The sequence below is a fragment of the Rutidosis leptorrhynchoides genome, chromosome 9 (assembly GCF_046630445.1).
Source record: "Rutidosis leptorrhynchoides isolate AG116_Rl617_1_P2 chromosome 9, CSIRO_AGI_Rlap_v1, whole genome shotgun sequence".
In the NCBI taxonomy this organism is placed as follows: Eukaryota; Viridiplantae; Streptophyta; class Magnoliopsida; order Asterales; family Asteraceae; genus Rutidosis; species Rutidosis leptorrhynchoides.
In genome coordinates this window covers 361394478-361538656 of record NC_092341.1, presented here as the reverse complement: position 1 = coordinate 361538656, position 144179 = coordinate 361394478, and the positions used below count along the sequence as shown (strand labels likewise).

At 33.4% G+C, this 144179-nt stretch overlaps 1 protein-coding gene and 1 pseudogene across 1 annotated transcript; one reads left to right on the top strand and one right to left on the bottom strand.

Annotated features, from left to right (window-relative positions):
* The first annotated feature begins 62025 nt into the window (after positions 1–62025).
* On the top strand, positions 62026–62700 carry LOC139867660 (uncharacterized). Its single transcript, XM_071856024.1, has one exon. It carries the CDS (start codon positions 62113–62115, stop codon positions 62608–62610), a length of 498 nt encoding a protein of 165 aa, XP_071712125.1. The 5' UTR covers positions 62026–62112; the 3' UTR covers positions 62611–62700.
* Positions 62701–67664: 4964 nt separating this feature from the next.
* Positions 67665–142971, bottom strand: LOC139869256 (pentatricopeptide repeat-containing protein At5g67570, chloroplastic-like; annotated as a pseudogene).
* Between the last annotated feature and the right edge of the window lie 1208 nt (positions 142972–144179).

The window sequence follows — 144179 nt, the reverse complement described above, 5'->3', positions numbered from 1 at the left end:
TATTATTATAAGACTTATAATAAAGATTAATTAATTATTTAATTATTATAAGGCTTAGTTATTATTTAATTATAATTTAATTATAAAATACTTATGATTTAATAATTATAATTAGAAACTTATGATATGATTAATAATCCATTATTAATTAATAATACTTATGATATGATTTAAAATTTATTATTAATTAATAATACTTATATTATGACTAATATTTAATTAATTAATTAAATACTTATGTTATATTAATTATATCATTTAAACTTATATTAACTTTAATAATTCATTTTAATTTAATTAAACTTATGTTATGACATAATTAGACATATTTAACTTTAATAAACATTATAACTTACATTATTATTACAACTTACACTTTTAAAATTAACGTTGACTATGTTTGACCAAGGTTGACTTTTGAGTTGACTTTCGGTTGACTTTGACTTTCAGTTGACTTTTGTTGACTTTCTAAATAAGGAAACTTTCCTAACTTAAACTTTCTAAAAATAGAAACTTTCTAAATTTGAAAACTTTCCAAAAATAGAAACTTTCCAAAAATAGAAACTTTCCAAAAATAGAAACTTTCCAAAAATAGAAACTTTCCAAAAATGGAAACCTGCTAAAAATAGAAACTTTCTAAAAATAGAAAGTGTGTCCGTACGCTGTTCTGATCAAACCGATGCATGTTGATTATTGTTCTATGACTACTTGCAACATGTACAATAGCTATCATACTAAGACTTGACCTAAGTTAGTTATTTATATCGACCTGCTTTATTTATAGGTCGGCGTTGTGATCATTCCTGATCACTTTACTTCGATTGCTGTTTGCTTATATGTGTGGTTACTTCGTTTGCTATTAAGGTGAGTTATAGTCCCATTTTCTATTTTAAATCTTTTGGGATGAGAATACATGCAATTTATTTTATATTTTGGACACAAGTGGAAGTTGGTTTAAATTATTCATTGTGAGTTGAACAAAAATATTCCCTAGTCTGGTAACAGTAATCATTGGTTTCTACTAGTGAACGCGAATCCTACGGATAGATCTATCGGGTTTGACAACCCCATTTCGAGCTAGTCGCGCTAGCAATTTATAATCGGAATGTTTAGTACTTCGTAATTTGTTGTAGATACACTTGTTCGGTGTATATTATTTATTGTGTTTGGCAAGGGTAAATAAATGGTTAAGTGGTTACCAGGTGGCTCACGGTAAATGGAATAATGTTTTTATATATTTTCTAGCATATAATTTTGTGGTCCAAAAAGGAGTTTTTATGTTTTCAAACATAAATTTTTACGGTTTAAATTAAATATTATTTGCAATATTAAACCTATAATTCACTCAACATTTTTGTTGACAGTTACTCTCATGTTTTATTCTCAGGTTCATGATTGATTGCTTCCGCTGTGCTTAGAGAGTCTGCATATTTATGATGGCAGCTTTTGTTAAACAATAACTTGCATTCTGTTTTGATACATTTAATAGTGGATGCTGTTGACTTTGTTTTGGTCAACTTTTAGTTAAGTAATAATGTATGATTTTTCTAAACTTACATATTTTGATAGGTTTCCTTTATAGGAAATAATTTTTAAATAAAGAATGCAAGGTTATTTATTAAATTCATATAGAGTTATGATCAAGCTGTGTGACCAAGATAACGATGGTCGTCAAGTGTACTTTGACGGGTCGTTAAAAACTGTGCTGCATGCTTTGATTCATGCTAAATCCCTGCCATGATATCGTTAATTGCTACGTATAAATGCAAACTTAGTTATTGTGAGTAGGCCTATTGAGAGCGACGTCTCTAACCATTTGACCACTGCTCTTTGGTTACATAATAATGATTTAACGACACGAACGAATAAAAGTGATCATGGGGTAACTTTGTTTAGTCTCGATATCATACACCTCAGCACTACTACCGAACTGATTGAACTTTATTATTATTAAATCTTGTGGTCTAAAACTATATATTAAACCTATGTTGTTCACTCAACCATTTTGGTTGACACTTTAAGCATGTTTTGTCTCAGGTGAAGATTGCTAAAGACTTTGTGTGCTATATGGGCTTTGCTGCTTTTGGAGTCCGCATGTTATCATTTACATTATGCATTAAAACAATTTAGTTTACATTTACACTTTGGATTTACAAATTGTAATGATTTAATACATTCCGCTGCGTTAATACATTGGTTTTTAATTAAAACGCCTCATATAGAGTCGTTCTCACTTTACACTTGTGTTATGATATTGGTTAGTCACTGATTACCCCCGGGTCTATTTAGGGGGTGTGACAATGAGGGTGATTAGTGTAGAAAAATGATTAAAAATACCGAGTTTGCAAACATATTGTATTATATCACATTTGATATTTTACGTCTTGTCGTTAAAATTAGTAGCTTTTGCTGAACTTTAATGTCAGTCTTTGAAAATGCGTTGTTTTACCCTGTTTTGTACATAAGATAAACTACAAACATATATAATATATAATATATAAATATATATATATATATATATATATATATATATATATATATATATATATATATATATATATATATATATATATATATATTTATAAAACCTTTATTTATTAAAACAATTTAAATGAATAATTTTTTAAAATTTTGTTTCCTTTTACTTTAGGTAGTTTCGGTATGTTTACCTAGTCCGTCCCTCGACAAAATTTAAAATTTGTCGCTTTTAAAGCGATTATTTTAAAAGTAAAGATTTTTTGTTTTTTAATTTTTTTGGTATACTTTAGATCAATAAAATTAAAAATAATGATAACAAAATTTTTCGCCCCGCCCTCGGGTAAAACAATTTCGATTCCATGACCTAGTCTTCAGCTTACGATGAATTTTAGAAATTATTTTTTTTAAACATAATGAAATAAAGTAATTTTTGTTTTTTAAATCACACAAAAATTAAATTTAAAAATGCATATTAATTTCATACAAAACCTAAAAAAAAATTTAGAATGGGGGGAGAAAACTAGTTCTTTAGTGTCTGCTAGCGGAAAAGACCAATCGGATTCCATTCTCGGAATTACATGAGAACAGAACAACTAACCTTAGACAACATTTTCTTTTTAGAACTTTTGAATCTCCCCATACTTAAGTAGCTATGGTTTTGAAATTGTGATTAACTTCATCGTCAATTTCTTTTGGACCATAATCAACTTGCATATCTGTGACTTTTGCTTTAAGCCATTGGTCGGATTCCTGTGTAATATCCACAAATTCAACTAGTTTCGCCTTTTCTTTAGGCGAAAGATTGGATACTAACCAGTTACATAACTTAAAATTCCCCTTGAATCTAGCATCGCAAATCCGTTTAATAAATTTCTTCATTGAACTATTAATAACGGGGTCATTTAATTTCGTATTAACAACGGGGTTCTTTGTTATCAAGTCATTATTAGGTTTTACTTCATCTTCCCCACACTTAGGCGTTTTATTATTGCTAAGCATTACCGTTGGAGTTGGTAAAACAACATGGTTCTTACCAATCATTTTTGTTGGTTCAACGGTTTTAGTTGGTGGAGATTTAGACTTTCGACTCACAAAGGTGATTGATTTTTTTATCATTACTAAGTGTTATTCTACCTTCTCTTACATCAAATAACGCCCCGGTGGACACTAAGAATGGTCCACCTAAAATTAGAGGAATGTTTGAGTCCTCTTCTATGTCAATGACAATGAATTCGACTAGAAAGGTTAAATTACCCACTTGAACGGGTAGATTATCAGCAATTCCAACTGGGTGCCTAATGGTTTGATCAAAGAGTCGAACACTCATTTTCGTTGGACTTAACTCACCTACTCCTAATCTCTTATATAATGAAAGAGGCATAACACTCACACTTGCACCTAAATCTGCTAGTGCATCATACATGATAAAATCACTAAGTAGACAAGGAACAATAAATCCACCCAGATCACCCAACCTTGGTGGAGGTTTTGGTGGAACTGTCTTCACCAGATTTACTTTTACAGTTTTTGTTTCTTGCACTTTCTTATTCTTCTTCTTCTTTCCAGAGGTATCACAAACTTTATTACCTATCACTTGCTCATACTCAACTCCTTTTCTTGGAAACGGGATGGGAGGTCTGTATGGTGCCACCACTGCCTTTACATACTCGGGTGGTGGTGGTGGTGTTGTAACTTCTTCATTGTTACTCACATCTAAAACCTTCCCATCTTCTGGAGCTGGTTTTTCAGAATTTGTTGAAACCATATTAACATTCTCATTTCGAGGATTTACTTCAGTATTACTCGGTAGCTTTCCTTGTTCCCTCTCACTCATTATGCTAGCAAGAGTACCTACGTGTTTTTCTAGATTCAAAATGGAAGCTGTTGAGTTCTTAATGACTGATCAAACCTCTCATTGGTTTGGGTTTGAGATGTAATAAATTGTGTATGAGATTCCATTAGCTTTGCCATCATTTCTTCCAGATTTAGCTTTTTCTCTTCGGTTTGTTGTGGTGGTTTATACAAGCCAGGTCTTTGTTGATGTGTTGTTTTGAGTTGGTTGGTTATTCGAACCTTGTTGGTTATACGAGTTATTATTGGGTCCATTTGGATTGTAAAGAATGTTTTAATTTCGATTGAAGTTTGGCCTTGGCGGTTGATAATTATTTTGATAATTATTTCGCGGCCTTTGGTTCATGTAGGAAACATTCTCACGTTGTTCCATCGTTTGCTCGATGTGACAATCTTTCGTTAAGTGTGGTCTACCGCATTGCTTACAACTGATTCGTATTGCGTGAATATCTTTATTCATCTTTTCCATTCGTCTCTCGAAAGCATCTATTTTTGCGAAAACGGAATCAAAGTCAATGCTAGAATCAGCTCTAGCCGCTTTAGATGAACGAAAGATATCTTTTTCCTGGTGCCACTCATGCGAGTGGGAGGCAGTGTTATCAATAATTTTGTAAGCTTCAGTTGCGGTTTTCTTCATAATGGAACCACCAGCTGTTATGTGGATGTCTTTTCGTGTAGCAACGTCGACACCTTGGTAGAATATTTGTACTATTTGATAAGTGTCTAAACCATGTTGCGGACATCCTCTCAACAACTTTCAAAATCTTGTCCATGCCTCATATAATGTTTCATTTGGCTTTTGCGCGAACGTAACAATTTCTCCTTGAAGTCTCATGGCTTTAGATGCCGGAAATAATTGTTTAAGAAATTTTTCAACTAAAACGTCCCATGTATCAATCGCCCCTTCAGGTAACGATTCTAACCAATCTTTGGCTTCTCCCTTTAAAGTTCAGGGAAATAACATGAGATAGATTTTTTCATCCTCCACTTCTCGGATTTTAATAGAGTACAGATCTTATTAAAGGTTCGAAGATGTTCGTTTGGATCTTCCTTCGGCGTACCACTATATTGGCATTGATTAGTTACCATGTGTAGGATTTGTCCTTTGATTTCATAATCTGGCACATTAATGTCTGGCTTAATAATGGCTTGACCTTGGCCTGTGCGTGTGGCTCTCATTCGGTCTTCCATACTTAGAGGTTCTGTTACTTCCATAATTGAAATTGTTGAATACGAATCACTAGAGGATTCTGATTTAACGGTTTGTGGTTCAGGAGGAATGATTAGTGGTTCAGGATCTCTGAATTGTCCTTGAATATTCTCCGGATTCTCAATTGTGAGGTCGGGTTCAAAAAATGGATTATCTTAAATTTGAATTGGAGTAATTGGTCACTAGGTGACGATTCTAAAGAAAAATCAACGGCGACAATATTGGCTAGATGTCTTGATCGAGTTACAGGTGGTGAATGTATGAAAGGTGGTGAACGTTTTGCTCGGTGCATTCACAGAATATCCTATTAGTTATAAAAGATAAAAATTATATAAGTTATCAAATTAATAGACTTTTCTGATTTTGCCCACGTTTCGAATAGCCAATAGATGCAGCAGGTAGCCAGGACCCTTTAAATCGGAATCCCACAACTCGCCACTAACAAATTCAACTATTACTACGAACCAGAAAATTTTGGATGTCTATCAATTTAACCGCTTAAAATAATTTTTCGTTTTGATATTTAAAGAAATTTTAGAGAAGAAATAGAAAATTCTATGTCCTAAAAACTAGAGCGTCGAGAAATAAGAAAGAAAAAGAGCGCGTCGAAAAACGTTGAAAAATAAAAGGTCGAAAAATAAAAATAAGAAAGAAAAACGTCGAAACTTAAAAGTCTAAAAACTAAATCTAAAAAGTTGTGCCTAAAGGTATTAAAGCTTAAAAGGAAATCTATATCCAAAACGACAATAACTTAAAAGGCACTAAAATATATAAACGGCGTCGCAAAATTCTAAAGCGCCTAAATCTTAATCTAAAGAAAAAGCACTTAAGGGATTTTACGGCAAAGCCTAAAAATCTAGAAATAAAAATTAACTACGGCAAAATACTAATCTTAAAACTAATTACGAATGAAAATATACAAATTACGAATTAAATTTTTAAAATATACAAATTATAAAAAGAAACAAAAAATGATAAAATCACTTATTTTTATAAAAATATTATTTTTATATTATTATTTTATAAAAGTATTAATTTATATAGTTAATAATAATTATTAAACTTAATAAAACTAATTAAAACTAAAAATAAAACTAAATTACTAATTAATATTTTAATTAAACCCTAAAAACTAAATAATAATAATAAATTTAAAACCCTAGCTGCGTAATAAATGCCTCTGATTTGGCCTGTCAGAACAGCTCGTGCGACCGTATGGGTTTTTGTTTTCTGGGTCATGCGATCGCATGGCCCAACAATGTCATGACCCGGAAAATTTCGACTAATTTTAAATCAAACTCTCGATACGATATTATATTTTTGACACGATAAGAAAAGTCTGTTAGGTTGAGTCTCAAAAAAAAAATTTGAACTGTTTCATATATTCAATTGACCTTTGATTAATTCCGACGACTCACGAACAATTGTGTGTAAGTAAATATGTATATATATATATATATATATATATATATATATATATATATATATATATATATATATATATATATATATATATATATATATATATATATATATATATATATATATATATAAACATCTTGAATTAATAAGGTATACTTTGATCAAGGGGAATTAAAAATGTAAAATAATAATTAGAATAATTAAGTCACTATTAAAACAAATATATATATAAATGTATATATGGTATTATTATAAATCTATATATGATTTCTATTAATAAGTATTAATATATTGTAATAAATATTAAATATATAAATATTAAATATTTAAATATAAAATAAGGAAAAGATTTATGCATATAGTTATGCACCTGAAAAACTCTCGGAAACTGAGTAAACGTTTAACACGTAGCTGTGCTAATTCCTTAGTGTTATTATTACCCGAAATAACATTTCCATTCTTTTTCAAAATAGCCAATTTTGTCACAGTTCCAGCAAGACAACTTCGACTTTTCATTCAAAACAACCTTATTATAACCTTGATATACATGCGAGCTCATTTATTGTTACAAGAGAACCTTTTATATTCCATCATATTACCATCAGCATTTAATCATCTAAAAACACAATTCTCCTGAAACCACCTCAGATTGAAAACCGATGATTCAGATATCGTAGCATTAAATGCAGAGGAAACAGAAAAATGGTAGATGATCTAAACGGCCAAAAGTTTGATGATAAAGTATGGAGTGTTGGGAACGCTCGATAGAAAATTTTGGTACTGAAAAACGGATTGAGCTAACCATGAAGGAGATCAAGGACAAATACAAAGACCAAACCTTATATTTAAAGAATCCAGGTAATTCTGGAATCGATGAAATCTTTAGAGAATATCCTGCTCCGAAGTCATATTAAAATCTTGCGGAAAATTTTTCCTTATCAACTTTCGAACTTAGAAATTCCAAAATATCATCATAAATATCTTCGATATTTCTGAGGATATTTTCATAAATATTCTTGTCTAAAATTATCTACCTCTTCGTGTTTTCCGTATTCCATTATATTGGAAACTTCTATAAAATCTAAGTATAAGTTATGAATGAATTGTGGAGAAGTGTTGGGAATTGAAGCATGGGTTAGTATAATATAATGACGCTTGACCAACGTGATTATATTACAGTAAGTCATGCTGAGTTTCTAATAGGACATGATGATTCACAGATCACAACGTTATCATGTTCCATGTTACATAACTCTATCATTCTACTTAACTTCTGAACATATCAAGAAAATGTATTCTTGATGGTTCTATCTTCCGTGATGTTGATAAATTTGAAAATCAAATCGTGCTATCATGTTCCTTCCTGCTTAGAACATTATAATCATTCAAAACTCTATATCTATGAATTTTGGACCATTATTCGCTTGATTTAAAGTCGGGAAGAGAAAACAAAAGCATGGAGCTCCGAAGTATAAAGGAGGATATGAAACCCGAAAACAACACATAAATTAGAAACCGTGTATATCAATGTTTATTGCAACATAAAGACACGGGAGAATTAAAAACATTATAACCCCAAGGGCAAAGCAGAAGAAAACAGATTCCTCCGGTGGTAGTTGAAAAAGGAGAAGGATTGTTGCGATATTAAGGATAAGGACAAGAATCAGAACTGGATTAAGCATTTTCAAAATCTTTTGAATTTTAGAATTTATTATAGGAGTGGTGAAAATAATAGAACGAAAGAAATTCATTTATAGTGGAGATACCAGACAAAGCAATTGAGACAGATGATCGCATTAAATTTAAGAGATTTAATTTCCTTAATCCCGAGAAAATCAAATCTTATTCAGATTTCAAAGATTTTCTTTAAATCCCTTAAATTCCGGAAATCAATTTTGACTACGTCACCGGTTAAGTCAAATCTTCATTTACTCATTTTCACTCTTTTGGGATAGCTTCATTCGTACTCTTCGAATAATCGAATTAATTCATCCTTATTACTCTATGGTAATAAAACTATATTTATCAACTCATATTCATCATGAAAACATTTCAATTGTTAGCCATGACGACCTCACTCAAATTTCGGGACGAAATTTCTTTAACGGGTAGGTACTGTCATGACCCGGAAAATTTCGACTAATTTTAAATCAAAATCTCGGTACGATATTATATTTTTGACACGATAAGAAAAGTCTGTTAGGTTGAGTCTCAAAAAAAAAAATATATTTTGAACTGTTTCATATATTCAATTGACCTTTGATTAATTCCGACGATTCACGAACAATTGTGTGTAAGTAAATATGTATGTATATATATATATATATATATATATATATATATATATATATATAAGAGTATATATATATATATATTTATATATACATCTTGAATTAATAAGGTATACTTTGATCAAGGGGAATTAAAAATGTAAAATAATAATTAGAATAATTAAGTCACTATTAAAACGAATATATATATAAATGTATATATGGTATTATTATAAATCTATATATGATTTCTATTAATAAGTATTAATATATTCTAATAAATATAAAATATATAAATATTAAATATTTAAATATGTTAAATATAAAATAAGTGTACAAAATTAATAATATGTAATGTTAACATATTAAATGTAATTGTTATGTTATTATTATTATTCTTATTATTGTTATTAATATTAATATTAGTTATTTGTATTATTAATATTATTATAACATATAATATACAAATATGAAGTTGATACATGTAATTTATTATTGTTAATATTATTTTTATTAATATCATTATCACTTTTATCATTATTAATGTTAATATGAGTATTATTAAATATTTTATCATTAATAATATTAGTATTTCTATTATTATAATTATTAGTATTTTAATTATTATTAATCAGTATTATTATTAATAATATTAATATATTACTAATATATTTATTTATTCATTAATATTAATTATATAGATTATATAAAAAAATAATAATAATAAAGAGCAGGTATGAAATCCGTTTCATGTTACTTTCGTACTGTGTCAAATTTATTTTGTGTCTTTAAAATTGGTTACAAGATCAAAATCCATCACAATTAGAATCAATTTCAGTACAAATCAATATCTATTTCCTTATCTTTTTCTCTTTATCTTCTTCTGTATTTGATGCAACCTGTCGACACAAGTAAACTGTAAAACATACAATTTCTCAATACCATTATCAAAAACATTCAACTCATCATCATATACAACTATCCTCTTCCTCAAATTCGAATTTCATATAGAAGGAAAGCGAAGAACACCACACATGTACCATTTTTCTATCACTCTACAACCGAAACCACACCTCCCTTAAAACCGCCACCTCCCATCTTACGATCACAACCTAAACCAAAACCTTTGTAAATTGTTATTACTTACTATACTCGATCATAACTTGAACCACCACTTCCATCCTCACCATCGTGTACCATGAACACCACCGTGAATCACCATAACACGTCCTTCACTCTCTCATTTTCTCTCCCTCTTCATCGTGAACCCACCACCAACACGTCACGAGCTTCTATATTGTTGTTGTTGATGAAGTTTTCGAATAGACTCAACATCACCGTAATCAATCCAATGAAAAACCACCATGAAATCATCACAATTACTGCTACTGCCCATTTATTTCTATTATGTCCACCATTGTTGTCGTTAATCACTTCTGTTATTTACTTCTATCAACGAACCACCAACGATCACCACACCTAATATTTATTTGATCAAATTTCTTCTTCTTCAAACATCGTCCTCCTTCTTTGTTCTATCAATCCAAAGCACGAACACAATCATGAACCTTCTTCTATTTTTTTTTAATTTCGAGCTCGATATGATCACCACTACACCTTGGAACCATAATATTCAAGCTCGATATGATCACCACTACACCTTGATCCAACACCAATCGAACAACCCTGTTGCCATGTTTGCTGTCCACTAACAAACCCAGACAACTTCAAAAACACATGATCCTGGGTCTGTTCGCTGTCGACATGAACCTTCGCCCCCATTTATTTTTCCTCTTTTTGCTGTTCTGAAACCCAATTAAACGACTCATTTGCAGCAACTTTAGCGGAGTATATCTTCTGTTTCTACACCCTTTATATCCCGAATAAGATGATAAGTGAATAGGTAAATAATCGATGATAGATGAAGTGGATGATCAAGATTTTAGGTGAGAAGTGATAATAAGATGAATAAAGGATGATTATGTGATTATGTTTGATTTTTCCTGTCAATAGCACCCCATTATCTGTGTGTTTTCGGTTGTTAAAAAGAGAAGGAAAGGTATAGAATATCCAACCCTAGGATCCCTTTTAGTTATACTCCGTATTTATTTATAACGTTATTATTATATGGAGTACTTTACATGGCTGGCAAAATAATTTACGTTGGGCCATTTTTGATTCAGTTGCTGTTGGGCCGAGTTGCAGTTGGGCCGAATTCCTTATCTTGAGTTGGGCCGGGTCCCTTTCCTTCTGTGGGCCGAGTTTTGGTTTAAAATAATTAAGTGAAACAGATAATTTAAAGAAATTAATAGTAGTGGAGTGGTTAGGCGTGTTTTGGGGTTCGAGAGGTCGCGGGTTCGAGTCTCATCTGGGGCATTTCTTTTTAGAAAAGGCTTGGAGAGGGTATACACTTTTATTTTATTTCTATCATTATTATTATTAGTTATTATTATGTTTATTAGCATTATTATTGTTATTATTATTAATTGTTATTATTGATATTTATTACTGTTATCATTATAAGTATTATAATAATTATTATTATTTTTGTTACTAAAATAGGTATATCTATAAAAGTTATCATTTATTAGTATTAGTAGAATATTAGATACAATTATGAACATTATTAGTATTATTATGAAAATAATAAAAGTATTGTTTTTCATTAATATTGATATTAGTATAATTTCTATTAGTATAGTAACACATTTAAAAATTTGTAATATCATTATTATCATTATTATTGTCATAAGTACTATCTTAACATTATCATTATTATTATAAGTATCATTATTATTAATACTATTCCTATTATTAATATTATAACAAATAAATATTAATTATATAAAAATATATATTTAATACATATAACATAACTATATTAAGATTTTTAAAGTATATATAAAATAAATATACTTAATTAATAAAACCTATAAATTATTAAATATAACAGTTATATCATTAATAATAATATATAAATTTGTTCGAATACAACTATACGTGTTAATATATATACTTGATATAGGTTCGTGAATCCGAGGCCAACCCAGCATTGTTCAGTTGTCTAATATAGTCATATGTATTTTTACTACAAAATACAGTATGGTGAGTTCATTTGAATCCCTTTTACTCTTTACATTTTTGGGCTGAGAATACATGCAAATGCTTTATTAACTGTTTTACAATATTCATATGCGTGAGTTCATTTGCTCCCTTTTACTCTTTATATTTTTGGGACTGAGAATACATGCGTTGTTTTTACAACTGCTTTATTAAATGCTTTTGAAATATATTTTGAACTGCGAATACATGAAATGCTTTTATAAATGTTTGACGAGATAGACACAAGCAAAATATTCCTCGAATGAATTATTATGCAGACAGAAGTTCTGCGAATTATTGTTGATTTATGTGGACATGATAATTGCCACCGTTGAATTATGTGGACACGATAATTGCCACCATTGAATTATGTGGACATGATAATTGCCACCATTGAATTATGTGGACATGATAATTGCCACCAATTGATATGAATGTTATGTATCGAGAGAATGATTTTATACACAGGTTATGTGTATGTTATTTTGTGCACGAGATATGTGTACGGTTACTAAGATTTATGAAAAATGGTTTCATACACAAGAAAGGTGTACTGTATTTAAAAGATATCGCATGTACATTACAGGTGGGTATAGAATTCGGGCCCATTTGTACCATGCATCATTTAAATCTTGTGGTCTATCAAAATGATGAATTTTTATTGTTTATGATAAACTTATGAACTCACCAACCTTTTGGTTGACACTTTAAAGCATGTTTATTCTCAGGTATGAAAGAAATCTTCCGATGTGCATTTGCTCATATTACATGGAGTTGTTTATGGCATATAGAGGTCAGAACCTCGCAATGGGATCAACTGTTGAAGACTTCGTCCAGATGGATTAGGACGGGGCGCTTCATTTGGTATCAGAGCGGTGGTCTTAGCGAACCAGGTCTTGCATTAGTGTGTCTAACTGATAGTCGTTACAATGCATTAGTGAGTCTGGACTTCGAGCGTGTCTGCATGTCAAAAGTTTTGCTTATCATTTTTGTCGAAAATCATCTGCTTATCATCCTTAGGAAATTACCTGCTTATCATTCTTAGTCTAGACACATCTTACTGCAATGATTGCATGAATAGTGTATAGACAAAATTCGTATCTTAGCGTATCTGCTAATCCATATCTTAGCGTACCTGTTACTGTAAACTTTGCCTGTCGTATTCCGTAGATTCCTCCGTAACTTATGGGATTTTAGTATTATATATGCATATGTAAATTATGTATTGCAGGGTACTAATCTACATCCTATAATCTATTTCTTATCGAAAACCCTTCGTCTGATCGTACGAGATGAATCCCTCAACTAGTTCGAGTCCCTCAGATTCCGATAGCTATTCCGATAGTTATTCCGACAGCTACTCCGACACAGATGTTCACCTAAGCTCCGAAAGCAGCGTCACCTGAATGAATCAACCAATCAGCCATCCCTAATTCATCTGATGGGTTCGTAGCCTCCTCAATCATTGGAGACAAGAAGAAGGCGATCTTTTCCATCCACCACATTGCCCTCTTGGCGATGAACCTGAAGCACTGACCGGCAACCCTGTCCGAAATACCATTTTCTCTCTCATTACCAGGGTATCTCATCATGATTATATACTATCTCAAATTCTAAACCTTATTCATCCGCTCGTTTCGACCGACAATCATCCTGGAGTAATGAAAGAAGTCAACGAGCTTCGCGCTCAAGTAATAAATTTGGAGAATATGGTGCAAAACTTACCAGCTTCAGCAACATCAACGGCACCAACAGTACCACCAAAATCAATACCAGTACCACCAACAACCCAAGTTCAACATCTCACATGCCTCAACATCGCAATCTATACCTCGAGTATAATCTTCGTTCTACATCTTGTTGTACATCGGTTATCTTCGTTCTTCATGATGATTATGTAATCTCTAATGTTTTAGAGATTATATATTCTTGTTCTAACGATAAATCATATGAGTCTAATATCATATTGACTTATTAAATCCATGATTACATCTGAGGAAAATATATATGCAAGTATATTTTCATAAAGATTGTAATTAAAAATTCTTTCGTACAAACTGTTAATGGTAAAAATATTTTAACGGGTAGGTAATACCCGAAGAATATTTAGATTTCACATTAATAAGTTACATTGTACATTCTTCGAATCTGATTCAACAGTCATTTACTATCCTACTTACATCCACAGATATATGAATCCGTTCACCACAGAATAACCATTTTTATTCAATTTCATATTTGGATTTTGACTTCTCAGAACCCAACAAGTGGCATAATGAAGAAAACATTGAACAAAATAAAATTTGTTAGAAACAAACGAATTAACTAATTGAAATATTGTTAAGAATCCACGCTAACTGTTCCTAGCTAACTGGTTACATTTTATTTACCGCAATTTAATTATCGCAATTTATATTCTAGCAATTTTATTTATCGTCATTTAATTTCTGTTATTTATTTTACGCACTTTAAATACTGGGACACGTATACAAGGTTTTGACATATCATATCGACGCATCTATATATATTATTTGGAATAACCATAGACACTCTATATGTAGTAATGCTGGAGTTAGCTATACAGGGTTGAGGTTGATTCTACAATAATATATATAGTTTGAGTTGTGATCGAGTCTGAGACATGTACACGGGTCATGATACGTATTAATTAATTCGAATATTATATAATAAACTATATATATGAATTATTGGACTGTTAACTGTGGACTATCGACTGTGGACTAATAGTATTGGACAATTAAAATGAATTAAAATATTGATCATAACATATGAAACTAAACAATTCTTCAAATTTGCCACTTGATTTCATCTTAAACCTCATTTGTATTTTGACGATTACAATCCGCGTTCAAACCTTTCATGATTCTTGAAAACACCTCAATCGAGGGAACGAACCAACCGAACTTCATCTACGAAAGGAAAAGATTTATGCATATAGTTATGCACCTGAAAAACTCTCGGAAACTGAGTAAACGTTTAACACGTAGCTGTGCTAATTCCTTAGTGTTATTATTACCCGAAATAACATTTCCATTCTTTTTCAAAATAGCCAATTTTGTCACAGCTCCAGCAAGACAACTTCGACTTTTCATTCAAAACAACCTTATTATAACCTTGATATACATGAAGGCTCATTTATTGTTACCAGAGAACCTTTTATATTCCATCATATTACCATCAGCATTTAATCATCTAAAAACACAATTCTCCTGAAACCACCTCGGATTGATAACCGATGATTCAGATATCGTAGCATTAAATGCAGAGGAAACAGAAAAATGGTAGATGGTCTAAACGGCTAAAAGTTTGATGATAAAGTATGGAGTGTTGGGAACGCTCGATAGAAAATTTTGGTACTAAAAAACGGATTGAGCTAACCATGAAGGAGACCAAGGACAAATACAAAGATCAAACCCTATATTCAAAGAATCCATGTAATTCTGGAATCGATGAAATCTTTAGAGAATATCCTGCTCCGAAGTCATATTAAAATCTTGCGGAAAATTTTTCCTTATCAACTTTCGAACTTAGAAATTCCAAAATATCATCATAAATATCTTCGATATTTCTGAGGATATTTTCATAAATATTCTTGTCTAAAATTATCTACCTCTTCGTGTTTTCCGTATTCCATTATATTGAAAACTTCTGTAAAATCTAATTATAAGTTATGAATGAATTGTGGAGAAGTGTTGGGAATTGAAGCATGGGTTAGTATAATATAATGACGCTTGGCCAACGTGATTATATTACAGTAAGTCATGCTGAGTTTCTAATGGGACATGATGATTCACAGATCACAACGTCATCATGTGCCATGTTACATAACTCTATCATTCTACTTAACTTCTGAACATATCAAGAAAATGTATTCTTGATGGTTCTATCTTCCGTGACGTTGATAAATTTGAAAATCAAATCGTGCTATCACGTTCCTTCCTGCTTAGAACATTATAATCATTCAAAACTCTATATCTACGAATTCTGGACCATTATTCGCTTGATTTAAAGTCGGGAAGAGAAAACAAAAGCATGGAGCTCTGAAGTATAAAGGAGGATATGAAACCCGAAAACAACACATAAATTAGAAACCGTGTATATCAATATTTATTGCAACATAAAGACAAGGGAGAATTAAAAACATTATAACCCCAAGGGCAAAGCAGAAGAAAACAGATTCCTCCGGTGGTAGTTGAAAAAGGAGAAGGATTGTTGCGATAGTAAGGATAAGGACAAGAATCAGAACTGGATTAAGCATTTTTTAAAAAAAATCTTTTGAATTTTAGAATTTAGTATAGGAGTGGTGAAAATAATAGAATGGAAGAAATTCATTTATAGTGGAGATACCAGACAAAGCAATCGAGACAGATGATCGCATTAAATTAAAGAGATTTAATTTCCTTAATCCCGAGGAAATCAAATCTTATTCAGATTTCAAAGATTTTCTTTAAATCCCTTAAATTCCGGAAATCAATTTTGACTACGTCACCGGTTAAGTCAAATCTTCATTTACTTATTTTCACTCTTTTGGGATAACTTCATTCGTACTCTTCGAATAATCGAATTAATTGATCCTTATTACTCTATGGTAATAAAACTATATTTATCAACTCATATTCTTCATGAAAACATTTCAATTGTTAGCCATGATGACCTCACTCAAATTTCGGGACGAAATTTCTTTAACGGGTAGGTACTGTCATGACCCAGAAAATTTCGACTAATTTTAAATCAAACTCTCGATACGATATTATATTTTTGACACGATAAGAAAAGTCTGTTAGGTTGAGTCTCAAAAAAAAAAATTTGAACTGTTTCATATATTCAATTGACCTTTGATTAATTCCGACGATTTACGAACAATTGTGTGTAAGTAAATATGTAAATATATATATATACATATATATATATATATATATATATATATATATATATATACATATATATATATATATACATATATATATATATATATACATAAATATATATATACATATATATATATATATACATATATATATATATATATATATATATATATATATATATATATATATATATATATATATATATATATATATATATATATATATATATATAAACATCTTGAATTAATAAGGTATACTTTGATCAAGGGGAATTAAAAATGTAAAATAATAATTAGAATAATTAAGTCACTATTAAAACGAATATATATATAAATGTATATATGGTATTATTATAAATCTATATATGATTTCTATTAATAAGTATTAATATATTGTAATAAATATAAAATATTTAAATATTAAATATTTAAATATGTTAAATATAAAATAAGTGTACAAAATTAATAATATGTAATGTTAACATATTAAATGTAATTGTTATGTTATTATTATTATTCTTATTATTGTTATTAATATTAATATTAGTTATTTGTATTATTAATATTATTATAACATATAATATACAAATATGAAGTTGATACATGTAATTTATTATTGTTAATATTATTGTTATTAATATCATTATCACTTTTATCATTATTAATGTTAATATGAGTATTATTAAATATTTTATCATTAATAATATTAGTATTTCTATTATTATAATTATTAGTATTTTAATTATTATTAATCAGTATTATTATTAATAATATTAATATATTACTAATATATTTATTTATTCATTAATATTAATTATATAGATTATATAAAAAAAAAATAATAAAGAGCAGGTATGAAATCCGTTTCATGTTACTTTCGTACTGTGTCAAATTTATTTTGTGTCTTTAAAATTGGTTACAAGATCAAAATCCATCACAATTAGAATCAATTTCAGTACAAATCAATATCTAGTTCCTTATCTTTTTCTCTTTATCTTCTTCTGTATTTGATGCAACCTGTCGACACAAGTAAACTGTAAAACATACAATTTCTCAATACCATTATCAAAAACATTCAACTCATCATCATATACTACTATCCTCGGCCTCAAATTCGAATTTCATATAGAAGGAAAGCGAAGACACCACACATGTATCATTTTTCTATCACTCTACAACCGACACCACACCTCCCTTAAAACCGCCACCTCCCATCATACGATCACAACCTAAACCAAAACCTTTGCAAATTGTTATTACTTACTATACTCGATCATAACTTGAACCACCACTTCCATCCTCACCATCGTGTACCATGAACACCACCGTGAATCACCATAACCCGTCCTTCTCTTTCTCATTTTCTCTCCCTCTTCATCGTGAACCCACCACCAACAGGTCACGAGCTTCTATATTGTTGCTGTTGATGAAGTTTTCGAATAGACTCAACATCACCGTAATCAATCCAATGAAAAACCACCATGAAATCATCACAATTACTGCTACTGCCCATTTATTTCTATTATGTCCACCATTGTTGTCGTTAATCACATCTGTTATTTACTTCTATCAACGAACCACCAACGATCACCACACCTAATATTTATTTGATCAAATTTCTTCTTCTTCAAACATCGTCCTCCTTCTTTTTTCTATCAATCCAAAGCACGAACACAATCATGAACCTTCTTCTATTTTGTTTCTTATTTCGACAATCACTGTAAACAATCACCTTGGAACCATAATCTTCAAGCTCGATATGATCACCACTACATCTTGATCCAACACTAATCGAACAACCCTGTTGCCATGTTTGATGTCCACTAACAAACCCAGACAACTTCGAAAACACATGATCCTGGGTCTGTTCGCTGTCGACATGAACCTTCGCCCCCATTTATTTTTCCTCTTTTCGCTGTTCTGAAACCCAATTAAACGACTCATTTGCAGCAACTTTAGCGGAGTATATCTTCTGTTTCTACACCCTTTATATCCCGAATAAGATGATAAGTGAATAGGTAAATAATCGATAATAGATGAAGTGGATGATCAAGATTTTAGGTGAGAAGTGATAATAAGATGAATAAAGGATGATTATGTGATTATGTTTGATTTTTTATGTTTGATTTTTCCTGTCGATAGCACCCCATTATCTGTGTGTTGTCGGTTGTTAAAAAGAGAAGGAAAGGTATAGAATATCCAACCCTAGGATCCCTTTTACTTATACTCCGTATTTATTTATAACGTTATTATTATACGGAGTACTTTACATGGCTGGCAAAACAATTTACGTTGGGCCATTTTTGATTCAGTTGCTGTTGGGCCGAGTTGCTGTTGGACCGAGTTGCAGTTGGGCCGAATTCCTTATCTTGAGTGGGCCGAGTCCCTTTCCTTCTGTGGGCCGAGTTTTGGTTTAAAATAATTAAGTGAAACAGATAATTTAAAGAAATTACTAGTAGTGGAGTGGTTAGGCGTGTTTTGGGGTTCGAGAGGTCGCGGGTTCGAGTCTCATCTGGGGCATTTCTTTTTAGAAAAGGCTTGGAGAGGGTATACACTTTTATTTTATTTCTATCATTATTATTATTAGTTATTATTATGTTTATTAGCATTATTATTGTTTTTATTATTATTATTTGTTATTATTGATATTTATTACTGTTATCATTATAAGTATTATAATAATTATTATTATTTTTGTTACTAAAATAGGTATATCTATAAAAGTTATCATTTATTAGTATTAGTAGAATATTAGATACAATTATGAACATTATTAGTATTATTATGAAAATAATAAAAGTATTGTTTTTCATTAATATTGATATTAGTATCATTTCTATTAGTATAGTAACACATTTAAAAATTTGTAATATCATTATTATCATTATCATTATTATTATAAGTATCATAATTATTAATACTATTCCTATTATTAATATTATAACAAATAAATATTAATTATATAAAAATATATATTTAATACATATAACATAACTATATTAAGATTTTTAAAGTATATATAAAATAAATTTACTTAATTAATAAAACATATAAATTATTAAATATAACAGTTATATCACTAATAATAATATATAAATTTGTTCGAATACAACTATACGTGTTAATATATATACTTGATATAGGTTCGTGAATCCGAGGCCAACCCAGCATTGTTCAGTTGTCTAATATAGTCATATGTATTTTTACTACAAAATACAGTATGGTGAGTTCATTTGAATCCCTTTTACTCTTTACATTTTTGGGCTGAGAATACATGCAAATGCTTTATTAACTGTTTTACAATATTCATATGCGTGAGTTCATTTGCTCCCTTTTACTCTTTATATTTTTGGGACTGAGAATACATGCGTTGTTTTTACAACTGCTTTATTAAATGCTTTTGAAATTTATTTTGAACTGCAAATACATGAAATGCTTTTATAAATGTTTGACGAGATAGACACAAGCAAAACATTCCTCGAATGAATTATTATGCAGACAGAAGTTCTGCGGATTATTGTTGATTTATGTGGACATGATAATTGCCACCGTTGAATTATGTGGACATGATAATTGCCACCATTGAATTATGTGGACATGATAATTGCCACCATTGAATTATGTGGACATGATAATTGCCACCAATTGATATGAATGTTATGTATCGAGAGAATGATTTTATACACAGGTTATGTGTATTTTATTTTGTGCACAAGATATGTGTACGGTTACTAAGATTTATGAAAAATGGTTTCGTACACAAGAAAGGTGTACTGTATTTAAAAGATATCGCATGCACATTACAGGTGGGTATAGGATTCGGGCCCATTTGTACCATGCATCATTTAAATCTTGTGGTCTATCAAAATGATGAATTTTTATTGTTTATGATAAACTTATGAACTCACCAACCTTTTGGTTGACACTTTAAAGCATGTATATTCTCAGGTATGAAAGAAATCTTCCAATGTGCATTTGCTCATATTACATGGAGTTGTTTATGGCATATAGAGGTCAGAACCTCGCAATGGGACCAACTGTTGAAGACTTCGTCCAGATGGATTAGGACGGGGCGTTTCAAACAATTCCAGAATTCATTCGGGCTTCGAACAGCTTCGGCCCGTTTAATAATTTTATTAATTATTTTGATTTCAAACTTCTTTTTTTTTTTAAATGTTACACAATATTTATAAAAATTTAAAATAAACTTATATAAAAACACTTATTAATTTTTTTATTATAAACTAAAAATAGAAAATTAATTTTTTTAAAATTATAAAAACTTTTTAATTAACACTTATATATATATATATATATATATATATATATATATATATATATATATATATATATATATATATATATATAGTATTTTTTTATTTTTTGTTATGTTTTTATATAAATATACAATATTTTTACAAAATTAGAGATAAGAATTATAGCGTAAAAATATAGCGTTTCGCCGGGTCCCCGGCAGCGGCGCCAAAAACCTGATGTGCGTAGAGGTGTATATGAAATAGTTATATTTTTACTACGAAATACTACGAAATATTACACAAGTTTTATTAATTTACGGATGGAATATACCCAAACCTTGCTACAACACTTATAGGTAGTGTACCTAATCGTAGAGTAGTGTAGTTTTTTTAGTAAGTCCGGTTCGTTCCACAGGGAGCTAGCTGAGTTTAACGCTATATTTTTAACAACTATATTTATATAAAATATATATAATTATATATATAGTAATATTATTATAAAAGGGGGTTTTTACCGTTTAATGACCGGTTTGTCGATTTTATATTTTAAGCGTAAAGATAAATGACGATAATATAAATGACAGAATTTAAATTGCGATAAAGTAAATTGCAGTAATTAAAATGACAGTAAATAAAGGTACGATGAAATATGAAATAAAATTATTATGCTTATTTAAACTTCCGTAATCATGATGTTTGACGTTTTGATTAATTGTTACCCGGGTTAATTGTCCTTTGTCCTGGATTATTTGATACCTATTTGGTTTTTGTTCATAATAGTCCATCGGTCATAATTATAAAATGCTCATCAAATTAACCTTATTCTCGAAGTCAAATATTCCAACTAATTAGGGATTCGAACTGTAACAAGGTTTTAATACTTTGTTTAATGATTACACCAGGTTATCGACTGCGTGTAATCCAAGGTTTTATAACTTTGTTACCAATTACACCAATTATCCTTGTATGTAATCCACCCCTGTTTTAATGAGATATGAATATTAATTTACCCACTTGAACAGAATGAATAATCAATTACCCAACCTGAATAATTAATTAAATGATCGTAAAAGATGTCGTATAAACGTCACTAAATAGAACATACATAATCATTTTAATAATTATTTGATTAACTAATTTGAAGATAGGTTCGACAGATTCTAATGAGTTGTCATTCGATTAGACAATACCTCCATCTATTAATAGTCAATAGTCCAATGTCCACAAGTGTCGGTCTTTTGTCCAAACCTTAATTATGGTACAAAATCTAATAACCCAATCTTAATTTTTAGTCCAACATCACGATTACTTCGGCTCAAATAAGCATAATAATAACTTAGTTACAAGACATTAATTTAAAAAGGAAGAACATAGCTTACAGTGATTATTTATCGCGTAGCGTTACCCGGACAGAATTTCGACTTACAAAACCTTAAAATATTCGCTATAATAACCTTATTATTATTAAACTTAAATTAAAATTAAAATTATAATTATAAATATATATTATGAGAGAGATCAGAGAAAGATGGATATAGAAAAAGATGTATTAAAACTCGCAGAAAACTGGCGAATTTATAGGATGTGGCCTGCTACAGTAACTCATGCGGTCGCATGAGATTTTAGTGCAAATCTCATGCACTCGCATGGGCTCATGCACTCGCATGGGCTCATGCACTCGCATGAGTTTTATGCCTATTTCCCATGCGATCGCATGGCCGTCAGATCCAGCTCACATATTTTTTTTGTTTGCTAGTTTCTCGACGTTATTTAATATAATATATAATATATAAATAATTTATATAATTATTTAAATATTATATTATATTCTTGTGCATAGTTGACTTATAATTTTAGCTCCGTTGCGTCACGCGTTGATAGTTGGCTCAGGTCCCGGTTCCGGTTTTTCGAACGTCCTTTCGTATAATTTAATATCTTGTACTTTGCGTTTTGCGGCTCGTACTCTTGTAATTTTGAGACATTTCTCATCAATAAATTGAACCACTTGAATTATATCTTGTACATTTGAGCTTTTTGGTCATTTGCGTCTTCAAATCGTCGTTTTCTTCTTTTGTCTTCGCAATTATTTATTTAAACGAATATTACATAAAAATAGAACAATTGCAACTAAAAGCTTTACATATTGGAAGGATATTGATACTAAATATATGTTCCTTTTTAGCATTATCAGTGTCCAAACCTTGAACGTAATTATTCACACCCACCTTACTAGCCAAATTCGTGTAGCACAAAATGGAACTCAAATATGGAAACATTTCTACGTGAACGCCTGAAAGGCATACTCTCTCGACTCGAAATCAAGAAAACTAAAATTCGTTATTTTTCACGAAGAATTTGAATACTTAATTATGGACCCGATCAACCTTCTCATCACCACGTACCGTGTTACATAACTCTGTTATTTCACTGTTACCGTCTGATATTACTGGAACCTAAAATAACACACAATCCAAGGATACCCCTTTCTTCTTTGACTTATCATCCTTATGCTTCTGATATACGGCCAACTACTACTCAACTCCGAACTATACAACTACGTGTACTATCTCGTTCCTACCAAGTCTCAACATTTGGCCACAAGATGCGCGATATGGCTACATCAAGATGTAAACTTATCATATTCTAAATTCTCATTTCACTCCTATCTTTTTCGCTCGTACTTCCGAATAAGGAAACCTTTTATCTAAATTCTCAATGGAGAGAGAGACTCTTCACGCATTACTAGTATTCACCACGAGGGTGAATAGCCCTGACAAACGTTTTCAGTAACCGATAAGAAACTTGTTCCAACAAACGCTTTTGAACCCTAACTAACTGCTCAAACAAATCTTAAAGAATTCTATTCCAACACGGTGTACCATTGTAAATTATCTCGGATCACAATACTCGTTTCACTTCTAGTATTACAAGAAGCCTTATCAACACTTTTAAACATGAGTACCGCGTATCATCCACAAACCGACGGACCAAGCAAACGTACGATTCAAATCTTGGAAAGACATGTTACAAACATGTATTGTTGCCTTTAGTTGTTTCCCTCTTACAACAGTAGTTATCATTCGAGTATTAGCGCCACACCTAATTTATTTTTCCTATTCGTTAGGCCGAAGTAGGTGACAAGCGAATCACCGGATCCGAACTCATTCAAGAAATAACCGTTAAGATCATTCAAACCTAAGAAAGGCTCAAGACGACCCGTAGTCTCTAAAGGAGTTATCCCGATGTTAGACGTAAACCTCTCGAACTCCAAGTGAGCGACCGTGTAATATTGAGAAGTCGCACCTCGAAAAGGTGTAATCCGTTTTGGGAAGACGAAGGAAGTTAAATCCGCAATATTGATCCTTTTGAAATCTTGGGGCGTATTGGACCCGCCGCATACCGTTTGGATCATCCAACTTGATTAAGTTTCCACTCATCCTACATTCCATGTAACAAACTTAGAGACGTGTCCTACGAAACAGGAATGTCTTATTCTTCTAGATAAGCTTACTATTGATGACAAACTCCACTTCATAGGAGAACCGGTTGAAATTATGGATCTTAAAACTAAACCTTAAGACAACGTAAAATCTCGACTGTCAAAGTTCGAGGGAGTGCCCAAGAACGTACCTTCACTCATTTGTAGAATTTACAACACAAGGTCTCGAGGAAGAGACATCGACTACTACTTCCAACTAAATTTCGGGACGAAATTTCTTTTAAGGTGTGGGTAATGTAACATCCCGCATTTTTCCATTAAATTATTTGAACGCCTATCTTTTTTTATATATTATCTTTCGTATCTAGATTCGTATCCTCCGTTAGCTAACGTTCTTAATATTTTCATTATTGGATTATAACATCTTCCGTTTACTCTCGTGTATTTCAAAATAATTCGTTGGATTAATTCATGCACTCGCATCCAAATTCGGGGGACTAGTTTTGCCACTTGACTAAAGAGGTGACTAGTAGTTGACTAATCAACCACTTCACCACCACACATTCATTCATTCGTATTTCTCTCTTCCTCCTACTTCCATTTTTGCTCTCAACTCACCAAATCACTCAATCATCATCTAATTCGGATCTAGAAAGCTCACAACAAATCTGACTACATATTTGTGATCTTCTCTTAATCCTCTACAACTTGATACCAATTTCATCTCATTTGGGTAACTTTTCTAAAACACTAGATTCCTTGTTCTTGATGTTTTTAACTTAAAAGTGTGTTAATTAGTATCTATGGCTCAAGTCTAACATGAATATGTGTTTGGGTTGCTCGATTTGTTGTTTTGAGTAACTAGCTTGAATATGAAAAATGGGTGTGTTTAATCTTTGATTTTGGGTGATTAAATGTTGATTGAATGTTAAAGTTCATGTATTAAATGTGTTACTAGCATCATTAGCTTCGTTTTGGTATGTAGGTTGATTTATAAAAACTTCATAAACAAAATTGATGAATTCATGATTCCTGGTTAGGGTTTGATGAACTTTGTAATGGATTTTTGATGCATTTAATGCCATGTAATGTTGCAAGTAAGTGTTTAGTTGCAATGTATGTTTAATTACCTTCGAAACGGCATATCGTATGTGTAAATTGGATTCCCGAATCACCAATTGCATTTTTGAGCTTGAAACGTTAAATAATGATCATTCGGCGAGTTTTCGGTTATTGTAAATGGTGTTTTTGTTTAATGAAATGTGTTTAGTTGTATTCCTTGTTAAATTACCTTTCCAACGATATAAGATACGTGTTTTGAATGTTTACGGTTCATAAGTTACGTTTGTTTGAAGTTTGGTTCGAGCCTACACTTAAAACTGCACAGGTATTCTGTCTAGTGTTAAGCCACGACGCGGATCCTCTAGCCACGGCGCGACTTAAAGCATGGAAAGTGGGCTGTCCAAAATTACCAATTTTCGTAAAATTCTAACTATGCTACGCAACTCCGATTGACATGAAACTTGGCCAACATGCTTATATATGACTTCTAAGCTTAGAAAAATTGTCCGAGACCCGACCCGAACACGTTGACTTTTTTTTGACTTTGACCAAAGTTTGACTTTTAGACAAACTTAACCAAATACTTATGCAATCGTTCTAACCTTCTTTTATACTTATATCTTGCATGAAACTTGACAACGTGACTCACATGCTATATAATCGAGTCTTAACGAGCCATAGGACTAATTGAACACATTTCGCCCGACCTTGTGTCGTAACCGATTTATTGATACAACTTACTTGTTTAGGTCAAGGCTAAGCAATTTTCATGCACACGTTTACTTTGTGAAGTACTTTTATACTCTTGCACTCAAGGTGAGATCATAGTCCCACTTTTACTCTTTTAAACTTACATTTGGGATGAGAAAACATAAACGTTTCATCTTACAAAGTGAACACAAGTATGAAAACAAACATTCTACATACGAGTTAGAACAAAATCCTCAATGCGATTATCATTAGTTACACTTGCTGGGTGTAAGCGAGAACTTATGTTGTATGGCCATATGGGTATGACAAGCCCTTATTCGGACGGTTCGCTACCGTTCTACGGATGAAATATATTTTCGAGAAACAGTGTATGTTCTAACACTATTGTGATGGGGTTCTTGGTAAGTTAAGCCTTGATAATTGGGTGCTCGTGATATTAACTTTTAGAATGTATTACTATTATTTCAATGTTACAAATCTTGTGGTTCAACTTACTTACTTACTCACTTACTTACTTAAACCTATGATTTCACCAACGTTTTCGTTGACAGATTTCTATATTTTTCTCAGGTCCTTGAACGATATGTGATACATGCTTACGCTCATTATTTTGATACTTGCATTGGATGTCGAGTATATATGCATACATGGAGCGTCTTTTGATATTATTTCAAACTGTGTCGCATAGGTTTCATTTGTACTTATAACATTGTAACGTAACTAGTGGTTGAACTATCCTTGTAAACTTTGAAACAATCTTTACATTTGAAATGAATGCGACATATTTTTGGTCAAACGTTATTTTAAAGACTTATGACCACGTAACGGGACCTAAGTAGAAGGCGCCGTCAATGATGATTTTAAGACGAGTCGTTACATACCATGCTAAGTCATGCATACACAAAACTAATAATACGATATAAAGTGAAAACGTTCAAAGAGAACATTAAAAATGAGTAAAATGTCTTTTTTTGGCATCCTGACGATCTCGAATGTCAAGACACCATCCAGGAGTCTTGATGTAAAGGTCGTTTTAGGATGATCTCGAGAATTTCAGCACAATCTGAAACCGAAGGTTATGCGCCGTCAAATGGTACTTCATCTGGCGGCGCATATTAATGATGTGTGTTTAATAAAGTGACATTAGATTCAAATTTATATGCGTTATACCTAATTAAATTGCGAGTGAAATAATAGGCCTTAAAACAATATGTACCATGCTAAATCATGCATACACAAAAGGAATAATATGAATGAAATTCAAAATGGTCAAAATCGAAAAAAGGAAAAAGGAGGCTTTCAGGGTCTCGTTTCGAAAAATATTTGGGACAAACCGCCTACGGCAGTTTGCCAACGGATAGATCTCGAAAAAAATACACAATTTGAAAAAAATGGTGACTAAATCGGAGCTACGAGTCAAAAGATACGATAGATAGAACATTTTGGCCAAAGACACAAAACACCAAGCACAACGAACCGTCGGTGGTGTTTGGTGGGTGGTGCGATTTTGCGAGAAAAGATGTCTTTTTCGGAATCTAGAAGACCTCAATTGGCAAGTACGTTCAGAGAGTCTTGCTCGTTCGGCCGTTTTAGGGTGATCTTGAGAATTTCAGCACAATCTTAAACCGAAGGTTATGCGCCGCCAAATGGTACTCCATCTGGCGGCGCATACTAATGATTTAAAAAGACGTGTTTAAGGAAGTGACATCATATTCAAATTTATACCCGTTATACATAATTACATTGCGAGTGAAATAATAGGCCTTAAAACGATATATACCATGCTAAGTCATGCATACAAAAAACTAATAATACGATATAAATTGAAAACGTTCAAAAAGAACATTAAAAATGAGTAAAATGTCTTTTTTCGGCACCCTGGTGATCTCAAATGTCAAGACACTATCCAGGAGTCTTGATGTTAGGGTTGTTTTAGGGTGATCTCAAGAATATCAGCACAATCTGAAACCAATGGTTATGCGCCGCCAAATGGTACTCCATGTGGCGGCACATATTAATGATTTAAAAAAGCGTGTTTAATAAAGTGACATTAGATTCAAAATTATATGCGTTATACATAATTATATTGCGAGTGAGATAATAGGCCCGAAAACATTATGTACCATGCTAAGTCATGCATACACAAAAGGAATAATATGAATGAAATTCAGAACAGTCAAAATCGAAAAAAGGCAAAATTGAAGGCTTTCGAGGTCTCGTTTCGAAAAACATTTGGGACAAACCGCTTACGGTAGTTTGCCAACAGACAGATCCAGAAAAAACACACGGTTTGAAAAAAATCGGTGACTAAATCGGAGCTACGAGTCAAAAGATACGACAGATCGAACATTTTGGCCAAAGACACAAAACACCAAGCACCACGAACCGTCGGTGGTGTTTGGTGCGTTTTTGCGAGGAAAGATGACTTTTTCGGAATCTAGATGACCTCGATTGGCAAGTATGTTCAGAGAGTCTTGCTTGTACGGCCGTTTTAAGGTGATCTTGAGAATTTCAGCACAATCTTAAACCGAAGGTTATGCGCCGTCAAATGGTACTCCATCTGGCGGCACATACGAATGATTTAAAAAATGTGTTTAATGAAGTGACATTAGATTCAAATTTATATGCATTATACATAATTACATTGCGAGTGAAATAATAGGCCTTAAAACAATATGTACCATGCTAAGTCATGCATACACAAAAGGAATAATATGAATGAAATTCAAAACGGTCAAAATCGAAAAAAGGCAAAATTGAAGGCTTTCGAGGTCTTGTTTCGAAAAATATTTGGGACAAGCCGCCTACGGCAGTTTGCCAACGGATAGATCTCGAAAAAAATAACGATTTGAAAAAAATGGTGACTAAATCGGAGCTACGAGTCAAAAGATACGATAGATAGAACATTTTGGCCAAAGACACAAAACCCCAAGCACCACGAACCGTCGGTGGTGTTTGGTGGGTGGTGCGATTTTGCGAGAAAATATGTCTTTTTCGGAATCTAGAAGACCTCAATTGGCAAGTACGTTCAGAGAGTCTTGCTCGTTCGGCCGTTTTAGGGTGATCTTGAGAATTTCAGCACAATCTTAAACCGAAGGTTATGCGCCGCCAAATGGTACTCCATCTGGCGGCGCATACTAATGATTTAAAAAGACGTGTTTAAGGAAGTGACATCATATTCAAATTTATACCCGTTATACATAATTACATTGCGAGTGAAATAATAGGCCTTAAAACGATATATACCATGCTTAGTCATGCATACACAAAACTAACAATACGATATAAATTGAAAACGTTCAAAAAGAACATTAAAAATGAGTAAAATGTCTTTTTTCGGCACCCTGGTGATCTCGAATGTCAAGACACTATCCAGGAGTCTTGATGTTAGGGTCGTTTTAGGGTGATCTCGAGAATATCAGCACAATCTGGAACCAAAGGTTATGCGCCGCCAAATTGTACTCCATCTGGCGGCGCATATTAATGATTTAAAAAAGCGTGTTTAATGAAGTGACATTAGATTCAAATTTATATGTGTTATACATAATTATATTGCGAGTGAAATAATAGGCCCGAAAACAATATGTACCATGCTAAGTCATGCATACACAAAAGGAATAATATGAATGAAATTCAGAACGGTCAAAATCGAAAAAGGCAAAATTGAAGGCTTTCGAGGTCTCGTTTCGAAAAATATTTGGGACAAACCGCTTACGGTAGTTTGCCAACGGATAGATCCCGAAAAAATACACGATTTGAAGAAAAAAACGGTGACTAAATCGGAGCTACGAGTCAAAAGATACGATAGATCGAACATTTTAGCCAAAGACACAAAACACCAAGCACCACGAACCATCGGTGGTGTTTGGTGCGTTTTTGCGAGGAAAGATGACTTTTTTGGAATCTAGACAACCTCGATTGGCAAGTACGTTCATAGAGTCTTGTTCGTACAGTCGTTTTAGGGTGATCTTGAGAATTTCAGCACAATCTTAAACCGAAGGTTATGCGCCGCCAAATGGTACTCCATCTGGCGGCACATACTAATGATTTAAAAAACGTGTTTAATGAAGTGACATTAGATTCAAATTTATATGGTTATACATAATTACATTGCTAGTGAAATAATAGGCCTTAAAACAATATGTACCATGCTAAGTCATGCATACATAAAGGAATAATATGAATGAAATTCAAAATGGTCAAAATCGAAAAAAGGCAAAATTGAAGGCTTTTGAGGTCTCGTTTCGAAACATATTTGGGACAAACCGCCTACGGCAGTTTGCCAACGGATACATCTCGAAAAAATACACGATTTGAAAAAAATGGTGACTAAATCGGAGCTACTAGTCAAAAGATACGATAGATCGAGCATTTTGGCAAAAGACACAAAACACCAAGTACCACGAACCGTCGGTGATGTTTGGTGCGTGGTACGATTTTGCGAGAAAAGATGTCTTTTTCGGAATCTAGACAACCTCGATTGGTAAGTACGTTCAAAGAGTCTTGCTCGGTCGGCCGTTTTAGGGTGATCTTGAGAATTTCAACACAATCTTAAACCGAACGTTATGCGCCGCCACATGGTACTCCATCTGGCGGCACATACTAATGATTTAAAAAAACGTGTTTAATGAAGTGGCAATATATTCAAATTTATACCCGTTATACCTAATTACATTGCGAGTGAAATAATAGGCCTTAAAACGATATATACCATGCTAAGCCATGCATACACAAAACTAATAATATGATATAAAGTGAAAACGTTTAAAGAGAACATTAAAAATGAGTAAAATATCTTTTTTATAACACCGACCATTTTTTTTTATATAACATAGGGGAAGTCTTAGTTAATAAAACATCACATTAATTACATTAGTACAAAACCCACTTAATTAAGTTTACTTTAACATACGGTGTTACGTTATTACAAACACCGTTACAAAAGCCTACATCAGAGTTCCAGGTCAAATATGTCTTCTACATCAGTGCCCGATCCCATCAGCAGTAGCTAAACCTGCAGGGGGAGGAATGTGGGGGATTAGTGCACCGCTAAGTGAATGGAATCTATCTACAGATTAAGCTTAAGCAATCCATCATACAACAGTTAACTAACATGCTTACGACCATCAAGCATACAAACAACGACAATATGAGGCTCGGCGGCTTGTACGGGCACACGACTCCTAGCCGATCAAACTAGAGTCTATCGATAGTCCTTCCCACCAGTCTCTGCATAACTATCCGAACGCATCGCATGCGTTCTTCTATGCTATACTAACGGACTGTAGGACTTTGACTCAACCTCCCTTGGATTGGTTGACCTCACACGGACTTCAACTATAACGACCCTCATTTTTCCATTCTACACTTTTCCTTATTAAATTGCCCAACAATATAATTAAACTTAATAATTCAACTTTATTCGATAATTGTTAAGTGTTAAGAATTATAAAATATACTAATTAACTTTGTACATTAATTAACAAGTTAATAAAAGATAAAAATAATAAGTTATTACTTTTTGTGAACAAATAAATAACTATAAAACTTGTGTACTTAAAATAATTAAACTTGGATAACTAAGGAATTATTTAGGCTAAATTAAAGTACAAAGACTTAAGTGAAAAAGTTAACCCAAATCCCCCTAAACCCTAGCCAATTTTTAGAGGGTAAAATTACCCTCTTACCCTCCTAATTTTCGGCTCCCATGACCAACCTTAACCCCTTTTCCAAGCCAACTTGTTCCCTAAGTAAAACCTAATCTAACCCTAATTCTAGAATAATCCAAACACTCCTATAAATAGAGGCCTAATCTAAACCTAATTCTTGTACCAAATCAAAACACAAATTCTCTCTCAAAATCTCTCTCCCCTCTCTCCCATTTTCGGCTCCCAAAACCGAAAACACCACAACCACCCATCGAAATCATCATCAATCTTCAAGGTGATCTTCAAGTGTTCTTCGCGTTCTTCGTGTTCTTCAAGAATCTTCAAGGAGTTCTTCAAGTATTTCAAGGCTTGATCTTCAATCTTCATCGTGTTCATCACTTCTTTGTTAGTCATCTTGAATCTTCAAAGGTATAACATAAATCCTAAACTATTTACATAAACTTTGATCTTTGTTAATTCATATTCATAATAAACACTTGTTTATTCATAAGTATATACATAAACACACCTAGATCTACACATGAAAGAAAAAAAAATTGTATGTATATGTATTTCGACGAAGAGGAAAAAAAAAGGGAAAAGGAAAGTTTGATCTTAAAACCCTAGGTTATTACATGAAAGATTTGTTTATGGTTAATTTAGGAAACAAAATATATATATATATATATATATATATATATATATATATATATATATATATATATATATATATATATATATATATATATATATATATATATATATATATATATATATATATATATATATATATATATATATATCGACATATACATATATACATGTAAAAAAAATATTTTTATTATATATATATATATATATATATATATATATACACACGAAAATATACATATATATATATATATACTAAACCCTAATTACTTAAACCCTAAACCTAATTAATTATTAAACCCTAATTAATTAAACCTAAAAATTAGACATTTATGAAATCCTAGGACATTAATTACTAAACCCTAGTTATTAATTACTACTTTAATTAACTAACCCTAATTAATGAAACCCTAATACTACTTATACTATTAATTAACATGTATACACTATTACTATTACTAACACCTATAACCTACTACTTATATTGTAACACATAAAAACATTTTGGAATATGTATTAGAGATGTATAGATCTTTGAACTTTCTTGACGAATGGTTTCTACGAAACTCTAGGCGGAAGGGTTTGGATTTTCCGATTTAAAGGATCTTATAGCTCAAGCCCCTAGACCTGAAATGGTCATTCGAAGGAAAAGGTGTGATTGGAAACTTATCTAATACGGCAAGTATCCTAAAATGGAAAACATTCTTAAAGTAGAAACTTTTTAGTTATAGAAACTTACTAAAATAAGGAACCTACTAAAAGTGGAAACTTTTTAAAAATGGAAATTTACTAGGGAAGAAAACTTAGTAAAACGAACTATACTTAAAACACTATCATACCTAAACACTTACTTAAACATGGGCAAAACACTTACTACTCTTAAATGTCAATTGGTTGACTTTCTGTTCGTTCCAACTTTCTATTCCGAAGAATAATCGTCATCTCTCTCTGCTTACTAAGGTGAACTTCATAGCCCCACTTTCTATTGTGCACAACTTATTTACTTTTACTTGGGGTGAGACACATGCTGTTTTTACATTTTACAATTTAGACACAAGTACCAAACTGTTAAACTATGCTATACCCGGCTATGTCCGACTAAGTCCCTACAGTGATATTTTTAATTGCTCGTTGAATGCATGCTTAATTATTAGGGGTAGGCCTATCGGGAGTAACATCCCCGATACATTTGACTAAGTCATTGTATTACTTAATAATGAAATTAAACCAACAAGTATAAACTACAACTTATCTTGGGGCAAACTTGAACGTTTAGTCTAAATATCACGTTTTGGCATAACTTTTTGATCCTATGGGAGATCAACTTTACAAACTAACTCTTGTGGTCTAAAACAACGGTCAAACTTATTTGTTAAACCTATGAACTTCACTCAACCTTTTTGGTTGACACTTTAGCAAGTTTTGTCTCAGGTGCTGTTTGATTCAAGCTTTCTTATCTACTGCTTATGTGATGCTACTTGGAAATGAGATCAAGAGATATCGCATTTATTACTATTGCATTTAAACATTTACTTTATTCCTTTGTAACGACATTTCATTTTCCGCTGCGTACTCAATAAAGTTTAATTTTCTCATTTAGTATTGTTCTCATTATTATAATATGTTGGTTTATTTGATATTAGTGACGTTTCTTCCAGACCCTATCTGGAGGACATTACAGAGTGGTATCAGAGCAAAACCAGGCTGTTATAGAGAACCAGGATTGCATCTTTATGTGTGCCTTACTTGTTATAGAGAACCAGGATTGCATCTTTATGTGTGCCTTACTTGCTAGCTAGGGTGCCTTAGCAATCTAGGAAACTATAACCTTTCCTGCCTTAGACTTTAAAGCACTTAGGATTGCCTTATAATCTTAACAACCTTGCCTTGATAATCTTGGCTTAAAATGCTAATCAAAGTCTCTTTCCTAATGATAGGATATCAAGCGTTAATAAAAACGACAAGACAATTCTTTTCAAACCATCTGAAGTAATGACTCACTTCAAACCTGCTATCGAAGAAGATTCTGGATATCCTTCAACTGCAAGACCAGTCCAACGTCCACCTTATGGCTTTGGTGGTCCTCCCTAACCAAACTATAGTCCGGATACTTTACCTAATTCTCCCGAATACTACCCGACTCCAAGAACGGAAAGTAAAGGGAAACGCCCTGCTGATTTTAAAGAAGATGGCCCGTTAAATAAAAGATCCCGATCTCCTTCCTACGAAGAAGTTGATGCCATGTACGAGATCATGAATCTGCGAAAAACTACCGATGACCTAATTCATCATATTGCAAGGATCGATGTTCAAATGAAGGAAAAAGACCTAGCGATCAGGAAGCTCATGGAGGAAAATGCTGAGCTAAAGAAGGAGATAAAGTTGGTGAAGTATGAAGGTGATAGAAATGCTCGATGGGGGAAGCAATCTCTTGCCTACCTAAGAGAAGATGTTAACTTTAGATTGAAGATGGAGGAAAACCGCCTTGAGTTCCTGCATGAGAAATAAAAGGCGAAGAATAAGAAAGTTGAGAAGTTTATGAAGAAGGTTGAGGACGAGAAGAAGAAATATGAAGACTACTTCAATCCTAATATTTCCTAGTTTATTCTATTCCAATTTCTCATCTATGTAAAGGCTATGCCTTAAACCATATCTATATCCGAATCGTGTATTAAAAAGGCTTATTTAATATATTCATCTTTATCCTATCGGATTTATCAAACTTCTATACACCCTTATGTAGTGAAGAATCATGGTTCGTCCAACTACACCAACTCTTACCACGATGTTTCATAATTTCCTCGTCTGACTACGTCTTCCAAAACTTCCATAACTATCAAAGATATGAAGGTTAACCAAGTCTATAATGACTGCAACTTAAAACTAGCCAACCATAAGTTAGTAACTGTTTTCACGGATGAAATTTCGAACTGCTCCAAGAGTGAGAAAGGACGTGAGCAACATTTTCAAACTCATTCTTGAGAAAAAGAACAACTCTACGCAAACTTTTCCAAAGTGCAAGTTTTGGCTTAAAACCGATATGTTGTCGATCCAGCTAAGATTACTGCTGTCCTTAACACACTATATTAAAAGTCATCATTGATCACATATCCTGACCTTATGGAGTGAACTTGGAAAGGAAATATGAATTAGTGAAATATAATGACGGTGGCCAACGTGATTATATTACGATAATTCATAGAGATATTCCAATATCATGACGTATGGAATAGAAAGTGAATCAAAGAAAAACTCTCAAGCTATCTGTTCAAAAACCAAATGCAAGGGCATGAAAAGAGAAAAATGATCATCTTGATATTTAGTAGATACGAAGAACTCATTCTAATCAAACTATATATCTATCTCATACTCATTTAACAAACTTTCATGTACCATAAAAAGTTGTAGACAATCGAATCTTAAAATTCATTCATCCTAAATGGATATCTCCCGATCATTGATACATAATCATCACTTGTTATTACACTCTCGGTGTAAATTCTCATATGACTTTCAAAAACCTATGTCATTTGAACCCTCCAACGTCAATATTACAAACACCATGTCCATTATTACATTATCTATGTCGAGATGATAAATATCTCATATGCATAATCTTCTGAAGAATGGAACCTCCATACATGTATCATTTTAACTATCATAGTCAAGAAACTTCTGTACTCGTACATCTACTTATAATAGACTACTTGGCACCATGCAAGTAATGGTGCCATACTCAAACAATAATCGATCATTGTCAACTCGAAAACCAGAGGTGAAATACACTATCTCAAGTTGTGGCTTGAGCTAAACTCATCTGAAAAACTGCTGTAACAATTGAAATGATTCCATCATACTTTAACGTATCCTCCTCTCAGACCAATTAAGGCTGAATTCAAACAATCATTACATAGTTGAAAGTCACTGGTTTAGCATTTATTTATACTTGTCTATGCGAATGCCAGATTATTCATGCCGAGTTCTCGAACTCTCACTATCATTCGAACGATTCAAAGTTGCAAATCTTATTTGAAGTTCTTTCATACATAACTCTAAATCCGAGGGATTTACTCATTTGATGATAATCACATTATCATCCTTCTAACTTTAATGTTAACATTTCGAGTCCAAGGACTCATGCCCTGATAAAAGTCGATCCATTAGTTTTCACTACCTTGAAACAATTATTACACAATTATCCTCCGAAATTTTAAAATCTTCAATCAATTTTTCTCAAACAAATAAACTCTTAAATACAAGTATCCTATTTTCCAAAGATTTCTTACACGAGTCTTTATTTTCAAACTATCTCGGAATTTATAAAAAAATGATTTTTCACTTATGTGATTTATAAAACCTTATACATAAACTTAACTTTACGTACTTTGACTAGTACATATAAAATTATACTTTCACTTCTACAAATTTCCACTTTGATTAAATCGAAATTACTTTACAAAATTTTACGTAACCCTAGTTGTACTATGAACATCATTTCGTCACCTCCTCTAAAATTACTTTCACTAATTATATAAACACTTTCGCATTTTTAGCAATTTACCTTTGTTTCATTAAATTAAACATTCTTTTAAACAACTCTTTTTTCGTATTGTTCAAATTATTTCACATAAAATAGTACGTGTTGTACATAACTCAAGTTTTACCAATAGCTCCGCTTCGTTTATATTGTTATAAAAAATGTCGCAACTTTTCAAAAATTACTTTAGTTTATTATTAAAACTTTCGTATTGCTCTCCAATGTGTTTGGATCACCTTTATTCTCATTCTCCGTGCAAGAACGAGACTTACCACTTTAAGTACATCATCTCTTCCTTGCTATGTTATTTGTTAAGAAGTTTCTACTTCTGGTATTTCACGGCCAAACCACGACGCTCTCGTAAACATCAATACTACGATCTTTTGAACAAGGAAGCAAAGGTTCCTTCATGGTAGAAACTATACCTTATAATCAATGGTTCACATTTATTCTCATCCACATTTAAACTCATAAGTAAATAATAGACCGACTCGCCATTTGTGCGAAAACACTTTTCTTACTCTGAAGGAGTTACCTTAGACATTTATGAAGATACTCTAAAACATTTCTTCCTTTTTGGTTTGCAACTAGATGTTATTCTAGTCAAGTTTTAATCTATGATTCGACATGAAACTGAAATCATAAATCTTAAAGCTACATTCTGAAACTATTTCTAAAGACAAGTTCTCATGTATACTGAACGATGTCTTAAATTTAATCGCTCGTATTATCTTGAGATCAACGAACTCTCAACTAACATCTCATTTGTCTATTAGACATCTCTTGAAAACTAAAGGTATTATGGTTACCTTTCGAAACTTGAAGCTGGTACTATCTCTAACAAACACCAGCCATACATCAAACTACGTAACTGAAATCTTTACGTACGCTACTCTATTTTATCTGCCCTACTATTGCGGCATGAACACTCAAGATCTTAACGAGCTCAATAATACATTTCATGTTGTTATAACATCATCTTTCCTTTTAAAGAAAAACCATTCAAACGACACTCTTGTTATTCCTTGGAAAATTCTCCGCATTTAATGCACTTGTAAACGACCTATTAAGGTTAAGGATCATGAGATCAAACATGTAAACAAAACAATATACTTATTGTTAACACTCATTGGCCCCGACCGTACCCGGGAACGTGAAAATCAAACTCTATTGTTAAAGTCCGTTGGAATTCGCGTAGAGGCCCCGAATATACCTGGGAACGCAAAGACCATATGATACAGAAATATCCCCATCTCTTCTCAACTGCTGATGCAAATGAGGAATCTACCTAAAAACTTCGGGACGAAGTTTTCAATAACGGGGAGGTACTATAACGACCCTCATTTTTCTATTCTATACTTTTCCTTATTAAATTGCCCAACAATATAATTAAACTTAATAATTAAACTTTATTCGATAATTGTTAAGTGTTAAGAATTATAAAATATACTAATTAACTTTGTACATTAATTAACAAGTTAATAAAAGATAAAAATAATAAGTTATTACTTTTTGTGAACAAATAAATAACTATAAAACTTGTGTACTTAAAATAATTAAACTTGGATAATTAAGGAATTATTTAAGCTAAATTAAAGTACAAGGACTTAAGTGAAAAAGTTAACCATAATCCCCCTAAACCCTAGCCAATTTTTAGAGGGCAAAATTACCCTCTTACCCTCCTAATTTTCAGCTCCCATGATGTCATAACCCGTCCTTAACCGTAAGAACGTGTTAGATAACGTATGATTTCATTGCGAGGTATTGACCTCTATATGCGACATTTTTAAAAGAAAAACTGCATATATTATACATTACAAACCATGATTCTTATTTTTGATACAAGCTTTGGACGAAATAAAGATGATTATCGTTTAGCGATAATCTTCGACTTACAAACTTTACAAATGATGATAACAACACGATTTCTAGCATATTTTACAACACAAGTTCTTGGATATGCAGTCTTATTTTTGACACAAATATGCGTACGCAAGATCCTGCTCAAATTCAACATAATGCAGCGGAAACTTCTAATTATCACCTGAGAATAAACATGTTTAAAACGTCAACATAAAGTTGGTGAGATATAGGTTTAGTGCCGGCAGCAATATATATATAGACCACAAGATTTCGTATATAAACAGTTTAATAAAAATATTCTAAGTGGTTGAGCACTTGGTAACCATACTTAACAATTAATCACATCGCATATTCCCTTTAATATGAAATCTTACTACACTGTACCAAGTGTAGTCACGAAACGAAGTACTGTGCAACCGTTGAATACTGGTCGTCCAGTCCGGTTGGGGTTGTCAAGCCCGATAGATCTATCAACAGGATTCGCGTTTACAATACCGCTGTAAATATTAGTTACCAAGCTACAGGGAAGTATGCCAGTGGTACAACTCAACGTAGAATATATTTTTCAGTTACTTGTGTCCATAACGTAAAACATAAAATACATGTATTCTCATCCCGAAATATTTAAAGTTTAAAAGTGGGACTATATACTCACTTTCGTCTTGAAGATATATATATTTTGACTTGGTCTCCCGGTTGATATCACGAACCTATCCATATATAATATATCAATACTTTTTCTTTTTAAACAACGTCACATATATATTCTTGTTATACTTTTAATACTTTTTATAATTCCTTAGTCCGTAGTTAGCAGTTCGTTGTTAGTAATTCAATTTTAATGGTTCATATTTAGATGTTTAATAAACCCCCAACGAAATAAATAAAACCCCCAACGTATATGTATTGGTCGAGATTAATCTTGACCCACGGTACCGGTGTTGTCAAATGACGTGTTGCGTACATAAAGTACCGGTGTTGTCAAATGACGTGTTGCGTACAAACATGGGATCTTATGATTAATCTTCTCGTGTTGTTTACGGGTGATCATGAACCATATAAAATTGAATTATGAGTACATATATATAAAATATCATGTTATCTTAAAAAGATGTGATTTATTTTAATTTTCTCCAATTAATCCCGAAGTTAAACTAGTCTTGGATAGCCAATTTTGTTTCGGTCATAGTTTCTTCGTTACAACTCCGTTTTCGTTGATTCAACTTGCCATCTCCTTGGATCGAGTTCCTCTTTAAGACTATGAACTGTAAATATCTTAGTTTGTATTCAAAATCACACGGCATAGGTGAAACTTTAGTGAAACTTATGAAGTTAAACCTTTTCCTTTATGTAGGCAACCTTAAATGATTATTTTTCTAAAAATACTTATACTTTGAATTAAATCATGAAATTTTTATGTGTTACCATATTCATAGTAAAAATCATTTTTCCAGAACATAAACCTTCAATTCAAAGTTTAAGATGGTTTTTAATTATCCAACCCAAAACAGCCCCCGGTTACACTCTGACGTCGTAAAAACAGTTTTTAAGGTGTTCTTTGAAAAACCAAGTTATACCTTGTTAAATTAGCATATATTTAAGTTATATTACAGGTCTTGAAGTATTTTAAAAGTTAAGTTAGAAGGATCTATTTAGTTTTCAAACAAGTTTGAAAACATTCAAACTATGTTCTTGTTGTTAAAATTGTATACCACAAAATATGATAGCTATATATATATATGAATTGAATAAGGTTATGAACATAGATACTACCTCAAGTTCCTTGGACAAGGTTTCTGTAAAAGAGGAGTAAGAACCTAGAACCAAAAGGGTGATGGAATTGGATGAAAGATTGGAAGTAAGTTTGTGTTCTTGGAAGGATTTCTTGAAGTGTTTTTGTAAGGTTTTCTTATGAGATTTAAGTGTTGTTTTTGAAGCTAAATGATGGAGAAAATGCTTGGAGATGATCAAGTATGAAGTTAAGAGTATTTTGAGAGAGAAATGGAAGTGTAAGTATGAGAAAATGGGGTGAAGAAATGGTGTGCATGCATAAAAACGTTTTTAGGTTATAAAGGAAAAAAAAGATACCTAACTTTGTTTTCTTGCTAAATAATTCATGCTACTTGACAAATGGTTGGTTCCACATGTTTCTTAATCATTTAAGGCTGCCAAGGAGCAGATTTTTATTGGTATATACCAATAGTAAATACATCTAGAAGCTGCGTATGATACGAGTACATATACTCTAGATATACGTATAGAAATTTTGTGAAAAATGGAATGAGGATTCAAATATAGCTATCTTTTGTGAATACACTTATATGGTTTTATGTATTTAAGTTCTTAAAAGTGATTAAATTCATTACTTATACGATATATGTATAAACATTATAGGTCATAAGTATTTAAGTCAAATAACGTTGCGTATGGTTATCGTTTTGAAAACTTAAGTTAGTAGTTTCAAAATATACATATAACTTATTGTTATTAATACAAAATGAGATATTAAAACATTCTTAGATCATGTTAAATATGTATATATACATATATATACACAAACGTATAATTATCATATGTTATATAGTTCGTGATATCATCGGTCAAACTAGACGGTCAAACGTTGTGTAAAACTCTTTTCAAAAACATAAATCTCAACAATTTGGATTGCTTATCATGTTGGTAAGGTTTAATTTATGTAAATATTAATCTTACAAGTATAGAATGATCGAAAAAGTGCGGGTCATTACACATGACCAACCTTAACCCCTTTTCCAAGCCAACTTGTTCCCTAAGTAAAACCTAATCTAACCCTAATTCTAGAATAATCCTAACACTCCTATAAATAGAGGCCTAACCTAAACCTAATTCTTGTACCAAATCAAAACACAAATTCTCTCTTAAAATCTCTCTCCCCTCTCTCCCATTTTCGGCTCCCAAAACCGAAAACACCACCACCACCCATCGAAATCATCATCAATCTTCAAGGTGATCTTCAAGTGTTCTTCGCGTTCTTCGTGTTCTTCAAGAATCTTCAAGGAGTTCTTCAAGTATTTCAAGGCTTGATCTTCAATCTTCATCGTGTTCATCACTTCTTTGTTAGTCATCTTGAATCTTCAAAGGTATAACATAAACCCTAAACTATTTACATAAACTTTGATCTTTGTTAATTCATATTCATAATAAACACTTGTTTATTCATAAGTATCTACATAAACACACCTAGATCTACACATGAAAGAAAAAAAAAATATATTTGTATGTATATGTATGTCGACCAAGAGGGAAAAAAAGGAAAAGGAAAGTTTGATCTTAAAACCCTAGGTTATTACATGAAAGATTTGTTTATGGTTAATTTAGGAAACAAAATAATATATATATATATATATATATATATATATATATATATATATATATATATATATATATATATATATATATATATATATATATATATATATATATATATATATATATATATATATATATATATATATATATATCGACATATACATATATATACATGTAAAAAAAATTATTATATATATATATACACGAAAATATACATATATATATACTAAACCTAATTAATTATTAAACCCTAATTAATTAAACCTAAACCCTAGACATTTATGAAACCCTAGGACATTAATTACTAAACCCTAGTTATTAATTACTACTTTAATTAACTAACCCTAATTAATAAAACCCTAATACTACTTATACTATTAATTAACATGTATACACTATTACTATTACTAACACCTATAACCTACTACTTATATTGTAACACATAAAAATATTTTGGGATATGTATTAGAGAAGTATAGATCTTTGAACTTTCTTAACGAATGGTTTCTACGAAACTCTAGGCGGAAGGGTTTGGATTTTCCGATTTAAAGGATCCTATAGCTCAAGCCCCTAGATCTGAAATGGCCATTCGAAGGGAAAGGGGTGATTGGAAGCTTATCTAATACGTCAAGTATCCTAAAATGGAAAACATTCTTAAAGTAGAAACTTTTTAGTTATAGAAACTTACTAAAATAAGGAACCTACTAAAAGTGGAAACTTTCTAAAAATGGAAATTTACTAGGGAAGAAAACTTAGTAAAACGAACTATACTTAAAACACTATCATACCTAAACACTTACTTAAACATGGGCAAAAACACTTACTACTCTTAAATGTCAATAGGTTGACTTTCTGTTCGTTCCAACTTTCTATTCCGAGGAATAATCGTCATTTCTCTCTGCTTACTAAGGTGAACTTCATAGCCCCACTTTCTATTGTGCACAACTTATTTACTTTTACTTGGGGTGAGACACATGCTGTTTTTACATTTTACAATTTAGACACAAGTACCAAACTGTTAAACTATGCTATACCCGGCTATATCCGACTAAGTCCCTATAGTGATATTTTTAATTGCTCGTTGAATGCATGCTTAATTATTGGGGGTAGGCGTATCGGGAGTAACGTCCCCGATACATTTGACTAAGTCATTGTATTACTTAATAATGAAATTAAACCGACAAGTATAAACTACAACTTGTCTTGGGGCAAACTTGAACGTTTAGTCTAAATATCACGCTTTGGCATAACTTTTTGATCCTGCGGGAGATCAACTTTACAAACTAAATCTTGTGGTCTAAAACAACGGTCAAACTTATTTGTTAAACCTATGAACTTCACTCAACCTTTTTGGTTGACACTTTAGCATGTTTTGTCTCAGGTGTTATTTAATTCAAGCTTTCTTATCTACTGCTTATGTGATGCTACTTGGACATAGGATCAAGAGATATCGCATTTATTACTATTGCATTTAAACATTTATTTTATTCCTTTGTAACGACATTTCATTTTCCGCTGCGTACTCAATAAAGTTTAATTTTCTCATTTAGTATTGTTCTCGTTATTATAATATGTTTGGTTTATTTGATATTAGTGACGTTTCTTCCAGACCCTATCTGGAAGACGTTACATCAACTGCCCTAGGAATGGTTGAAAGTCCCCAACCGCCCTAGGAATGGCTGGTGTCAAACACAGTACACATATACAACATATTAATCACATGGTATGCAACTATCCAACTAGTATGGCAATCACTACACTACACAGGGTAATTGGAGTAATCCACAGTAGCATGATTTGCTACTTAAACTCTATCCGAAGATAGACCCACTCACCAATTACCAGCAACAGCTCAGATTCTGACTACTGAGCTTTCTCCTTATCTTTTCCACCTGAGAATAGACATAACACAGTCAGTAATAATGTCTTGATAACAAACCGACAACAAGACAATAACATCAATAAACAGGCACTTGAACACTTAATCAATCTGACCTATCAACCGTACGAGTGACACTCATCCGCACGTCTGAGAAACCTCAACCGTGCGGTTGACACCTCACTCGTACGTTTGGTCCTTGGCCAAATATCCAATTAAACAACAGTGGATCCGTACGGTTGACCACACGAGTGACATGAAATGTCCCGTTCTTATTGATTAAAAACGTTCCATATTAATTGATTTCGTTGCGAGATTTTGACCTCTATATGAGACGTTTTTCAAAGACTGCATTCATTTTAAAATAAACCATAACCTTTATTTCATCAATAAAGGTTTAAAAAGCTTTACGTAGATTATCAAATAATGATAATCTAAAATATCCTGTTTACACACGACCATTACATAATGGTTTACAATACAAATATGTTACAACAAAATAAGTTTCTTGAATGCAGTTTTTACACAATATCATACAAGCATGGACTCCAATTCTCGTCCTTATTTAAGTATGCGACAGCGGAAGCTCTTAATAATCACCTGAGAATAAACATGCTTAAAACGTCAACAAAAATGTTGGTGAGTTATAGGTTTAACCTATATATATCAAATCATAATAATAGACCACAAGATTTCATATTTCAATACACATCCCAAACATAGAGATAAAAATAATTCATATGGTGAACACCTGGTAACCGACATTAACAAGATGCATATATAAGAATATCCCCATCATTCCGGGACACCCTTCGGATATGATATAAATTTCGAAGTACTAAAGCATCCGGTACTTTGGATGGGGTTTGTTAGGCCCAATAGATCTATCTTTAGGATTCGCGTCAATTAAGGTGTATGTTCCCTAATTCTTAGATTACCAGACTTAATAAAAAGGGGCATATTCGATTTCGATAATTCAACCATAGAATGTAGTTTCACGTACTTGTGTCTATTTTGTAAATCATTTATAAAACCTGCATGTATTCTCATCCCAAAAATATTAGATTTTAAAAGTGGGACTATAACTCACTTTCACAGATTTTTACTTCGTCGGGAAGTAAGACTTGGCCACTGGTTGATTCACGAACCTATAACAATATATACATATATATCAAAGTATGTTCAAAATATATTTACAACACTTTTAATATATTTTGATGTTTTAAGTTTATTAAGTCAGCTGTCCTCGTTAGTAACCTACAACTAGTTGTCCACAGTTAGATGTACAGAAATAAATCGATAAATATTATCTTGAATCAATCCACGACCCAGTGTATACGTATCTCAGTATTGATCACAACTCAAACTATATATATTTTGGAATCAACCTCAACCCTGTATAGCTAACTCCAACATTCACATATAGAGTGTCTATGGTTGTTCCGAAATATATATAGATGTGTCGACATGATAGGTCGAAACATTGTATACGTGTCTATGGTATCTCAAGATTACATAATATACAATACAAGTTGATTAAGTTATGGTTGGAATAGATTTGTTACCAATTTTCACGTAGCTAAAATGAGAAAAATTATCCAATCTTGTTTTACCCATAACTTCTTCATTTTAAATCCGTTTTGAGTGAATAAAATTGCTATGGTTTCATATTGAACTCTATTTTATGAATCTAAACAGAAAAGTATAGGTTTATAGTCGGAAAAATAAGTTACAAGTCGTTTTTGTAAAGGTAGTCATTTTAGTCGAAAGAACGACGTCTAGATGACCATTTTAAAAAACATACTTCCACTTTGAGTTTAACCATAATTTTTGGATATAGTTTCATGTTCATAATAAAAATCATTTTCTCAGAATAACAACTTTTAAATCAAAGTTTATCATAGTTTTTTAATTAACTAACCCAAAACAGCCCGCGGTGTTACTACGACGGCGTAAATCCGGTTTTACGGTGTTTTTCGTGTTTCCAGGTTTTAAATCATTAAGTTAGCATATCATATAGATATATAACATGTGTTTAGTTGATTTTAAAAGTCAAGTTAGAAGGATTAATTTTTGTTTGCGAACAAGTTTAGAATTAACTAAACTATGTTCTAGTGATTACAAGTTTAAACCTTCGAATAAGATAGCTTTATCTGTATGAATCGAATGATGTTATGAACATCATTACTACCTTAAGTTCCTTGGATAAACCTACTGGAAAATAGAAAAATGGATCTAGCTTCAATGGATTCTTGGATGGCTCGAAGTTCTTGAAGCAAAATCATGACACGAAAACAAGTTCAAGTAAGATCATCACTTGAAATAAGATTGTTATAGTTACAGAAATTGAACCAAAGTTTGAATATGATTATTACCTTGTATTAGAATGATAACCTACTGTAAGAAACAAAGATTTCTTGAGGTTGGATGATCACCTTACAAGATTGGAAGTGAGCTAGCAAACTTGAAAGTATTCTTGATTTTATGAAACTAGAACTTTTGGAATTTATGAAGAACACTTAGAACTTGAAGATAGAACTTGAGAGAGATCAATTAGATGAAGAAAATTGAAGAATGAAAGTGTTTGTAGGTGTTTTTGGTCGTTGGTGTATGGATTAGATATAAAGGATATGTAATTTTGTTTTCATGTAAATAAGTCATGAATGATTACTCATATTTTTGTAATTTTATGAGATATTTCATGCTAGTTTCCAAATGATGGTTCCCACATGCGTTAGGTGACTCACATGGGCTGCTAAGAGCTGATCATTGGAGTGTATATACCAATAGTACATACATCTAAAAGCTGTGTATTGTACGAGTACGAATACGGGTGCATACGAGTAGAATTGTTGATGAAACTGAACGAGGATGTAATTGTAAGCATTTTTGTTAAGTAGAAGTATTTTGATAAGTGTATTGAAGTCTTTCAAAAGTGTATAAATACATATTAAAATACTACATGTATATACATTTTAACTGAGTCGTTAAGTCATCGTTAGTCGTTACATGTAAGTGTTGTTTTGAAACCTTTAGGTTAACGATCTTGTTAAATGTTGTTAACCCAAAGTTTATAATATCAAATGAGATTTTAAATTATTATATTATCATGATATTATGATGTACGAATATCTCTTAATATGATCTATATACATTAAATGTCGTTACAACGATAATCGTTACATATATGTCTCGTTTCAAAATCATTAAGTTAGTAGTCTTATTTTTACATATGTAGTTCATTATTAATACACTTAATGATATATTTACTTATAATTTAACATAATTAACCAAGTGTATCAATATCTTAATATGATTCATATGTACCTAGTAAGACGTTATAACGATAATCGTTATATATATCGTTTTCGAGTTTCTTAATTTAATAGTCTCATTTTTATGTATATAACTCATTGTTAAAATACCTAATGAGATACATACTTATAATAAAATCATGTTAACTATATATATAACCATATATATGTCATCGTATAGTTTTTACAAGTTTTAACGTTCGTGAATCACCGGTCAACTTGGGTGGTCATTTGTCTATATGAAACCTATTCCAATTAATCAAGTCTTAATAAGTTTGATTGCTTAACATGTTGGAAACATTTAATCATGTAAATATCAATCTCAATTAATATATATAAACATGGAAAAGTTCGGGTCACTACAGTACCTACCCGTTAAATAAATTTCGTCCCGAAATTTTAAGCTGTTGAAAGTGTTGACGAATCTTCTAGAAATAGATGCGGGTATTTCTTCTTCATCTGATCTTCACGCTCCCAGGTGAACTCGGGTCCTCTACGAGCATTCCATCGAACCTTAACAATTGGTATCTTGTTTTGCTTAAGTCTTTTAACCTCACGATCCATTATTTCGACGGGTTCTTCGATGAATTGAAGTTTTTCGTTGATTTGGATTTCATCTAACGGAATAGTGAGATCTTCTTTAGCAAAACATTTCTTCAAATTCGAGACGTGGAAAGTGTTATGTACAGCCGCGAGTTGTTGAGGTAACTCAAGTCGGTAAGCTACTGGTCCGACACGATCAATAATCTTGAATGGTCCAATATATCTTGGATTTAATTTCCCTCGTTTACCAAATCGAACAACGCCTTTCCAAGGTGCAACTTTAAGCATGACCATCTCTCCAATTTCAAATTCTATATCTTTTCTTTTAATGTCAGCGTAGCTCTTTTGTCGACTTTGGGCGGTTTTCAACCGTTGTTGAATTTGGATGATCTTCTCGGTAGTTTCTTGTATAATCTCCGGACCCGTAATCTGTCTATCCCCCACTTCACTCCAACAAATCGGAGACCTGCACTTTCTACCATAAAGTGCTTCAAACGGCGCCATCTCAATGCTTGAATGGTAGCTGTTGTTGTAGGAAAATTCTGCTAACGGTAGATGTCGATCCCAACTGTTTCCGAAATCAATAACACATGCTCGTAGCATGTCTTCAAGTGTTTGTATCGTCCTTTCACTCTGCCCATCAGTTTGTGGATGATAGGCAGTACTCATGTCTAGACGAGTTCCTAATGCTTGTTGTAATGTCTGCCAGAATCTTGAAATAAATCTACCATCCCTATCAGAGATAATAGAGATTGGTATTCCATGTCTGGAGATGACTTCCTTCAAATACAGTCGTGCTAACTTCTCCATCTTGTCATCTTCTCTTATTCGCAGGAAGTGTGCTGATTTGGTGAGACGATCAACTATTACCCAAATAGTATCAAAACCACTTGCAGTCCTTGGCAATTTAGTGATGAAATCCATGGTAATGTTTTCCCATTTCCATTCCGGGATTTTGGGTTGTTGAAGTAGACCTGATGGTTTCTGATGCTCAGCTTTGACCTTAGAACACGTCAAACATTCTCCTACATATTTAGCAACATCGGCTTTCATACCCGGCCACCAAAAATGTTTCTTGAGATCCTTGTACATCTTCCCCGTTCCAGGATGTATTGAGTATCTGGTTTTATGAGCTTCTCTAAGTACCATTTCTCTCATATCTCCAAATTTTGGTACCCAAATCCTTTCAGCCCTATACCGGGTTCCGTCTTCCCAAATATTAAGATGCTTCTCCGATCCCTTGGGTATTTCATCCTTTAAATTTCCTTCTTTTAAAACTCCTTGTTGCGCCTCCTTTATTTGAGTAGTAAGGTTATTATGAATCATTATATTCATAGATTTTACTCGATTGGGTTCTCTGTCCTTCCTGCTCAAGGCATCGGCTACCACATTTGCCTTCCCTGGGTGGTAACGAATCTCAAAGTCGTAATCATTCAACAATTCAATCCACCTACGCTGCCTCATATTCAGTTGTTTCTGATTAAATATGTGTTGAAGACTTTTGTGGTCGGTATATATAATACTTTTGACCCCATATAAGTAGTGCCTCCAAGTCTTTAATGCAAAAACAACCGCGCCTAATTCCAAATCATGCGTCGTATAATTTTGTTCGTGAATCTTCAATTGTCTAGACGCATAAGCAATCACCTTCGTTCGTTGCATTAATACACAACCGAGACCTTGCTTTGATGCGTCACAATAAATCACAAAATCATCATTCCCTTCAGGCAATGACAATATAGGTGCCGTAGTTAGCTTTTTCTTCAATAACTGAAACGCTTTCTCTTGTTCATCATTCCATTCAAATTTCTTCCCTTTATGCGTTAATGCAGTCAAGGGTTTTGCTATTCTGGAAAAGTCTTGGATGAACCTTCTGTAGTAACCAGCTAGTCCTAAAAACTGGCGTATGTGTTTCGAAGTTTTCGGGGTTTCCCACTTTTCAACAGTTTCTATCTTTGCCGGATCCACCTTAATACCTTCTTTGTTCACTATGTGACCGAGGAATTGAACTTCTTCCAACTAAAATGCACACTTCGAAAACTTAGCGTACAATTCTTCCTTCCTCAATACTTCTAACACTTTTCTCAAATGTTCACCGTGTTCTTGGTCATTCTTTGAGTAAATAAGTATGTCATCAATGAAAACAATGACAAACTTGTCAAGGTATGGTTCACACACTCGGTTCATAAGGTCCATGAACACAGCTGGTGCATTAGTTAAACCAAACGGCATGACCATAAACTCGTAATGACCGTAACGTGTTCTGAAAGCAGTCTTTGGAATATCATCTTCTTTCACCCGCATTTGATGATACCCGGAACGTAAGTCAATCTTTGAATAAACAGACGAGCCTTGTAGTTGATCAAATAAGTCGTCGATTCTCGGTAGTGGGTAGCGGTTCTTGATGGTAAGTTTGTTCAACTCTCGGTAGTCGATACACAACCTGAATGTACCATCTTTCTTCTTGACAAACAAAACAGGAGCTCCCCACGGTGATGTGCTTGGTCGGATGAAACCACGCTCTAAAAGTTCTTGTAATTGGCTTTGCAGTTCTTTCATCTCGCTGGGTGCGAGTCTGTAAGGAGCACGAGCTATTGGTGCAGCTCCTGGTACAAGATCTATTTGAAATTCAACGGATCGATGTGGGGGTAATCCCGGTAATTCTTTCAGAAATACATCGGGAAATTCTTTTGCAACGGGAACATTATTGATGCTCTTTTCTTCAGTTTGTACTTTCTCGACGTGTGCTAGAACAGCATAGCAACCTTTTCTTATTAGTTTTTGTGCCTTCAAATTACTAATAATATGTAGCTTCGTGTTGCCCTTTTCTCCGTACACCATTAAGGGTTTTCCTTTTTCTCGTATAATGCGAATTGCATTTTTGTAACAAACGATCTCTGCTTTCACTTCTTTCAACCAGTCCATACCGATTATCACATCAAAACTCCCTAACTCTACTGGTATCAAATCAATCTTAAATGTTTCGCTAACCAGTTTAATTTCTCGATTCCGACATATATTATCTGCTGAAATTAATTTACCATTTCCTAATTCGAGTAAAAATTTACTATCCAAAGGCGTCAATGGACAACTTAATTTAGCGCAAAAATCTCTACTCATATAGCTTCTATCCGCACCCGAATCAAATAAAACGTAAGCAGATTTATTGTCAATAAGAAACGTACCCGTAACAAGCTCCGGGTCTTCCTGTGCCTCTGCCGCATTAATATTGAAAACTCTTCCACGGTTTTGTCCATTGGTGTTCTCCTGGTTCGGGCAATTTCTAATAATGTGGCCCGGTTTTCCACATTTATAACAAACTACATTGGCGTAACTTGCTCCGACACTACTTGCTCCGCCATTACTCGTTCCGACACCATTTGTTCCTTTCGTTCTATTAACCCCTGGTCCGTAAACCTCACACTTCGCCGCGCTATGACCATTTCTTTTACACTTGTTGCAAAATTTGGTGCAGAACCCCGAGTGATACTTTTCACACCTTTGGCATAGCTGCTTCTGATTGTTGTTGTTGTTGCGGTTATTATTGTTGTTGGGATGATTGTTGTAGTTGCTGCTGTTGTTGTTGTTGTTGTTGTTGGGCCGTTTGTTGTAGTTGCGATTGATGTTGCGATTGTTGGGGTAATTGTTGCGATTATTGTTGTAATTGCTGTTGTTGTTGTATTGGTGATTCTTATCACCGTTTTCCTCCCACTTTCTTTTGACTTGCTTCACATTGGTCTCTTCAGCAGTATGTTCTTTAATTCTTTCTTCAATCTGGTTCACTAGTTTGTGAGCCATTCTACATGCCTGTTGTATGGAGGCGGGCTCGTGTGAACTTATATCTTCTTGGATTCTTTCCGGTAATCCTTTCACAAACGCATCGATCTTCTCTTCCTCATCTTCGAATGCCCCCGGACACAATAGGCACAATTCTGTGAATCGTCTTTCGTACGTGGTAATATCAAATCCTTGGGTTCGTAACCCTCTAAGTTCTGTCTTGAGCTTATTGACCTCGGTTCTGGGAAGGTACTTCTCGTTCATCAAGTGCTTGAATACTGACCACGGTAGTGCGTAAGCATCATCTTGTCCCACTTGCTCTAGATAGGTATTCCACCATGTTAACACAGAACCTGTGAAGGTATGCGTAGCGTACTTCACTTTGTCCTCTTCAGTACACTTACTTATGGCAAACACCGATTCGACCTTCTCGGTCCACCGTTTCAATCGAATCGGTCCTTCGGTTCCATCAAATTCCAAAGGTTTGCAGGCAGTGAATTCTTTGTAGGTGCATCCTACACGATTTCCTGTACTGCTAGATCCAAGGTTATTGTTGGTATGTAGCGCAGCCTGTACTGCGGCAATGTTTGAAGCTAGAAAAGTACGGAATTCCTCTTCATTCATATTCACGGTGTGTCGAGTAGTCGGTGCCATTTCCTTCAAAATAGTCAAATGGAACAAGTTAATCATACAGAATATTAAGAGTAGTTAATAGTATTTCGTAGCATAATATGAACTCATTTATAAAAGCTTTTTCTTCATATTAGCGTTTTATAAGTTTAAATTCGGGTAGTACCTACCCGTTAAGTTCATACTTAGTAGCTAATATACAATTCAACTACTACAATTCTATATGAAAAACTGATTATAATAATATTTCACGTTCAAACTTTTACACAATATTTTACAAACTTACAATACCGCTTATTTTACATATAGCATGAAATATAGCACACAATAAATTTGATACAAGATGGTTGTGAAGATAATTCTAGCTAGTACACAAGTCGTTCAGCAAAGGCAATAAAGACACGTAATTCATACGTCCAGAAACAAGTCATGCATTCTGGTTTTCCTAGGATTACTTCCCATCCTTGGTCTTGTGGAACATAACCGTTATGGCCGTTGATAAGACAGCGTGTTGTAACGTCGTCAAAGGGACGAGGGTTACGTAATGTCCAACAGTCCCGTAACAATCTAAAAACCTCATTTCTTACCCCAATTACCGACTCCGTCACTTGTGGGAACGTTTTGTTTAATAGTTGTAGCCCGATGTTCTTGTTCTCACTTTGGTGAGAAGCGAACATTACTAATCCGTAAGCATAACATGCTTCTTTATGTTGCATGTTAGCCGCTTTTTCTAAATCACGAAGTCCAATATTCGGATATATTGAGTCAAAATAATTTCTTAACCCATTGCGTAAAATAGCATTTGGGTTCCCCGCAATATATGCGTCAAAGTAAACACATCGTAACTTATTGGTTTCCCAATGTGATATCCCCCATCTTTCAAACGAAAGTCTCTTATAAACCAAGACATTCTTGGAACGTTCTTCGAATGTCTTACAAACTGATCTCGCCTTAAATAGTTGTGCCGAAGAATTCTGACCGACTCTAGACAAGATTTCATCAATCATGTCTCCGGGTAGGTCTCTTAAAATATTGGGTTGTCTATCCATTTTGTGTTTTTATATTGTAAAATAGACAAGAGTTAGATTCATAAAAAAATACTTATTAATACAAGCAATTTTTACATATATCATAAAGCATAAGCACACTATATTACATATATTACACCACACGAATACAGCTATCTTATTCTGACTCGCTTGTTTCTTCTTCTTCGGTTTTGGTTCGTTTTGCCAAGTTTCTAGGGATATATGATGCTCCCCTAATACGAGCCATCGTTATCCACATTGGTTTAGAAAAACCTGGTGGTTTAGAGGTTCCCGGGTCATTGTTACAACTTAAGGACTTCGGGGGTTGACGATACATATAAAGTTCATCGGGGTTGGAATTAGATTTCTCTATTTTTATGCCCTTTCCCTTATTATTTTCTTTTGCCTTTTTAAATTCAGTTGGGGTAATTTCTATAACATCATCGGAATTCTCGTCGGAATCCGATTCATCGGAGAATTGGTAATCCTCCCAATATTTTGCTTCCTTGGTGGAAACACCATTGACCATAATTAACCTTGGTCGGTTGGTTGAGGATTTTCTTTTACTTAACCGTTTTATTATTTCCCCCACCGGTTCTATTTCTTCATCCGGTTCCGATTCTTCTTCCGGTTTCGATTCTTCTTCTGGTTCCGACTCTTCTTCCGGTTCCTCTTCTGGAACTTGTGAATCAGTCCACAAATCATTCCAATTTACATTTGACTCTTCATTATTATTAGGTGAGTCAATGGAACTTGTTCTAGAGGTAGACATCTATCACATAATATCAAACACGATAAGAGATTAATATATCACATAATATTCATATGTTAAAAATATATACTTTCCAACAAAAATGTTAAGCAATCATTTTTAAAGAAAACACGGTCGAAGTCCAGAATCACTAATGCATCCTAACAAACTCGATAAGACACACTAATGCAAATTTTCTGGTTCTCTAAGACCAACGCTCTGATACCAACTGAAATGTCCCGTTCTTATTGATTAAAAACGTTCCATATTAATTGATTTCGTTGCGAGGTTTTGACCTCTATATGAGACGTTTTTCAAAGACTGCATTCATTTTAAAATAAACCATAACCTTTATTTCATCAATAAAGGTTTAAAAAGCTTTACGTAGATTATCAAATAATGATAATCTAAAATATCCTGTTTACACACGACCATTACATAATGGTTTACAATACAAATATGTTACAACAAAATAAGTTTCTTGAATGCAGTTTTTACACAATATCATACAAGCATGGACTCCAATTCTCGTCCTTATTTAAGTATGCGACAGCGGAAGCTCTTAATAATCACCTGAGAATAAACATGCTTAAAACGTCAACAAAAATGTTGGTGAGTTATAGGTTTAACCTATATATATCAAATCATAATAATAGACCACAAGATTTCATATTTCAATACACATCCCATACATAGAGATAAAAATAATTCATATGGTGAACACCTGGTAACCGACATTAACAAGATGCATATATAAGAATATCCCCATCATTCCGGGACACCCTTCGGATATGATATAAATTTCGAAGTACTAAAGCATCCGGTACTTTGGATGGGGTTTGTTAGGCCCAATAGATCTATCTTTAGGATTCGCGTCAATTAGGGTGTCTGTTCCCTAATTCTTAGATTACCAGACTTAATAAAAAGGGGCATATTCGATTTCGATAATTCAACCATAGAATGTAGTTTCACGTACTTGTGTCTATTTTGTAAATCATTTATAAAACCTGCATGTATTCTCATCCCAAAAATATTAGATTTTAAAAGTGGGACTATAACTCACTTTCACGGATTTTTACTTCGTCGGGAAGTAAGACTTGGCCACTGGTTGATTCACGAACCTATAACAATATATACATATATATCAAAGTATGTTCAAAATATATTTACAACACTTTTAATATATTTTGATGTTTTAAGTTTATTAAGTCAGCTGTCCTCGTTAGTAACCTACAACTAGTTGTCCACAGTTAGATGTACAGAAATAAATCGATAAATATTATCTTGAATCAATCCACGACCCAGTGTATACGTATCTCAGTATTGATCACAACTCAAACTATATATATTTTGGAATCAACCTCAACCCTGTATAGCTAACTCCAACATTCACATATAGAGTGTCTATGGTTGTTCCGAAATATATATAGATGTGTCGACATGATAGGTCGAAACATTGTATACGTGTCTATGGTATCTCAAGATTACATAATATACAATACAAGTTGATTAAGTTATGGTTGGAATAGATTTGTTACCAATTTTCACGTAGCTAAAATGAGAAAAATTATCCAATCTTGTTTTACCCATAACTTCTTCATTTTAAATCCGTTTTGAGTGAATCAAATTGCTATGGTTTCATATTGAACTATATTTTATGAATCTAAACAGAAAAGTATAGGTTTATAGTCGGAAAAATAAGTTACAAGTCGTTTTTGTAAAGGTAGTCATTTTAGTCGAAAGAACGACGTCTAGATGACCATTTTAGAAAACATACTTCCACTTTGAGTTTAACCATAATTTTTGGATATAGTTTCATGTTCATAATAAAAATCATTTTCTCAGAATAACAACTTTTAAATCAAAGTTTATCATAGTTTTTTAATTAACTAACCCAAAACAGCCCGCAGTGTTACTACGACGGCGTAAATCCGGTTTTACGGTATTTTTCGTGTTTCCAGGTTTTAAATCATTAAGTTAGCATATCATATAGATATATAACATGTGTTTAGTTGATTTTAAAAGTCAAGTTAGAAGGATTAATTTTTGTTTGCGAACAAGTTTAGAATTAACTAAACTATGTTCTAGTGATTACAAGTTTAAACCTTCGAATAAGATAGCTTTATCTGTATGAATCGAATGATGTTATGAACATCATTACTACCTTAAGTTCCTTGGATAAACCTACTGGAAAAGAGAAAAATGGATCTAGCTTCAATGGATTCTTGGATGGCTCGAAGTTCTTGAAGCAAAATCATGACACGAAAACAAGTTCAAGTAAGATCATCACTTGAAATAAGATTGTTATAGTTACAGAAATTGAACCAAAGTTTGAATATGATTATTACCTTGTATTAGAATGATAACCTACTGTAAGAAACAAAGATTTCTTGAGGTTGGATGATCACCTTACAAGATTGGAAGTGAGCTAGCAAACTTGAAAGTATTCTTGATTTTATGAAACTAGAACTTTTGGAATTTATGAAGAACACTTAGAACTTGAAGATAGAACTTGAGAGAGATCAATTAGATGAAGAAAATTGAAGAATGAAAGTGTTTGTAGGTGTTTTTGGTCGTTGGTGTATGGATTAGATATAAAGGATATGTAATTTTGTTTTCATGTAAATAAGTCATGAATGATTACTCATATTTTTGTAATTTTATGAGATATTTCATGCTAGTTGCCAAATGATGGTTCCCACATGCGTTAGGTGACTCACATGGGCTGCTAAGAGCTGATCATTGGAGTGTATATACCAATAGTACATACATCTAAAAGCTGTGTATTGTACGAGTACGAATACGGGTGCATACGAGTAGAATTGTTGATGAAACTGAACGAGGATGTAATTGTAAGCATTTTTGTTAAGTAGAAGTATTTTGATAAGTGTATTGAAGTATTTCAAAAGTGTATAAATACATATTAAAACACTACATGTATATACATTTTAACTGAGTCGTTAAGTCATCGTTAGTCGTTACATGTAAGTGTTGTTTTGAAACCTTTAGGTTAACGATCTTGTTAAATGTTGTTAACCCAAAGTTTATAATATCAAATGAGATTTTAAATTATTATATTATCATGATATTATGATGTACGAATATCTCTTAATATGATCTATATACATTAAATGTCGTTACAACGATAATCGTTACATATATGTCTCGTTTCAAAATCATTAAGTTAGTAGTCTTATTTTTACATATGTAGTTCATTATTAATACACTTAATGATATATTTACTTATAATTTAACATAATTAACCAAGTGTATCAATATCTTAATATGATTCATATGTACCTAGTAAGACGTTATAACGATAATCGTTATATATATCGTTTTCGAGTTTCTTAATTTAATAGTCTCATTTTTATGTATATAACTCATTGTTAAAATACCTAATGAGATACATACTTATAATAAAATCATGTTAACTATATATATAACCATATATATGTCATCGTATAGTTTTTACAAGTTTTAACGTTCGTGAATCACCGGTCAACTTGGGTGGTCATTTGTCTATATGAAACCTATTCCAATTAATCAAGTCTTAATAAGTTTGATTGCTTAACATGTTGGAAACATTTAATCATGTAAATATCAATCTCAATTAATATATATAAACATGGAAAATTTCGGGTCACTACATGACATATGACTCGTACGAGTCACATCTCAACCGTACGGAATTAAAAAGGGGGATTGTAAGTATTTACCCTTCTTTGAAGATGTTCATCAGGAATACCGGAAACAGTGCTGATCTCACCTGCTTTATACTCAATAGATAAAGCATCCGTTGATAATCGACGATTGATCAATTGGGGAAACACGAATCGATGAGAATGGGTTCCCATTCGACGAAGAGAGCTCGCCATTTTTAGGTATTATTATTCAAGAGATGCAGCTGATGTTGTTTTGAATTGGGGTCAGGGGACGTATTACGGAGTATGTGTGTATAGTAGATAGATATCACCAACAGTTTAAACAGTAAAACAAATAGTAAAACTAGTTCAAACGTGAAAAATCAACGAGTATACTTTTTTTTTATTTAAAGTGTTTGTTTTTATGAAAACATATAAAATAAAATGACGTTTTATTCTATCAATAATTTCGTAGACTTAGAATGACTATTTTTTATATAAATATAAAGTAAAATAACATCTTATTATCTCTGTAAATTTGCAGATTTAGAAATATGTTTCTTAGTGTTATAGAGATTAAGTTATTTTGTATACATAAAAACAAACCGTCTTTACTATATTTAGTATAGAGATTTTTATGTCACATCTTCTCTATAGACATAGATTGCGGATCTTCAGGCAGAAACATCTTAAAAACAAATAGCAACTTACTATTATAATTGTTCCAAATTTAATTTTTATAACTATTTGAGGGTTGAGGATGTGGTCTCCATAACTAGATTATAATGTGATAACCAAATAATCTATAGTTAATATTAAAATGTTAAAATGATGATTTCATTATTAGGCTAATTCTTTTGTTAAGAAAAAATTAAAAAGAAAAAGAATAAAAATTTAAGCATGGTGGGTGATGTCATTAATCTAAATAATTTTAAATTAAAATTAAATCTTATTAATTAATTATTATTATTAAATCTTATTAATAATTATTTTAATTTATTAAAATTAAATAATCTTTTAATTAATTATTTTGAATTGAGTACGGGAAAATATAAAAACTAGGCAGAAGGAAACCAATTCTAAATTTATATGTTAATTTACACTTTTAAAATAAAATAACAACCAATATCATCTCTTATTGTTAGATGTGGATTGTTTAATATGCATTTTAGGTGTTTGATGAAATGTTCAGCTGACGAGTTTCTTAGTCGGACTCTGTGGTTCCACGGGTCATTAAATTAAATAAATTTAGCATTTACGTTCAGTTAATACCTAAAACATATCATTAAACTGTTTCGTTTAAACAAACCCGTGGTTTCACGGGTCATTTCACTAGTGATTTGATTAGTGGATTACCAATGTCTTTTAATATTACTACTCCCTCCGTCCATGATTTATTGTCCAGTATTCCATTTTGTAATTTACCAAATTGATTATTCACTTCCCTAAATAAAAGGAATAAGAAGATTAAGTTCTATTATACCCTTAATGTGTGTGAATAGGGTTAAAAGAAAAAGAAAAAGTAAGGGTAAAACTGAAATGTAAACAAAAAGTACAATACTTTTATGGTATTTCCTCAAAGAGCGTACTGAAATGTAAACTGAAATGTAAATGAAGTCCAAATTAAATAAACAAACCTGTTCTGTGATGCTTGTCACTAAATGGTCCTAATCACATCATCAAATATTCATAAATGTTAAATTAAAATAAAAGCATATAATAACACAACATAAACTTAAGGACAAACTAGTAATCTTACAGCTATGCCCGGTTGAGGATGTTACACCCAAATTTTGATATTGAAAAATTACATCCTTGAGGGCAAGGATGTTTTAAAGGATGAGGTATTGATATGAGTTTATTGATGGTCACGTGTTCTGCACGAGGGCTTAATTCAAATTGATGGCACGTGACAAACATGTGAGCTGATTTGGGGAAACCTGCAACTAAGTCAAAATTAGTAAAACACGCTATTGGCGGCAACGATAGTTACAATCAACAGAATCTGTTACGAATTAGTTGCAATTACCTCACATTAGCAGTCGTATAAGTAGTGATTTGTTGTTCTGTGATAGTTTTAGCTTTCAATAGACAATTGTAATTCATTTCTTTCTCATATTCTGTAATATTGATCTTGTTCAATAAAATCTTGGCATTCACATTTCAGAGTCTATTCTTCTCTTTAGATTCTTGATTGTTTGCTTGATTATTCTCCAATTCTTCAGTGGATTCGGAATAATCATATCAGTTTTGTGTAAAAAATTGAGTGAGACGATGAATTATAGCATGCACTGTTGCTTTAGAGAATTACAGAACCATTGATTTATGAACGTTTTTGTGGGTTAAATTGAACGACGAAGCTAGGGTTTCTTTTGTATTCGTGAATTTCTTTTTTGGTTAAATCAGGAACGGTTTATGTTTGAGCAGAGAAAGTATTCTAACATTAGATAAATGATGGCCATTGGATCAACTAAATATAAACTCTTTTAAGGATGGGGATTTGTTTCTTTAATGAATTTTATTAAAATATTACATATATATGACTTTATTATAATATATACAGTAAAAGAGTAGAAGTGGATACGTATATAATAAATATAAATATGTATAAAATAATTGTAAATTATAGGGACCATTCACGTAACATTTGTAAATAGAAATGGGTGAGAAATAATTGAAAGGACGAAAATACCTCTAAGTCAACAAACCTTTTTAACAGCTGTTAGAGGTAGGGACTACTCACGTAACATGTGTAAATCACAGGGACCATTCAAGTCAAAATAGAAATATAGGGACTCCACGTGAAATTTAGTATAAAACACAGGGACCGTCCAAGTAATTTTTTCCAGGGATGGCACCCGCGGATCGTGGGCGCGGATTCACTACATCCATCACCCGCACCTGTGGATTTTTTGAAGATCCATTAGCCCGCGAATCTTGGTAAACGTATTTAATTTTATATCCATGCCCGTACACACGGATATTCACGGGTCGCGGGTTTACCCGCGGATCTTATTCATTAAGTATATGTAAATTAAAGTATTCAAAAATAAAAAATAAACATCATCCAATCATATACCCATGTTTATGATATAATAAAATGAGAAAACGTATATTAAGTATACTTTTTTTTTCTAATATATGTAAAACTACAATGTTTAAAATTAACATCAAAATTTAGTTGCTTAACTTAATTATACAGTAGGTTGACGAATTACTTAAGTGATAGGTAAAAATTAAATTTATTAAGATGGTCTAATAAACGAAACAAAAACAACATGTTTTGATTATATAATACCATGTAATGTGTAGTTGTGAGATGTTCTAGTTACTAAAAAGTTCGATATCAAAATGATATGAGGAATGTAGAAACTTACTCAGAGTAAATTATTACATATTGGCCATTTATTCAAGGTGAAGATTTTCACCCATTTAGAATGGGTATATTCGTGAATTATTCAAACGAGTACTACAGATTTTCGGATCGAATTTTACCCCCAATGGATCTACTACATCCATCACCCACTGCGACCCATCAACGGGTACAAGATTACATCCATCACCCACACGCGAGCATGAGTATCCACGAATCTCGAATTTTTTTAGATCCATTGTCATCCCTAATTTTTTTCTTTTTAGTGTTTTGGAAATTGATTTGAGGCGAGTTAAATCTCAAAATTACCCCTTCTCCTTTTAATTTTAATCGCGATAATACTGCAGAAAAAAAGAAGCTACGAAACCCTAAACCCCCAAATCAAATCAAATCAAATCAAATCAGAAGCCCTAACTTTTCAACAGCAGCCATACAAAATGATGGCTAGAATTGTACCCAAATCATTAACCAGAATCATCTCTCATTCACGTAACTATTGCGCAGCTACTCAAACGCAAAAGCTCGAAAGGGTCGCCGACGAGATTCTAAGCCTTACAAAACGCGAACGAAATGATTACGCAGTATTGTTACGTTACAAGTTGGGATTTGACAAATATGGTCCGGCGATCACCGGAATTGGATCTTCATCTGTCACCGGAGTCGGAGCCGGAGCCAGAGCTGCGTCTGCCGGAGCAGGATCGGATGTGAAAGCCGCCGAGAAGGTTGTATTTGATGTTAAAATTGAGAAATATGATGCATCTTCGAAGATTAAGATTATAAAAGAAGTTAGGGGTTTTACTGATTTAGGATTAAAAGAAGCTAAAGATTTGGTGGAAAAGGTACCTACAGTGGTCAAAAAGGGTATTTCTAAAAAAGATGTTGAATCAATTATGGTAAAGCTTAAGGATTTAGGTGCTACTGTTGTAATGGAATGATCTTTTTAAAATATAACCATTTTGAATAAATTTGATAATCCCCTGCAGATCAAATTTTGGTTGAATTGATTTTTATGTTATAGTTTTGTTGTTTTGTTATGGTCAAATATAAAAGATTTGATGTTTAGATAGTGTCAAAATATATGATGCTTGATTGTCATTTTTTGGCTTCAGTTTTTCTTCCAACTGGTTGTGTTTGCTCTTATGATTGTGTAAAAGTCTTGAGTTTGAAGTTGTTGTTCTTTAGGAGCACATATGACTAGTAGTTATTTATACTTGATGAAACACAGGCCATAATCCACGAATGTTTTGGGGCCTATTTCAGTTGGATTCCAATTCCGAGATGATTAAGTAAATAAAAGGAGTATCTTCACCCAAATGGTGGGATCATGAGGTCTAGGACTATTGTCAAGGAAACATCATCTTCAGATGGTAGGAAATGCAGAGTACTAGGTAGCAACGATAGTATCTTTAGTCAAATACATGAATCTTGAGTAGTGTTCAATGGCCATGTAGTTGTCTGTATGATAGTTGTTTGAAACTGTAGATCTTGAGTCCCATAGTTATATTGCCAAATAGTGTTTTGGTTAGTGTGGTAGTGTTAATGATTGGATGTTGATGTGTGTATGGTTGAATTCAATTTGGAGATGTCATCTACCAAAGTAAGTTACACAACAAGAATCTTTAAGCACCCTGCACCCCTTTTTCTTCCAGTCTTATTACCAGCAGGTAGGTACTACTATAAGTCTATAACCTTCCTTTTATAACTACTCACACTATGGATACATATTATGATACATTTCTACTTTCTGCTATCCCATGACACACTCTCTCTTTCTTTCCCTCTCTCGAAACTCCCCCCAACGGGTATCTACCCCTCCCAATTCAAATTTTTGTTTCCCCCATACACCTTTCCTCTTCCCACTTCCGTCAGCTTAGTTAGCTCCGATATACCCTCAACTTCAAACCAACATCTTGTTCCTAACCTTCCAAATTTCCCAAACCTGTTTTACTCCTCTAAAAACCACGCAAATGATCAAGAGAGATCTAAGGGAAAAGGTCGCGTGTTTCCTCCGGCGAGCAATTTCGGCAATTAAGACATCTGTCATGGTTGTACGGTCTTTGTCGGCCGTCTGGAAAAATCCATTACATGTCATTTGATCAAAAGTACTTTCGGCAAGGCTGGTACGTTGGCTGAAATTAAGTTTTAGCATGGAAGGAGATACGCTTTTGTTTCTTTCGTTGATGATTAAACAGCCTCCTCTGCTTTCTCCTCTCTTAATGGGTCACCCATTTTCGGTCGTCCTATTTATGTGGGTTGGCCGGCTCGGTGGGCCCCTATTCCTGTCTCCGGTAAACCTACGCATTCCGACATCTTCCAAGCTCCGTGGGTGGAGATGAAGGGAGTTCTGGCCACCTATGCTTCGGTCGAAAGTGCCAAAAGGGTGGTTGGTGGTGGTGAAAGATTGTGGCCAAAGGTGAATATGGGTTTTGTTATGTCAAAGAAAATAGGTAAAGGTGCCAACAATTCTATATGCTTGCTATCTGATGTGGACGTGTGGGATCTTGGCGAATCGTTGCATAGGCATTTTAATGTGCCAAAGGAGAATCATGTGAAAGGTGGCGATTCATTTGATGTTCTCTCGTATACGTACAAATCCCGGAGAGGTAAAAAGGTTATTCATGAAAAATTGGATGGTATAGTCTCTAGCCGGACTATAAAGGTCGGAATGGTTCGTCCTAGTTGGTTTAGCTTGTTAGGATTAGGTATGGTTGGATGTATTTGTATTTTTTGGCCTTTGTGTTGACATGTTGCCTGGATTTGGCTCGGTTTTTAGTTAGATTGTCACATGTGTTTGCCACCGTCTAGTCTTATCGTCGTATGTTCCTTTGTATTAGTTTTAGGCTCCTTCATTTTCCGATGAAGGTTCCTTGTTATAAATGGTAATCGTTATTTTTATCCAAAACAATAAAAAAAATTATGATACATTTCTATATAAGTTTCTTGTAATTGATCTGTAATAATTTATTCATTCATTTATTATAACCAGACAACCAAGTATCATACTCAATCTAATCTTCTTTTAGAGTTTAGTTGTTGATTGTTATTCAGATTTGACTTCAATTCTATTTTACTCAATGTATTTGTTTAGACATAATTTTCTTTCTGGAATGACACTTTCATTAAAACAAGCTCTCTGGGAAATAGTTAGCAAATACTAAAACCCAACCTGTACCGCTTTCTTATAGTCCTGGGTTTGTTGGTTGAATGTGGGTTAATGCACTAAACGATAAACTTAAGTATGATTAACCAAAGTGTGATTAACCAAAGAATATGTTTTGATGATGACACATACATATGCATAAGTGATGACTGACATCTTAACATAAAACACGCAAGGTCACTAATCCATACTTTATCTTGCAAACGATCAAGTCAAACATAGGTTAAAGAATGAAATTAAAACTTCAGCTAAACACACGATCGAGGTACAGTCGACCGCATAGTCAACCGTGAAAACCCAAACTGAATTGCAACGCAGTTTTGTGAAAACAAGTTGCACGGTCGTCACCACTGTCAACCACAGTGCGACCGCAGTTTTCTCTGTTACCATTTTCGACCAAATAAAGTTTGACTAGTTCCCGACATCTATAATTCATGAAACCTTTCTCAGCATGCTTAGAATAGATGTCTTCTTCATACTCAACCGAGTTTTGGTCATAAAAACACTAATTGTGACTAATTACGCCTAATGACATCTTAATGACAAATTAACCAAGATTAGGCATAACACATAAGTGTTAATCAACAACTTGTGATCTTAATTCTTATCTAGATATCCTTAGCATGATCATCAAGTACCAACACACTTAAGCCAATGTCACTAGAACAATGAGTGCTATTATAAATGACTTAGTGATTAATTAAGGCTAAATGAGGAACAATGCTCTCAAGATTAACTAGTAATAACTTATAGTTCTAAAACACACTTAGATACATTTAGGATGGTTACCAAGTCTCAACTAGAGATTGCTCTTCCCTTGTGCATGTGTTGGACATTAATGTGTGCTTACACATTAATCATGTAATATGTTATATTGCACATTAAACTTATTAAGTGCTTGAATTATAAGTTGTGCAAGTATCTATACGATTGATCCTAGAATAACTATCTCTTGCTATGTGAGTATTACTTGCTACTTGCCAATATGCTTAATACTCATAAACTTGTCAACTTTATTAATATGTTTGCTATGTGCTCAATAGTTAGGATTCAAGTAACTAACATACTCCAATAGATTAAGTGTAAAATGGTTCACAATGAAAGTATAGTCAATTGTCTATTTGATCAAGTCTAAGTAACTAAGGGTGATTGCTTATGACTTAACTTTGATGTCTCTACATGCTTTATGATTATCTTATAGATGTTCAATTAATCTCTAACTAAACTTAAAAAAAAAGAACATGACTTGTGATTAATTGAAACTAGAAAGTTAATGACATAGTGACTAGTCTTTAGAATTGAACCAAAGACATTAATGTGACTAACTAAGTCTTGACCAAACTGAAATTTCCCTAAATATCAATCAAGACACTTCTCCAAGAATGTTGGGTTTGCCACTTTTGGAATGATTAGTCACTTTCATGCATTAAGACTAAATCTCACACACTTAATGTATATAGTACTTGTATAGGATGTTTGGTTTCTTTTGCAGGTGCTAGAAGGAGTAAAGGTGCCAAAATAAAGTGTTCAAATTTGAGTCAAACGGCTATACAACGGATACTTAATTTGGACTAGAGCACGTACGGTCGCACCACGGTCGACCGTGCAGGCAACCGTGTGTCAACGGCTATTTTTTGAATCTTACTATAAAAGGCAAACATTTAAGAGCATTAGAAGCTGACCCTCTTGCATATTTCAAAGGCTTATCTCCAGTGATCACAAGTGCATCAATTACTACTCAAATGTGATCAAGCAAGAGAAGATTCTATGATCTTATAAATATAGAATTGGGTTGTTGTAAACTTACTAATCAAAATCATTTATCTTGTGAGTTTACTTAATGTAATGTATGTCCTAGTATTGTGTTAGGATCATCATTGCAAAGTGTATAAGTCTTGAAACTTCATTTAGTAGAAGCATAGGCTAGCTTAGTGATCTACTTCCTTAAAGGGACTTAGGAGGTTGATTAATCTTATTTGAAGATTAATACTTGTCCAAGGTGAAGACAAGTTGATCTAGGTTGGAGTTGATCTTTCAAAGGGATAGAAAGATTAGGTTTGTTGTCTACCAAAAAAGTTGAAGACTTGTAAAATGGATCTCCACCGGGTTTGGAGAAAAGTGCTTAGTGAAGCAACAAATCCCGATTAGTGTAATCGGGGAGTGGATTAAGGTGGATTAGTTAACATCCACCCGAACCACTATAAATCCTTGTGTCTATGTTCTTTACTTTACTTCATTTATCTTTTTGAATATATACACTACACACATCAAGTTTGAGTTGAGTTGGTTGATCAAAGTTAAATCGAATTTGGTGATCAATCGAAAGAGTGTTAAAAACGTATTAAGTAACTATTCAACCCCCCCCCCCCCCCCCCCCCCCCCCCCCCCTCCTCTAGTTACTTACAGGGTTAGTTTTTGGCCATTTTGGTTTCGGTGCAAAGAGGCATGGTTCTGGCCATTTTGGTTTCGGTGCAAAGAGGCATGGTTCAGCACCGGTATCAATCAATCAATCTCATTCCTAGATTTAGCCATGAAAAAAGATCCACACACAAATAATGCAACTCCGTTTGGTACAAAGTACAAGAGCCTTTATACTTCTGTTCAAGCCAAAGAATTTCAATTTGTATTGGGAACCAGTTCTATTCTGCTAGCCAACGATGACCACTTTATATAACATAAAAACTTCCTCAAGCTAATATGTATTTTAAAGAAACTGAAAACTAGATTCTATGTTGTAAGTAAATGATTTATAAACTTACATATATAAACCTATAAGAAATCAAATAAAAACAATCATCTGCACCCCTTGGATGCAAATTACATTTAAAATCAATTCCTTGCAATCTGAAATGGCAAAAAGACACCACCACCTTTCGTCATGCTTTCCTTCCAATTTTCCAGTATACCATCCGCTGATGGCAACTTTCGTCTCTTCGATTCATCCATTTTCCCAAATTCACCGGTCACGAAATCATCCTCCGAATCATAATCATCATCAAAATCCTCATTATTAGTCATCAACTTTGACCTTTCATTATTAGAACTTTCAACACTTGATTCATCAATCATTAACTCATCAGCAAACTGTTCCATTATACTGTCGAATTCACCTCCTTTAACATCAGATTCTTGTGTAACGTTACCATCTGGACTCGCCCGATACGAGTTGTTTAACTTTGACCCACAAAGTGATTGCAATAGTCTTGATAATTTATAGGCTGAGGCTTCCATTGCTACATCATGTGTGCCACCAATCTTGTCAAAAAGTTTTCGTAAATGAGTCCGTGTGATTTTACCTTTGTACTCTTCGAATAATCCTCTCCATTCTTTTTCTCGCACTTGGAATGGGGCACATGCCATGCTGTTAAGAATGGTCAAAGCTCGGTCAAAGTCATCTTGAATCATGGATCGACATATGATTTCAACAAAAAATGATGATGGCGGTATTTCACCAGCTTCCAACATTACATCAAACGCATGCTCCAATAAATGAGTCTGAAATAAACATTAAAAAAAAAGATCAACTTATATAAATATGGTAAACATAGTATTGTTTTCATTAAAATTTAAGCTACAATACTCTTTGAAGACCACCAGAAATGACAATTTCAACCCATTTATGTGGGTTGCAATTTTATGTCAAACGGGTCAAATTATAAGAATTTTAAAAGGGTAACGGGATAATTGATAAGAAAAGCACATACCTTTCCAGCCCGGGACGCTTCAACGAGCAGAAACGCGTGTTTTTTCGGATCAAGTTGGTAACCAGAAAAAACCATTTCTTTATACACAAAATCGAAATATTCCCATTGATGTGCGCTAGCAGATACTCTAAGCATTTCACCGTACGTGTACGCGTCTGGGCTAACAAACGGACCATCACGACCCAAACTAATATAATGACCATTACATCTCTTTGTATCCTCAAACAACTCTTTGGATTCAAAAAACATATCGCTTCGCCTATAAACTTTCAGCATTGCATTTATGATCCCGATGTCAGGGGTACAATAGTCTTTGTTGTTTTCAAATATTCGTATACAATTACCAATATGCCCTCCATCCATTGATGATAAGATCATGCCGGTGAAGGTAACTACCAAAGGTCTAGTTAGAGCAAGTCTTTTCATCTTCTTAATCTGCATTTCGAATCATCATTTTACAAATTATTTTAGTTTTAAGTCAGGATTTGCAATTTGAAGCACATTATTTCAGTTTTAATTATTAGAGAACCAAATTCAACTGGTGTAACAAATTTAGTCTCATACCAGCCAGTAAAAAAGAAAAAAGAAAAAAAAACTGGCCATATAAATATAAACCTAATATAAATAAACTGCTTATCGCAGATAATCTATTTTTAGTGTTTGACAAACTAACTGTTCTGTTCAAGACTGATTATTTACGTCTTGTAGGCTTAAAAACGTGAAAATTCAAAAGTAAGTGGGGTGATTCCTGTAAAAATATTCCTGTCATTTGTTTTTTTTTTTTACCATTATACTTTAGCTTAAAACCATTGTAATTAAAACCATTAAAATTAATAAAAAAAATTTACTTTTTTTCATTCTAGGGTACCATATATTATTGTGTTGTTTATCTAATTTGTAAGGGGGATGATTCTCACACACACTTTTTTGATCCTCACACACCTATTTTAACCTTTTACTCTTCTAATAATACTCAATTGGTGTGTGTGGATCAAAAAAGTGTGTGTGAGAATCATCCCCCAATTTGTAATAGTGTAACTCACAAGACACCTACTTTATTTATTATACAAAAAAAGCCTTTGATCAAAACACAATAATCACTTGTGAAACGCACATTCATAAGAAGAACTGCTCATTTTCAAACAACACGTAAAAAGAATAAATAATTAACCTCGAGAATAGCTTCTTACCACATCCCGATGTAGCAAAGACAAAACGCTAACTCACAATATACAGAAGCAGCTCCAACAATGAAATGTCCCGTTCTTATTGATTAAAAATGTTCCATATTAATTGATTTCGTTGCGAGGTTTTGACTTCTACATGAGACGTTTTTCAAAGACTGCATTCATTTTAAAACAAACCATAACCTTTATTTCATCAATAAAGGTTTAAAAAGCTTTACGTAGATTATCAAATAATGATAATCTAAAATATCCTGTTTACACACGACTATTACATAATGGTTTACAATACAAATATGTTACAACGAAATAAGTTTCTTGAATGCAGTTTTTACACAATATCATACAAGCATGGACTCCAAATCTTGTCCTTATTTAAGTATGCGACAGCGGAAGCTCTTAATAATCACCTGAGAATAAACATGCTTAAAACGTCAATAAAAATGTTGGTGAGTTATAGGTTTAACCTATATATATCAAATCGTAACAATAGACCACAAGATTTCATATTTCAATATACATCCCATACATAGAGATAAAAATTCATTCATATGGTGAACACCTGGTAACCGACATTAACAAGATGCATATATAAGAATATCCCCATCATTCCGGGACACCCTTCGGATATGATATAAATTTCGAAGTACTAAAGCATCCGGTACTTTAGATGGGGTTTGTTAGGCCCAATAGATCTATCTTTAGGATTCACGTCAATTAAGGTGTCTGTTCCCTAATTCTTAGATTACCAGACTTAATAAAAAGGGGCATATTCGATTTCGATAATTCAACCATAGAATGTAGTTTCACGTACTTGTGTCTATTTTGTAAATCATTTATAAAACCTGCATGTATTCTCATCCCAAAAATATTAGATTTTAAAAGTGGGACTATAACTCAATTTCACAGATTTTTACTTCGTCGGGAAGTAAGACTTGGCCACTGGTCGATTCACGAACCTATAACAAATATGTTCATATATATCAAAGTATATTCAAAATATATTTACAACACTTTTAATACATTTTGATGTTTTAAGTTTATTAAGTCAGCTGTCCTCGTTAGTAACCTACAACTAGTTGTCCAACGTTAGATGTACAGAAAAAAAATTGATATATATTATCTTGAATCAATCCACGACCCAGTGTATACACGTGTCAGGCTAGATCACAACTCAAAATATATATATTTTTGGAATCAACCTCAACTCTGTATAGCTAACTCCCACATTACTGCATATAGAGTGTCTATGGTTGTTCCAAATAATATATACACATGGGTCGATATGATATGTCAAAACATTTGCATACGTGTCTATGGTATCCCAAGATTACATAATATATTAGAATACATGTATAATACAATATAAGTTAGCTAGGATATGATTAATATAGATTTGTTACCAATTTTCACGTTGCTACAACAAGAAAAATTATCCAATCTTGTTTTACCCATAACTTCTTCATTTTAAATCCGTTTTGAGTGAATCAAATTGCTATGGTTTCATATTGAACTCTATTTTATGAATTTAAACAGAAAAAGTATAGGTTTATAGTCGTAAATATAAGTTACAAGTCGTTTTTGTAAAGGTAGTCATTTCAGTCGAAAGAACGACGTCTAGATGACCATTTTAGAAAACATACTTCCACTTTGAGTTTAACCATGATTTTTGGATATAGTTTCATGTTCATCAGAAAAATTATTTTCCCAGAAGAACAACTTTTAAATCAAATTTTATCATAGTTTTTAATTAACTAACCCAAAACAGCCCGCGGTGTTACTACGACGGTGTATGTCCGGTTTTACAGTGTTCTTCGTGTTTCCAGGTTTTAAATCATTAAGTTAGCATATCATATAGATATAGAACATGTGTTTAGTTGATTTTAAAAGTCAAGTTAGAAGGATTAACTTTTTTTTGCGAACAAGTTTAGAATTAACTAAACTATGTTCTAGTGATTACAAGTTTAAACCTTCGAATAAGATAGCTTTATATGTATGAATCGAATGATGTTATGAACATCATTACTACCTCAAGTTTTCTGGATAAAGCTACTGGAAATGAGAAAAATGGATCTAGCTTCAAAGGATCCTTGGATGGCTTGAAAATTCTTGAAGCAGAATCATGACACGAAAACAAGTTCAAGTAAGATTTCCACTCGAAATAAGATTGTTATAGTTATAGAAATTGAATCAAAGTTTGAATATGAGTATTACCTTGTATTAGAAAGATATCTTACTGTAAATAATAAAGATTTCTTGAGGTTGGGTGATCACTCTACAAGATTGGAAGTAAGCTAGCAAACTTGGAAGTATTCTTGATTTTATGAAACTAGAACTTGTAGAATTTATGAAGAACACTTAGAACTTGAAGATAGAACTTGAGAGAGATTAATTAGATGAAGAAAATTGAAGAATGAAAGTGTTTGTAGGTGTTTTTGGTCGTTGGTGTATGGATTAGATATAAAGGATATGTAATTTTGTTTTCATGTAAATAAGTCATGAATGATTACTCATATTTTTGTAATTTTATGAGATATTTCATGCTAGTTGCCAAATGATGGTTCCCACATGTGTTAGGTGACTCACATGGGCTGCTAAGAGCTGATCATTGGAGTGTATATACCAATAGTACATACATCTAAAAGCTATGTATTGTACGAGTACGAATACGGGTGCATACGAGTAGAATTGTTGATGAAACTGAACGAGGATGTAATTGTAAGCATTTTTGTTAAGTAGAAGTATTTTGATAAGTATATTGAAGTCTTTCAAAAGTGTATGAATACATATTAAAACACTACATGTATATACATTTTAACTGAGTCGTTAAGTCATCGTTAGTTGTTACATGTAAGTGTTGTTTTGAAACCTTTAGGTTAACGATCTTGTTAAATGTTGTTAACCCAATGTTTATTGTGATGCCCCGTACAAAACCATCGTGTACGAATCATCAACAACAGGATCATTACAAGGTTAAGTACTATATGCGTTTTCAAAAAGAGTTTGCATTCATTAATAAAGTGATGTCTAAACCAACATCGAATGTTTTACAATCCAAAAGCATGCTTCACTAAGTAGAAGCAAATAATAAGTGTATGTGACCACAATGGTCGTTGTAAGTCATAGTTCAAAAGTACGAATGTTTGAATGCAAAATAAAGTAGTTCATGCGATAGCAACTCTAAGCAGCGGGTGTCTACAGCACGACTAGTACACAGCGGAAGCTAACCTCAAGCACCTGAGAAAAACATGCTTAAAAATGTCAACATAAAGGTTGGTGAGCTATAGTTTAAGTATAACAGTAAGTAAGGTAGGCCACGAGATTTCAGTGCTACAAAGAGCGTTTCAAAATAGTATGATAAACTATATGTTAACCGTGGGCACTTGGTAACTAACTTAACGTTTATACCACCTGAAAGTACACTTGGCAAGTGCGTATGTCTACGAAGTATTAAACACTCGTTAAATGCTAGCGCTACTAGCCCGAGTGGGGATGTCAAACCCTATGGATCCATATCTAAGATTCGCGTTCACCGGTTCAAAAACCAATGACTAAACGTTACCGAGCTAAAGAGAATGTTTCTGCCGTTATATAACCCACACATATATAAGTTTAAGTACTCGTGCCTAGTATGTAAAACATAAAATTCGCATGTATTCTCAGTTCCCAAAATAAGTTAAAGTAAAAAGAGAATGCTATAACTCACAATGATAATGTAGTCGTAAAGTCGGTTCGGAAAAGGTGTGCCAGTAATCGGTCCGAAGGTCCTCAACCTAAGGCAAATAGTACTAAGTCAGTAAATCGTCCAAAAAGGTTTAAAAGTATGTAAATAAGGTCTTAAGGGTCATCATTATTCATCATCAAACAAAAGGCGTAAAGTAAGTTTCGTTTATGAAAGTAGTTTAAAACAAAGGCTGACTTCAGTCAGTCACCACGGCCTCTACCCTTACTTAATTAAGGTGAGACCAGTGGCCATGGCTCCGTATATGAGTCCTTTAAGTGTGGTAAAATTTACAGAAGCAAACTCGTGTTGGTTTGACCGTGGTGACGGTTTAAGTGCGAGTAGTTCAGAAATTTCTGCACAACGTTAAAGCACATAGTGACGATCGGATGGCCATAAATCCTAAACCGTAACTCGGATTAAGACGAGTCCTATATGACAAGTTATCTACTCGAAAAGATCTATCTAAAATTCATGGTCTCAGTAGCCCAGGTCTACTAGTCTGTTACAGAAACATCAGGTCAGTAGGGTTTGGATAGAAACAGTAAGTTTAAGTGAGTTCCGTTGGTCTTGGTGCTTGATGTTCATCATGGTTCTCATCCTTGATGCATATAGCTTCAAGTGTACAACTCATTGATGTATCTACATCATCTTAACCAAGTCTTGACCATCATAACCCTAGTGCAAGTCTAAGACATGAAGCACAACTCACTTAAGAGTTGCATGTAGTTTGATGAACCAAAGTTGCATCAAAGTCTTAGGTTTGACACTTACATGAACTATAAAAGAAATATTGAACTATAAACTTGAAAGTAAACTAACTAATCAAGATCTTAAGATGTAGAGCATAGTTCTTAGTTAGATCTTGAAGATCCAAGACCCAAAAGTCTAGATCAAACATAAGTATACAAAGTTATATTTAAAGAAAACTTATTTATATGTTCTTGGACTTTTAAGTTAACTTTTAGTTCCAAGAGATATGAGATCAAGACTAACTTGTAGTACTTGACCATTTAAACTAATTACATGAAAGTAAAGTGCAAGAAGAAGTAAACTAAGTAAACAAGTAAATTATTCATGGTTGTTCATACTTTAAAGATTCAAACCAAAGTTTGAGCTTTAGAAAGTAAACTTTAAAGTTTACTTCATGAACTTCAAGTATGAGTTTAATCAACACATGAACTTGCAATCTTTTAAGAAAGTATATGTAGAATCATAACTAGTGAGTTATGTTCTTGAGTGTTCTTGATAAATACAAGATATAATGAAGAATCAAACTAGTAAGTTTGATCTTGTAACTAGTAAAGAATAACTAACAAATACATGTAACAAACTAACAACAACAAGTAATCAAACTACAAGTAACAAAAGATGATGATGTTTGTGAATGTGGAATTCGGTTTTAGCAAGAAAAAGAGAAGAAAGAGTTGTCTCAAGTTACTTACAATCTTGAGAGAAAAAGAAAGGAAAGTTGAAGTGCAAGTTGAAGTGTGTTTGGAATGAATGAAGTGTGAGAGAACTAGTAGCCAAGTTATCAAAATTTGAAAGCCAAAAACACCTCCCCATGAGGCCTAGCTCACGGCCAGCAGCAGAAAAAGAAGAGGGGAGGAGAAGTTTAATGGTTACTTGGATGAAAAGCTTACAAAAGATGGATATTAGATGGGGTTTCATGGGGATTATATGTTAACTAGATTCTTAATGAAGTAACTAGCCAGTTTCCATGTACAAGTACTACTTACAAGTCTTATGGGCTAATTAAGTCCATTTAAAAAGGTAGGATGGGCTTAGAAGCCCAATATTCAAGAGTCCATTACACTAATCAAAGTCCAAGTTCAATAATTAACAAATAAAGTCCAACAAAAGCCCAAGTAATTAACCAACAACCTTAGTTAATTAAAATGATTAATAAAACTAATCATGAATGTAAATAATATGTGAAAATATTATTCGTGTAAGTTTCGTGTGTCACAAGGACGTTTCGGGCAATTAAAGTCAACTTCGGGCAATCATGGCAACATGTAAATGTAATAACATACATTCGTTTAATCACACGTATTAATAATAATAATTATTAATAAATAAATGTTGGAAAATCCAGGGTCGTTACATTACCCACCTGTTAAAGAAAATTTCGTCCCAAAATTTTAAGCTGAGGTAGATGGAGGAGTCGGGAAAAGGTGAGGATACTTCCGCATCATTTGATCCTCTCACTCCCAAGTAAACTCAGGTCCTCGTTTGGCATTCCATCGTACTCGAACGATCAGAATCTTGTTGCGTTTCAAAGTTTTGATCTCACGATCCATAATCTCAACAGGCTCTTCCATGAAATGGAGTTTATCGTCAATCGTAAGTTCCTCAAGTGGTATGATAAGTTCAGGTGCAGCAAGATACTTCTTCAAGTTTGACACATGGAAGGTAGGATGAACTGAGCTCAATTGTGCTGGTAGATCCAAACGGTATGCAACGGGTCCAACACGTTCCAAGATTTCAAAAGGACCAATGTATCGTGGGTTCAACTTTCCACGTTTTCCAAAACGAATCACACCTTTCCAAGGTGCAACTTTCAACATAACACGATCACCAACGTTGAATTCAAAGTCTTTACGTTTAAGATCGGCATAACTCTTTTTGGCGATCACGGGCAGTCTTAAGTCTAGCTTGAATCTGAGCAATCTTCTCCGTTGTTTCATGGACTACCTCGGGTCCGGTGATTTGCTTTTCGCCTACTTCGGCCCAACAAATAGGAGATCGGCACTTGCGGCCATACAATACTTCAAAAGGTGCAGCATTAATGCTAGAGTGATAACTGTTGTTGTACGAGAATTCGACGAGTGGCAAATGTCTTTCCCAGGCCTTTCCAAAATCAATGACGCATGCACGCAACATGTCCTCCAAGGTCTGAATCATTCGTTCACTTTGTTCGTCAGTCTGAGGGTGATAAGCAGTACTCATGTCAAGACGAGTTCCCATGGCTTCTTGCAAAGAACGCCAAAATCTAGAAGCAAAACGGGGATCGCGATCGGAGATGATCGATAAAGGTACACCATGACGAGATACAACCTCCTTGATGTAAAGTTGAGCAAGTCTCTCCATTGTATCAGTTTCCTTCATCGCTAGGAAGTGTGCAGATTTGGTAAGGCGGTCAACAATAACCCAAATAGTATCGTATCCGCCCACCGTCTTTAGTAGCTTGGTGATGAAATCCATCGTTATCCTTTCCCACTTCTATTGTGGGATTTCCGGTTGTTGAAGCAACCCAGAAGGTCTCTGATGCTCGGCTTTAACCTTCAAGCAAGTCAAACACTTACCAACATAAGTCGCAACGTCCTTCTTAAGATTCGGCCACCAATATTGTTCTTTAAGGTCGTGGTACATTTTGCCAGCTCCAGGATGAATCGAATATCTCGATTTGTGTGCTTCATCAAGTATCAGGTTTCGTAGATCTCCATAAAGAGGTACCCAAATTCTTCCGGCATAACATCGGAGTCCAGACTCCCTAACCTCGAATCGAGAGACAAGTATGTTCAAATGTTCATGAGATATATTCTCCTTCTTGAGAGCCTCATCTTGGGCTACTCTGATCTGGTTGTTGAGGTTCGAATGGATGGTGATGTTCAGAGCCCTAACACGAAGAGGTGTCGTCCTCTCCTTTCGGCTTAAAGCGTCAGCTACAACATTGGCCTTGCCAGGGTGATAACGAAGTTCACAATCGTAGTCGTTGAGCGTCTTGATCCATCAACGCTGCCTCATATTCAGTTGCTTCTGATCGAAGATGTGCTGGAGACTCTTGTGATCGGTGAAGATAGTGCTCTTAGTTCCATACAAATAATGTCTCCACAATTTGAGCGCAAAGACAATGGCTCCAAGTTCAAGATCGTGAGTAGTGTAGTTTCGTTCGTGAATCTTCAATTGGCGGGAGGCATAGTGAAACAACCCGACCTAATCCACCTGGACGAAGTCATCAACATCTGGTCTCATTGCGAGGTACTGACCTAAATATGCCATGTACGACTCCAAGTAATATCTTTAAAATGAGCAAATGCACAGCGGAAGACTTAATTCGTACCTGAGAATAAACATGCTTAAAAGTGTCAACCAAAAGGTTGGTAAGTTCATAGGTTTATTGTAACAATCATTTCAATATATTAATAGGCCACAAGATTTCATAATCATAAACATAATACACTCGCAAGTGTATGTAAAGCATTCTAAGTGGTTGAGCACTTGGTAACCATACTTAACTATTAATCAACGTCGCATATTCCCTATATTATGAAATCTCACTACACTGTACCAAGTGTAGTCTACAAAACGAAGTACTGTGCAACCGTTGAATACTGGTCGTCCAGTCCGGTTGGGGTTGTCAGGCCCGATAGATCTATCAACAGGATTCGCGTTTACAATACCACATGTAAATAGTAGTTACCAAGCTATTAGGGAAGATATGCAGGGTGGTACAACTCAACGTAGAATCTATTTTAAGTACTTGTGTCTATCTCGTAAACATTTATAAAAGCAGCGCATGTATTCTCAGCCCAAAAATATATATTGCTAAAGCAATTAAAAAGGGAGAAAATGAAACTCACCATACTGTATTTTGTAGTTAAAATACATATGACGTCATTGAACAAATATAAAGTTGGCCTCGGATTCACGAACCTATATCATGTATTTAACACATATCACCTTTAATCAACTGAGTTTATTTATATAGTGTATTAAGATTAATATGTTTATATATATTTATATATAGGATTATATTAAGATATGTTTTTATATAATTACTACTTTATTTGGTAAAATAATATTTATAATAGAAAGTTGTAATATTTTTATAATAATAATTATAATAATAATAATAATAATAATAATAATAATAATAATAATAATAATAATAATAATAATAATAAGTTATTTTATTTTTATAATAAAATCAATCATATTGATAATAATACATAATACTAATACTGAATAATGATAATACTGATTATGATAATGATGATAAAAATATTAATTTTACTAATAATGTTAATGACAATTTTAATTAATAATAATGATAATAATAATGATAATAATGATAATAAAAGTGACTACCTTCAAAATCAGCTTGTTTAAAAAAATAAATGCCTCGATCTAGGCTCAAACCCGAAACCTCTCGGTTAGACCCAACACTCCTTAACCATTCTTCTGCCCCCATATATCTGATTTATTTCCCCCGCATATTTTTATAAACCGTATTAATTCGGTTGCTTTTTCTTTTTTTCCTTTCATCTACTCGGCCCAATTACTCAGTTCCAAGCCCAAAAGTGATTTAAACGAAGTCGGTCCAACAGAGAAATTAAAGTCCTAATGCCCGGTTCCAATAAAATACATCCACTAAATAAATTTCTTAGTTTTTGCATAATAGGGACATGAAGACAACAACTATTACTAGTGGATCCCCTAGTCAATTTTACCATATATATATATATACAGCCATTTTGCACGTGAATTAGCTGTATATAGTTTTTTTTTATCCTACAATTAACAACTACCTGGTGGAACCCAAGTTAAAGTTTCATTTTATTAAAGTGTTTCCATTGAACTTTTTCAAATGGTGGTTGTAATGGAGATAGTTTGCAGCTATTTAGAAGCAGATGAGCATGTTTGAGCAGCGAATAGTAAATAGGAACTAGTGCAGGTGGTTTGAGTCGTAAGTTTACAAAGAAATAAAAGGTGGTTTACACGAAGATGATGGTAGTGATATGGTGACGGGTTCACGAAGGTGGCGGGTGGTTGTAAAAACCTAAATGGAAATAAAGGTGGTTTGGTGTGGTGATTTCATGGTTACAAGGAAGAAACGCAGCAACATCAAGATTGACATAATGATGGTGAGTTGATGGTTATTAATGTCCGAAATAATAGAAAATAGGAAGTGGATTAAGGTAACTAAGGTGATGATGTTCATGGGTCTGTGTTGGTGTTAAAGGGAGAGTGTGGCCGGCGGTGATGGTGGTGTAAGGTGGTGATGTTCTTCGACGAAAATGGTGGCAACAACCGAAATAGTTCGGGTTCATGGGTGATAGATTGTGGGTTCATGTGAGTGACGGTTAGACGAAAAAAAAAAACAAACCACGAAAAAAAATGGTGATGTAGTTCGATTGAGAATCAAGGAAATGGAAATAATAACAGGTGTGTTTTGATTTGGTTGTAGAGTGAGTTTTAAGTGAACCAAGAGTAGACACAAATGAAGTTGTAGTTTCATTTGGTTTTATGAAGAGATAACTAGTAATTAGTGATGATGGGTTGTAATTTAGATAAACAGAAAGAAAAAAGAAATAAGCAACAAGTGGTCTTGTTATCATATTCAATTATTCAATTGATATATGCATCTATATAATGTGCTGTAAAGAGAGAGATAGAAGATAAGAGAGATAAAAAGATAGTGGTTCAAAGTGGTGTAGGATTCGAGTAGTAGTAGGAAAAAAAATGTGTTTGATGATGTAAATGCTAGTTGTATGTAGGAAAGCAAAAAAAAAACCAATAAGTGATATATTGAAGAAAGAGTGCAAGACAGATAATACAATAATAATCATATATTAATTAAATATAACCAAAGAAAGGCAAACGTGTTTTAAGAAGAAAATGAAGGCAACTCTTTGTCTAGATATGCCGACAGTTCACACAGTATAATTCATTCCCCGTTGTTAAACATTGGCGGATAAAAGTTTCCAGAAAAGTCCTAAATTTTTACAGTAATTAACTTTCTTTATTTCGCTCATTATGATATAAAATTCGAGCATTAACTAATAAAAATTTAGATTAATTATTCACTCCCAACCTCAAGTAAAATATAAAAAGTTTTAAAATTCAACGAATAGTTCCTAAATGCATTTTTAATAAGCCTATAATTTGTAAAACTCATTTTCGGCTAACCATTTATTTTAAAATCACATAACTTTCTTTTTAACTCGTTTACTGTCAATCAAATGACAATTGAATGTTCACTAAATAACTTCGAAATCACAAAATATATATTCTGTATACTTTATTTATAAATATATACTCTTTAAATAATAATTATTATATATTATTATTATTATTTTACAACATTAATTATAACAGTTACAATATATAATATTTCAAATTATCATATACACACACACACACACACACATATATATATATATATATATATATACATACATATACATATTTATTTACAAGTAATTGTTCGTGAATTGTCGGGAATGGTCGAAAGTCAAATGAATATATAAAACATTTCAAAATTTTTGAGACTCAGCATAACAAACTTTGCTTATTGTGTCAAAAATATTAAATCGTATCGAGAGTTTGGTTTAAAATTAGTCGAAATTTTCCGGGTCGTGACAGTACTTACCCGTTAAAGAAATTTCGTCCCGAAATTTGATCGAGGTGGTCATGGCTAACAATAGAAATGTTTTCATGACAAATATGAGTTAATAAATGGTATTTTATTACTGTTGAGTAATATGGATAAGATAATTCGATTACTTGAAGAGTACGAGCGAAGCTATCACAAAAGATTGAGATAGAGATTTAACTTTTGACGTAATCACGGTGGATTCCCGAAATTCAAGGAATTTAAAGATAATGTTCGAAATCTATAAAGGATTTGATTTTTTTTTTCGGAATTAAAGAATTAGTATCCTATATAATTGAATGCGGTAATCTGTCTCAATTACTACGTCTGACATTTTGTTATAAATTAACCTCTTCCGTTCAATTATTTTCACCGTTCCTTTACTCAATTCATACTTCCAAAAGATTCTGGAAATGCTTAATCCAGTTCTAATACTTTGTATTTTTCTGACTATCGCTTATGTCATTCTTCTCTTTCATTTATCACCAGAGGAATCTGTTTTCTTATACTTCGCCCTTGGGGTTATAGTGTTTTTAATTCTCCTGTGTCTTTATGTTGCGATAAACATTGATATACACGGTTTGTAATTTATGTGTTGTTATCGAGCTTTATATTCTCCCTTATATTTCGAAGCTCTATGTTTTTGTTTTCTCTTCCCGACTTCAAGTCAAACGATTAATGGTCCAGAATTTGTAGATATAGAGTTTCGAATGATTATAATGTTCTAAGCAGGAAGGAACGTGATAGCACGATTTGATTTTCAAATTTTTCAACATCACGAAAGATAGAACCATCAAGAATACATTTTCTTGATATGTTCAGGAGTTAAGTAGAATGAAAGAGTTATGTAACATGACACATGATGATGTTATGATATGTGAATCAATGATCTGTGAATCATCATCACATTTCATTAGAAACTTAGCATGACTTACTGTAATATAATCACATTGGCCAAGTGTCATTATATTATACTAACTCATGCTCAAATTCTTTAGCACTTCTCCAGGATTCATTTATACTTAGATTTTACAGAAGTTTCTAATATAAAGAAATACAGAAAACACGAAGAGCTATATAATTTCGGACGAGAATATTTATGAAAATATCCTCAGAAATATCGGAGATATTTATGATGATATTTTGGAATTTCTATGTTCGAAGGTTGGTGAAGAAAATTTTTTCGCAAGATTTTAACATGACTTCGGAACGAGATATTCTCTAAAGATTTCATCAGAAACGGAATCATCAGGATTCTTCATGTACAAGTTTAGTCCTTGTGATTTGTCCACAGTCTCCTTCATAATCTCGCATAATCTGCTTTCAGTACCAAATTTTCTATCGAGCGTTCCCAACATTCCATTCTTTATTATCAAACTTTTGGCTGTTTAAACCCTCGACAATTTTACTGTTTCGTCTGCATTTAATGTAGCCATATCTGAATCATCGGTTATCAATCCGAGGTGGTTTCAAGAGAATTGTGTTTTTAGATGATTAAACGCTGATGATAGTATGGTGGAATATAAAAGGTACTCTGGTAACAATAAAGGAGCACGCATATATATTAAGGTTATAATAAGGTTGTTTCGAACGAAAAGTCAAAGTTGACTTGCTGGAGCTGTGACAAAATTGGCTACTTTGAAGAGGGATTGTAAAGTTATTTTCGGTAATAACAACGCCAAAGAAGCTAGTACAGATACATGTTAAACGTCTACTCAGGTTCCAAGAGTTTTTCAGGAGCATAACTATATGCATAAATCTTTACTTCCGTAGATGAAGTGTGGTTGGTTCATCTTCTCGATTGAGGTGTTTTCAAGAATCATGAAGGGTTTGAATGCAGATTGTAATCGTCAAGATACAAATGAGGTTTAAGATGATATCAAGTGGCAAACTTGAAGAATTGTTTAGTTTCATATGTTATAGTCAATATTTTAATTCATTTTAATTGTCCAATGTTGGTAGTCCATAGTTCAAAGTCCACAGTTAGCAATACAATAATTCATATATAATTTAATATATAACATTTGAATTAATTAATACGTATCGTGACCCGTGTACATGTCTCAGACTCGATCACAACTCAAAGTATATATATGATTGTAGAATCAACCTCAACCCTGTATAGCTAACTCCCGCATTACCGCATATAGAGTGTCTATGGTTATTCCAAATAATATATATACATGCGTCGATATGATATGTCAAAACCTTGTATACGTGCCCGATATTTAAAGTGCTTAAAATAAATAACAAAAATTAAATGACGATAATTTAAATTGCGAGAATATAAATTGCGATAAATAAATTGCGATAAATAAAATGTAATCAGTTAGCTAGGAACAGTTAGCGTGGATTCTTAACAATATTTCAATTAGTTAATTTGTTTGTTTCTAACAAATTTTATTTTTGTCCAATGTTTTCTTCATTATGCCACTTGTTGGATTCTGATAAGTCAAAATCCAAGTTTGAATTTGAATGAAAATGGTTACTCAGTGGTGAACGGATTCGTATAGCTGTGAGTGTAAGTAGGATAGTAAATGACTGTTGATTCAGATTTGTAGAATGTACAGTGTAACTTACTAATGTGAATACTAAATATTCCTCGGGTATTACCTACCCGTTAAAATATTTTCACCATTAACAGTTTGTACGAAAGAATTTTTAATTACAATCTTTACGAAAACATATATACATATATATTTTCTTCAGATGTAATCATAGATTTAATGAGTTAATATGATATTAAACTCATATGATTTTCGGTTTGAGCTAGAATAAGTAATCTCTAAAACTTTTAGAAACCGCATATTCTTCACAGAATATTTCTTCTTCACAGAATATTAATGAAGTTATGGATCAATACTTTATTGGTTATTGTTGTTGGTACTCCTTGGTATCTATGGTGCGTATGACGTTGATGTTCGAGGTATAGATTGTGATGTCGAGACGTGTGATGTGAATGTTGCTGTTGGCGGTGGTGATGGTACTTTTAATGTTGTGGATAATGGTACTGTTTATGTTGTTGGTGCTGCTGATGCTGTCGATACTGTTGATGGTGATGGGGCTGATGTTGATGGAGCTTGTGGTGCTTGTGATGCTTGTAAATCACGCACCATTCGTGTTAGGGTTTCTATCCTACCCTCTATCATTTCTATCCACCCACTCATCTGATTCGATAGATCTTGATTATCAATTCGAAGTTCCCTAACTTCTTCTAATATTCCCCTTCGATTGTTATTCGGAAGTAGAGGTTGAATATTTTCTGAGATTGCAGTAATGCGACCTTCGAGGCGGAATATTTTGGCAAGAAGGGTGAAAACAGTGTTGCGCATGGGTTCACCGGTGAGTACATCGTTTTCTCCGATGTTAGGTGGTAAGTTTGGGTCACGGTAGGGTTCGCCTTCTTCATTTCTCCATCGATTAAGTAAGTCTCGGACCCAGCCCCATTTCCTCCAGAAAGAAAAATAGCTAAACGGTGGAGACACTTCGGGTTCATTTGTGACGACCCGAAAATTTCCGACCAAATTTAAACTTAACCTTTATATGTTTCCGACACGATAAGCAGAATTTGTAATGTTGAATCTCAAAAAGTTTAGAACTTCATTCATGTAATCAATTACCCTTTGACCGTGTTCGACGATTCACGAACAATTATGAGTATATAGATATGTATATATAATATATAATATTAACTGAAAACATTAACAAAGTATTAGATATATGATACTTTACATGAACGTATTTGTTTCGATATATTTATCGACAGAATTAAGAGATAATATCAAATGATTGAATTATCAGATACATTATGATATGATTACGGGCCTATGTTATGAGGTCCACTGTGATTTAAGAAATCTATTCTTTTTGACAACATTCGGAAAATGGTAAAGTGATTTATAAATAAGAACAAATGTGTCAATTAACGGGAACTAGACAAGGGTTAGTGGAAATTTCTGTTTAATTTCCAAGGCATGTTTTATAATATTTTCCTCGTGACCTTGATAAGATAACTATGTTAACTTTCATTTTATTTAATATGAAAATAAGAACGTGGAGTGTAAATAACTTAGATGTTGGACATCGACAAGTTAAGTAACTCGACATTTTTCATTAAGATGATTTCATACGTTTATTTAACCTTTGGACTTTATCCCATGCTTCACCAACAGACTGTAATTTAAAAACTTGAAACCTATTATGAATATATATAATTCTACTTTTCTAAAATGTTTTGTGGTATAACGATTTCCATTATTTTAACCTTTTAACAAAATGATTCTTAAATATATTTAGTTTTGAAAAACAAAATTATCATATTTATTTGATTTAGTTTCAAAAGTACAAAAAAAGTTTTCAGTTTAAAAAGAACTTTATTATTAAAACGTATATATCTTTTATAAATATCTAGAACCACTTTTGACAACTCATTACTTAACCAGTATGATAAAGATAACGATATTTATATTTTATTTTATTAAATATATATAACGATTTAAATTAATATTATATATATTTATACGCGTATTATACGTATATAGTTTTATACTTTTACTATACTTTAACTTTACCTTTAATTTACTTTTATTTTACTTTAACTTTAATAATTCATACTTTAATAATTCACTTTAATAATTCATACTTTAATAATTCACTTTAATAATTTATACTTTAATAATTCACTTTAATAATTCACTTTAATAATTCATACTTTAATAATTCACTTTAATAATTCACTTTAATAATTCATACTTTAATAATTCACTTTAATAATTCACTTTAATAATTCATACTTTAATAATTCATACTTTAATAATTCACTTTAATAATTCAAAAATCTATTATAAATAGAATTCAATAGGTTTCATTATTTCATAGAAACTTGAAAATATATTTCTCTAAACTCTCTCAATCGAATTACATATATATATATATATTTTTTTTGTATTATTTCAAGATATTATTAGTATACATAAAATACTACGACGGAGTTATACTCGGACGATTTCAAAATAAGTTTTCAAACGGGATAGAGCTAAGGAAATTATGGGTTATAGCTATGGAGGTTATGGGTATTGATCGAGGGTATTGCTCGTGAGGTCAACCTAACGTTTATCATTTTCAGTGCCGTCATATACATAATTGCTACGAAATACAGTATTGTGAGTTTCATTTGCTCCCTTTTTAATTGTTTTTGCAATATATATTTTTGGGCTGAGAATACATGCGCTGTTTTATAAATGTTTTACGAAATAGGCACAAGTACTAAAACTAATTCTACGTGGGTTTAAACCAGAAATATACCCTTAGCTTGGTAACATTAAACTATTTGTCTATGTACGGTAGGCGCGAATCCTAAAGATAGATCTATTGGGCCTGACAAACCCCATCCTGACTATGGGATGCTTTAGTACTTCGAGGTTATTTTAAACACACCTGATCTGGTGTACTTCAGAGGGTAAAACATGAATGTTAAGGCTTGTTACCGGGTGCCTACAACTTATAGAATACTTTTAAACACTTGCGAGTGTACGAATATTTATGGAAACTGAAATCTTGTGGTCTATTACTATTACGGAAATAATTGATTATGATAAACTAATGAACTCACCAACCTTTTGGTTGACACTTTAAAGCATGTTTATTCTCAGGTATTAAAGAAATCTTCCGCTGTGCATTAGCTCATTTTAAGGATATTACCTGGAGTCATTCATGACATACTTTGAAAGACGTTGCATTCGAGTCGTTGAGTTCATCAAGATTAATATTAAGTCAATTATAGTTGGATGTAATATGAAATGGTATGCATGCCGTCAATTTTTGATGTAAAGAAAGTTTGTCTTTTAAAAACGAATGCAATGTTTGTAAAACGTATCATATAGAGGTCAAATACCTCGCGATGTAATCAACTACTGTGAATCGTTTATAATGTATATGAACGGGTCCTTTCAGTTGGTATCAGAGCTGGTTTAATTCCGTTTATTAGCGGGTTAATCGTAGAGGGGGTTCTCACAGTGTTACCTGTGACGAAGCATTGGCTCTTACTCCTCGCGGTCCCTATTAGGGTTGGCTATACTGCCGAGAGGCGGGCCGTAAAATCAGTGTATGAGGTACGCTCAGTGGTCACAGGCGGTTAGCTGAGAAGGCACTGAGTGGGATGCGTCCCCAACTTTCAATTAGACTGAAAGTTGGTATCAGAGCGGTGGTCTTAGCGAACCAGGTCTTGCATTAGTGTGTCTAACTGATAGTTGTTAAGATGCATTAGTGAGTCTAGACTTCGACCGTGTCTGCATGTCAAAAGTTTTGTTTATCATTTTTAGTCGGAAATCATCTACTTACCATCCTTAGGAAATTACCTGCTTATCATTCTTAGTCTAGACACGTCTTGCTGCATTGATTGCATGAATAGTGTATAGACAAAATTCATATCTTAGCGTATCTGCTAAATCATATCTTATCGTATCTATTACCGTAAACTTTGCCTGACATATTCCGTAAATTCCTCCGTAATCTATGAAATCTTTGATCTATATATATAGATATTCTATGTAGTTAGAATACCACCCGATAGCCGGAAAATCATTTCGTATCGAAAAATCCTTTATCAAATCGTCCGAAATGGAATTCGTCATCAGTTCAAGTTCCTTGGATTCCGAAATGGAATCCCACTCAAGCTCCGAAAGCAGTGTGAATGGAATGGATCAACCAATCAGCCATCATCTATTCTGGATGAATTGGGGATGGGTTCGTAGCCTCCTTAATCATTGGAGACAAGAAGAAGGCGATCCTTTCCATCCACCACATTGCCCTCTTGGCAATGAACCTGAAGCACTTACCGGCGAACCTGTTCGAAACACCATTTTCTCTCATTTCCAGAGTATCTCATCATGATTATATACTACACCAAATTCTAAATCTTATTTATCCGCTCGTCCGAACCGACAATCACCCAGGTGTAATAGAAGAAGTCAACGAGCTTCGCGCTCGGGTAGTGGCTTTGGAGAATATGGTGCAAAGGTTACAAACACCAGCAGCAGCAGCAGCAACATAACAAGTACCACCATCAACAACATCAACAGTACCATTACCACCACCAACAACAACCGCATCGCAAACCTCAACTTCACAATCTGTCCCATGAGCATCGACGTCATACGCCCTGTAGATACTAAGGAATACCACAACGATGAAGTATTGATTCATAACTTCATTGGGAAAACATTCTACGACGATTATGTAATTTCTAAAGTTTATAAATTATCTATCCTAGCCTTAACCATAAATCAAGTGTGTTTAATTTAATATTAACTCATTAAATCTATATTACATATGAAGAAATATACACATATATTTCCATAAAGACTGTAATAAAATTCTTTTGTACAAAATATTAATTGTGACATTTTTTAACGGGTAGGTAATACCCGAGAGATATATAAATTCACAATTAATATGTTACATTCTTCGAATCTGATTCAGCAGATCATCCATTATACTCCCTACTTTCACAACAATATACATTCTTTTATAGAAATCAAAACAACCATACTCATTCAAAAATCTAATTACATATTCTGATTTTGAAATCGCCGAATTCAATTCAAGTTATAACCGGTATCATCACTCTTAGATTCTTACATCTTTCAAAGCTATACTTTAACTTCAAAACTGTGTTAGAACATCGTATGTATATTAACGATTATAATCTGTGTTCAAACCTTTCGAAATACCTGAAGACACTTCAAATAATGAACAATCGAGATGATGATCCAACCACATGCTATCCACAATTACGTACCTGAAAAACTCTTGAAACTAAAGTCATAATTTAACATGTATCCATGTCAGACCTTTTGACATTTACTAGCTAAAATAACTTTTCAATCCCTTCTAAAATAGACGGTTTTGTCACAGCTCCAGCAAACCAACTTCAATTGTTCAATCGAATAAGCCTTATTATAATGATTACCCCTTCATCATTATTACCGGGGAACCTTTCATATCTCGCCACATTTGCAGTAAACTTATTAACAACTTCATTGATCTTTGATTTTCCGAAAAATCTTTATATTTATCAAAACCCCATCATTTACTCATCTGCATCTTGTAACGAGAATTGCCATACGAATCATCGGAAATTAGCAATCAGTATTTTGAAATCTCGCAGCATGTCTACACCAACAATTATATGTGTCTATCTTCTGGACTTATATACTTTGAATGTGAAGTTTCTGAAAAACACCCTAAACTGCGAACTAGTTCTCGAAATACCGATGAAGCAGCAAAAACTATAAACGACCTTAATAGTAAAAAGTTTGATGATAAAGAGTAGTGTGTTAGCAAAGCTCAGAAAAAGAGAAGATTTGGTACTGAAAAATACGGATTGAGCAAACCATGAAGAAGGCTGTGGATAAATCACAAGGATGAAATCTACCTTCAAAGAATCCAAATGATTCCATGTCTACTGAAGTCATTATCGAATACCTTGCTCCTGACTCTAAACCCTTACGGACAATATTCTTCATCATCCTCGGATATTAGAAATTTTAAGATATCATCGTATCTTTCATTATAAATATCCTCCATATTTCTGAAGATATTTCCATAATTATTCTTATCTGAAATCATTTACCTCTTCGTGCTGTCTGTATTACATCATAAAAGAAACTATTTTAGTTTCTAAATTCTGAAACTTTCGAATTTAAAATAGGAATATTTTTGAAGTAGTGTTGGGAACTGAAGCATGAACTAGTATAATATAATGACACTTGATCAACGTGATTATATTACAGTAAGTCATGCTGAGTTTCTAAATGGAACGTGATGATTCACAGATTATAACGTCATCATGTTCTATGTTACACGACTCTTGTATTCTCTTTAACCTCTAAAATATCAAGAAAATATTTCTTGATGATTCGGCCTTATCCGAGGTATTCTAGTAATTTGACAAGTCAAGATCGTGCCATTACAATTTTCTTCTTAGAACATTAACAATGTTCATTCCGAAATTCATATATGCGAATTCTGGACCATTACAAGCGGTGCTTAATCGCAAGAAGAAGAAACGAAAGGACAAAACTCCGAAATAGAAATTGGGGTATAAATCGCAGCAAATAAAAGAGAGCATTAATTGGGGATGACAATGATTATAGAAGACAGAAGCAGGGACATCGAAATATAAGGGAAGATATAAAACCCAACAACAACCCAGAAATTATAAACCGTATATATCGATGCATATAGCAATATAAAGACACGGGAGAACAAAAAACACTATAAAACCAAGAGTATAGTAGAAGTAAATAGATTCTTCTGGAGGTAGATGAAAAAGAAGAACGACAGATATGAAAGTGAGGAGTATATCGAGAATCAGCACTGGATGAAGCATATTGACGAATAATTTTAAAGTAAGAATTGAGGGAGAAAGAATAGAAGGTGTGAATTAAAAGGAAACGAAGGAGGTGGATTTATAGTAAAATATCCGACAGAAAAATCGAGATGAATCATCGCATTAAATCGAAGAGGATCATAATTTCCTTAATCATCGAAGAATCAAATCCTGTATAGATTACAAAGATTTTCTTTAATCCGGAGATCAACCGTGATGACGTCAAAAGATAAGACGAATCCCTATTTTCTCATTTCACTCTTTTACGATAGCTTCACTCATACGTTTCGAGTAATCGAATTATTTTATCCATATTTCTCAATTATGATAAAACCCTATGAATCAACTTATATTCGTCATAATAACATTCTTATTGTTAGCCATGACGACCTCGATCAAATTTCGGGACGAAATTTCTTTAACGGGTAGGTACTGTGACGACCCGAAAATTTCCGACCAAATTTAAACTTAACTTTTATATGTTTCCGACACGATAAGCAGAATTTGTAATGTTGAATCTCAAAAAGTTTAGAACTACATTCATGTAATCAATTACCCTTTGACCGTGTTCGACGATTCACGAACAATTATGAGTATATAGATATGTATATATAATATATAATATTAACTGAAAACATTAACAAAGTATTAGATATATGATACTTTACATGAACGTATTTGTTTCGATATATTTATCGACAGAATTAAGAGATAATATCAAATGATTGAATTATCAGATACATTATGATATGATTACGGGCCTATGTTATGAGGTCCACTGTGATTTAAGAAATCTATTCTTTTTGACAACATTCGGAAAATGGTAAAGTGATTTATAAATAAGAACAAATGTGTCAATTAACGGGAACTAGACAAGGGTTAGTGGAAATTTCTGTTTAATTTCCAAGGCATGTTTTATAATATTTTCCTCGTGACCTTGATAAGATAACTATGTTAACTTTCATTTTATTTAATATGAAAATAAGAACGTGGAGTGTAAATAACTTAGATGTTGGATATCGACAAGTTAAGTAACTCGACATTTTTCATTAAGATGATTTCATACGTTTATTTAACCTTTGGACTTTATCCCATACTTCACCAACAGACTGTAATTTAAAAACTTGAAACCTATTATGAATATATATAATTCTACTTTTCTAAAATGTTTTGTGGTATAACGATTTCCATTATTTTAACCTTTTAACAAAATGATTCTTAAATATATTTAGTTTTGGAAAACAAAATTATCATATTTATTTGATTTAGTTTCAAAAGAACAAAAAACGTTTTCAGTTTAAAAAGAACTTTATTATTAAAACGTATATATCTTTTATAAATATCTAGAACCACTTTTGACAACTCATTACTTAACCAGTATGATAAAGATAACGATATTTATATTTTATTTTATTAAATATATATAATGATTTAAATTAATATTATATATATTTATACGCGTATTATATGTATATAGTTTTTATACTTTTACTATACTTTAACTTTACCTTTAATTTACTTTTATTTTATTTTAACTTTAATAATTCATACTTTAATAATTCACTTTAATAATTCATACTTTAATAATTCACTTTAATAATTCATACTTTAATAATTCACTTTAATAATTCACTTTAATAATTCATACTTTAATAATTCACTTTAATAATTCACTTTAATAATTCATACTTTAATAATTCACTTTAATAATTCACTTTAATAATTCATACTTTAATAATTCATACTTTAATAATTCACTTTAATAATTCAAAAATCTATTATAAATAGAATTCAATAGGTTTCAATATTTCATAGAAACTTGAAAATATATTTCTCTAAACTCTCTCAATCGAATTACATATATATATATTTTTTTTGTATTATTTCAAGATATTATTAGTATACATAAAATACTACGACGGAGTTATACTCGGACGATTTCAAAATAAGTTTTCAAACGGGATAGAGCTAAGGAAATTATGGGTTATAGCTATGGAGGTTATGGGTATTGATCGAGGGTATTGCTCGTGAGGTCAACCTAACGTTTATCATTTTCAGTGCCGTCATATATATAATTGCTACGAAATACAGTATTGTGAGTTTCATTTGCTCCCTTTTTAATTGTTTTTGCAATATATATTTTTGGGCTGAGAATACATGCGCTGTTTTATAAATGTTTTACGAAATAGGCACAAGTACTAAAACTAATTCTACGTGGGTTTAAACCAGAAATATACCCTTAGCTTGGTAACATTAAACTATTTGTCTATGTACGGTAGGCGCGAATCCTAAAGATAGATCTATTGGGCCTGACAAACCCCATCCTGACTATGGGATGCTTTAGTACTTCGAGGTTATTTTAAACACACCTGATCTGGTGTACTTCAGAGGGTAAAACATGAATGTTAAGGCTTGTTACCGGGTGCCTACAACTTATAGAATACTTTTAAACACTTACGAGTGTACGAATATTTATGGAAACTTAAATCTTGTGGTCTATTACTATTACGGAAATAATTGATTATGATAAACTAATGAACTCACCAACCTTTTGGTTGACACTTTAAAGCATGTTTATTCTCAGGTATTAAAGAAATCTTCCGCTGTGCATTAGCTCATTTTAAGGATATTACCTGGAGTCATTCATGACATACTTTGAAAGACGTTGCATTCGAGTCGTTGAGTTCATCAAGATTAATATTAAGTCAATTATAGTTGGATGTAATATGAAATGGTATGCATGCCGTCAATTTTTGATGTAAAGAAAGTCTGTCTTTTAAAAACGAATGCAATGTTTGTAAAACGTATCATATAGAGGTCAAATACCTCGCGATGTAATCAACTACTGTGAATCGTTTATAATGTATATGAACGGGTCCTTTCATCATTGACTTCGGAGTCTACTTCAATACGCATCTCGAAATCGCTTCCGAAACTAATAGAATCCAAGCCAGGTCTAGGATCCATCTTTCACGATCAGTAAGAGAATTTTGATATGAAGTGATTTTAGGATATCGGATGATATTCTAATTACATAGAATACCTATATATATATAGTACAGAAGATTCCGTGAATTACGGAGGAAATTAAGGAAACGTGTCAGACAAGATTTAATGTGATGGGATATGAATTTGTCTGTACACCCTCTATGCAATAATTGCAATAAGACGTGTCGAGACTGACAATAATAGGTAGATATTTTTTGACAAAGAACGGTAAGCAAAACTTTTTAACATGCAGACTAGGTTCAAGTCCAGACTTATTAATATAACCTAACAACTACTAGGCCGAAGTCCAGACTCACTAATGCATCCTAACAACTACTAGTTAGACACACTAATGCAAGACCTGGTTCGCTACGACCACCGCTCTGATACCAACTGAAACAACCCGTCTTAATCCACCTGGACGAAGTCATCAACATCTGGTCTCATTGCGAGGTACTAACCTAAATATGCCATGTACGACTCCAAGTAATATCTTTAAAATGAGCAAATGCACAGCGGAAGACTTAATTCGTACCTGAGAATAAACATGCTTAAAAGTGTCAACCAAAAGGTTGGTGAGTTCATAGGTTTATTGTAACAATCATTTCAATATATTAATAGACCACAAGATTTCATAATCATAAACATAATACACTCGTAAGTGTATGTAAAGCATTCTAAGTGGTTGAGCACTTGGTAACCATACTTAACTATTAATCAACGTCGCATATTCCCTTTATTATGAAATCTCACTACACTTTACCAAGTGTAGTCTACAAAACGAAGTACTGTGCAACTGTTGAATACTGGTCGTCCAGTCTGGTTGGGGTTGTCAGGCCCGATAGATCTATCAACAGGATTCGCGTTTATAATACCACATGTAAATAGTAGTTACCAAGCTATTAGGGAAGATATACAGGGTGGTACAACTCAACGTAGAATATATTTTAAGTACTTGTGTCTATCTCGTAAACATTTATAAAAGCAGCGCATGTATTCTCAGCCCAAAAATATATATTGCTAAAGCAATTAAAAAGGGAGCAAATGAAACTCACCATACTGTATTTTATAGTAAAAATACATATGACGTCATTGAACAAATATAAAGTTGGCCTCGGATTCATGAACCTATATCATGTATTTAACACATATCACCTTTAATCAACTGAGTTTATTTATATAGTGTATTAAGATTAATATGTTTATATATATTTATATATAGGATTATATTAAGATATGTTTTTATATAATTACTACTTTATTTGGTAAAATAATATTTATAATAGAAAGTTGTAATATTTTTATAATAATAATAATAATAATAATAATAATAATAATAATAATAATAATAATAATAATAATAATAATAATAATAATAATAATAATAAGTTATTTTATTTTTATAATAAAATCAATCATATTGATAATAATACATAATACTAATACTGAATAATGATAATACTAATTATGATAATGATGATAAAAATATTAATTTTACTAATAATGTTAATGACAATTTTAATTAATAATAATGATAATAATAATGATAATAATGATAATAAAAGTGACTACCTTCAAAATCAGCTTGTTTAAAAAAATAAATGCCTCGATCTAGGCTCAAACCAGAAACCTCTCGGTTAGACCCAACACTCCTTAACCATTCTTCTGCCCCCATATATCTGATTTATTTCCCCCGCATATTTTTATAAACCGTATTAATTCGGTTGCTTTTTCTTTTTTTTCCTTTCATCTACTCGGCCCAATTACTCAGTTCCAAGCCCAAAAGAGATTTAAAAGAATTCGGTCCAACAGAGAAATTAAAGTCCTAATGCCCGGTTTCAATAAAATACATCCACTAAATAAATTTCTTAGTTGTTGCGAAATAGGGACATGAAGACAACAACTATTACTAGTGGATCCCCTAGTCAATTTTACCATATATATATATATATATATATATATATATATATATATATATATATATATATATATATATATATATATACAGCCATTTTGCACGAGAATTAGCTGTATATAGTTTTTTTTATCCTATAATTGACAACTACCTGGTGGAACCCAAGTTAAAGTTTCATTTTATTAAAGTGTTTCCATTGAACTTTTTCAAATGGTGGTTGTAATGGAGATAGTTCGCAGCTATTTAGAAGCAGATGAGCATGTTTGAGCAGCGAATAGTAAATAGGAACTAGTGCAGGTGGTTTGAGTCGTAAGTTCACAAAGAAATAAAAGGTGGTTTACACGAAGATGATGGTAGTGATATGGTGACGGGTTCACGAAGGTGGAGGGTGGTTGTAAAAACCTAAATGGAAATAAAGGTGGTTTGGTGTGGTGATTTCATGGTTACAAGGAAGAAACGCAGCAACATCAAGATTGACATAGTGATGGTGAGTTGATGGTTATTAATGTCCGAAATAATAGAAAATAGGAAGTGGATTAAGGTAACTAAGGTGATGATGTTCATGGGTCTGTGTTGGTGTTAAAGGGAGAGTGTGGCCGGCGGTGATGGTGGTGTAAGGTGGTGATGTTCTTCGACGAAAATGGTGGCAACAACCGAAATAGTTCGGGTTCATGGGTGATAGATTGTGGGTTCATGTGAGTGACGGTTAGACGAAAAAAAAACAAACCACGAAAAAAATGGTGATGTAGTTCGATTGAGAATCAAGGAAATGGAAATAATAACAGGTGTGTTTCGATTTGGTTGTAGAGTGAGTTTTAAGTGAACCAAGAGTAGACACAAATAAAGTTGTAGTTTCATTTGGTTTTATGAAGAGATAACTAGTAATTAGTGATGATGGGTTGTAATTTAGATAAACAGAAAGAAAAAAGAAATAAGCAACAAGTGGTCTTGTTATCATATTCAATTATTCAATTGATATATGCATCTATATAATGTGCTGTAAAGAGAGAGATAGAAGATAAGAGAGATAAAAAGATAGTGGTTCAAAGTGGTGTAGGATTCGAGTAGTAGTAGGAAAAAAAATGTGTTTGATGATGTAAATGCTAGTTGTATGTAGGAAAGCAAAAAAAAAACCAATAAGTGATATATTGAAGAAAGAGTGCAAGACAGATAATACAATAATAATCATATATTAATTAAATATAACCAAAGAAAGGCAAACGTGTTTTAAGAAGAAAATGAAGGCAACTCTTTGTCTAGATATGCCGACAGTTCACACAGTATAATTTATTCCCCGTTGTTAAACATTGGCGGATAAAAGTTTCCAGAAAAGTCCTAAATTTTTACAGTAATTAACTTTCTTTATTTCGCTCATTATGATATAAAATTCGAGCATTAACTAATAAAAATTTAGATTAATTATTCACTCCCAACCTCAAGTAAAATATAAAAAGTTTTAAAATTCAACGAATAGTTCCTAAATGCATTTTTAATAAGCCTATAATTTGTAAAACTCATTTTCGGCTAACCGTTTATTTTAAAATTACATAACTTTCTTTTTAACTCGTTTACTGTCAATCAAATGACAATTGAATATTCACTAAATAACTTCGAAATCACAAAATATATATTCTGTATACTTTATTTATAAATATATACTCTTTAAATAATAATTATTATATATTATTATTATTTTACAACATTAATTATAACAGTTACAATAAATAATATTTCAAATTATCATATACACACACACACACACATATATATATATATATATATATATATATATATATATATATATATATATATATATATATATATATATATATATATATATATATATATATATATATACATATACATATACATATACATATTTATTTACAAGTAATTGTTCGTGAATTGTCGGGAATGGTCGAAAGTCAAATGAATATATAAAACATTTCAAAATTTTTGAGACTCAGCATAACAAACTTTGCCTATTGTGTCAAAAATATTAAATCGTATCGAGAGTTTGATTTAAAATTAGTCGAAATTTTCAGGGTCGTGACACATAGGCAATAACCTTTGATTGTTGCATCAGTACACAACCAAAACCACTCTTCGACGCATCGCAATAAACAACAAAGTCGTCACTGCCTTCAGGAAGTGATAGGATAGGTGCGGTGGTCAACTTCTTCTTCAATGTTTGGAATGATGATTCGTGTGCGGGTTCCCAAATGAACTTCTTGCCCTTGTGAGTCAGCGCGGTCAAAGGACGCGCAATCAGAGAAAATCCTTCGATGAATCTTCGGTAGTAACCGACAAGACCTAGGAATTGGCGAATATGAGTCGGAGTAGTGGGGGTCTCCCACTTGCTGATGGCTTCAATCTTGGCGGGATCAACTTTGATACCCTGGTCGCTCACAACATGACCCAGAAATTGTACTTCCTTCAACCAAAATTCGCACTTGGAGAATTTGGCGTAAAGTTGCTCTTGTCTCAAGAGTTCAAGCACTAGTCGAAGGTGTTGCTCATGTTCTTCTTCGCTCTTAGAGTAGATGAGGATATCATCTATGAAGACGATAACAAACTTATCCAAGTACGGCTTGCAAACACGATTCATGAGATCCATGAACACGGCAGGTGCATTGGTTAATTCGAATGGCATCACGAGAAACTCATAATGACCATAACGAGTTCTAAATGCAGTTTTCATCACGTCACTTTCCTTCACCATCAACTGGTGATAACCGGATCGCAAATCGATCTTTGAGTAAACGCTCGATCCTTGTAGTTGATCAAAAAGATCGTCAATTCGTGGAAGAGGATACCGATTCTTGATTGTCAATTTGTTGAGTTCACGGTAGTCGATACACATACAGAAGGACCCATCCTTCTTCTTCACAAATAGAACAGGTACGCCCCAAGGCGAGAAACTTGGTTGGATAAACCCTCGATCAAGTAGCTCTTGTAGTTGACTCTGTAATTCTTGCATCTCGGAAGGTGCGAGTCTATAAGGTGCGCGAGCTACAGGTGCAGCTCCTGGCACTAAATCAATCTGAAACTCTATGGCTCTCTGTGGCGGCAATCCAGGCAATTCCTCTGGGAAGACATCGGAAAATTCGTTCACAATTTGAACGTCGTTCACGCTCTTCACCTCAGTTTCTACCGCTCTCACATGTGCAACGATAGCAAAACGTCCCTTCTTCATAATCTTTTGCGCTTTCACGTAACTAATGAGGTTCAACTTCGAGGTACATCTCTCTCCATAGATAACCAGTGGTTCGCCATCTCCTTGTGGTATGCGAAGTGCTTTATCTCCACAAATAATATCGGCCCTTAACTTGCTCAACCAATCCATACCGACGATCACGTCAAAACTTCCCAGTTTGATAGGTATCAAGTCAATTTCGAAATCTGCTCCAGCTATGTTGATAATAGCTCCACGACTAATATGGACAACCTTTTCAAGTTTTCCATTGGCGACCTCGACAAGCATACTCTCTTTTAATGGGACTAATGACCAATTAATCTTATCGCAAAAATGTCTACATACATAACTTCTATCCGCACCAGTATCAAACAAGACAGAAGCTAAAAGATTGTTGATTTTGAATATACCTGTCACCAAGTCTGAAATGTCCCGTTCTTATTGATTAAAAACGTTCCATATTAATTGATTTCGTTGCGAGGTTTTGACCTCTATATGAGACGTTTTTCAAAGACTGCATCATTTTAAAACAAACCATAACCTTTATTTCATCAATAAAGGTTTAAAAAGCTTTACGTAGATTATCAAATAATGATAATCTAAAATATCCTATTTACACATGACCATTACATAATGGTTTACAATACAAATATGTTACAACAAAATAAGTTTCTTGAATGCAGTTTTTACACAATATCATACAAGCATGGACTCCAAATCTCATCCTTATTTAAGTATGCGACAGCGAAAGCTCTTAATAATCACCTGAGAATAAACATGCTTAAAACGTCAACAAAAATGTTGGTGAGTTATAGGTTTAACCTATATATATCAAATCATAATAATAGACCACAAGATTTCATATTTCAATACACATCCCATACATAGAGATAAAAAATCATTCATATGGTGAACACCTGGTAACCGACATTAACAAGATGCATATATAAGAATATCCCCATCATTCCGGGACACCCTTCGGATATGATATAAATTTCGAAGTACTAAAGCATCCGGTACTTTGGATGGGGTTTGTTAGGCCCAATAGATCTATCTTTAGGATTCGCGTCAATTAGGGTGTCTGTTCCCTAATTCTTAGATTACCAGACTTAATAAAAAGGGGCATATTCGATTTCGATAATTCAACCATAGAATGTAGTTTCACGTACTTGTGTCTATTTTGTAAATCATTTATAAAACCTGCATGTATTCTCATCCCAAAAATATTAGATTTTAAAAGTGGGACTATAACTCACTTTCACAGATTTTTACTTCGTCGGAAAGTAAGACTTGGCCACTGGTTGATTCACGAACCTATAACAATATATACATATATATCAAAGTATGTTCAAAATATATTTACAACACTTTTAATATATTTTGATGTTTTAAGTTTATTAAGTCAGCTGTCCTCGTTAGTAACCTACAACTAGTTATCCACAGTTAGATGTACAGAAATAAATCGATAAATATTATCTTGAATCAATCCACGACCCAGTGTATACGTATCTCAGTATTGATCACAACTCAAACTATATATATTTTGGAATCAACCTCAACCCTACATAGCTAACTCCAACATTCACATATAGAGTGTCTATGGTTGTTCCGAAATATATATAGATGTGTCGACATGATAGGTCGAAACATTGTATACGTGTCTACGGTATCTCAAGATTACATAATATACAATACAAGTTGATTAAGTTATGGTTGGAATCGATTTGTTACCAATTTTCACGTAGCTAAAATGAGAAAAATTATCCAATCTTGTTTTACCCATAACTTCTTCATTTTAAATCCGTTTTGAGTGAATCAAATTGCTATGGTTTCATATTGAACTCTATTTTATGAATCTAAACAGAAAAAGTATAGGTTTATAGTCGGAAAAATAAGTTACAAGTCGTTTTTGTAAAGGTAGTCATTTCAGTCGAAAGAACGACGTCTAGATGACCATTTTAGAAAACATACTTTCACTTTGAGTTTAACCATAATTTTTGGATATAGTTTCATGTTCATAATAAAAATCATTTTCTCAAAATAACAACTTTTAAATCAAAGTTTATCATAGTTTTTAATTAACTAACCCAAAACAGCCCGCGGTGTTACTACGACGGCGTAAATCTGATTTTACGGTGTTTTTCGTGTTTCCAGGTTTTAAATCATTAAGTTAGCATATCATATAGATATAGAACATGTGTTTAGTTGATTTTAAAAGTCAAGTTAGAAGGATTAACTTTTGTTTGCGAACAAGTTTAGAATTAACTAAACTATGTTCTAGTGATTACAAGTTTAAACCTTCGAATAAGATAGCTTTATATGTATGAATCAAATGATGTTATGAACATCATTACTACCTTAAGTTCCTTGGATAAACCTACTAGAAAAGATAAAAATGGATCTAGCTTCAACGGATCCTTGGATGGCTCGAAGTTCTTGAAGCAGAATCATGACACGAAAACAAGTTCAAGTAAGATCATCACTTGAAATAAGATTGTTATAGTTATAGAAATTGAACCAAAGTTTGAATATGATTATTACCTTGTATTAGAATGATAACCTACTGTAAGAAACAAAGATTTCTTGAGGTTGGATGATCACCTTACAAGATTGGAAGTGAGCTAGCAAACTTGAAAGTATTCTTGATTTTATGTAACTAGAACTTGTAGAATTTATGAAGAACACTTAGAACTTGAAGATAGAACTTGAGAGAGATCAATTAGATGAAGAAAATTGAAGAATGAAAGTGTTTGTAGGTGTTTTTGGTCGTTGGTGTATGGATTAGATATAAAGGATATGTAATTTTGTTTTCATGTAAATAAGTCATGAATGATTACTCATATTTTTGTAATTTTATGAGATATTTCATGCTAGTTGCCAAATGATGGTTCCCACATGTGTTAGGTGACTCACATGGGCTGCTAAGAGCTGATCATTGGAGTGTATATACCAATAGTACATACATCTAAAAGCTGTGTATTGTACGAGTACGAATACGGGTGCATACGAGTAGAATTGTTGATGAAACTGAACGAGGATGTAATTGTAAGCATTTTTGTTAAGTAGAAGTATTTTGATAAGTGTATTGAAGTCTTTCAAAAGTGTATAAATACATATTAAAACACTACATGTATATACATTTTAACTGAGTCGTTAAGTCATCGTTAGTCGTTACATGTAAGTGTTGTTTTGAAACCTTTAGGTTAACGATCTTGTTAAATGTTGTTAACCCAATGTTTATAATATCAAATGAGATTTTAAATTATTATATTATCATGATATTATCATGTATGAATATCTCTTAATATGATATATATACATTAAATGTCTTTACAACGATAATCGTTACATATATGTCTCGTTTAAAAATCATTAAGTTAGTAGTCTTGTTTTTACATATGTAGTTCATTGTTAATATACTTAATGATATGTTTACTTCTCATTGTATCATGTTAACTATATATATATCCATATATATGTCATCATATAGTTTTTACAAGTCTTAACGTTCGTGAATCACCGGTCAACTTGGGTGGTCAATTGTCAATATGAAACATATTTCAATTAATCAAGTCTTAACAAGTTTGATTGCTTAACATGTTGGAAACACTTAATAATGTAAATAACAATTTCATTTAATATATATATAAACATGGAAAAGTTCGGGTCACTATAGTACGTACCCGTTAAATAAATTTCGTCCCGAAATTTTAAGCAGTTGGAGGTGTTGACGTATCTTCTGGAAATAAATGCGGGTATTTCTTCTTCATCTGATCTTCACGCTCCCAGGTGAACTCGGGTCCTCTACGAGCATTCCATCGAACCTTAACAATCGGTATCTTGTTTTGTTTAAGTCTCTTAACCTCACGATCCATTATTTCGACGGGTTCTTCAATGAATTGAAGTTTTTCATTGATTTGGATTTCGTCCAATGGAATAGTGAGATCTTCTTTAGCAAAACATTTCTTCAAATTTGAGACGTGGAAAGTGTTATGTACAGCCGCGAGTTGTTGAGGTAGCTCCAGTTGGTAACCTACTGGTCCGACACGATCTATAATCTTGAATGGTCCAATGTACCTTCGATTTAGTTTCCCCCGTTTACCAAATCGAACAACGCCTTTCCAAGGTGAAACCTTAAGCATGACCATTTCTCCAATTTCAAACTCTATATCTTTTCTTTTACTGTCCGCGTAGCTCTTTTGTCGACTATGGGCGGTTTTCAATCTTTGTTGAATTTGGATGATTTTCTCGGTAGTTTCTTGTATTATCTCCGGACCCGTAATCTGTCTATCCCCCACTTCACTTCAACAAATCGGAGACCTGCACTTTCTACCATAAAGTGCTTCAAACGGCAACATCTCAATGCTTGAATGGTAGCTGTTGTTGTAGGAAAATTCTGCTAACGGTAGATGTCGATCCCAACTGTTTCCGAAATCAATAACACATGCTCGTAGCATGTCTTCAAGCGTTTGTATCGTCCTTTCGCTCTGCCCATCAGTTTGTGGATGATAGGCAGTACTCATGTCTAGACGAGTTCCTAATGCTTGTTGTAATGTCTGCCAGAATCTTGAAATAAATCTGCCATCCCTATCAGAGATAATAGAGATTGGTATTCCATGTCTGGAGACGACTTCCTTCAAATACAGTCGTGCTAACTTCTCCATCTTGTCATCTTCTCTTATTGGCAGGAAGTGTACTGATTTGGTGAGACGATCAACTATTACCCAAATAGTATCAAAACCACTTGCAGTCCTTGGCAATTTAGTGATGAAATCCATGGTAATGTTTTCCCATTTCCATTCCGGGATTTCGGGTTGTTGAAGTAGACCTGATGGTTTCTGTTGCTCAGCTTTGACCTTAGAACATGTCAAACATTCTCCTACATATTTAGCAACATCGGCTTTCATACCCGGCCACCAAAAATGTTTCTTGAGATCCTTGTACATCTTCCCCGTTCCAGGATGTATTGAGTATCTGGTTTTATAAGCTTCTCTAAGTACCATTTCTCTCATATCTCCAAATTTTGGTACCCAAATCCTTTCAGCCCTATACCGGGTTCCGTCTTCCCGAATATTAAGATGCTTCTCCGATCCTTTGGGTATTTCATCCTTTAAATTTCCCTCTTTTAAAACTCCTTGTTGCGCCTCCTTTATTTAAGTAGTAAGGTTATTATGAATCATTATATTCATAGATTTTACTCGAATGGGTTCTCTGTCCTTCCTGCTCAAGGCATCGGCTACCACATTTGCCTTCCCCGGGTGGTAACGAATCTCAAAGTCGTAATCATTCAATAATTCAATCCACCTACGCTGCCTCATATTCAGTTGTTTCTGATTAAATATGTGTTGAAGACTTTTGTGGTCGGTATATATAATACTTTTGACCCCATATAAGTAGTGCCTCCAAGTCTTTAATGCAAAAACAACCGCGCCTAATTCCAAATCATGCGTCGTATAATTTTGTTCGTGAATCTTCAATTGTCTAGACGCATAAGCAATCACCTTCGTTCGTTGCATTAATACACAACCGAGACCTTGCTTTGATGCGTCACAATAAATCACAAAATCATCATTCCCTTCAGGCAATGACAATATAGGTGCCGTAGTTAGCTTTTTCTTCAATAACTGAAACGCTTTCTCTTGTTCATCATTCCATTCAAATTTCTTCCCTTTATGCGTTAATGCAGTCAAGGGTTTTGCTATTCTGGAAAAGTCTTGGATGAACCTTCTGTAGTAACTAGCTAGTCCTAAAAACTGGCGTATGTGTTTCGGAGTTTTCGGGGTTTCCCACTTTTCAACAGTTTCTATCTTTGCCGGATCCACCTTAATACCTTCTTTGTTCACTATGTGACCGAGGAATTGAAATTCTTCCAACCAAAATGCACACTTTGAAAACTTAGCGTACAATTCTTCCTTCCCCAATACTTCTAACACCTTTCTCAAATGTTCACCGTGTTCTTGGTCATTCTTTGAGTAAATAAGTATGTCATCAATGAAAACAATGACAAACTTGTCAAGGTATGGTCCACACACTCGGTTCATAAGGTCCATGAACACAGCTGGTGCATTAGTTAAACCAAACGGCATGACCATAAACTCATAATGACCGTAACGTGTTCTGAAAGCAGTCTTTGGAATATCATCTTCTTTCACCCGCATTTGATGATACCCGGAACGTAAGTCAATCTTTGAATAAACAGACGAGCCTTGTAGTTGATCAAATAAGTCGTCGATTCTCGGTAGTGGGTAGCGGTTCTTGATGGTAAGTTTGTTCAACTCTCGGTAGTCGATACACAACCTGAATGTACCATCTTTCTTCTTGACAAACAAAACAGGAGCTCCCCACGGTGATGTGCTTGGTCGAATGAAACCACGCTCTAAAAGTTCTTGTAATTGGCTTTGCAGTTATTTCATCTCGCTGGGTGCGAGTCTGTAAGGTGAACGAGCTATTGGTGCAGCTCCTGGTACAAGATCTATTTGAAATTCAACGGATCGATGTGGGGGTAATCCCGGTAATTTTTTTGGAAATACATCGGGAAATTCTTTTGCGACGGGAACATCGTTGATGCTCTTTTCTTCAGTTTGTACTTTCTCGACGTGTGCTAGAACAGCATAGCAACCTTTTCTTATTAGTTTTTGTGCCTTCAAATTACTAATAAGATGTAGCTTCATGTTGCCCTTTTCTCCGTACACCATTAAGGGTTTTCCTTTTTCTCGTATAATGCGAATTGCATTTTTGTAACAAACGATCTCTGCTTTCACTTCTTTCAACCAGTCCATACCGATTATCACATCAAAACTCCCTAACTCTACTGGTATCAAATCAATCTTAATGTTTCGCTAACCAGTTTAATTTCTCGATTCCGACATATATTATCTGCTGAAATTAATTTACCATTTGCTAATTCGAGTAAAAATTTACTATCCAAAGGCGTCAATGGACAACTTAATTTAGCACAAAAATCTCTACTCATATATGTAACGACCCGGAAATTTCCGACCAAATTTAAACCTTAATCTTTATATATTTTCGACACGATAAGCAAAATCTTTAATGTTGAGTCTAGAAAGTTTAAAATCTATATTTGGATAATCAGTTACCCTTTGACCATGCCTGACGATTCACGAACAAATAATTATAAATAGATATGTGTGTGTGTGTATATATATATATATATATATATATATATATATATATATATATATATATATATATATATATATGAATATTACTTGAATATATATATATATTGATATATTAAATTTAACTGTTTAAAATATTTAATTAATATATTTATTTACGTAGTAAAAATATGTTATTTAAAAATATTCTTATATATATAAAGTGTATACTGAATAAAAATGATTTCGAATCTAAATTATAAACATCTGCAACTCCTGATGTACGTTTCGTTGATTTTAATATAGACATATATATATATATATCTATGAGGGTTTAAATAAAAGTTGGTCCGCATATTGATTAAAGAAAGTATGGGCTCGATAAAAATATTTTTTTTTAACCCTTTTAGTTTAAATTTTTGTACTCCGTACATATTAATTGGTACACAAAATAAATAATTACAGAACCTTTTTGATCAGGTTTCAAATAATTAATGAGTGGAATACATAATTATATTTAATCTAAAAATTTGGAATTTTTAGAAACACTTTTATACATGAACTGTTTAGCAATAGACACGATATAGCCATCAGTGTTATATCTTCGGCAGAAAATTCCAATGTACCTACTACTTTACTATTTCATCTTGATTAAGCCACGTTTAATTGATTGAAGACTTTATAACATATTACTATTACATATTATATTATTATTTATTATTAATATTAAATATTAATTAATACTTACCATCTAATTTCTTTATATCTATATATATATATATATACACGAGCATATTTTCATTCTTCGTTATCATCTTAATCGTGAGCACAATCATCGCCACCATCTCTTCAACCTTAATCTCCGGCAACCATCAAAAACATTAGACTACCACCACCATCTATCCTTCACCACGTCGAACCACCTTTGATCACCCATATTACCACTTTAAAACCACCAAACCACATTTTATTAACTTCCTACTGTTGGGGTCGTGAACCCAAACCACCGGCAACCACCCTCGTCCACCAAAAACCGCCACCACCCTACATGAGCCATTTTCCTCCACACTCGACAACTACCACCGTACCATCACTATCACCATTATTAAAATCTATTTCGTTAACTTCACGAACCATACAACTGCCATCCTATCACCACCTCTATCCGCCACTCATCACCACCACAGTCGGCTACCACCAACGAGCCACCCAACATCACGACCAACGACCATCACCTTCACCCTTTCCTCACCCATTAAACCTACGACGACTGCCACACAAAGTCACTGTTTTGATCGAGCACATGAACAACTCTATTGTTGCGGCTGTTTTAATAGCAAACCGCCATTTAATTTTTTTTTTCCTTTCTTCGTCGATGTGTGTTGCTACAGCAACCGTTCGTTAAGTATTCACCAAGGAAGTTTAACAACCGTTGAGTGTGTCATGGGTATGAATCTTAAGTCGAATCATAACTAGGTGGGATCTCAAATTTTTGAAGTTGTATGGTTAAGGTACGGATGGTTATGGAGAAGAAAGAACATGAACTAGTTGATGGCAGTCTTGCAATTTTGTAGAAGATAAACTAGCGGGTCCCATGTTCATTGCTATTGTTGGTCGTATAAAAAAAAGGGAAAGAAATATTGACAGCTAGTTTCCATGTGCTTTTATTTCCCCTGTGTCCTTTCACCCAACAAATAAAAAAAATGGATGTCTTTGTTATAATAATAATAATAATAATATAGATATGGATAGTCAATTTTGGTGTATACATATAGTCAATTTTGGTACACAAAGTATGTATTTTTATATTGAGATTTTAGGCTATAAATACTCATGAATACAAGCATTAAACTTGCACCATTTTCTCACACTTACAAAGTGTTTCTTTCTTTCTCTCCATTATCATCTTTGTTCTTACACTTCATTATTAGTATTCTAAATCAAGAATCAAATCACTAAAGGTAGTTATAAGCCTACTGAATTATAACATCAAGAATCAAACCACTAAAGGTAGTTATAAGCCTACTGAATTATAACACGTTATCAGCACGATAATCTTAATACTAAATATGGTTGGCTCTGCCACCAAAATGATATATGGTCGGTTATACCACCAAAATGATATATGGTCGGTTATACCACCAAAATGATATATGGTCGGTTATACCACCAGAATGATATAGGTCGGTTATACCACCTGAAAAAATATATGGTCGACACTGTCGCCAAATTTTCATTTATGTTTACTAATATTTATATTTTTGTTATATAACATTTATTTATGATTGCTTACACATGGTCGACACTGTCACCTACTTATCATTTATGTTATATTAAATTTATGTTTAATGTTTATATACTTATGAATATAAATTGACTCTAATTTATCATGATGTTTGTTTTAATTTTTGATAATAGAAAATGTCGAATCTGGAAAAGCTTAAATTTACTCCTTTAGAATCAACTGGAAACAACTACATGCCATGGGTTATAAAAGTAAAAATGCATCTTAAATCAATGGGCATTCTTGAAACCATAAATGAAAACAACACTTGTTCTGAAAAAGAACAAGCTACGGCATGTTGCTTTATTCATCAACATATTGATGAATGCTTACAAAATAATTATGTGACTGTAGAAGATCCCCATGTTTTATGGGAAGGTCTCAAAAGCAGATTCAATAATCAAAGAGAAATTTTACTTCCAGCTGCAATGGAACAATGGAGAACATTAAGGTTCCAAGACTTTAAGAAAGTAAATGAATACAGCTCAGCTCTGTATAATACATGTTCACAACTTAAATTCTGTGGACATGAAATTAGTGATGCAGACATGATGGAGAAAACTTTCTCCACAATGAATGCTGCAAACATCACAGTGCAAAGAAATTTGAGAATGCTAAAGTTCAAAACATATCCTGAACTTAATTCATATCTCTTAGTTGCAGAGCAAAATGATGAGCTATTAATGAAAAATCAGCAATCCCGTCCTACTGGTACACTTGCAATCCCTGAAGCAAATACTGCAAATAATTATAAACAGGGACAAGGACGCGGGCAAGGTCGTGGTTATAATAACCATCACCATCATCATGCCAAAAGCCATAACTATGGTAGAAACCATCCTTATGGTAATGGTAATGGGCGTGGACGTGGTCGTGGTCGTGGCCGTGGTGGTCAAAGAAATAGTAATCCACGAAAATATAAATATCAACCACAAAACAAGCCCATTAAACAAGATGTTGAAGAAAATTCTTCTAAAAATTCTGAAGAATCTTGCTACAGATGTGGTAGAATGGGCCACTGGGCTAATACTTGCCGAACATCTAAACATCTTGTTAAGATGTATCAGGATTCGCTGAAAGGTAAAGAAAAGGAAGTAAATTTTGTGGATAATATTGATCCAACAGTCACTGAGAAACCATCTGATTTATATGAAGATTTCTTGAATGTTTAAGTTGTGTGTCTTTTGAAAAATAAACGATTTAATATCGTCTGTCTTTGTCATTATGTTTGCTAAATGTTTCAGTACTATCTATTTGCGTTTAAAATATTGTGTAATATTAATGTACTCACTATTTATTTCTTATATATGAAGTTCAATATGAATTTTGCTGGAATACAACATCAATCAAGTGGTGGAGATCTCTGTATAGCAGACAGTGGAACTACACACACTATACTTAAATCCGAGAAATATTTTATTGATCTAAAACCAACGGAAGGAACTATACATACAATATCAGGACCTGCTAACTTGATAAAAGGGATAGGAAAGGCAAATTTCATACTACCAAATGGTACAAAATTTTTAATAAATGATGCCTTATTTTCTCCCAAGTCAAGCAGAAATTTATTGAGTTTCTCCGACATATACCTTAACGGGTATGATTATCAGTCAGTGACAACAGAAAATGAGAAATATTTAAGTATCACTGACAAGAGTCATGTGGTTGAAAAACTGCCAAGACTTAGTTCTGGATTACATTATACACATATAAATGTACCAGAAATACATATGGTAGTTAACGAAAAATATATTGATCCTGGTGTATTCAGTTTATGGCATAACAGATTAGGCCATCCAGGATCAACAATGATGAAAAGGATTATTGAATGTACTCATGGACATCCACTAAAGGATAGAAAAATCCATCATGATACAATGGTTCCATGTACATCTTGCTCTCTTGGAAAATTGATAACTAGACCCTCACCACTTAAGGTTGAGAAAGAATCACCAATGTTTCTTGAAAGAATTCAAGGTGATATATGTGGACCAATTCATCCACCATGTGGACCATTTAGATATTTCATGGTTCTAATAGACGCATCTAGCAGATGGTCTCATGTTTGTTTGTTATCAAGCCGTAATGTGGCATTTGCAAAATTTCTTGCCCAAATTATTAAATTGAGAGCTCATTTTCCTGATTACACCATTAAAAGGGTGAGACTTGATAATGCTGGTGAATTTACATCTCAAGCATTTAATGACTATTGCATGTCTATAGGAATTGTTGTTGAACATTCTGTTGCTCATGTGCATACACAAAATGGTTTAGCCGAGTCATTGATTAAACGTTTACAGTTAATCGCTAGACCATTGATAATGAGAACAAAACTCCCTGTATCTATATGGGGTCATGCAATTTTACATGCTGCTGCATTGATTCGCATCAGACCAAGTGCAAGTCATAAATATTCCCCCCTACAACTTGCTTTTGGTCAAGAGCCAAATATTTCCCATCTTAGAACATTTGGTTGTGCAGTGTATGTTCCAATTGCGACACCACAACGTACAAAAATGGGTCCTCAAAGGAGGTTGGGAATATATGTTGGATATGAAACATCTTCAATATTAAGGTATATTGAACCTATGACAGGTGACGTTTTTACAGCACGTTTTGCTGATTGTCATTTTAATGAAACATTGTTCCCTAGATTACGGGGAGAAATGAAAAATAAAGAAAATGATGTTTCATGGTGTGAACCTCAATTAAAGTATCTTGATCCTCGCACAAAAGAATGCGAGACAGAAGTTCAAAAGATAATGCATATACAAGAACTTGCAAATCAATTGCCTGATGCATTTACAGATACAAAAACGGTGACAAAATCATATATACCAGCAGTAAATACTCCAGCTCGAATTGAAATTCCAAAAGCTGGCAATAACGTCACTCATGAATCTTTGCCACGTCAGAAACGTGGAAGACCAATCGGTTCAAAGGATAAAAATCCTCGAAAAAGAAAATCAGCTGATAATGAAGTAAAAGAAAGTGTTCAAGAAGAACCACAAATCAGTACTCCTACTGCAGAGGAGATTGATGATGTCAATACAGAAATTGCAATCAATTATGCATATTCAAAAATATTATGGAACCGAAATGAAATGAAAAATCTTGATGAGAAATTTTCATTTAATGTTGCATATGACATCATGAATAATGATGATGATCCAGAACCAACATCTATGGTTGAATGTCAAAATAGACATGATTGGGCTCAATGGAAAGAAGCAATACGAGCTGAATTAGAATCACTCAATAAAAGAAAAGTTTTCGGATCCATCATTCTCACTCCTAAAGATGTGAAACCTGTAGGATACAGATGGATTTTTGTCCGAAAAAGAAATGAGAAAAATGAAGTTACAAGGTATAAAGCTAGACTTGTAGCTCAAGGTTTTTCTCAAAGACCGGGAATTGATTATGAAGAAACTTATTCTCCTGTTATAGATGCAATTACTTTTAGGTACTTAATCAGTCTGGCAGTTTCTAAAAATTTAGAAATGCATCTCATGGATGTTGTGACTGCTTATCTATATGGATCACTTGATAGTGATATATATATGAAGATACCTGAAGGATTTAAGGTACCAGAAGCATCAAATGCAAAACCCAAAGAAATGTATTCGATTAAATTACAAAGATCTTTATATGGGTTAAAACAATCGGGACGTATGTGGTATAACCGATTAAGTGATTACTTGATAAGCAAAGGGTATACAAATAATCTTACTTGCCCTTGTGTTTTCATTAAGAAAACAACATCCGGATATGTGATCATAGCTGTTTATGTTGATGATCTTAACATCATAGGTACAAATAAAGAGATCCATGAAGCCATTCAACTTCTAAAGAAAGAATTTGAAATGAAAGATCTCGGAAAAACCAAGTATTGCCTTGGTTTACAAATTGAGCATATGCCTAATGGTTTACTTGTACATCAAACAACATATACTGAAAAGATTTTGAAACGTTTCAATATGGACAAGGCAAAACCATTAAGTACTCCTATGGTTGTTAGATCACTCAATGTTGAAGCTGATCCATTTCGTCCATGTGAAGATCAAGAAGACATTCTTGGACCAGAAGTACCATATCTTAGTGCAATTGGAGCTCTTATGTATCTTACAAATTGTACAAGACCTGACATTTCTTTTGCAGTTAATTTGTTGGCAAGGTTCAGCTCTGCTCCTACCAAAAGACACTGGAATGGGATCAAACACATATTTCGATACCTTCGAGGAACTACTGATTTAGGATTATTTTATTCTAACGAATCAAAACAAGATTTGGTTGGTTATACAGATGCAGGTTATTTATCTGATCCACATAAAGCTAAATCTCAAACTGGATATGTATTCCTAAATGGAGGTACTGCAATATCATGGCGTTCTCAAAAACAAACACTTGTTGCTACATCGTCAAATCATGCCGAAGTGATTGCATTACATGAAGCTACTCGAGAATGTTTTTGGTTGAGATCAATGACACAACTCATTACTGATTCTTGTGGACTAGAACGCGATAAAAGTCCAACAACTATCTATGAAGATAATGCAGCTTGCATAGCACAGATGAAAGAAGGGTACATCAAAAGTGACCGAACAAAACACATACCACCTAGATTCTTCTCATACACTCAAAATCTCATTAAGGACAACCAGATTGAAATGAGATATGTGCAATCTAGCAAAAACTCTGCTGATCTTTTCACGAAAGCACTTCCAACTGCTATTTTCAGAACACACGTTCATAACATTGGCATGAGACATGTTCAAAAGATGTAACAGCTGAAGCGATGTCTACTTGAGGGGGAGTCAACTCCATGCTGCACTCTTTTTCCCTTAGCTAAAGTTTTTTCCCACTGGGTTTTCTTTAGCAAGGTTTTTAACGAGGCAGTAATTTATAGTTGATCTTCAACAAAATAAAATTGCTATCCAAGGGGGAGTGTTATAATAATAATAATAATAATATAGATATGGATAGTCAATTTTGGTGTATACATATAGTCAATTTTGGTACACAAAGTATGTATTTTTATATTGAGATTTTAGGCTATAAATACTCATGAATACAAGCATTAAACTTGCACCATTTTCTCACACTTACAAAGTGTTTCTTTCTTTCTCTCCATTATCATCTTTGTTCTTACACTTCATTATTAGTATTCTAAATCAAGAATCAAATCACTAAAGGTAGTTATAAGCCTACTGAATTATAACATCAAGAATCAAACCACTAAAGGTAGTTATAAGCCTACTGAATTATAACAGTCTTTAGTCACTTTTGAGCTAGTTTTATTTGAACCGAATTTTTTTTAAGGTTACATTAGTGGATTAGTTTGGTGGGTACAACTAAGAAATTTTATGGACTATTTGGCTTGGGCTTCTTTTTGGGCCGTTAATATCAATAACAATAACTGCCAAATTCTGTGTTTTACGAAAGATAATGATACATGACGAGATTACAGCGGGTTATATTTATATGGGTTGGATTAAAATCAGAATAGCAGATTAGCGTGGATGGTTAAGTGATGGTGTTGGGTTACTGAGAGGTCGCGGGTTCGAGTCCCGTCGCGGGCAATTCTTTTTAGGAAGCTTATAAAAGGGTATAATCATTTTTTTTATTTATTTATCATTATTGTTATTATTATTAGTAATATTATTTTATTAAAATTCTAATATTTTTAAAACCATCATTTTTATTAAAATTATCATTTTCATTGTTATTATTATTATTTAACAAATAAAAATTTATACATATTTATATTACCTATAAATATATATTAATATATAATTATACAAAATAAAAATATAATAGATAGACAGAATATAAAACAAATTTTATATAAACTACAACACTAAATAAATAAATATTATATAATTAATATATGTAATTATTTGATTGCCATTATATGTGTTAATAAATATATAATTAATATAGGTTCGTGAATCCGAGGCCAACCTTATAATTTGCCAATGGCGTTATATGTATTTTTACTACAAAATACAGTATGGTGAGTATATAGTCCCACTTTTAAACTCTAAGTATTTCGGGATGAGAATACATGTATTTTATGTTTTACGTTATGGACACAAGTAACTGAAAAATATATTCTACGTTGAGTTGTACCACTGGCATACTTCCCTGTAGCTTGGTAACTATTATTTACAGCGGTATTGTAAACGCGAATCCTGTTGATAGATCTATCGGGCCTGACAACCCCAACCGGACTGGACGATCAGTATTCAACGGTTGCACAGTACTTCGTTTCGTGACTACACTTGGTACGGTGTAGTAAGATTTCATAATAAAGGGAATATGCGACGTGATTGAATGTTAAGTATGGTTATCAAGTGCTCAACCACTTAGAATATTTTTATTAAAATGTTTACATATGAAATCTTGTGGTCCATGGTTGTTATAACGCTGCTAGCATCAAACCTATATATCTCACCAACTTTATGTTGACGTTTTAAAGCATGTTATTCTCAGGTATGAATTAAGTCTTCCGCTGTGCATTAGCTCAAATTAAGGATACTACTCGGGACCATTTAAGTCATGATTCAAGGACGTTGCATTCGAGTCATTGAAGTGCTATAGAGATTATTATTAAGTAAATGGCAATTTAGGTCATCTGGATATTATGAAATGTTAGGCGAACATGTCAATTTCTGATGTAACATTAGATTGTTCTTGAGAAATAAATGCAACGTTTGTAAAATGTATCATATAGAGGTCAAGTACCTCGCAATGTTATCAACTATTGTAATTCGTTTGTAATCAATATGGACAACGTCCGGATGATTAGTTTCGGATCCTTTCAATTGGTATCAGAGCGTTGGTCTTAGCGAACCAGGCCTTGCATTAGTGTGTCTAACTAGTAGTTGTTAGGATACATTAAGTGAGTCTGGACTTTGACCGTGTCTGCCTGTCAAAAGTTTTGCTTATCAATCCTAGTCAGAAATCATCTGCTTATCATCCTTAGGGAACTGCCTGCTTATCATTCTTAAGTCTAGACACGTCTTACTGCATTTAGTGCATCGATAATGTATAGACAAAATTCATATCCTAGCGTATCTGTTACTATAGACATTGCCTGACGTATTTCAAAGATTCTCCGTAATTCATGGGATTTTGATATTATATATACATATGTAAATTATGTATTGAAGAGTACCAAACCCAACTCCTATAATCTATTCCAAACCAAAAATTCATTTCTCCGACCATACAAGATGGATTCTTCATCCAGCTCAAATTCCTCCGACTTCGATAGCTTCGCCGATATGGATTTCCATTCGAGCTCCGAGAACAGCGTTACCGGAATGGATCAACCAATTTCCCATCATCTATTCTGGATGAATTGGGGATGGGTTCGTAATATACTAAATTTCTGGAGGCAAGAAGAAGGTGATCCATTCCATCCACCAAATTGTCCTCTTAACGATGAACCTGAAGCACTTACCGGCGAACCTATTCGAAACACCATTTTCTCGCTCATTTCTAGAGTATCTCATCATGATTACATACTATCCCATATTTCAAATCTTGTTCATTCGCTCGTTCCAACCGTCAATCATCCCGGTATAATAGAAGAAGTCAACGAACTCCGTGCTCGGGTAGTGGTTTTGGAGAATATGGTGCGAAGGTTACAAACACCAACAGCAGCACCAGCAGCATAATCCGTACTACCATCGTCAACGCCGACAGTACCTTTATCACCCCAAACACAACCGCGCCTTAAATCTCAACATCACAATCTGTATCTCGAATATCAACATCACACGACTCAATATCTGTACTTCGAGTATGATCTTCGTTCTATATATCGTTCTACATCGATTATCTTCGCTTTACGTATCGTATGACGATTATGTAATTTCTAAAGTCTTAGAGATTATGTAATCTAGAATTAACGATAAATCAAATGAGTTTAATATCTTATTGACTTATTAAATCTATGATTATCTCTGAAGAAAATATATATGCAAGTATATTTTCATAAAGATAGTAATTAAAAATTCCTTCGTACAAACTATTAATGATGAAAATATTTTAACGGGTGGGTAGTACCCGAGGAATATTTAGAATTCACATTAATAAGTTATATTGTACATTCTTGAATCTGATTCAACGGTTATCTATTATCTTACTTACAACCACCGATATTCGTATCCGCTCACCCCAGAATAACCATTTTCATTCAAATTTCATATTCGGATTTTGACCTATCAGAATCCAACAAGTGGCATAAAGAAGAAAACATTGGACAAAATAAAATTTGTTAGAAACAGACGAATTAACTAAATTGAAATATTGTTAGGAATCCACGCTAACTGTTCCTAGCTAACTGTTCCCGGCTAACATTTATTTTATTGCAATTTACATTCTCGCAATTTTATTTCTGCACTTTACATACCGTCGGGACACATGTACAACAATACGTCGGATTAATTCTGAGACAACACGTTGTATAATGGGTCATGATATATATTTATTTATTTTACGCATTTTAAATAACGGGACACGTATGCAAGGTTTCGATTTATCATATTGACCCATCTATATATATTTTGGAACAACCATAGACACTCTATATGTGAAGGTGGGAGTTGGCTATACAGGGTCGGAGTTGATTCCAAAATATATATATACTTTGAGTCGTGATTGACACTGAGACCGGTACACGGGTCACGATACGTATTAATTATGTATATTAAATTATATATGAATATATTGAACAGTTGAACTATTGGACCATTGAACAATCGGACTAATAGACTGCTAACTATGGACAAGTAAAATGAATTAAAATATTGATTATAACATATGAAATTAAACTAAACTTCAAGTTTGCCACTTGATTCTATCTTAAACTTCATTCGTATCTTGACGATTACAACTCGCATTCACAATTTTTTATGATTCTTGAAAACACCTCGATCGAAAAGATGAACCAACCACACTTCATCTACGGAAGAAAAGATTTATGCACCTGAAAAACTCTCGAATCCAAATTCATAGTTTAACACATATCGTGTTGAATTCTTTGCCATTTATTAGCAAAAACAACCCTACAATTTCTTTTCAGGAAGCTAATTTTGTCACAGCTCCACTTCGACTTCTCAGTGAGAGTACTCCTATTATAATCTCGATATTTATACCTTGTCCTTTCGCTGTTGTTACCGGAGAACATTTTATATTTCACAATATCATCAGTAGACGTACCAGCAACTCGTTATCTCTTTGGCGAAATCCACAATCAATATTTTGAAAATCTCGTAGAAATTCTTCCAGTTATACCGAAAACGTCTATCCCTAAGAAATACATATTTCGAATGTGAAGTTTCTGAAAAACATCATGGACTATGAAATAGTTCTTGAAATGCTGATGAAGCAGCAAAAATCGTAAACGACCTTAATAGTCAAAAGTTTACGATGAGGTACAGTATGTTGGAAAAGCCCAGAAAAAGAGAAGTGTTGAAACTGAAAAACGGATTGAGCAAAGTATGAAGGAGACCGTGGACAAATCATAAAAACTAAACCCGACTTCAAAGAATCCAAACGATTCAGTGCCTGCTGAAATCATTAGTAAGAACCCTACTCCTTGTTCTAAACCTTTTCATATGATATTCTTCATCAACATCTTATCTTAGATATTATAAGATATCTTCATATCTTCCGTTATACATATTCTCCATATTGTTGGAGACATTTTCACAACTATCCTTATCTGAAATCATTTATCATTCCGTAATATCTGCGTTACAATATAAAAGAAACTGTGTTAGTTTCTAAATTCTGAAATCTTTGAGTTTGAAATAGGAATGTTCTGAAGCAGTGTTGGGAACTGATGCATGAATTAATATAATATAATGAAACTTGATCAACTTCATTATATTACAGTAAGTCATGTTGAGTTTCTAATGGAATGTGATGATTCACAGTACCATCATCATGTGCCATGTTACACGGCTCTTACATTCTATCCAATCTCCAAACATATTAGGAATATATCATTTTGATAAATTCTATCTTTTCCAGGATATTCTGGTAATTTGACAAATCAAAACCGTGCCATTACCATTTCTTTCTAAGAGTATTAGCTATGTTCATTCCGAATCTTATACCTACGAATTCTGGATCATTACTCGCTTAACTCGAAGTCGGAAGGAGAAAATGAAAGCATGAAGTTCCAAAAAATAATGAAGGATATAGAACCCAATAACCACCCAGAATTTACAAACCGTGTATATCGATGCAGATAGCAATATAGAGACACGGGAGAACTAGAAACACTATAAACACAAGAGTATAGTAGAAGTAAATAGATTATGTTGGTGGTAGATGAAAAGAAGAATGACAGATGTGAAAATTAAGAGTATATCAAGGATCAGAATGGGATGGAGCATTTCAAGGAATATTTTAAGGTATGAATTGAGGAAGAAAGAATAGAAGATGTGAGGTATGGAAATAAGGGAGAGAAGGAGGTGGATTTATAGTGAAATATCCGACAGAGAAATCAAAACAGATTGGCGCATTAAATCAAAGAAGATCATAATTTCCTTATTCGACGAAGAATCAAATCTTTTAGATTTTCAAGATTTTCTTTTAAATCCCTTAAATTCTGGAAATTCACTGTGACTACGTCAAAAGTAAAATCTCTATCTCAATATCTTGTGACAGCTTCACTCGTACGCTTCACATAATCGAATTGTTATACCACTATTGCTAAATGGTGATAAAACTCTAGTTATCAATTCATACTCGTCATAAAAACATTTTTATTGTTAGTCATGACGATCTTGATCAAATTTCGGGGACGAAATTTCTTTAACGGGTGGGTACTGTAACGACCCGGAAATTTCCGACCAAATTTAAACCTTAATCTTTATATATTTCCGACACGATAAGCAAAATCTTTAATGTTGAGTCTAGAAAGTTTGAAATCTATATTTGGATAATCAGTTACCCTTTGACCATGCCTGACGATTCACGAACAAATAATTATAAATAGATATGTGTGTGTATATATATATATATATATATATATATATATATATATATATATATGAATATTACTTGAATATATATATATATATATATATATATATTGATATATTAAATTTAACTGTTTAAAATATTTAATTAATATATTTATTTACGTAGTAAAAATATGTTATTTAAAAATATTCTTATATATATAAAGTGTATACTGAATAAAAATGATTTCGAATCTAAATTATAAACATCTGCAACTCCTGATGTACGTTTCGTTGATTTTAATATAGACCTATATATATATATATATATATATATATATATCTATGAGGGTTTAAATAAAAGTTGGTCCGCATATTGATTAAAGAAAGTATGGGCTCGATAAAAATATTTTTTTTTAACCCTTTTAGTTTAAATTTTTGTACTCCGTACATATTAATTGGTACACAAAATAAATAATTACAGAACCTTTTTGATCAGGTTTCAAATAATTAATGAGTGGAATACATAATTATATTTAATCTAAAAATTTGGAATTTTTAGAAACACTTTTATACATGAACTGTTTAGCAATAGACACGATATAGCCATCAGTGTTATATCGTCGGCAGAAAATTCCAATGTACCTACTACTTTACTATTTCATCTTGATTAAGCCACGTTTAATTGATTGAAGACTTTATAACATATTACTATTACATATTATATTATTATTTATTATTAATATTAAATATTAATTAATACTTACCATCTAATTTCTTTATATCTATATATATATATATATATATATATATATATATATATATATATATATATATATATATATATATATATATATATATATATATATATACATGAGCATATTTTCATTCTTCGTTATCATCTTAATCGTGAGCACAATCATCGCCACCATCTCTTCAACCTTAATCTCCGGCAACCATCAAAAACATTAGACTACCACCACCATCTATCCTTCACCACGTCGAACCACCTTTGATCACCCATATTACCACTTTAAAACCACCAAACCACATTTTATTAACTTCCTACTGTTGGGGTCGTGAACCCAAACCACCGGCAACCACCCTCGTCCACCAAAAACCGCCACCACCCTACATGAGCCATTTTCCTCCACACTCGACAACTACCACTGTACCATCACTATCACCATTATTAAAATCTATTTCGTTAACTTCACGAACCATACAACTGCCATCCTATCACCACCTCTATCCGCCACTCATCACCACCACAGTCGGCTACCACCAACGAGCCACCCAACATCACGACCAACGACCATCACCTTCACCCTTTCCTCACCCATTAAACCTACGACGACTGCCACACAAAGTCACTGTTTTGATCGAGCACATGAACAACTCTATTGTTGCGGCTGTTTTAATAGCAAACCGCCATTTAATTTTTTTTTTTCCTTTCTTCGTCGATGTGTGTTGCTACAGCAACCGTTCGTTAAGTATTCACCAAGGAAGTTTAACAACCGTTGAGTGTGTCATGGGTATGAATCTTAAGTCGAATCATAACTAGGTGGGATCTCAAATTTTTGAAGTTGTATGGTTAACGTACGGATGGTTATGGAGAAGAAAGAACATGAACTAGTTGATAGCAGTCTTGCAATTTTGTAGAAGATAAACTAGCGGGTCCCATGTTCATTGCTATTGTTGGTCGTATAAAAAAAAGGGAAAGAAATATTGACAGCTAGTTTCCATGTGCTTTTATTTCCCCTGTGTCCTTTCACCCAACAAATAAAAAAAATGGATGTCTTTAGTCACTTTTGAGCTAGTTTTATTTGAACCGAATTTTTTTTAAGGTTACATTAGTGGATTAGTTTGGTGGGTACAACTAAGAAATTTTATGGACTATTTGGCTTGGGCTTCTTTTTGGGCCGTTAATATCAATAACAATAACTGCCAAATTCTGTGTTTTACGAAAGATAATGATACATGACGAGATTACAGCGGGTTATATTTATATGGGTTGGATTAAAATCAGAATAGCAGATTAGCGTGGATGGTTAAGTGATGGTGTTGGGTTACTGAGAGGTCGCGGGTTCGAGTCCCGTCGCGGGCAATTCTTTTTAGGAAGCTTATAAAAGGGTATAATCATTTTTTTTATTTATTTATCATTATTGTTATTATTATTAGTAATATTATTTTATTAAAATTCTAATATTTTTAAAACCATCATTTTTATTAAAATTATCATTTTCATTGTTATTATTATTATTTAACAAATAAAAATTTATACATATTTATATTACCTATAAATATATATTAATATATAATTATACAAAATAAAAATATAATAGATAGACAGAATATAAAACAAATTTTATATAAACTACAACACTAAATAAATAAATATTATATAATTAATATATGTAATTATTTGATTGCCATTATATGTGTTAATAAATATATAATTAATATAGGTTCGTGAATCCGAGGCCAACCTTATAATTTGCCAATGGCGTTATATGTATTTTTACTACAAAATACAGTATGGTGAGTATATAGTCCCACTTTTAAACTCTAAGTATTTCGGGATGAGAATACATGTATTTTATGTTTTACGTTATGGACACAAGTAACTGAAAAATATATTCTACGTTGAGTTGTACCACTGGCATACTTCCCTGTAGCTTGGTAACTATTATTTACAGCGGTATTGTAAACGCGAATCCTGTTGATAGATCTATCGGGCCTGACAACCCCAACCGGACTGGACGACCAGTATTCAACAGTTGCACAGTACTTCGTTTCGTGACTACACTTGGTACGGTGTAGTAAGATTTCATAATAAAGGGAATATGCGACGTGATTGAATGTTAAGTATGGTTATCAAGTGCTCAACCACTTAGAATATTTTTATTAAAATGTTTACATATGAAATCTTGTGGTCCATGGTTGTTATAACGCTGCTAGCATCAAACCTATATATCTCACCAACTTTATGTTGACGTTTTAAAGCATGTTATTCTCAGGTATGAATTAAGTCTTCCGCTGTGCATTAGCTCAAATTAAGGATACTACTCGGGACCATTTAAGTCATGATTCAAGGACGTTGCATTCGAGTCATTGAAGTGCTATAGAGATTATTATTAAGTAAATGGCAATTTAGGTCATCTGGATATTATGAAATGTTAGGCGAACATGTCAATTTCTGATGTAACATTAGATTGTTCTTGAGAAATAAATGCAACGTTTGTAAAATGTATCATATAGAGGTCAAGTACCTCGCAATGTTATCAACTATTGTAATTCGTTAGTATTCAATATGGACAACGTCCGGATGATTAGTTTCGGATCCTTTCAATATAGCTTCTATCCGCACCCGAATCAAATAAAACGTAAGCAGATTTATTGTCAATAAGAAACGTACCCGTAACAAGCTCCGGGTCTTCCTGTGCCTCTGCCGCATTAATATTGAAAACTCTTCCGCGGCCTTGTCCATTCGTGTTCTCCTGGTTTGGGCAATTTCTAATAATGTGGCCTGGTTTTCCACATTTATAACAAACTACATTGGCATAACTTGCTCTGACACTACTTGCTCCACCATTACTCGTTCCGACACCATTTGTTCCTTTCGTTCTATTAACCCCTGGTCCGTAGACCTCACACTTCGCCGCGCTATGACCATTTCTTTTACACTTGTTGCAAAATTTGGTGCAGAACCCCGAGTGATACTTTTCACACCTTTGGCATAGCTGCTTCTGATTGTTATTGTTGTTACGGTTATTATTGTTGTTGGGATGATTGTTGTAGTTGCTGCTGCTGTTGTTGTTGTTGTTGTTGTTGTTGTTGTTGTTGTTGTTGGGCCATTTGTTGTAGTTGCGATTGATGTTGCGATTGTTGAGATAATTGTTGCGATTATTGTTGTAATTGCTGTTGTTGTTGTATTGGTGATTCTTATCACTGTTTTCCTCCCACTTTCTTTTGACTTGCTTCACATTGGCCTCTTCAGCAGTCTGTTCTTTAATTTTTTCTTCAATCTGGTTCACTAGTTTGTGAGCCATTCTAGATGCCTGTTGTATGGAGGCGGGCTCGTGTGAACTTATATGTTCTTGGATTCTTTCCGGTAATCCTTTCACAAACGCGTCGATCTTCTCTTCCTCATCTTCGAATGCTCCCGGACACAATAGGCACAATTCTGTGAATCGTCTTTCGTACATGGTAATATCAAATCCTTGGGTTCGTAACCCTCTAAGTTCTGTCTTAAGCTTATTGACCTCGGTTCTGGGACGGTACTTCTCGTTCATCAAGTGCTTGAATGCTGACCACGGTAGTGCGTACGCATCGTCTTGTCCCACTTGCTCTAGATAGGTATTCCACCATGTTAACGCAGAACCTGTGAAGGTATGCGTAGCATACTTCACTTTGTCCTCTTCAGTACACTTACTTATGGCAAACACCGATTCGACCTTCTCGGTCCACCGTTTCAATCCGATCGGTCCTTCGGTTCCATCAAATTCCAAAGGTTTGCAGGCAGTGAATTCTTTGTAGGTGCATCCTACACGATTTCCTGTACTGCTAGATCCAAGGTTATTGTTGGTATGTAGCGCAGCCTGTACTGCGGCTATGTTTGAAGCTAGAAAAGTACGAAATTCCTCTTCATTCATATTCACGGTGTGTCGAGTAGTCGGTGTCATTTCCTTCAAAATAGTCAAATGGAACAAGTTAATCATACAGAACATTAAGAGTAGTTAATAGTATTTCGTAGCATAATATGAACTCATTTATAAAAGCTTTTTCTTCATATTAGCGTTTTATAATTTTAAATTCGGGTAGTACCTACCCGTTAAGTTCATACTTAGTAGCTAATATACAATTCAACTACTACAATTCTATATGAAAAACTGATTATAATAATATTTCGCGTTCAAACTTTTATACAATATTTTACAAACTTAAAATACCGCTTATTTTACATAAAGCATGAAATATAGCACACAATAACTTTGATACAAGATAGTTGTGAAGATAATTCTAGTTAGTACACAAGTCGTTCAGCAAAGGCAATAAAGACACGTAATTCATACGTCCAGAAACAAGTCATGCATTCTGGTTTTACTAGGACTACTTCCCATCCTTGGTCTTGTGGAACATAACCGTTATGGTCGTTGATAAGACAGCGTGTTGTAACGTCATCAAAGGGACGAGGGTTACGTAATGACCAACAGTCTCGTAATAACCTAAAAACCTCATTTCTTACCCCAATTACCGACTCCGTTACTTGTGGGAACGTTTTTTTTAATAGTTGTAGCCCGATGTTCTTGTTCTCACTTTGGTGAGAAGTGTACATTACTAACCCGTAAGCATAGCATGCTTCTTTATGTTGCATGTTAGCCGCTTTTTCTAAATCATGAAGTCCTATATTCGGATACATTGAGTCAAAATAATTTCTTAACCCGTTGCGTAAAATAGCATTTGGGTTCCCCGCAATATATGCGTCAAAGTAAACACATCGTAACTTATGGGTTTCCCAATGTGATATCCCTCATCTTTCAAACGAAAGTCTCTTATAAACCAAGACATTCTTGGAACGTTCTTCGAATGTCTTACAAACTGATTTCGCCTTAAATAGTTGTGCCGAGGAATTCTGACCGACTCTAGACAATATTTCATCAATCATGTCTCCGGGTAGGTCTCTTAAAATATTGGGTTTTCTATCCATTTTGTGTTTTTAAACTGTAAAATAGACAAGAGTTAGATTCATAAAAAAATACTTATTAATACAAGCAATTTTTACATATATCATAAAGCATAAGCACACTATATTACATATATTACACCACACGAATACAACTATCTTATTCCGACTCGCTCGTTTCTTCTTCTTCGGTTTTGGTTCGTTTTGCCAAGTTTCTAGGGATATATGATGTTCCCCTAATACTAGCTGTCATTTTCCACAACGGTTTAGAAAAACCTGGTGGTTTAGAGGTCCCGGGTCATTGTTACAACTTAAGGACTTCGGGGGTTGACGATACATATAAAGTTCATCAGGGTTGGAATTAGATTTCTCTATTTTTATGCCCTTTCCCTTATTATTTTCTTTTGCTTTTTTAAATTCAGTTGGGGTAATTTCTATAACATCATCGGAATTCTCGTCGGAATCCGATTCATCGGAGAATTGATAATCCTCCCAATATTTTGCTTCCTTAGCGGAAACACCATTGACCATAATTAACCATGTTCGGTTGGTTGAAGATATTCTTTTACTTAACCGTTTTATTATTTCCCCCACCGGTTCTATTTCCTCCTCCGGTTCCTCCTCTTCCGGTGCTGATTCTTCTTCCGGTTCTGATTCTTCTTCAGGTTCCTCTTCGGGAACTTGTGAATCAGTCCAATATATATTCGACTCTTCGTTATTATTAGGTGAGTCAATGGGATTTGTGCTAGAGGTAGACATCTATCACACAATATCAAACATGTTAAGAGATTAATATATCACATAATATATACATGTTAATAATATATAGTTTCCAACAAAAATGTTAAGCAATCATTTTTAAAGAAAACACGGTCGAAGTCCAGACTCACTAATACATCCTAACAAACTCGATAAGACACACTAATGCAAATTTTCTGGTTCTCTAAGACTAACGCTCGAATACCAACTGAAATGTCCCGTTCTTATTGATTAAAAACGTTCCATATTAATTGATTTCGTTGCGAGGTTTTGACCTCTATATGAGACGTTTTTCAAAGACTGCATTCATTTTAAAACAAACCATAACCTTTATTTCATCAATAAAGGTTTAAAAATCTTTACGTAGATTATCAAATAATGATAATCTAAAATATCCTGTTTACACATGGCCATTACATAATGGTTTACAATACAAATATGTTACAACAAAATAAGTTTCTTGAATGCAGTTTTTACACAATATCATACAAGCATGGACTCCAAATCTCATCCTTATTTAAGTATGCGACAGCGGAAGCTCTTAATAATCACCTGAGAAAGAACATGCTTAAAACGTCAACAAAAATGTTGGTGAGTTATAGGTTTAACCTATATATATCAAATTATAATAATAGACCACAAGATTTCATATTTCAATACACATCCCATACATAGAGATAAAAAATCATTCATATGGTGAACACCTGGTAACCGACATTAACAAGATACATATATAAGAATATCCCCATCATTCCGGGACACCCTTTGGATATGATATAAATTTCGAAGTACTAAAGCATCCGGTACTTTGGATGGGGTTTGTTAGGCCCAATAGATCTATCTTTAGGATTCGCGTCAATTAGGGTGTCTGTTCCCTAATTCTTAGATTACCAGACTTAATAAAAAGGGGCATATTCGATTTCGATAATTCAACCATAGAATGTAGTTTCACGTACTTGTGTCTATTTTGTAAATCATTTATAAAACCTGCATGTATTCTCATCCCAAAAATATTAGATTTTAAAAGTGGGACTATAACTCACTTTCACAGATTTTTACTTCGTCGGGAAGTAAGACTTGGCCACTGGTTGATTCACGAACCTATAACAATATATACATATATATCAAAGTATGTTCAAAATATATTTACAACACTTTTAATATATTTTGATGTTTTAAGTTTATTAAGTCAGCTGTCCTCGTTAGTAACCTACAACTAGTTGTCCACAGTTAGATGTACAGAAATAAATCGATAAATATTATCTTGAATCAATCCACGACTCAGTGTATACGTATCTCAGTATTGATCACAACTCAAACTATATATATTTTGGAATCAACCTCAACCCTGCATAGCTAACTCCAACATTCACATATAGAGTGTCTATGGTTGTTCCGAAATATATATAGATGTGTCGACATGATAGGTCGAAACATTGTATACGTGTCTATGGTATCTCAAGATTACATAATATACAATACAAGTTGATTAAGTTATGGTTGGAATAGATTTGTTACCAATTTTCACGTAGCTAAAATGAGAAAAATTATCCAATCTTGTTTTACCCATAACTTCTTCATTTTAAATCCGTTTTGAGTGAATCAAATTGCTATGGTTTCATATTGAACTCTATTTTGTGAATCTAAACAGAAAAAGTATAGGTTTATTGTCGGAAAAATAAGTTACAAGTCGTTTTTGTAAAGGTAGTCATTTCAGTTGAAAGAACGACGTCTAGATGACCATTTTAGAAAACATACTTCCACTTTGAGTTTAACCATAATTTTTGGATATAGTTTCATGTTCATAATAAAAATCATTTTCTCAGAATAACAACTTTTAAATCAAAGTTTATCATAGTTTTTAATTAACTAACCCAAAACAGCCCGCGGTGTTACTACGACGGCGTAAATCCGGTTTTACGGTGTTTTTCGTGTTTCCAGGTTTTAAATCATTAAGTTAGCATATCATATAGATATAGAACATATGTTTAGTTGACTTTAAAAGTCAAGTTAGAAGGATTAACTTTTGTTTGCGAACAAGTTTAGAATTAACTAAACTATGTTCTAGTGATTACAAGTTTAAACCTTCGAATAAGATAGCTTTATATGTATGAATCGAATGATGTTATGAACATCATTACTACCTTAAGTTCCTTGGATAAACCTACTAGAAAAGAGAAAAATGGATCTAGCTTCAACGGATCCTTGGATGGCTCGAAGTTCTTGAAGCAGAATCATGACACGAAAACAAGTTCAAGTAAGATCATCACTTGAAATAAGATTGTTATAGTTATAGAAATTGAACCAAAGTTTGAATATGATTATTACCTTGTATTAGAATGATAACCTACTATAAGAAACAAAGATTTCTTGAGGTTGGATGATCACCTTACAAGATTGGAAGTGAGCTAGCAAACTTGAAAGTATTCTTGATTTTATGTAACTAGAACTTGTAGAATTTATGAAGAACACTTAGAACTTGAAGATAGAACTTGAGAGAGATCAATTAGATGAAGAAAATTGAAGAATGAAAGTGTTTGTAGGTGTTTTTGGTCGTTGGTGTATGGATTAGATATAAAGGATATGTAATTTTGTTTTCATGTAAATAAGTCATGAATGATTACTCATATTTTTGTAATTTTATGAGATATTTCATGCTAGTTGCCAAATGATGGTTCCCACATGTGTTAGGTGACTCACATGGGCTACTAAGAGCTGATCATTGGAGTGTATATACTAATAGTACATACATCTAAAAGCTGTGTATTGTACGAGTACTAATACGGGTGCATACGAGTAGAATTGTTGATGAAACTGAACGAGGATGTAATTGTAAGCATTTTTGTTAAGTAGAAGTATTTTGATAAGTGTATTGAAGTCTTTCAAAAGTGTATAAATACATATTAAAACACTACATGTATATACATTTTAACTGAGTCGTTAAGTCATCGTTAGTCGTTACATGTAAGTGTTGTTTTGAAACCTTTAGGTTAACGATCTTGTTAAATGTTGTTAACCCTATGTTTATAATATCAAATGAGATTTTAAATTATTATATTATCATGACATTATCATGTATGAATATCTCTTAATATGATATATATACATTAAATGTCTTTACAACGATAATCGTTACATATATGTCTCGTTTAAAAATCATTAAGTTAGTAGTCTTGTTTTTACATATGTAGTTCATTGTTAATATACTTAATGATATGTTTACTTATCATAGTATCATGTTAACTATATATATATATATATATATATATATATCCATATATATGTCATCATATAGTTTTTACAAGTCTTAACGTTCGTGAATCACCGGTCAACTTGGGTGGTCAATTGTCTATATGAAACATATTTCAATTAATCAAGTCTTAATAAGTTTGATTGCTTAACATGTTGGAAACAGTTAATCATGTAAATAACAATTTCATTTAATATATATATATATATATATATATATATATATATATATATATATATATATAAACATGGAAAAGTTCGGGTCACTACAAAGTCGGGGTTTTCGCGTGCGTCCCTTGCATTAACATTGAAAGCTCTAGCACGGGGTGGTCCGCCATCTTTTCGCTTATTTGGACACGCATTTCTGAAATGGCCCGTCTGCCCGCATTCGTAACACTTCTTCGGCCCTGTGGGGTTCGGCTTCCCATTCAAAGTGGTGACCTTGCAGTCTTTCCCGATATGCCCAGCCCGTTGGCATTTCTCACAAACAACATTGCAATACCCAGTGTGGTGTTTGTAACACCTCTTGCATTGTGGTAAGGTTCCTTTGTAGTTCGGGTTGGTGTTGGTGTTGTTTTTGGGATTAGGGTTTCCACCGTTGTTGTGCCTCTTGGCGGGGGTTTGATCATAGTTTCTCCCCCTGTTGTTGTTGTTGTTGTTGTTGTTGTTGTTGTTGTTGTTGTTGTTGTTGTTGTTGTTGTTGTTGTTGTTATTGTTGTGGTTGTTGTGGTTGTTGTCCCATTTCCTCTTTTCGCTACTACCAGCCTCAAACTTAGCCTTCTCCGGCTCATCAATAATGATTTGGTTCATGAGAGTATGCGCCATGCGCATTGCTTCGGGAACATTCGGTGGTTTGGACGATGTGACGTTTCCTTTGATGGACTTAGGGAGTCCTCAGAAATACCTTTCCATACGTTTGAATTCCGGGGTGACCATTGTCGGATACATGAGAGCTAGCTCCAAAAATCTCCTGTTGTAACCATCAAGGTTGTTCCCAACGGCCTTTAACTGCATAAATTCGATTTTCATCTTCTGGATTTCGGTTCTCGGACAATACTCATCAATCATTGCCGCTTTGAATTCCTCCCATGGCGTAGCATATGCCTCATCAATGCCTTTCGCTTGAGCTAACGTGTTCCACCATGTTAGCGCTCCGTCAGATAGCATGCAAGATGAAAACTTGGTCTTATTGTCCTCCAAACAGTTGCTAACTCGGAATACTGATTCAAGTTTCTCGAACCATCTGGTGAGACCAACCGGTCCCTCGGTTCCACTGAAGTTATGTGGTTTGCAGCTCTGGAATTCCTTGTAAGTACACCCATTTCGAACGGGTGGGATAACCGGTGGTGGTGGCGGTGGAGCTTGGAGATTTCTTTCTGCTAGGGCTGCGGCTACACGTTCTTGGATCATCTCTTCAATTTGAGCAGCAGTAGGTGTGGATCGACCGTTAGCCATGATGTTCTAAACAAAAATTTTGACTCATGTCAAAATCCAGTATGCAAGTAGTAATAATACAGTATATAGTAACCAACATGAAATCAAACATCACATGTTATTAAATAACACATCTAGGTACAGATACCACAGAATCATCGTACAGTAATGTAAATAGAACATCGTGCAAGAATTAAATAACGCAAAGTTCCATTAATAATAATAAGTTTCATACATCCGAATAAGTCCGTACAATACATGAGTAATACAATAAACTACAACTAGATTACATGCGAAATCTAAATACAAAAGTCCTACGGTGAAGGTGGGTGTAGAATGTCCAAAACCTGAGCCATCTGCTCCTCGAGCTTAGTAACCCGAGCTCGGAGAATTCCCACCTCCCTTGTCAATTCCTTGACAGTGGGAGTTGGTGGGGCAGGCGGTGCCGGCGGTGCAGGTGGTGCCGGTGATGCAGGTGGTGCAGGTGGTGCAGCCCTCACGAAACGAGGTGCAGATGTCCCGGCTCCAGAAATAGTCAGCACGTAACGAGGTGCCTTACGTATCTGTGGGTCGGTAGGGTACGACACAAGCCGCTTACGGGCAGTAACCCTCCGACGTCGACCAAAAGCGTCAGTGAAAGCACGACCTCCATTCACCCCTGGAATAACGGTGCCATCAGGACGGTACCGCTTCTTCGGCGGGGTGGAGGGTGCCTGTATAGGTATATCAGCAGGGTCCTCGTCGTCACTGGAGTCATCCGAAGAGGTGTCGTCTGATGGAGCATCAGTGGAAGACCCGTCGTCTGAATCATGTGGTGGCGACACGGGTGGCTCAACTGGCGGTCCGAAGGCGGCCAACATCTGTCTGTGTCTGCCTGGCGGAATAGGCACTAAATGTCCGTCAGGAGTGCGTCGGCAAGGCGTGCGCATATGATTACGAAATGGCCCTTCCCCGAACTCTGCGGGAATCTCAATCCCACCGATGCGGGGCTGTGACCCCGAGGGTCCTGGAGCAGACGGAGCTGGAATCTCCGTAGGGCCTACGTGTCCATCGGAAGCAGCCACTGGGGTAGGTGTACCACTACTGGCTCCGGAAGTAGAAGCGCCGGGATCACTAAAGGGTAGCGGGACCGGTGGATCGGCAACGGTGGTAGGTGGAGTAGCTGAAGAGTCTAAACTGCCCAAAATGCTAGCAGGTGGTACATCCGACATCCGAATAAGGAAAATAAATTTTCCATGTCAGTAAGTCATAAAGCAAGCACGTATTAGGCCAACAGTTTAAATCATGATAAGAATAAGTAGCATGGCAATAATAGCAAATCGTACGAAGGTAGCATGCAATCGAAAGCAAGTAATAGCATGCAGTAGTGAAATCCTGTAGTAGCATACGGCATATAGCAGTAACAGTAACCAGCAGCATGCAGTAAGTTCAGCGGAAACAAGTAAACTAGCAAGTTGTAGATTAGTCCTATTAGTGAATCCTACTCGAGTCGGTCTTAGACTCACTAATGCAACCTAATTCCCTACAACCAATGCTCTGATACCAAATGTGATGCCCCGTACAAAACCATCGTGTACGAATCATCAACAACAGGATCATTACAAGGTTAAGTACTATATGCGTTTTCAAAAAGAGTTTGCATTCATTAATAAAGTGATGTCTAAACCAACATCGAATGTTTTACAATCCAAAAGCATGCTTCACTAAGTAGAAGCAAATAATAAGTGTATGTGACCACAATGGTCGTTACAAGTCATAGTTCAAAAGTATGAATGTTTGAATGCAAAATAAAGTAGTTCATGCGATAGCAACTCTAAGCAGCGGGTGTCTACAGCACGACTAGTACACAGCGGAAGCTAACCTCAAGCACCTGAGAAAAACATGCTTAAAAACATCAACACAAAGGTTGGTGAGCTATATTTTAAGTATAACAGTATGTAAGGTAGGCCACGAGATTTCAGTGCTACAAAGAGCGTTTCAAAATAGTATGATAAAGTATATGTTAACCGTGGGCACTTGGTAACTAACTTAATGTTTATACCCCCTGAAAGTACACTTGGCAAGTGCGTATGTCTACGAAGTATTAAACACTCGTTAAATACTAGCGCTACTAGCCCAAGTGGGGATGTCAAACCCTATGGATCCATATCTAAGATTTGCGTTCACCGGTTCAAAAACCAATGACTAAACGTTACCGAGCTAAAGGGAATGTTTCTGCCGTTATATAACCCACACATATATAAGTTTAAGTACTTGTTCCTAGTATGTAAAACATAAAATCTGCATGTATTCTCAGTTCCCAAAATAAGTTAAAGTAAAAAGGGAATGCTATAACTCACAATGATAATGTAGTCATAAAGTCGGTTCGGAAAAGGTGTGCAAGTAATCGGTCCGAAGGTCCTCAATCTAAGGAAAATAGTACTAAGTCAGTAAATTGTCCGAAAAGGTTTAAAAGTATGTAAATAAGGTCTTAAGGGTCATCATCATTCATCATCAAACAAAAGGCGTAAAGTAAGTTTCGTTTATGAAAGTAGTTTAAAACAAAGGCTGACTTCAGTCAGTCACCACGGCCTCTACCCTTACTGAATTATGGTGAGACTAGTGGCCATGGCTCCGTATATGAGTCCTTTAAGTGTGGTAAAATTTACATAAGCAAACTCGTCTTCGTTTGACCGTGGTGACAGTTTAAGTGCAAGTAGGTCAGAAATTTCTGCACAACGTTAAAGGACATAGTGACGATCGGAGGGCCATAAATCCTAAACCGTAACTCGGATTAAGACGAGTCCTATATGAAAAGTTATCTACTCGAAAAGATCTATCTAAAAATCATGGTCTCATTAGCCCAGGTCTACTGGTCTGTTACAGAAACAGCAGGTCAGTAGGGTTTGGACAGAAACAGTAAGTTTAAGTGAGTTCCGGTGGTCTTGGTGCTTGATGTTCATCATGGTTCTCATCCTTGATGCATATAACTTCAAGTGTACAACTCATTGATGTATCTACATCATCTTAACCAAGTCTTGACCATCATAACCCTAATGCAAGTCTAAGACATGAAGCACAACTCACTTAAGAGTTGCATGTAGTTTGATGAACCAAAGTTGCATCAAAGTCTGAGGTTTGACACTTACATGAACTATAAAAGAAATATTGAACTATAAACTTGAAAGTAAACTAACTAATCAAGATCTTAAGATATAGAACATAGTTCTTAGTTAGATCTTGAAGATCCAAGACCCAAAAGTCTAGATCAAGCATAAGTATACAAAGTTATATTTAAAGAAAACTTATATGTTCTTGGACTTTTAAGTTAACTTTTAGTTCCAAGAGATATGAGATCAAGACTAACTTGTAGTACTTGACCATTTAAACTAATTACATGAAAGTAAAGTGCAAGAAGAAGTAAACTAAGTAAACAAGTAAATTATTCATGGTTGTTCATACTTTAAAGATTCAAACCAAAGTTTGATCTTTAGAAAGTAAACTTTAAAGTTTACTTCATGAACTTCAAGTATGAGTTTAATCAACACATGAACTTGCAATCTTTTAAGAAAGTATATGTAGAATCATAACTAGTGAGTTATGTTCTTGAGTGTTCTTGATAAATACAAGATATTATGAAGAATCAAACTAGTAAGTTTGATCTTGTAACTAGTAAAGAATAACTAACAATTACATGTAACAAACTAACAACAACAAGTAATCAAACTACAAGTAACAAAAGATGATGATGTTTGTGAATGTGGAATTCGGTTTTAGCAAGAAAAAGAGAAGAAAGAGTTGTCTCAAGTTACTTACAATCTTTAGAGAAAAAGAAAGGAAAGTTGAAGTGCAAGTTGAAGTGTGTTTGGAATGAATGAAGTGTGAGAGAACTAGTAGCCAAGTTATCAAAATTTGAAAGCCAAAAACACCTCCCCATGAGGCCTAGCTCACGGCCAGCAGTAGAAAAAGAAGAGGGGAGGAGAAGTTCAATGGTTACTTGGATGAAAAGCTTACAAAAGATGGATATTAGATGGGGTTTCATGGGGATTATATGTTAACTAGATTCTTAATGAAGTAACTAGCTAGTTTCCATGTACAAGTACTACTTACAAGTCTTATGGGCTAATTAAGTCCATTTAAAAAGGTAGGGTGGGCTTGGAAGCCCAATATTCAAGAGTCCATTACACTAATCAAAGCCCAAGTTCAATAATTAACAAATAAAGTCCAACAAAAGCCCAAGTAATTAACCAACAACCTTAGTTAATTAAAATGATTAATAAAACTAATCATGAATGTAAATAATATGTGAAAATATTATTCGTGTAAGTTTCGTGTGTCACAAGGACGTTTCGGGCAATTAAAGTCAACTTCGGTCAATCATGGCAACATGTAAATGTAATAACATACATTCGTTTAATCACACGTAATAATAATAATAATTATTAATAAATAAACGTTGGAAAATCCAGGGTCGTTACATTACCCACCTGTTAAAGAAAATTTCGTCCGGAAATTTTAAGCTGAGGTAGATGGAGGAGTCGGGAAAAGGTGAGGATACTTCCGCATCATTTGATCCTCTCGCTCCCGAGTAAACTCAGGTCCTCGTTTGGCATTCCATCGTACCTTATATAGGGGCGTATTACAGAGTATGTGTGTATAGTAGATAGATATCACCAACAGTTTAAACAGTAAAACAAACAGTAAAACTAGTTCAAACGTGAAAAATCAACGAGTATACTTTTTTTTTTACTTTAAAGTGTTTGTTTTTATGAAAATATATAAAATAAAATAACATTTTATTCTGTCAATAAATTCGTAGACTTAGAATGACTGTTTTTTATATAAATATAAAGTAAAATAACATCTTATTATCTCTGTAAATTTGCAGATTTAGAAATATGTTTCTTAGTGTTATAGAGATTAAGTTATTTTGTATACATAAAAATAAACCGTCTTTACTATATTTAGTATAGAGATTTTTATGTCACATCTTCTCTGTAGACATAGATTGCGGATCTTCAAGCAGAAACATCTTAAAAACAAATAGCAACTTACTATTATAATTGTTCCAAATTTAATTTTTATAACTACTTGAGGGTTGAGGATGTGGTCTCCATAACTAGATTATAATGTGATAACCAAATAATCTATAGTTAATATTAATATGTTAAAATGATGATTTCATTATTAGGCTAACTCTTTTGTTAAGAAAAAATTAAAAAGAAAAAAATTTAAGCATGGTGGGTGATGTCATTAATCTAAATAATTTTAAATTAAAATTAAATCTTATTAATTAATTATTATTATTATTAAATCTTATTTGTACCATGCTAAGTCATGCATACACAAAAGGAATAATATGAATGAAATTCAAAACGCTCAAAATTGAAAAAAGGTAAAATTGAAGGCTTTCGAGGTCTCGTTTCGAAAAATATTTGGGGCAAACCGCCGTAGATCTCGAAAAAATACACGATTTGAAAAAAACGGTGACTAAATCGGAGCTACGAGTCAAAAGATAAAGCACCACGAACCGTCGGTGGTGTTTGGTGCGTGGTGCAATTTTTGCGAGGAAAGATGTCTTTTTCGGAATCTAGATGACCTCGATTAGCAAGTACGTTCAGAGATTTTTGCTCGTTCGGTCGTTTTAGGGTGATCTTGAGAATTTCAGCAGAATCTTAAACCGAAGGTTATGCGCCGCCAAATGGTACTCCATCTGGCGGTGCATACAAATGATTTAAAAAAACGTGTTTAATGAATTGACATTAGATTCACATTTATACCCATTATACATAATTACATTGCGAGTGAAATAATAGGCCTTAAAACGATATATACCATGCTAAGTCATGTATAAACAAAACTAATAATAAGATATAAATTGAAAACGTTCAAAGAGAACATTAAAAATGAGTAAAATGTCTTTTTTCGGCATCCTGACGATCTCGAATGTCAAGACACTATCCAGAAGTCTTGATGTTAGGGTCGTTTTAGGTTGATCTCGAAAATTTCAGCACAATCTGAAACCGAAGGTTATGCGCCGCCAAATGGTACTCCATCTGGCGACGCATATTAATGATTTAAAAAAGAGTGTTTAATGAAGTGACATTAGATTCAAATTTATATGCATTATACATAATTACATTGCGAGTGAAATAATAGGTCTTAAAACAATATGTACCATGCTAAGTCATGCATACACAAAAGGAATAATATGAATGAAATTCAAAACGCTCAAAATAAAAAAAAAGGCAAAATTGAAGGCTTTCGAAGTCTCGTTTCGAAAAATATTTGGGACAAACCGCCTACGGTAGTTTGCGAACGGATAGATCTAGAAAAATACACGATTTGAAAAAAATGGTGACTAAATCGGAGCTACGAGTCAAAAGATACGATAGATCGAACATTTTGGCCGAAGACACAAAATACCAAGCACCTCGAACCGTCGGTGGTGTTTGGTGCGTGGTGCGATTTTAGCGAGGAAAGATGTCTTTTTCGGAATCTAGACGACCTCGATTGGCAAGTACGTTTAGAGAGTCTTGCTCGTTCGGCCGTTTTAGGGTGATCTTGAGAATTTCAGCACAATCTTAAACTGAAGATTATGCGCCGCCAAATGGTACTCCATCTGGCGGCGCATACTAATAATTTAAAAAAACGTGTTTAATGAAGTGACATTAGAAGCTAAAAGAAGGTATAAAGAAGAAAGGTATAAAGAAACTAAGAAGGCCGTTGCCCGTCCAAAAAATAAAGCGTATGAAGTTTTGTATAGGAAACTAGATTCCAAAGAAGGAGCAAATGATATTTACAGGATTGCTAAAGCTAGGGAGCGTAGGAGGAGGGATATAGATAACATCAAGTTTATCAAGGATGAAGCCGGTCAAACCATAGTAAAGGAAGACGAAATTAGGAAAAGATGGGAAGGGTATTTCCAATCTCTTTTCGTGGGTGAAGGACCCGGACGCCAAGAGGATCCGCAGGACTTGGGAATAGGAAAATTTCAGAACAACAATTTCTGTAGGAGAATCAGTCAGGAAGAAGTAAGATCGGCACTATGAAAGATGGGTAGAAACAAAGCAGTTGGACCAGATCAGAATCCAATAGAGGCGTGGCGGTGCCTAGGCGAGGATGGTGTCAGGTGGTTGACGTGTCTTTGCAATAAGACGCTTAGAAGTTATAAAATGCCTACAGAATGGAGACTCAACGAGATTATCCCCATCTACAAAAATAAAGGGGATGCCCAAATCTGTGATAATTATAGAGGCATAAAATTACTTAGTCATACTATAAAGCTTTGGAAGAGAGTGATTGAGAATAGACTTTGACGCGAAACTACGGTTTCTGAAAACTAATTAGGTTTCATGCCAGGCCACTCTTCGATGGAGGCAATTCATATTTTAAGAAGCGTTATGGAGAAGTATAGGGAGAAACAAAAGGGTCTAGAGATGGTCTTCTTAGACTTAGAAAAGGCCTATGATTGCGTACCGCGAAAGTTGATTTGGAAGACCCTTAATGTTAGGGGTATCCCAAGTAGATATATTAGAGCTGTTGTAACACCCTGATTTTTTTTTTAAATCACAGCGGAAGACTTAATTCGCATAAATACCCTTAGTTAATTACAAACATGATTATCACAAATCATTAGCTAGTTACTTAATGAAAACCACCGGTGTTACGTTAAACAACTAGTTACATATTTATAAAAGTTAAGACATCAGAGTTCGTCTTGTCAAACATATCTTCAAACAACCACTTCTATCCCAAAACCCGCTAACATCCAAAACCTGCAAGGGAGGAGGTGAGGGGGGTTAGCACAAGGCTAAGTGAATGGAATCATCTAACAGATCTAGCATACAGTACCAACTTGTATAACTACAGCAACTACAACAATCAATGACAGGCAACCGACAACTAACAACTGGCAACTATCAACTGACAACTATCAACTAGCAACTATGCTCCAACTAGAGACTCGGCGGCTTGTACGAGCACACGACCACTAGCTGATCAGTCTAGCGTCTATCGAAAGTCCTTACTACCGAATCCCCAGTATAGTAAATCCACACGCAGGTGATGCGTCATTCAGCACTATCCTCAACAAACAGTAGCCAACTGGACCCAACCACAACAAGGTTGACCTCTCTGAGCTGAACCTAACAACAATAGGATCCAACAGGCAACTACAACTTGTGCACACAACTGTTAAGCAACTACCACTACGAACAACTGTCCCTACGACTAGCATGGCAACTCTACAATGATCATTATTACAACATATCTACTAAGCATAATAACTAAAACAGTATAACATAGTAGCACAACTTTCTACTCTATACTATACCCGGAAATAATCCCACTCACCGATTACCAGCAACAGAAGGCACTCAGAATTCTAATCTTACTGAGCCTTCTCTTCGTCCTTATCACCTGAGAATAGACATAACACAGTCAGTAATCATGTCTTGATAACAACCCGACAACAAGACAATAACACAACAATACTAAAACCAACACTTAATCACTTTACAACTGGTCTGTCAACTGTACGAGTAACACCATCACACGCACGTTTGAGAACACTCAACCATGCGGTTGACAACTCACTCATACGTTTGGTCTATGACCAAACATCTAACAATGACTCACCCGATCCGTACGGTTCACTACACGAGTGACCAGTGACTCGTACGAGTCACATCTCAACCGTACGTATCATCACAATCAAAACATAAGTTCCCATCACCACTCACTCGCACGGTTCACCACACGGTTGACTACCTCAACCGTACGAGTGAAGGCTCACTCGTGCGAGTGATGAAGAACAGTAGCAACATCTATTTATATGGATTTCAACCTAAAATCACAACATCAGACAATAATACATACACTAAATCAACACCTACAACATGTATTCACTATATGATAAGTCTACATTATAATTTCAACCCATAACGACACTCAAATGCTTGCAAAACAAGGCATAAACCCTAAAACCCCTTTTTCTGACCAAAATAAAGTTTGATCTAGTTTCTTAAAAGTTTAACATTGGAAAGGATTTTTCATTACGATTCCAACGATACTTGATTCATCAAAAACGGTGCTACGGTTTGAAAGTTATGACCAAAACAAGTTTCCACAAAATCTGACCAGCTGTCACACGTGTGACTGAGGCCTCACTCGTGCGAGTGAGCCCTCACATGCGCAGTTGACCCATCAAAAGTGTGTTCACTCGTACGAGTGACCTGTCAAAAGTGTGGGTGCTGATGAACACCTACAGCTCGCTGTTTTCGCGTTTTTGACCCAAAATCATGATTTTTGCAAGTTCTAACATCAAAACCACTTGAAAAACATCATATAAACTATATAACAACTATTTCTAACATCAGTTAAGCATAACAAACATCAAACATGAAGATCCAAGCCCAATTTCACACTTTTAGTCAAGAACACAAAAAAACCCAATTTCAACAAGAATCAAAGCATGAATCGACGAAGCACTTACCTTGTGATGATCACCAACACACAAGTAACAGATTACTAGCTCGAATTCAACTAACTAACAAGCTTTGATCTTTAGGGTTTGAGAGGATGAAGGAGTTAGGTACGTTCTTAATTAGGAAAAGTCTAGAAAATGGGTGAAAGAAGCAGATACATACACTTAAGGGGTTTAAAACCCATACCCCACGACACACAGGTATTTATCAGTTATCTAATATCTTTCATACATCGTTAGGAGGCCCTAACGGAGTCCAAATTTAACAAACGAACCTGTTCTGTGACCCTTGTCACAAACTGGTCTCAACTAAACAACCAAATAATTATAAACATATAATTATTAAAATCACTAATACACCATACCCAAGGGTACAATGGTCATTTCATCTAGGCCCAAAACGCGGGTGTTACAAATCTACCCTCCTTAAAAGAGATTCTGTCCTCGGAATCGGGTCAACTATGGTCAATAAACCCAAAAATTATTACTCGTACCGCCAAAACACTCGGTTAACTTTATCGATCTTATCCCCGATACCGACAATATCCACCACAATTGCATAGGGAAATGAGATTCTTGACGTCAATACACTCCCGGTACAAAATAAGTTGTCATAATCTTCATCGATCAACGTCCGTTAATCCACTTAAGCCCACAAATTACACGATCAAGTCAAATAATCAGAGTCAAATTCGTGTTTCTACCCCATTCTGTATCACAAATTTCACAATCTGTCATCCAATTCAACTCTTTATACAGTCCACTTTTCCCAATTATCCAAAGCTTAGGCAATAGAATTAGTCATCATGCTAAAATCTATACCTATGTCCACGAAATTGTCTCGTAAGTCAACAGAACTACACATGTTATTCGTCTCATATTCAGTCACATCACAATCCAATATAGCACATGCCACCTACTTTTCCTTCAGCTTCCCAGAAATTCCGTATGATTTATCACAATATACTTCTGTTGGCTGGACACAAGCATATTATCCTAAATCATACCTTCATTCTGAGTTGCTCGTAACGGAAAAATTCTACTTGTCTCATTCACTAACTTATGTCCAATCAATCTCCTCAATAAACATTGGTAATTAATTTAACTACTTTATGACTAATCAATCACAACATCTGTCCATTCATAGTTACTCAAAACATTGTCCATCAAATGCTCAAATATAATCTACCAACATTAATACACATCCAACAAGCATAGGAAATAACATATGTTCATCAATGTCAAAAATACGCTCAACTGGCGGTATCATACATCTATTTAAGCAAAGGAATTATCTAATCAACACAGTCCTCTTTCTATCATATCAGTTACAACAGTGTTACTATCATGTAATCTCATGTCGACAAAAGTCCACTACATCAGGGTACCCAACACATCTCTATCAAAGTCACGGTTTTCAATCTCAAAAAATTAACCTAAAGGTCACCCTTACCCAACCAGGCACATATGTAGAGACCCGTCCTAATCCATTCGGACGAAGTCCATATCGATTATAAACGATTCACAACAGTTGATTACATCGCGAGGTACTTGACCTCTATATGTTACATTTTACAAACATTGCATTCGTTTTTGGAAAGACAATCTTTCATTACATCGAAAGTTGATGTCATACATACCATTTCATAATATATCTAACTATAATTAACTTAATAATAATCTTGATGAACTTAACGACTCGAATGCAACATCTTTTGAAATATGTCATGAATGACTCCAAGTAATGTCTCTAAAATGAGCAAATGCACAGCGGAAGATTTCTTTCGTACCTGAGAATAAACATGCTTTAAAGTGTCAACCAAAAGGTTGGTGAGTTCATTAGTTTAACATAAATAATCATTTCATAATTTTAATAGACCACAAGATTTCATATTTCCATTTCTCATAAACATATGTCCCATGCATAGAGACAAAAATATCATTCATATGGATTTAACACCTGGTAACCGACATTCACAATATGCATAATAAGAATATCCCCATCATTTCGGGATCCTCCTTCGGACATGATATAAATTTTGAAGTACTAAAGAATCTGGTACTTTGGATGGGTCTTGTTGGGCCCAATAGATCTATCTTTAGAGTTCGCGTCAATTAGGGTGTCTGTTCCCTAATTCTTAGATTACCAGACTTAATAAAAAGGGGCACATTCGGTTTAAAAATTCAACCATAGAATGTAGTTTCGATTACTTGTGTCTATTTCGTAAAACAATTATAAAAGCAGCGCATGTATTCTCTGTTCCAAAAATATATATATTGCAAAAGCATTTAAACAGGGAGCAAATGAAACTCACGCATATAAATATTGTAAAACAGTTAATAAAGCATTTGCATGTATTCTCAGCCCAAAAATGTAAAGAGTAAAAGGGAGCAAATGCAACTCACCATAATGTATTTTGTAGTAAAAATACATATAACGACATTGAACAAAAGTAGGGTTGGCCTCGGATTCACGAACCTATATCATTTGTATATTTATTAATACACATAATTGTAATCGAATAAATTTATATATATATATATAATAATTTGTTAGTTGTATCATTTTTCTATTAATGATATATATATGTCTAATATATTATTTTGTATATGAAAGTATTGATTTTGTTATGTTATATGTACTAAATATATTATATATATATATATATATATATATATATATATATATATATATATATCAGTTGTTTGGAAAGATAGTTATTATAATAACACTAAATATGATAATCATTATAATACTGATAATATTAATAATAATACTTATATTAATAATACTAATGATTTCAATAATTATAAATATGATAATAATACTAATATTGGTGATCAATATATTAGATTGTATTATGATAGGAATAATGAAACTAATAATACTTAATGTTAATATTTAGTGATAACAATAATAATAATACTAATTATTCTAATAATCATATTCTAATGTTATTTATAATAACGATGATTTTTACTAGTCATTTTGATACTAACTCTAATAATAATAAAAATGATAATTTTAATAAAAAAAGTTATTATTTTTTTTAAATAATAGCAATAAGGGTAATAATAATAATAATAATAATAATAATAATAATAATAATAATAATAATAATAATAATAATAATAATAATAATAATAATAATAATAATAATAATAATAACAATCAATTTAAAAACATGAAAACTACCTCAAAAATTCGGGATGAAAAGAAGTGTCTCAGCAGGGTCTCGAACCCGAGACCTCTCGAATAACTCAAACACCCTAAACCACTGAACTGTCTTCTGCTTTTCTGATGTATCATGGGTTAAATTTGTTTTATCCTTTATTTCAGTCCATCCGAAACAGATCACTAGATTTACGACCCAACAGGAACACGGGAGCCCAACAACAGAATTTTGTGATACGGTCCAATCAAAAATCCAGACAGCCCAACCGTAAAATAAAAAAATATGTACAGGCTGCCTATGCCAAGTTTCGAACAAGGGACCTCTCGATCAAACACAACCATCCTTAACCATTTGTCTGTCTTCCGTTTTTCTGAAATAATTGATTCCTAAATTTCTTTAACTATTATTTCTGTTATTTCCTTCTTCTTCAATTTTCCACATCATTTTTCCATCATCATCTTCCTCTATCATCATCATCTTATTTACCTTCTTCCATGGTTTAACTATCATACGATCTTATTATCATCACAATATCAATTTTATTAGTTATCGTTCATCTTCTTCGTCATTTTTAATTTCATTATCACATCACCACCATTATTGTATCACCAACTTCATTTATCTTCTTTTATTAGCAGCGAATAAACAGCTATAGTAGCAGTAGGACGACAATATACAGCTCAAGGGTGTTCGAATGGTGATGTCCGATGGTTTCATGAAAAAGATGTTCAAGAAAAGAGGAAGAGAGAGAGAAGAGAGTGAAATTGAGATGATGGTTACGGTGGTGGTTGTTTATGACAGTTTTGTACAGAAAGAGAAGATGTAACATAAGTGATTTAGCAGTATTGAGTAGAAGGTCACATTTGGTGGGGTTATGGTGGTTTTAGAGTGACGGTTAGGGTGGTTTTATTGATGAGAACAATAGCAAAAGAAGTAATAATATAAATAACAATAACGGCAGCCTGCGGTGATGATTTGGTGGCGGTTTACGATGGTTGTAGTTGCAGCATCATCAGAAAATAAGTGGTGGTGACGTTAGAAGGTGATTCTCGATCATAACTAGGATAGAGACGGTGAGAGAGTGGAACGTGAGAGTGGTGGTAGCGGGTTTATGGTGGTCCACGGCTGTAACGACAGCAGGTAGGTGGAGGTGGTTTAGAGAGGATGGTGATGATTTTAGTTCTTGGTTCTTTATCTTAAATCTCCTGTGTTTGTATAAGTATATAGATGTAATAGATATAAGATTATGATATAATGCAATTACCATAAAGTAATAATATTAATATAATAATAATAATAATTGTAATTAAAACTCTCATGTGCACAGATGAAACAGTTATTTTGCCGACACTTTGTCACGGATATTATATCGTGTCCCTTGCTAAACAGTTACGGATAAATTTAATTCAGAAAAAAAATCCCAAATTTTTAAATTAAGTTCGTTTAATTATTTCAGTCATTACCTGTTTGAAACCTGATCAAAAAGATTCAATAATTATTTATTTTCTGTTCCAATTTATATGTACGGAGTACAAAAACTTTGTTTGAAAAGGTAAAAAAAATATTTATCAAAACTATTATCTTTTTAATCAAATTTTAGAACAACTTTTATTTTTAAACTTCATATATATATATATTAGACCTATTTTAAAATAAATAAACGTCAACCGAAAGTTACAGACATTAACCATTTAAACTCAAAAT

Bases quoted from the DNA above. Each gene is read 5' to 3' on its own strand.
- LOC139867660 (XM_071856024.1), top strand. From the start codon at position 62,113: ATGATGGCTAGAATTGTACCCAAATCATTAACCAGAATCATCTCTCAT.